General features: G+C 41.6%; 14 protein-coding genes and 5 non-coding genes across 23 annotated transcripts; 6 read left to right on the top strand and 13 right to left on the bottom strand.

Moving 5' to 3' along the window:
- The first annotated feature begins 1096 nt into the window (after positions 1–1096).
- On the top strand, positions 1097–3739 carry ckap4 (cytoskeleton associated protein 4). Its single transcript, XM_070929356.1, has 2 exons — positions 1097–1414; positions 2519–3739. The coding sequence occupies exons 1-2, from the start codon at positions 1097–1099 to the stop codon at positions 3737–3739; spliced, it is 1539 nt and encodes a 512-aa protein (XP_070785457.1).
- Positions 3740–5989: 2250 nt separating this feature from the next.
- On the bottom strand, positions 5990–10567 carry ikbip (IKBKB interacting protein). Its single transcript, XM_070929355.1, has 5 exons — positions 10356–10567; positions 10151–10268; positions 8235–9128; positions 7181–7402; positions 5990–6567 (listed from the first exon to the last, which is right to left on the bottom strand). Exons 1-5 carry the CDS (start codon positions 10565–10567, stop codon positions 6010–6012), a joined length of 2004 nt encoding a protein of 667 aa, XP_070785456.1. The 3' UTR covers positions 5990–6009.
- Positions 10568–13629: 3062 nt separating this feature from the next.
- Positions 13630–19025, bottom strand: arfgap3 (ADP-ribosylation factor GTPase activating protein 3). Of its 2 annotated transcripts, XM_070928816.1 has the most exons (16): positions 18894–19025; positions 18086–18204; positions 17706–17778; positions 17443–17574; positions 17225–17305; positions 17042–17129; positions 16859–16918; positions 16717–16763; positions 16474–16625; positions 16237–16368; positions 16025–16150; positions 15609–15761; positions 15058–15181; positions 14750–14837; positions 14139–14263; positions 13630–14043 (listed from the first exon to the last, which is right to left on the bottom strand). In XM_070928816.1, the coding sequence occupies exons 1-16, from the start codon at positions 18960–18962 to the stop codon at positions 14026–14028; spliced, it is 1587 nt and encodes a 528-aa protein (XP_070784917.1). In that variant the 5' UTR covers positions 18963–19025; the 3' UTR covers positions 13630–14025. The 2 variants fall into 2 exon arrangements, with proteins under 2 accessions (XP_070784917.1, XP_070784916.1); XM_070928815.1 differs by lacking the exon at positions 13630–14043 and having other exon boundaries at positions 14115–14263.
- Positions 19026–19905: 880 nt separating this feature from the next.
- pacsin2 (protein kinase C and casein kinase substrate in neurons 2) lies at positions 19906–38580 on the bottom strand. The gene is made up of 11 exons (XM_070928682.1): positions 38443–38580; positions 31888–31979; positions 31445–31601; positions 31061–31296; positions 29308–29463; positions 28917–29092; positions 28657–28777; positions 26388–26518; positions 23314–23463; positions 21947–22128; positions 19906–21815 (listed from the first exon to the last, which is right to left on the bottom strand). Exons 2-11 carry the CDS (start codon positions 31942–31944, stop codon positions 21703–21705), a joined length of 1479 nt encoding a protein of 492 aa, XP_070784783.1. The 5' UTR covers positions 31945–31979; positions 38443–38580; the 3' UTR covers positions 19906–21702.
- Positions 38581–42379: 3799 nt separating this feature from the next.
- Positions 42380–50367, bottom strand: ttll1 (tubulin tyrosine ligase-like family, member 1). The gene is made up of 9 exons (XM_070929166.1): positions 50255–50367; positions 49404–49612; positions 49131–49311; positions 48788–48925; positions 48323–48431; positions 47613–47756; positions 45972–46058; positions 44851–45014; positions 42380–42509 (listed from the first exon to the last, which is right to left on the bottom strand). Exons 1-9 carry the CDS (start codon positions 50365–50367, stop codon positions 42380–42382), a joined length of 1275 nt encoding a protein of 424 aa, XP_070785267.1.
- Positions 42727–42813, top strand: trnay-gua (transfer RNA tyrosine (anticodon GUA)). Its single transcript is given in 2 exon segments — positions 42727–42763; positions 42778–42813. It is a non-coding gene; the product is annotated as a tRNA-Tyr (tRNA).
- trnay-gua (transfer RNA tyrosine (anticodon GUA)) lies at positions 43519–43623 on the top strand. Its single transcript has 2 exons — positions 43519–43555; positions 43588–43623. It is a non-coding gene; the product is annotated as a tRNA-Tyr (tRNA).
- Positions 44543–44629, bottom strand: trnay-gua (transfer RNA tyrosine (anticodon GUA)). Its single transcript is given in 2 exon segments — positions 44543–44578; positions 44593–44629. It is a non-coding gene; the product is annotated as a tRNA-Tyr (tRNA).
- Positions 46687–46791, bottom strand: trnay-aua (transfer RNA tyrosine (anticodon AUA)). Its single transcript has 2 exons — positions 46755–46791; positions 46687–46722 (listed from the first exon to the last, which is right to left on the bottom strand). It is a non-coding gene; the product is annotated as a tRNA-Tyr (tRNA).
- trnay-gua (transfer RNA tyrosine (anticodon GUA)) lies at positions 47020–47124 on the bottom strand. Its single transcript has 2 exons — positions 47088–47124; positions 47020–47055 (listed from the first exon to the last, which is right to left on the bottom strand). It is a non-coding gene; the product is annotated as a tRNA-Tyr (tRNA).
- A 926-nt stretch (positions 50368–51293) lies between the features above and the next one.
- bik (BCL2 interacting killer) lies at positions 51294–54020 on the top strand. Its single transcript, XM_070928960.1, has 6 exons — positions 51294–51333; positions 51429–51451; positions 52479–52575; positions 52860–53012; positions 53136–53238; positions 53410–54020. The coding sequence occupies exons 3-6, from the start codon at positions 52487–52489 to the stop codon at positions 53524–53526; spliced, it is 462 nt and encodes a 153-aa protein (XP_070785061.1). The 5' UTR covers positions 51294–51333; positions 51429–51451; positions 52479–52486; the 3' UTR covers positions 53527–54020.
- Positions 53971–56417, bottom strand: mcat (malonyl CoA:ACP acyltransferase (mitochondrial)). The gene is made up of 5 exons (XM_070928959.1): positions 55851–56417; positions 55162–55249; positions 54847–55064; positions 54581–54718; positions 53971–54484 (listed from the first exon to the last, which is right to left on the bottom strand). Exons 1-5 carry the CDS (start codon positions 56292–56294, stop codon positions 54212–54214), a joined length of 1161 nt encoding a protein of 386 aa, XP_070785060.1. The 5' UTR covers positions 56295–56417; the 3' UTR covers positions 53971–54211.
- A 468-nt stretch (positions 56418–56885) lies between these two features.
- def6c (DEF6 guanine nucleotide exchange factor c) lies at positions 56886–66683 on the bottom strand. Of its 2 annotated transcripts, none has more exons than XM_070928698.1 (12): positions 66311–66683; positions 65501–65641; positions 64625–64807; positions 63767–63997; positions 63519–63665; positions 60750–60858; positions 59845–60074; positions 59660–59767; positions 59254–59420; positions 58294–58492; positions 58101–58191; positions 56886–57272 (listed from the first exon to the last, which is right to left on the bottom strand). In XM_070928698.1, exons 1-12 carry the CDS (start codon positions 66404–66406, stop codon positions 56998–57000), a joined length of 1977 nt encoding a protein of 658 aa, XP_070784799.1. In that variant the 5' UTR covers positions 66407–66683; the 3' UTR covers positions 56886–56997. The 2 variants fall into 2 exon arrangements, with proteins under 2 accessions (XP_070784799.1, XP_070784800.1); XM_070928699.1 differs by having other exon boundaries at positions 57020–57361; positions 66311–66680.
- A 3607-nt stretch (positions 66684–70290) lies between these two features.
- Positions 70291–71379, bottom strand: LOC139305434 (tetraspanin-7-like). The gene has a single exon (XM_070929402.1). It carries the CDS (start codon positions 71377–71379, stop codon positions 70291–70293), a length of 1089 nt encoding a protein of 362 aa, XP_070785503.1.
- Positions 71380–73769: 2390 nt separating this feature from the next.
- Positions 73770–79318, bottom strand: LOC139305382 (zinc finger protein 502). Its single transcript, XM_070929354.1, has 9 exons — positions 79285–79318; positions 78545–78747; positions 78355–78456; positions 78182–78277; positions 77996–78106; positions 77782–77899; positions 76661–77462; positions 76040–76098; positions 73770–75942 (listed from the first exon to the last, which is right to left on the bottom strand). Exons 1-9 carry the CDS (start codon positions 79316–79318, stop codon positions 74456–74458), a joined length of 3012 nt encoding a protein of 1003 aa, XP_070785455.1. The 3' UTR covers positions 73770–74455.
- Positions 79319–79970: 652 nt separating this feature from the next.
- washc3 (WASH complex subunit 3) lies at positions 79971–83512 on the top strand. The gene is made up of 7 exons (XM_070929192.1): positions 79971–80099; positions 81119–81217; positions 81328–81393; positions 81502–81639; positions 82486–82602; positions 82692–82756; positions 82863–83512. The coding sequence occupies exons 1-7, from the start codon at positions 80049–80051 to the stop codon at positions 82960–82962; spliced, it is 636 nt and encodes a 211-aa protein (XP_070785293.1). The 5' UTR covers positions 79971–80048; the 3' UTR covers positions 82963–83512.
- A 698-nt stretch (positions 83513–84210) lies between these two features.
- dram1 (DNA-damage regulated autophagy modulator 1) lies at positions 84211–88060 on the bottom strand. Its single transcript, XM_070928947.1, has 7 exons — positions 87899–88060; positions 87462–87529; positions 87091–87233; positions 86822–86999; positions 86527–86585; positions 86054–86146; positions 84211–85965 (listed from the first exon to the last, which is right to left on the bottom strand). The coding sequence occupies exons 1-7, from the start codon at positions 88027–88029 to the stop codon at positions 85927–85929; spliced, it is 711 nt and encodes a 236-aa protein (XP_070785048.1). The 5' UTR covers positions 88030–88060; the 3' UTR covers positions 84211–85926.
- A 2938-nt stretch (positions 88061–90998) lies between these two features.
- On the top strand, positions 90999–108364 carry gnptab (N-acetylglucosamine-1-phosphate transferase subunits alpha and beta). 3 transcript variants are annotated; one of them, XM_070929170.1, is made up of 22 exons: positions 90999–91160; positions 91759–91844; positions 92261–92380; positions 92807–92857; positions 94054–94256; positions 95411–95475; positions 95662–95796; positions 100875–101036; positions 101139–101318; positions 101663–101833; positions 102009–102132; positions 102227–102442; positions 102666–103365; positions 103408–103732; positions 103807–104006; positions 104088–104307; positions 104411–104524; positions 104721–104806; positions 104894–104992; positions 105087–105254; positions 106725–106815; positions 108293–108364. In XM_070929170.1, the coding sequence occupies exons 1-22, from the start codon at positions 90999–91001 to the stop codon at positions 108362–108364; spliced, it is 3750 nt and encodes a 1249-aa protein (XP_070785271.1). The 3 variants fall into 3 exon arrangements, with proteins under 3 accessions (XP_070785271.1, XP_070785272.1, XP_070785270.1); XM_070929171.1 differs by having other exon boundaries at positions 102666–103577; positions 103638–103732; XM_070929169.1 differs by having other exon boundaries at positions 102666–103732.
- A 3580-nt stretch (positions 108365–111944) lies between these two features.
- On the bottom strand, positions 111945–118614 carry chpt1 (choline phosphotransferase 1). Its single transcript, XM_070929111.1, has 8 exons — positions 118359–118614; positions 116263–116410; positions 115988–116129; positions 115777–115861; positions 115199–115330; positions 114941–115099; positions 114175–114300; positions 111945–112364 (listed from the first exon to the last, which is right to left on the bottom strand). The coding sequence occupies exons 1-8, from the start codon at positions 118596–118598 to the stop codon at positions 112248–112250; spliced, it is 1149 nt and encodes a 382-aa protein (XP_070785212.1). The 5' UTR covers positions 118599–118614; the 3' UTR covers positions 111945–112247.
- Between the last annotated feature and the right edge of the window lie 508 nt (positions 118615–119122).

Raw genomic sequence — 119122 nt, 5'->3', positions numbered from 1 at the left:
ACGCATAATAACAGGAAAAATAACGTGATTTTCTAACGAACCTTAGAGGAAAAAAATGCACATGAGGATTTCATAAAAGTCCTACAGAAATATTATGGAATATTATAACAGTAGCCTTCAGCTGGTGATATAATAGTATGGTATCATACACAAAAAAGAAAAGCACCATGAAAAGAACATCATGTTCATTGACTTTTTAAAAAATATATGAATTCACATTTTTAAAGGAGGAAATGCAATGAAACGACTTTTACTTCTTTGTCTGTGGACGTAGAAGTTAGCTGATGTGTCTGATGAGTCTCTCTGTGTAGAGATGTAACTAGGGGATTTAACAGCAGCCTACAGAGACGAGGCCACAGCTGCCACGTATGAAAGGAGGAGCAAAGTAAAGAGAGGAAACAGCCCCTCCCTGCACCGCTCTGCTTCAGTATGCAGCGCTTACAGAAAGTTTGCATCAGTGTTTTAGAATTGAAGTAAACGTTATGGACGGTTTTATGTCAATAACGTATGGATTGACAGACTTTAGACAATGGTGTCCGTTTGGTGCAACGTTTTATCCCAAGGTGGAGCATCTGTTGTCCTTCACTAGATCATAGTGGCATTTTCTCACTTCAAGTTTCATAAAAAGTGAAATCAACCTCATGTTCATTTTGACAGGGACCTTGTGGGACACTTAAAAGTTGCCTAAACAACCTTTTAAGGGGATGTCGCTGCTGTTGCATCAGTGAGATGCTTCTGCAGAGACTTCACTCTTGTCTGGGTGTATAATAAAGAAAGTCGTTTCTGAAGTAATTATAGAGCAGAAGTGTGATTGCAGTAGAAACCATTCATTGTTTCCTGTGGGTTAATGGTATTAAATTGGACCCATACAGAGCCTGGAGGAGCTGAGCATGGGACAGCCCCCATCCGCATACCTCAACGCGAAAAGCTCCGTGGAAAGACACGACGCGCTCACTGATACGCTGCCGGTCCGGTCAGTGGGCCTGGACTGGGAACACTCTCCATCCACGACTGCAAAAAAAAAAACCCCAGCAGCACTCACTCGCTCTCTTACATCACACACATACACACATATCTCAGCGAGCTCCCACTGACGATGACTGCGAAAAACCGACACAAGAACAGCTCGAGCGAGAAGAGCGCCGCGTCCATCCACGAAGATGCGTCGAAGAAAAGCCAGAAGAGCAGCAGTAACGGGGTGAGTGGCCCCGCAACTCAGGGGCCACGGTCCGGGAGCTGCCTCGGCCTTGTCGCGACTACAGTGTTTTATATTGCGTTATTAGGCGCTGCAGGGTTCGCTGCTTTTTATTTACAGCAAGTGGTGGAGGAAATCCGCCTGACAAGCGCCAGGCATGAGGAGAGCGCACGGAAAAACGCAGAGCTGGGCAGTAAAATGGAGAGCGTCGTCCAACAGGTAGGTAGAAAATGATGGGAATCAGGGGGGAAAGTAGAGTAAAAGTTCCCAAACTTATTCAGAACACCCAGTGAGATACAACCTTTTGTTAGACAAAACTTTGTGTACAATTACATAACTGTCCATATAGTTGCACTGCATGTACTGTTGGGGGTTGGGCCGGTTTGGGGAGCCACAGTGATGGATTTGGTGTCCTCGTACTTTTTCATGGAGCAAACGTCCCACAACTAAAAGTAAAAGCTTCAGACTTGATAAAAAATGAATCATCTCTACATCATTGTTTTCTTTTGTTCAGAGCTGCGCAGTGCAGATAAGGATGAGTTCACACTGTCTCAAGCAGGGAAAGTGTTTTTCTTTGTTTTAGAGAGTAAAAGACCAGAAGTACTAATGTCTGATCATCGACCACTGTTCCAGGAATAAAAATGTTGGCTTGTATAATTGAAGCCCTCTCCTGTTTCATTCATTCTTTCCTCAGTATTAATGTTCCTGGATGTATAACTACACTGAAGATGTAGGCTAGTGCACATATTTACCACCACTGACTTCAGTTGATGTGATGACTCGACTCTACCTATGCAAATGTAAAGGTGCAACGTGTTTGTTATGCTAATTTACGTTGGATGGGAGGTCACTTCTAGAATTTCAAATATTCCACTTAGTGAACTGAATGTGCAACAAGAAATATTTTTAATATGCAAAATATATTTTCTACCATATTCAGTAAGTAATATTTGAACATTCATGGGCAAATTACAAAATTTAGTTGACCTTGAAAGTTCATTCTTGACTTCAGGAATAGCAGTTTTACAAAATAATGTTAACTCAAGGTCCACTTACCAGCATTTTCTTAAGCTTTTAAACACATTGCATAATCTTCATCAGTGAATGGATTTGTCTCAGTTGAGCAAGCCAACTCCTTTACAACTGGGACAACTCAACTCCCTGATGAAGATCATGAGACACAGTGAAAGCTTTGGAAAAGGTTAGTGAGTGGAGCTTGGAGAAGAATATTTTTTCAAACTGCAAAGAGAAGTTTCGTTGCACTTTTAAGAAGAACGAACAATAAACTGCAAAAACTGCAGCTGATCCTGTCTTGCTGTACAGGTGGAGTCTCTGAGGAGCATTGTGGACGGGCTGGAGTCATCACTGGGCATCACACGGGTGGAGCTGGAGGGGGCCGTCAGCCGGATGAAGAGGGGCGAGGTGGAGACGAGGAGGGTGGAGGAGGCCCTTCAGAAGCTCCAGAACGACCTACTCAGGGACCTTTCAGAGGGCATCAACGAGGTGAAGGAGGCCCGAGAGAGGGACTTCTCCTCTCTGGAGAAGACTGTGGAGGAGCGTCTGGCTGAGGTGAGTCAGTCCATCGCAGCCAGCGTGGCAGAGTTCACCGAAGCTCAGGGCGACGCGCAGAGCCAGCTGGCTGATCTCAAGGCCCGTCTAGATGACACAGAAGATCCTGCGCTCATCAAACAGGAGCTCACTGCCATCGTTGATGCTGTGGCTGAAATCAGAACAGCCAGTCAGGCTTCTGATGCCTCAGCCCACTCACTCAGGGAGCAGATAGGTGCTGTAAGGGCGGAGCTCCAGACTCGCAACCAGGAAGTAGCCTCACTGTCTCAGGAAGTGGAAACAGTGAGGTCTGTAGTGCAAGAGACTGTTGGGAATCTGAAGCAGTCGCTGTCTGCAGCCGAGGCCGGCGTCCAGGCTCTGAAGGACAATAGTGCGACACTGGAGAGCGGCGTGGAGCAGGTCGCTGACGCTGTTCGTCATGTGGAGAAGCAGGCGAATGAAGCAGCTGCTCAGGCCAAGAAAAGATCAGATGACCTGGAAGCCAGAGTTAAAGCATCAGAGGAAAGTGGAGATTCACTGTCAGCATCGGTGTCAGACGTCACCACCAAAGTGGAATCCCTATTCGCCAAATATGACACCCATGAAAGCACTCTGGCTGCACAAGAACAGGCAGTGGAGAAAGTCAAAACTGGCTTGGAGCAGGAGATGGAGGCACTGAAAAGCAGCATGGGGGAGCTCCAGTCCAACATTGCCGCTCTGGGTGGTGCCCAGACTAAGCTCACCTCAAAGGACTCCAACCTGGGTCAGCAGGTGAAGGACTTGGAGACGAGGCTCACCACTCTGGAGGGCAGCAGCAGCAGCGGCGTGAAGCCAGAGCAGCTGCAGAGCTTAAGAAGCATAGTGGCTGGCTTGGAAGCCAAAGCAGCCAAGCTAGAAGGCCACGACGCGGCTATTTCTACCCTTCAGGAAGCTCTGCAGGAGACCACACGGACACTGGCAGGCTTGTCCAAAGTCAACGGCAAGAAGGGAAAGTAGGGGTTTTTAGTTAGCAGTGTGACATCAGGACACCAAAACATGGACAATAAAGATTCCCAAACGGTGACCATAACCCACGTTTCCTGTTTTCATGAAGAATTACTTCACGATGTCACGATGTTGCACATTTTAGTAGAACCGTAGCCAATGTGAGGAAAGCTGGGTTAGGTCGGGGGGGGGGGGGGGGGGGGGGGGGGGCAGAGCTGGACTGCTGATCCGTGAATTCAAATCACACTCATTCTGCACTGTAGTTTTTATTTGTTTCTACTATTTTGTTTAGTTAGACTTTACATTTTCTGTGCCAAGGCTGTTTTTATTTTCAACCAAATGCAATAATAAGCTCTTTTTGAGCACTCCTTTGTTTACTCACTACATGTGTTTTTGTTTGTTTTTGTTTTTTTACAAGAATAAAAACTCTAGTTGACCCAAAGCTGAGAAGAATTATTTCTTGGTGTGACCTTATGATTTGTTGCTTTGCATTAGCTGCCTTTACTGTTACATCATGGGTGAAACATTGATTGTATGGGTGGAAATGAAAATTTACACTTATTGATAGGCGTGATACACCCAAGGGCTGCTAAAATCATGTTAAAACCCAACTGCATAATTTGTTTTTCTACGAGTTTTGAACAAATCATTCTGAATGTATTGAGGAAACCTCTCTCATAAAGCTCCATTTATTAAGCAGCACCAGATTATTTAAAATGTGACAAAACATATTACACATGTAAAACTTTGCAGTGGAGTCAAGCAGATGATTCTCCACCTCCTACAGACTGAATACCACATGCTGAGCTCTTTCATCCGCACACAGCGGTGACAGATAACATGTAATTTCCCCTCTTTGAGTGTTGAGTTTTGACTCTCTTCCAGGTGTTCTGCAGAAATGTGCTTCCTTGTTGGAACGACAAGGGTTGCAGTTGTTTGGCCACTTCACCAGGACACTTCAAAGTTATCTATTTAGCTGGAAGGCATTTGGATGCAAACAAACTCACAAAAGAAAGGAATGTAGAGGCCCCAGCAGATGCAAGGAAATGCTCTTAATAGTTTTGGAAACAAACTGGAATTTCATGTCTTGAAACACATCATTGGTAAAAGTGAGGAACTTTGGTCCAAACTGTATGTGAAGTATCATGTGGTTAAAGAGCAAAATGCTGCTTTAAATAAACCAAAACTTTTGACATTTGAGGAAGAGAAAACTGGGGCTTGACCATGTGGAGTTTGAAGCCAGAGGCAACTGGAATGCCTTATTGATGTTCAGATAGTATCGAGATAGTTTGACATTTTGGGAAATACGCTTATTCACTTTCTTGCCGGGATTTAGATGAGAAGATTGATACCACTCTCATGTCTGTTTGCTAAACATGAAGCAGCCAGTTAGCTTAGCATAAAGACTGGAAACAGGGCGAAACAGCTAGCCTGGCTCTGTCAAAAGGTAACAAAAACCGTCCAGAAGCACCTCTAAAGCTCAATAATGAACATGTTGTCTCTTCGTTGTTCAATCTGTACAAAAATCAAAATGTAAAAACAACTTTTTCACTGTTTTATGTGCTGGGCTATTTCTTTGCTGGGACCAATAACTGTAGCTATAACCCAGTAACAACAGTAGCTGTTTCTCCCTGTTTCTAGTCTGCTAGCTGTAGCTTCATATTTACAGCACATAAAGTGAGGCGTATTTCCCAAAAAGACAATATTTTGTGCCCGTACTGAATGCCTTCAAAAAAAGACCATATTAATGCCAAAATATTACATTTGTCAACATTTCCTCCACAACCTCTGAAAAACTCCAATGAGACCCAAGTAGTAATTCAAAATGTAGCATCAGAATCAGTTCACAGTGGCAAAACAATAAACCGGTCAAATCTCAACCAGGTAACTCTAATATAACTTTGTCATGAGCAAACTTCAAAAACATGTTACAACTTTTAGAAATGTTGACAGACCAGCTGCCAGATTGTTCACACTCTTACTTCTTCATGAGTTCAGGGTACCAGCTTTGTGACTATCAGCGTTTGGTTCACAAAGTTTCATATTTATTGAATTTGTAGTAAAACGGTTTATTTCAAGCAGTAGTGCGCATGTGCCGAACGTGCATGCAGCCTGTTACAATCGCTCCTGTCTGTTTTCTTATTTTTCTTACTTTTTTCCTTTGTATAATTTCCCCTCTGGGATCAATTAAGTATTTCTGATTCTGATAGTATGACAGTTGACCAGATGTAAAAAAAAATAATAAAAAAAAAACAGCCAAAAGAAGTGTTGAAGTGTGCAGCTCATGTTGGCCTGTGCATCTCTCCAATATCAGCTATTTCACGAACCTGTTTAGTTGTAACACTTAAATCTCCCTCTACTGCAGTGAGGTTAGCCAGTGTCTGTCTGAGCTCAGCGATCTCCTGCTCTCTCTTGGTGAGATCCTCTGCCAGCCTTCCTATCCGCAGAGTCAGGTCTGACAGCTGAGGCTCAAACCCACCAAAGTCCCTTTTAATGGCAGCGACTTTTGGTTTAAGGTCACTGGCAAAGGTCACTGTTCTTATCAGACGAGCTCTCCCGCTCTCTAGCTCCCTCAAGCGCTCAGAGATCTGTTCGTCAGCGGTGGTGAGTTCAGGGATGCGTCTGCGGAGCTGATCTAGGGCCTGAGTGTTGCGTTCAGACGCAGCACGGAGATTTGAGACTCGATCGATGCTGTTGGCCAGCACATCCCCGATGCGTTTCACCATATTGCGCTCCACCTGAGTGGCCTTGTCTTCCAGCTCCCCCACCTGAGTCAGCAGAGACTCCAGCTCAGACTGCAGGCCATCCATCCTGCGCACGTCTGTCCTCACTGACGCCACCTACAGGGGGAATACAGAAGAACAGAGGCTGACAAACCATTTCCAAATGGCAACAGGAAAAATGTTTCTCAGAGGGCTCTCCTACAGCCACTGAAGGTAATAATGAATAAATAACTCTCCTGAACAGAACCCGCAGCAGAAACCAGCTCATTTACCCTTCACTATTATTTGGAGGTGCCAAATTGCATGAAGTTGCTTCATGCATTTAGTTACACATGTTGTGACTCTGTGTGCGGGAAACAAAGTGACAACCTCTTGAAATGTTCAATTTTTTTTGTAAAGCTGCAATGATTAGTCGACCAACAGAAGAAGAATCGGCAACTATTCTGATTATCGAATAATCTTTTTAGTAATTATTAAGCAGACAAAAATGTGAAACTTTTGAATTTGGATTTTAAGCTTTTCTGTGTCTTATGTGATAGTAAACTAGTACTAGTGATAGTAACCTTTGGATTTTGGACTGTTGATCGGACAAAATAAGACATGTGAAGACGTCCCCGTGGGCTCTAGGAAATTTCAAGGGGCAGTTTTTACAATTTTTGAATCACGGGTGGAACTGGCATATGCCAAAAGACCCTCCTCTCTTTTCTCACAACAAAACAATCTGACATACCTTGTTGGAAAAATCCTTTGTGATGGCTGAGGTGCGCTCTTCGATCTGTCCCACGGCGTCTCTCAGTGCGCTCAGGCTGGTCTGAAGCTGAGCTCGTTTCTCAGTCAGCCCAGAGGCCCACTCCTTCAGCCGGTTCACGTCCTGCTCAAAACCCTCCAGCTGAGGCTGCAGGGCCCCCCGCTGACCCCCGAGACCCTCCAGCATCGGCTGGATGCTTTCGCACTGAAACAGGACATACAGCACATGATAGATACAACAGCTGTATGTTTGTGTTTCAGGAGAGAGAAACTAGAGCCTCAGTACACAAGAGGATTAAACAGGAGAACAACACAAAGTTGTACAAATAAGAGCTTTTCAATAAAAAAGGTGATTTTATTAAATAAGTTCAGTGATAAAATGACAGGTGAAATGTTATAGTAATCAAAAACATGAAGATTTATTAAACATCTACAAAAGCTACTCCTCGAAGATAACACTGACAGAGATGTAGTTCAGGGGTGCAACTAGCAATTATTTTCATTATGGATTATTTTCTTGAATTAATCGTTTGGTTGTCCATCATATACATTCAAATTGCTTGTTTTCCCCCCAAACAACAATTCAAAATCTAGAAATATCCAACAAATCTGTAGAATTCAGAAGGTAGAATTAGACAACGTTGGGAACTTTTGCCAGAAAAATAAGTTTTTGACGATTAATCGATTGTCAGAATAGTTGCCAATCGATAATCTAGTTTATATCTGGCAAGACTGCCGTAGATTTTCATAAATAACAGTATCAGTGCAAATGGCTGGTTTGAGAGTGATGGGGCATGTTTCATACACTTACTAAAGAAACCTGAATGTGTCACTCCATATTAAAATACATTCTTGATTGTACAGTGCATGTACACCAGCGTTCATCTTGAAATTAATGAACTTTTATGTAATGATGGTCACAATCTTCTGACATTAAACTGAGGTACACATATTTAAATACATTAATACTGAACTTTTACAGCAAATGGTAACACAGGGCCACTCCTTTTCCCTGACTCAAAACTATGACATCATTCAGTGAGGTCATCGTAAACAGGTTGAGTTGTTTCATCATCTTTTTCCCACTCTTCCTCCTCATCATCATTCCATCCTTCCTCCTCCAGAGCGCCAGAGTCCTTGTGGCTGTCCACTGTATTTTCCCTCAGCACCATGGTGAGTTCACGGACTGCCTCTTTAACCACCGACAACTCATTCTTCATCTTGAGGATGCTGTTTTGAGCCTGCAGGGTGTCCAGCTCCTGTCTGATCTCAAGGATTTCATTGAGTGCTTTCAGCATGTTGTCCTCAGCCCCAAACACCTGCAACGTCACCTCTTCCAGTCGTTTCTCCGCCCCGCTCAGATCACTTCCCAGCCTCAGGATGGAGCGCACAGCTGCCTCTACCTGGGGCAGGTGCTCTTCACACTCCTGCGCCCGGGGAATGTGCTCCTGGAGCTGCGAGCTGAGCTCGGCCTCCCTCTTGTTAAGGCTGCTGATCTGCACCTCCAGGTTGTGGATCTGCTTGGTGTTCCAGTCCAGCTGATCCTGCGCCCGCTTGGTGTCGTCTTCCTCTGTGCGCTCCATAACTCTGGCGTTCCTCTTTGTGCTGTCCTCCAGCTCCTCCAACCTCTCTGCCAGTAACCGGGCCCTCCGCTCGGCCTCGTTCACCCGCTCAGTGGCTCCGGCGTGAGATTCCCGTGACTCGGCCTTGAGGGCAGCCAGGTCAGAGGTGATGGCGGCCAGTCGCTCCTGCCACGTCTCCGTCACATTGAGGAAGTGGGCGTTGACAGTCTGCAGGTCACGGGAGGCGGAGTTCTCGTCGGCCTGCATCGCCATGACGGCAGCGTGGAGGGTGGAGATGTCCTGCTGGAGTCGTGTTGCCAAGGAGGCGGTGGAGAGCGCTTCTTGTAGGTCATCCTCAGAGGCGGCAAGCTGCAGCCGCAACACAAAACAGGAGGGCTGTTTCTGTGGGAGCTCTATGGTCCTCAGTATTCATATACAATAGATACCGCAGGAAACAAAGCGCATGCATACACAAAGGCGTTGTGTACAAGATGCAAGAAGACAAGTTGTGCTCAGTTGAAAGTAGTTTTTCTTTTCAAAGAACAAACAATTTAGCATGCAGAGTGTTTTATATGATTTAAGGTAACACTTTTGACCTGAAACCCCTTAGAATAAAGTAAAGTCTGCCTGCGACCCCATCGTCATAGGCTGCATATGTTTATGAGCTGTCAGAGGTGGTTTTTCCTTCCCCAGGTTGTTCCATTTGAATTGTTTTTAATGGAGCTGAATAGGTAAAACTATCCAGAATTTCACAAGAAAAGCAAAGATACAAGAATAACCAGTGTGAACCAGTCATTTACCTACTGTATTCATTCCCTTCTCACTAAACCAAATTTAAACTATCTACTCAAATCATTATTAACTTGTATTTCCAACTTTAAAGCTAAAAATGAAAACAATTTTTTTTTAAAACTCAAATTACACAAAGAAAAAACAGACAATTTGGATTTTATTTGCTAATTTTTCCAAATATTTTGGATCTCTGCCTCCACCCCAATACAACTGAGGTGCATGGGATGTAATCTGTGGTGCACAAACTAATGAAAACTAACACTTAAAAAATTCAACAGCAACATCTCTTCCCAGAGAGTGCGTCCCTATTACTCTAAATAATCCAAAGAAGACACTGTCAACAGTTTATAGGGACTATGTCTTCAGTAGAAAGCACTTCCAGTGAAAACTCAATTCATTTAATGCTGTGAGCACCACAAATTAAATTCCCAGACACCAACATCTTAAAACCTGGCCACATAAAACCACATTTGTCTGCATGACTGGATGCCACTGGGGGTTAACTGATAAAGTGCTTTGTAATTTGGGTGAATTGACCCTTTAAAGATCCCATTCCTCAAAGCATCTCAAGGACCTGTTCCACTATAGACCAAACGTACCTTTTTAGACACCTTCAGGACGTCTTCCTCCATGTCGAACAGACTTGAAGTCTTTCCCTGTAGAAAATTGTACTTTTCTTCAATTTCGGAAAACCTCTCATTCTGTTGTAGCACCACCCTGAAACCCAGAGACATGTCGGACTTTAGAGGACCACTAGACAAGAACTCTTTATGAAAATACACTTACCAGGTTTTGTGGACTTACCAACTCAGAGCCCCGCATGCTGCAAGCGACAATAAGCACATTATACTTCTAACATCCAGACTCGAAGACGCATTATTAGCTCCTGCGTTGTTTCCAGCTTCTGTCTTCACTTTTTGCGCTTCATCTTTGCCATTTGCAGTCGACGTTTCGGACACTTCATCACTTTGCTTTTGTGACTGAGTCTTCCTCCGCTGCTTTACTTCAGTAGGCATGTTAGCACACTGTTGGTAACTTTTACTGTGAAGGACTTAAACAGGCCTAACAGTAAAGAAGAAGTCTAACCAGCTATTCGTTAAGTTGCAGAGTAAAATAAAAAACTTCTTTCAGACCTAAGTTCATAATTTAGGGCACTAAAATGACAGAAAGTATAATTAACGGCTGTGTTTTGAGTGTTTTACCGTTACACACGGTCCTTTAGCTTGACCCTGTTCCTTAGAAAAATGGCGCCTTCAAGTGCTCATCGTAAGCTCGTACAAACACTTGCAGCTGAATCACTTAGTTAAAAACTCCAAAACTGTAACTGTAACAAATTTCGCCACTGGATGGATGTTTTCTCTTTCACCTCAGGCGACACAATGGTTTTACACAAAACTACAATTTTCAGTCGCGTTTGCCAATTTGTTTGATCGTTAAACTGAGAGCCAATCTTTAACGATCATCGTTCCGACAGCGCAGGGAGCACCGTAAACGCCTCAGCCAGCCACGTAAGCGGCTGCCAGCATTTGTCCTGAAGGTGGCCATGCTGGATTAATGATGTCTTCCAACTGGAGCTGAAACAATGAATCGATTGACTGATGGGCAGAAAAATTAATTGGCAACAATTTTGATGGTGAACTAATCGTTTAAGTAATTTATTTAGCAAAAATACCAATCATTTTGCTGCTTTCCTCTGTTAATATAATTGTAAATTGGGCGTTTTGGACAGTTGTTGGGACAAAACAAGACATTTGAAGACATCGCCTTAAAACATTTTGGACCCTTTATACTATTTCTTACAAACTAAACAATGAATCAGTTAATCATTCAGAGAAACACACATTTTTGTGCAGTGCAGCCACAAAATGACCAGGCAAAAGAGTTTAGGCACAAGCCATTTATTTGGCATGTTTTCAAAAATTCTTACTTACATGTTGAGTGTCAAAATATGTCAAAACTTGATTATCAGTAGCTTTCTATAAATTCAAAGCCCTATACAGCATCGTACGTAGCAGTTCTCAGTATTTATTGAACAATTATGTTATTCCAATTATTATTTAATGGCTGGGTTTCAATAGCCATATGCTATCTTGTATTCAGGATGTGTCTGTCAGCCTACTAACTGCAAGGGCCATGCAAATTACACAAGCTACTCTTATTCTATGAAACAATTAACAATATTCAGTATACAATACAGCAACAGCAGAAGACACACGCAATCTCACAAAGATCAACAAAATACAATAAGTCTAACATGGACGCATCGTCAACTTAAGAGGGAAAGGTTCAATTGCAATACAGTACATTCAAGCAAAAGCTGCCATGAGCAATTTCTAACAAATGATGTGCAAAAAGGTAACTAGATGTCTCCACAATATTGCAATATGAGTGCGTGTTAATCAGAGATCTTTGGACTAAGGCATAGAGTGATGGAGTAAACAAATATTTGGTCATTGAAGGATCTACAACTTTAACATTGCCCTCTTTTAGTGTTTCATTAACAACTCAAATCAAACTCCTGAGAAGCATAAACAGTACAGAAATTGCTTGGTAATATAATCATCCAGTTCCCGATCAGGACTTTAAAAACTCCTTAATTCCTTAACTCTGCACAATTAGATATCTGAAGTAGCATTTTTAGCATCATGGCAAACTTTACTTAAATGCTTAAGTACAAGCTGATAAGCAGATATCATGTTGCTTTTCTGTTGATTTTAAATGTCAAATCCAAAATCACACTATAGCACCACCTGTAGTGCTACAATTACCTTGGCAGTATGCTACAGCAACACAAACACTAACTTTGAAGGCTTTAAAGGGAATCTTTACATTCATATATTAAGTGGACAGTGGGGCCTGAAAGCTACAAAGAGGTACCACCGCATCAGCAAATACTAGCCTTCAAGATTCTCAATTAAATTAAATACCAAAATGGGCAACGTAGTTAGTCCCCGCAGACGTGTAAACACAAATACCAACAAAAAGCAGCTCCAAATCAAACCAAAACATCATCAAAAGGCACCGCTCTAAATTCAATAAATCTGCAGGTTAGAGTGTTGACCATGTTCTTGTTTACAACGTCTTCAAATGTGTAATTGCAAGCAACTGCATTGAGAAAAGCAAACAACAAAAGTTAATACATAGTGCAACGAACCTACATGGAGGAGGGTCAGTCTAGTGCTGTAGTGATTAAGTTGATTGCTTAACAGGTTGTCGTCTGCTTTTATTTATTTATTTATTTTTTGGAATAGACTCAGATGAGAAGATTGATGCCACTCTCACATCTGAGAGCCAGCAGTCAGTTAGCTTAGCTTAGCTTATCTTAGCTTAGCGTAAAGACTGGAAACCAGGGGTAAACAGCTAGGCCCGGCTCTGTAATAAAATCCACCTACAGTACAAACACCTCAAAAGCTCATTAAGAAACACATTATATCTTATTTGTTTAATCCATACAAAAAGCCAAAGTATTGGTGGGCGGATTTGTTACCGTCAGAGAGAGCCAGACTAACTGTCCCCCCCCCCGTTTCCAGTCTTTATGCTAAGCTAAGCGGCTGCTGGCTACAGCTTCATATTAAACGGACATATATACGATGAGAGTGGTATCAATCTTCTCATCTAACTCTCTCCATGGAAGCGAATGAGCATATTTCCCAAAATGTCGAACCTTTCCTTCAAACTTACTTTTTGATAGCTGCTTAGGCTTCATGACATCTTGTCGATTTGTAACTACAGATGCATGGCCTATGGAAAAAAACAAAACAAAAACATAACTATAATTATGAAGCTTATGTTCTAATGAGCTAATGAGGCCAATTTACACAACTGATATTAAAGGCAATTAAGAAATATATGTCTGCCCCCCCCCAAGGCCTCTATCAGGTTTTGGTCCTTCAGTGGAAGAGCAAACATAAGTGCACTTTGGGGACGGAAAGGACACTTTCAAACCTGTGGGAATGTGCAAAAAAGCACAATACGATGCTACAGAGTGCATGTGATGAGCAACAAATGTTTTGTCTCCACTGCTTTTTTTTAATTTATTTTTTTACCTCAACTAAAGGAATCAAAAAGCAAATCCCTCCTTCAAAACAACATAAACCATCTCAGACTGCTACATACAGTATTTCTAAATATTTAAATCCCAAGAGCTAAAAGCAAACTAAGTAATAAACTGCAAAGTAAATATTCTTCATAACTGAACTATACACATAGATCTCCCTTCAAGATGCCAGCAGGGGAACAGAATTCCACTGGAAATGTTGTGCTTTGGCCACCTTGTATATACATTATCTAATAAAAAACTAGATATGGATGTATACATGGTAAATTGGGGGTAAATTTTGCAGATTTTCCCACAGCACTGATATTTCTCCTTCTTTCACTCCCCAGATGAGTAACCACCACTCACTGGGAAACTTATCTGACTCTGTGAAACAGAGGACGACTATGAGGGTGCTGAATCCAAGAGGAGACACACTCAAGTACTGTAGTGATCCTGGATAAAAAAGAAATTACATTATCAGAACTTGAATTTATGTTTGTCAGAGATGTTCAAATGATCTTGATTTAAGTGCTGAATTTCAGACAAACCTGAATTGAGCTAACTACTCCACTGGCCATGACGGAGAGTTTTCCTGCCACTGAGCGCACTCCCAGTTTGAGCTGCGACATGTCAGGAGCACTGGGCAGCACGTTGGTCAGACGGTACGAGCTTGCTGGGAACACAAGACAAACAAAGAGAGTCAGAAAGACAGACAGGGAACTGGACTCTGTCCACTGGGAAAAAACACCTTTGACAAAAGAACTAGTATAACTCTCTAATTTAAATGAATTTAGAGTTTAAATATACACATCTTTGTGATGGAACAGAAAATTACAAAAATCATCCTTGTATAGAAATTTGGAGATTGTGCTAATGAGGAAATCTCATGGAGGCGCTTGCAAAAGTGGCATTCATCAAGTTTGTTTGTGCAGTTAACAGTTTACAGAAAGCTTAGGACAAGTTTAGGACAAGAATCCCAATTTTTTTTGCATGAGGCTCAATGTGTCTTTGTGTAATTACTCAACATTTATTTATACACAACTGACAAGCAGTACAGGGAAACACATACAGCCGTAACAATAGCACTCATTTAAAAAGGTAAGTAAATCATGTATTGAATAGTTTGTGCAAAGGCAGTGATGGTGCAGTAGTCTCTTACCAGTCTGTTTCTTTGGATCATCAAAAAGGTCTGATGAACTTATAGCGGCGCTCCCAGCAAATCTTTCCAGTCGTGTTTTGGCCTCATACTAAAGAAAAGAAACAGACACATTTTTAACACAAGTTGTTTTGGGAACATTCAAGCTTAGCTCATAGAGTACTTTTCAAAGTTTTTGTAATTTGTGTGTACACTTAGAATTACAGTACAAATATAAAGCAAGTGTCCAAGTCAACTCTAATCATGCACAACACAATATATACAGTTTAGACAACATGTGAAAGGGTAGGATGCATGTTGTCATTGTTTACCTCGGAGTTGTCTTGTTTTCCAAAGTACATGTCAGAAGAGATGGCTTTCACATCTCCAAACTTTATCCGAGCTTCTCCGGTGTCGGAGACTGCTACTGGATCTGGTTTTCTTCTGGATGTGGGCCTGATGGCAAGCAATGATTACAAATGAAAACAATTATGATATGATAACATAAATAAACACTTACCAATAGCTGTATATTCTATTCAGCCGTCAAGTGTACACACTGACATACACAAGGGAGTCTAAACATTTCATTATCATCTGACAACCTGACATTTACATTATAACACCTACATTAGATAAATGTATTTACATTTGTTTTCACGTGTAAAACAAAACTTAATTTTGTTAGTTTTAAATTACTATAATAATAATAAAAACTATATGATTTCACTGAAATTTGATAAATGCTAACTTACAGTACCATGCAGTGAGTGTAGCAGAGCAAAACGGTACTACTGTATCAAACAACAACAGTAAGTCATGAGGACTCTGTTACAGTGACAGCAACAGGATGTACATGACATTAAAACACACAATATCCTACCTGTCGTTCAGCGATGATATTTTGGAGCTCAAGTAGAAGTCCGGCTCTGGTTTCTTGCTCTCCTTCATCCAGCCTCCTCCGTCGCCTCCATCATCCCACCGCGAGGAGAAATGATCTGAGGTTTCTGCTTGATCCTCAAACCGGGACAAGACCCTAAAGAAGGAAGTTCAGAATGTCAGGTGAAAAGATGTCGTGCATTGATTGCAATGTGTGAAAAACTCAAAGGGCTTCGCTGCCATCCAGACACAGTACTGCCAAACCTGTGTATGAATACTGACATTGACTTAGAATATGTCCAGAAAATTGTTAAATCAATTCAGACTATTAAATAACTTGCTTTAACCTATAAATAATATTCATAGTAATATAAACATGTTACGTGAAAAATTATAATAATGAAAATTTCTCTATCTGACCTAGAGCTGAAGGACCCTTCATCATCATCGTCGTCAGTGAACCGTCGTCCTTTAGTGGTCTTGGTCCCCTTTGGATTCTCCTGCTGGATGATGTGCATGTCCGATGTCACAGAGTGAGACACTCCACTACAGAGAAGAGTATAAAACGACAATAAGAAACAGGGTTTAAATCAGCTACAGGATGACTAGTATTCGTCTCTCTATTGTCGTACCTCCTCATGCCCAGACCCATGCCCAGTCTCTCGGCTTGCTCCTTCTTCTTCCCCTCTAATCCCTTCAACTTCTGCTCCTCCATTTTCCTCTGCTGCTCGAGATCTTTACAGGCCAGTCGCAGGGATGGAGCGCTGCGGAGGAGGAACGCAAGTAAGCAGCAGCTTTAGTGACCGCAAAAAAATGGGTTTAAAAACATCAAAAATAGTAAAGAAAGACAAAGAAGTAAAGACACGTACATGGATTCCTCATGTTGAATACTCTTCTTGCCAGCAGGAGTGCCCTCTTCTTTCTCTCTGAGCTTGTCGGCAGCTTGAGCCTTCTTCTCCAGCTCTGAGAAGCTCTTACTGCTAACCTTCTGAGCACCCAGACCACCCTTCTTAGAGGCCAACTAGGAGCAGACACATTTTACAAAACACACTATGAATACAATAATGCGTTCTGTCCAACCAGAAGTTTAGAACAATATAATGAGTACATACTGTTTTCTTGGCAGCAGCCGGCTTCTTCTTAAGAAGAGAGGAAAGCTCTGGAGAGATCGAAGGACAGTTTAGCAATGATTCATACTCAAATAAAGGTCTTTAAATAAATGGAAAATCCTAAACATGAAGAATATAAACCAACCTGGATTTGCTTTCGGAGAAACACTCAGCATCTCCACACTAGGTCCCTCATCTGGATTACCTGAGAAGGTTCAACATATGTGTGTTGAGCCACATGAACGGTACTGAGATAAATACAACAAGTGCACGTTTGTATTTTGTGGTCTTTCTGTATGTTACATTGTTCAGGAGAAACACTGAATACCATTACTGTCTTTTTCCGGGGTTAAAGGATTCTCTGATGTGGAGGAGCTGAGACACATTTTGGGTGTGTTCACAGTTTCAGGAACAGCCTGGGCATTAAACAGGCACACGTGGTGGAATTAATAATCTCCTGTCACAGTGTAGGTATCCAACAAACAGATATGTGGATGAAATATATCTATACCTGTGAATGCAGACTGAAGAAATCCACCTGCTTGTCGTCTGGTGATGTTGGGGAGAGAGGAGCCTGACTGTCAAGCCACAACTGTACAGAAGAAGAGCAGCTATCTGTTAAAGATATATTATCTGCAAAGTGATAAGAGGTACTACACAGGAAGTTTTTTTGGAGCAACTTGTAAGTGTAGGATGTTTTAAGGACAGTAAAAAACATGTCTGCATTACCTCAGTGCCATGGCGTCTGGTAGCTTGTGTGGCCAAAGTCTTTATCTTCTCTCTGTACAGCTGAGCAGCTCGGCTGTTGTACTTGGCATTGGCAGCACTGCTTGTGCACCCGTGTTGATTGAAAAATGCAATCTGCCATGCGAAGGTCAGAACAGAGACAGGGAGGCAGACAAGAAGAATTGAGTTAAATTATGTGCATGTTACGCAATGCTAGGACTTCAATGTGTTGATAATGTGCTGATATTCTGCCTTCAGGTACTGACCGCACTGGCATTGCCTCCCACTTGCATACATCTTAGCTGAAACCATGACCAATTAAAATCCAGCTCAGTGGACCTGTGTAACACAACAATGTCGGTATTTGAACAAACCTTGAATTTCTATGACAAAGGACAAACTGCATCTCTCCCTACCTTTGTTTCTCCTGTCTGGATTTTTCCATTCATCTTAAAAAAACGTGTTTTTTTTGCTAATCAATTAAGGAACTTTTCTAAGGTCAGACATATATTATCTTTTAAAAGCTGCTGCTGAGAAATGAATCCATGCTTTTGTGTTTTAGTGACTAGATTACTGTAATTCATTATTATCATCCTAAAAGCTTTTTTTGTTTTGAAAAGTGTTATATAAATAAGTCCTGACTTACCTGATGAAGGACAGGTGAACCCCAAGAGACCTGTGTGTCCCAGAGCAATCTATACATAGGAATACACCATAGGTGATGCTGGCCCAACTGGGGTTTTTAACGGAGCAGTCAAAGCAAGCCTAGGGGGTTGAGAGAAGAAGAAACGCATATAAATAAAGCTTTATCTCAAAATATAACAAACTAAGCCTGTTCCAACTCCCTCCTCATTCATGATCATGATCATAACTTGAAAATCAATCAAAGAGACGTGGAAGCAAACAATGTGAAGGGTGTTTGTCAGATTACAACAACAACAACAACTGCGTAACCATGAAGGTCTGAAGTGCACGTTGCCTGTGAAGTTGGCTGGCAGTTTCAAACAGCTGTTGGTGAAGTGGGTTGAATTTCGCACTGATTCTTACTGGTAGAGGGAAAAGCACACTTCCTTTGAGCTTATCATTCAAGATGCATGCACTACTGTCTTACATTTTTTCCAAAATGTACCTAAAGCGAATGAAAATGAAGCCTAAACAAACGCGGCTAAAGTCAACTGTCAAAATGTAGCTAGCTAAGGTGTCAGCCACTTGGCTAGCGATGTGTGTCGCAAGTTTTCTGACATATTATTCTCATGCAAATGTTACCAGGACACAGTTAGAGTCTGTCAACTAAAACCGACCCATTTTAAACACGACTCGTATCAGCTAGGTGTTAAATTAAGCTGGTAAATTAAAGCTAGCCTTGGCGGTCCTCAAAGTGCGACGTGTCAGGTATTTAGTTCGGCTAACTTCCTTGTTGAAGAGAGGAACGTTAGACCGTCTGAAACTCTCACCTTATTCGTAGGAACGGAGCGAAGTCGCTTAAAAATAGCGGAGATATCCTGCTTGCTGGGCTCTGACATTGTTCTATCTGTTGGTAATACCTGGCGGTTAAAGAAGTAGCATGAAAAACAGCCCTGTTTTTCCTCAATAATAACCGAATACGACACGTCAGTAGGAGAACATCATGGTCTGGCTCTGATTGGATGATAATGACTCGTGGTTATGTTATTGTAGCAAGGGCTTCTGGGTAATGTAGTTACATTTGCATCTGAAGCACCAGTCATGTTTTCACAGTGGAGGAGGAAGTATTTAGATCCGTAAGTACTTTTTGTGAAGGATGGCCATATGTTTATAAACATTATATAGATAATCTATAGATATGCTTGAGTAGGCCATGTAGGGTTACATCAACTTTTAATTCAAGTTTACCTGTCTGCATCGACTTTGTGTCTCTACATCTAAATAACACAGATATAATTAGAATTTCTTACCCCTCTGCTTTCCAAGTGGTTTAGAGGAATGCACATTCCTAAACTCAACTCATAGCTTTTGGCAAAATTTATGAGATATTTTGGCCTTTTGGGTAACTTCACCAATTTAATCCTTAGTCATGACCACGCTGTTAAGCTCACCGAAATGTTATAATTTATTGTCAAAAATGTGTGACACTAAAATGGAAATCAGAAGACCCTTCACCAGTTGGACATCAGACAAATGTGAAATAAAAACAAAACTATTTTCACACAAATGTCTAAAAATGGGTCGAATTGAAGTACAAAGTTACACAAACTAAACTTCCACCACTTGTAGGATTCTGTTGTTAAGTTCGGTATATTGAAGTTCATGTTAAATACAAGCATGCTAGTGTGGCATTTTCCTTATTTTTACTTACACAGACATGAAATTTAAAAACTGCACTGTAGATTTTAATTGACATTTACTTCTACAACCAACAGAACTGTATAACTAAGCTATTGACATTAAACAGTATAATTAACTTTTTAAGTAACTTTACACACAATATATTTTTTCCAATAAATTCATTTATTATGTTGTGGGACAACATTTACAAACCTTACTGTGCAAGTACAGCTGTTGCTGCGTTTTGACGACAGCATGCCCTGAAAACATGGCAAAACATCTCCTTTCTCACTTTTATCAAAGACTACAAAATTCATCTCCCTCTCGTGCTGCAGTTGAAGGCATCAAATAGCATTTTTCAATGATTTCATCGATACACTAGGCAATTAATAAATTTGGAGCTTGCACATGCAAAAAGCCTGCAGTTCATCTCTGCAAAAATGCAAGCAGACAAAATATTTGATGATCAAAACATGTTAAGAAATCAGGTATATCCATTCATGTCATAGCTCCTAAGAGAAAATGAACAATTATTCACATGGTATTTGTTGATCTAATCCAATGAGTATGGCCCTCTGTGATGGGAAAAAATAATCATATTTACAAATATAACAAAATAACAGATTCGAGGGATATTTGCCATAAAATATTACTATACAAACTGATTCTCAGTCACAGCATCCTAACAAGAGTAAAACAAAAGCACTTGTGGCATCATAAATTAACAATCATCAATTTCCAACTATATATCACCTGATCTCGATGCTTAATTTGTTCTAATATGTTTCATCCAGGCTATTTACACGCATGTATGCAAGGCCATACTCGGCTGTGGTTTTATTGCTATGACTAGTACTATATTTTCAAAATAACAAACACTAAAATATTCTCCTATAACTTGACATTTAACAAGAAGTGAGAGAATAAAAAAAAACGTGGAGATTCAAGTGAGATAAACGTTTGAGAAAAACTTTCAGTGTTGCATGAAAAATAACTCATATAGTATTACAATCTACAATCAACAGAAAGTAGAGAGATCTGTGTGAAAAGCTTGAGGACAGTCGTTCAGGGGGTTAATGGGTCAGTGGCTGCAAAAACCTCATCAACATCAGCAAAAGTGAACAATCAATAAGTGAGAAAATACAATCAGTGAATATACATTCAATTGCAGTGACTAAAGGACCCTACCCACTGTGAACTAAATGAAGACTACGTCGGGATGAGGCTCTACTGATCTTCATCATTCCTTATAAAATAACCACAACAGTTAATGAACTGAATGGAAAAACAAAACCCTGAAAGAAATGACAGAACAATGTAAGCACTAGTTTAAAATCAAGTTAAATCTGACAAATAGTCTCAACATAAGGGCCTACCTTTGTCCAAAAAACGAATCAAACAGTTAACATTTACGGACTGGATTCTAACAGGCAGAAATGGTGTCAAACCTAGAACACATAATTATGGTTATAAAGAGGGTCATCTCCCTTAAAGAATCCATAGTGGCTTGCATATTAAGGCTGCATATAACATCGCATTTGCTATCCCAGTGTTTTGTTTAAACAATATACAAATTCACACATACATTTAATTGAATCTTATCTAATATGTACTTGAAAAGCTATTATTTTTGTAACAGCATAAATGGGATTCTAAGTAACATAACATATCTTCCACTGACAGCAATTTTTCTCTGTGATCTTCCTCGCCTGGAATCATCTGGAAACTGGTTTATTTCCATCTTTGTACTTAAGTTTCTATGAGGGTCAATCTGTGGCAAGCAACAATATCTCAGGTGGTCCTTTTTATAATCTGCAACTTCTCTTCTCTGTCCACCTCCCTTCACCAACAGGGAGAAAAGGGTTGAAAGGTAGAGCCCTCTCGTTTCCAGCCGCACTGTCATTTCACAACACACATCACTTTCTTCTTTCTTCACATTTATTCATTTGTGATAATTCACTACTGGATGTCTTCCACATAGTTAGCAGGATAGAGGCCTGTTTGTCCATCCTTGAGCCGGCCTTTGCACCAACCTTGATCATCTTCTTCACCAATTTTGGTGAACTCCTCCCCTGGAGAAAGGAGGAAGGAGGGATGAATATTTGCATACCAGATACCTACCGGGAACCGACAGAATTGTAAAAAGTTTTGCAGTTTTTCTAGTCTCATAATGTTTGTCTTTCACATCTTTCCCACTATATACCTGCTTTGAAGCTCAGCTCGTCCTGCTCCTGTCCTTCATAGTCATAGAGGGCTCTAACAGGCACAGATATGACTGGAGAAGCCGGCTCATCTTCAAATGGATTCCCATCACCGTTGGCCGAGAAAGGGTTACCACCCGTGTCTTCATCTGACCAGTCTGGAGTCTTCTCCATACTGCTCGCACTGGATGGGCAGACAAAAGAGCTGCTTAGAAAATGTATTTTCACGTTTATCTCAGGGCCTTATGCATTGACGGGACAACTCAGCAAGCCAGGTGTAAGCAGGGACAAAAGTTCAAAGTTAGAAAAGCGAGAAAAATAAATATAAACACCAAGTAAAGTAAAGTCAAAACACATAAAAAGTGCATCTCCAAATCCGGGGACAACTTTGTGATTCATCCTGAAAACATTCTTCTTTCAGTTGCAAATAAGTGGAAAACATGCTTACTTATGACATCAATGCTACAAAGCAAGCATTCGGTTCAGGCAGCATGACAAATGATTTAAAAGTCGCTTTTATATGCCACTTTAAGGTCAAGAGCTTCAAGTGAGAGTGCATACAATGCTGAGGGACGGCAATGCAACAAAACAACATGACCACATATCAAAGAGCGCAAGAAAAATACAGCAACATGAGACCGAGCAAGACAAATCATTGTTGTGAATGCATGATTGGAGTTTAACCTGAGCGGCCAACAGAGGGAGCCACCTAAACACCAGAGAGAACTCGGCTCTGACGGAGTTATAAAGCTGTAACCGCACATCAGCACATACATAAAGGATTTACAGTCAGACCTGTTCAGTATCTTTTATTGCAAATCTACTGTGGACACTGGTTTACCTGCTTTTTTTCTTCTGCAATTACCTAAATATTTGAGTTGATTTACATTAAAGTCTAAGGTTTAATTCACATATTTGTATCTTACATTTCTTTTGATGTTATACAGCCTGTTAATTGTCTGGAAAGTGTGAGAAAACTACAAATCTATATACATGTGTGGCAATATTCAGATCTGACTGTAAGACAGAAACATATTGGATTTCCCACAGAAGAGACATGCGCCCCCATGCGCATGACATTTAATGTTCTGCAAGACATGGCACTGTTAGGAGTGACGGACAGACACATTGGCTTCATGTGCAATGCCATTTCAATGACCATGCAGAGCAACACAACAACCTGCCACCTGAGGGAGGAGAGAGGGTTACAAGGAAGAAGGGAGAAAAGTAACTAAGACAAAGAAATGGCAAGAGACGCTGCACGGAGGGCAATCCATGAAAGATAGATGGGAGGTGATCCAACAAAGAGAGAAAACAGAAAAGGCGAGGAGGTTGTGGGTGGGCGGAGTGATTTCTCCTGTTCACCAACGTTTTTATTTCGTCTTTATTCACACTGATGTGGTTGACTGTGGTCTGCTGCTCCACGGCCATCTCCTCCTCCTCCTCCTCCTCTTCCTCCTCGTCGTCATCTTCAAATGGGTTTGAGCCCACTGGTGCTGTTTTAGTGGGCACAGTCAGGCTGACAACATGGGACACAGTGAGAGATGGGTTGTTGACATGCGCACACACACATAAAAGACACACCTGTGACATACATGACCCGTGGACAAATTCAAAGAGTGATGAGGCCGGGCAATGTTGATGTTGATATTCTCCAATTATAGGTTAGCAACCGTAACTAGGCATGGCAGACCTGTCAAGCTTTGGATTTCAGCACATGTTGAAGCGGTGTGCACTGTTACAAGACCGATAGGCGGTTTCTCAAGAGTTTAGAGGACGGTGTCTTTTTTAGGCCATTCGATAAACAAAAACAGTGTAAGGAATTGATTAAATGTGTTTAGGTGCTTATATGAACGCTACAAATGTTAACATACCCGGCTAATGAGTTTACTCCCTAGAGTAGTAGGTCTTAGCTAGCTCATAAAACTGCTCCTTAACCTTAGAAGCAGATAATTACCATTTTTACGTAAAACAAATCCCCGTTCACAGGAAGAATTTCCTCACTGAAAGCTGGTCCTGGATGCTATCACTGTAGGATAACGTTAGCAGCTGTGTCCTGCTATTTATTGGATTTATAGGTTTACACTCGCATTTTCTTGTATTTAACATTGAAAAGGAAACCTAGTTAGTGTTTGAAAATGCAAACAATAAAGCATAAACCTAACGTTGGTCTTGTTTGTACAAGTATGTGTGTTGTGTTAGAATGAAATAAGAATGTGATCTTACATTTGTCCGTATCATATTTATTACACTAGGACCAGCCAGCGCTACACTAGCTAGCTAAATTACACCTGATAAAATCTGCCAGCTAAAATCAGAAGCCTGCTTTTGTATGCCTCGGTCTGAAATCAAGGACCCATTATTATAAAAATGAACAGGGCTTAGCGAACGGTTAATTGTGGCTTTCTATCAAGAGATAGAAATACAATAATAACTGGGTCATCTATGTAATAATAAGCATGAGACATCAACAAGGCAGTACAATCAGTCAACAAAACAACTGTGTTTTAGACTAAACACAGACAGAAAAGAGTTATTTTGACTTGAGCTCCCACTAAAATCCACAGGCGTTGTACACCATAATTTAAACAAAGCTATAATAGAAGACACTTCCTGAGTGACACATCAAATACGGAATTGTCAACTTTCTGAAGAAGTCACATGAGGGCTGTTTACTTCCTACCATTGTCACTTTCCGCATCAAAGAACAAAACTTGCACTTGCCCTTCACCTGTAACAGAGGAAACACAGGGTTTCTACTCCCTGTTTACAGAATTATTGGACCATGAACAGCAGTAGCTATCAGTTGGCACAGTTGTGAGGAGCGGCAAAATGTGAACGCCTTTGTTTGTATAGTCATGCCATGCTCTCTGAGTTGAGCCTGAGGAGTTATTACACCAAACAAGCTCTACTGGGAGTCTGGCACAATGTAACTTTGGATGGTTTCAGTCAACAAACAAACCTGACCATATAACTATGAACCTAAGTATTCAAAGAGTGTTAACACTGTCCTAATCGGCAGATACTGAAACCATGTTCATTCAAGCTTCAGACAACAAATAGGGGAAATGGGCTGGCGTTCTGATGCTGATAAACTACTGAAACTTCAATCAAGATAAGTCACCGATCTTCACTGTGAAGTCTGCTTTTGAAGTGAGTGCTCTGTGACTATAGAAAGATAATACTAATTGTTTCCGATTCAAGCTATCCTGACCCTGTACAGACAAAAAAGTCCACCATCACGCCCATAGATGTAGGAAACGACAGGAAAACAATGTGCTGTAAATGCTGCTTGGGGGAGAGGCAGTCAACTTTCCAAAGTTCAGAGGTCAAATGCTTCCCGTGCCTGGCATTCCCTTTGTTGACTCCTCTACGCAGTCCTCGAGTGCTCTCATAATATCTGCATACACACTTCTTCCTACTGATGTCTGGATAAGGGCAGACAGCAGGTGTTTTGCCAATTAAAATAAGGGAACCTCATTACTTAGCGGCAAAGGAATGTGAAGAGTTAAGGCCGGACACCGGACGGGATAATAACAGCTAACCTCACTTCAAATCCTGAACAATAGATGTAACACACATAGCACCTTCTGCAATTAGCCAATTTTCAAGTAAAACTGAATACACATCTTTACAAAGGTATCTCTCTAGACTGACTGTATGATGTGTTGTTTTTTTTTACCGTGCATGAAAAGTTTTTATCTTAAATTGGCTGTTTGTTGTCGTTTCCATGAACCACTGTTAAGTCCTTGGTGCTGTTGCCACAACAAAGACGCATTTCTCTGCAGGGACAAATACGTTCTTATCTTATCTTGGCTTAGAAAGATTACATCCTGTTATTAAAAACTGCCAATCAAACCTGAAGTGGCTCTCAACCTAGACAGAGCAGTCTAATTCCATTAAACGTCATTAGAGGGTAAACATGACATTTAGCCTGAGTTTCTGAATTTCTTTTAATCTCTTAGTCACTCACAAACTTGCTGAATCCAGGTGCAGGTGTTTGACTTCAACACTAATCCTAAACCTTCTTTGAACTTTCCAATAACAATATTAATGCTACAATGGTCTTGGTGTGTGTGAGTAATATTTCCACATTACTTTTTGGCTCGCTGTCAACTATGTACCAGCAGACTCGGGTCTCGCGGGGATGAATTCTTTCCCAACAAACTGTAACGAAAATGTTTACCATTGCCATGGAAACAGCCGTACAACTAGACGTCACTCCCGGAGCTTCCCTTATGTAACGTTTTACAAGCATTCCTTTGGAGGAAGACGCTGGATTATCTCTGATGTGGGGAGTTTGAATGAGGAAGACAGAGGGTGAGTGTGTGTGTGTGTGTGTGTGTGTGTGTGTGTGTGTGTGTGTGTTACGAACAGATGCTCAGTTTTCTGTATGTTTGTTAGAGACAGAAATAGTGAGTCAGGGAGTGATCAGATATCTACCTGCTGCTGGTTTTGGCAGGCTGAACAGGCTGGTCTGACCCAGTTTGACTGATGCCTGTCAGAGTGACGCCCTCTGATGGCTTCTTCTTTTCTCGTCTGCTGAGGGTTCGGTTCAGGTCTATGGACCAGTCCTGGTGGACACACACAAGACACACATTAGAGTCAAGTATTGCAACTGTGCCAAACCTGGTCAACTGAGTGGTTGAACTTGAAAAACATGCCTTCACAGCTAGTAGTGGGAGAACAAGTCACAGGCATGTGCACAGCAATATACACACACTTCACCACAGTCCAGAAACCTGTGAAACATTTCTCAGGCTCTGACACCGACTCTGGATCTTGAAACTGTACATGCATGTGTGTTTATATAGTACAGTGTAGGCCTGATAACATGAGAGACACAACCATGTACAGTATCCGTCACCAAACAAGGAGACTCCCCTCCACCAGAGGCTAAGCAGGGAGAGTGGAGCAAAAGGAAGAAGGTCCAGTACCCTAACAGCAACACATCTACAGAAGGGAAAATGTTTTTTGGATTACAGGTATAGTTATACAAGTTTTCCCCACATATGACTGGTTTCATCCCTTTTATTTTTAGTGAACCAGACCTCGAACACAGGATACAGGAAATTTCCAGTATCTATCACGACATGACAGCATGATATCAATCTCGTGTTGGCGCTAGATGTCTCAAGTAAATTAACATAATTCAGACAGCAGTTGTACTGGCCCTCTTTCATATAAATTATATATTAAACACGTAACTACAACCTCAAAGCTTTCCAGAAAGCTCGTCTGACCCCTCTGATTTATCAGGCCTCTCAAACTTTTAAAGATCAAAAGGCTATTTCGCTCTGCCACATGACCTCTGAGACTCATTGCTGGGCCATGCTGGCATCATGTGACGTACTGCAGGGTTCACATGAACAGAGTAATGAGTGGAACGGCCACTGAAGGGTCAGAGTTCAAAGGTTAGAAAGAACAGAGAGTCAAGAGTTGTCAATGGAGTACTTCTAGAAATTCTGACATCCAGGAAAAGTTATGTGAACACCCTGTAGTTACAAAGGCAAAGTGAACAGGAACAACATGTATCACATATTGGCATGAACATACTATGGCGGGGACAGTGCTGTGGACAGCCATGTGGTGTCTGCATGTACCACGTGAACATTTGTCTCATTATTATCTTTGAAACTTGAATACAAGATACAAACACAACCACCTCAAACACAGCAGAAGAAAAGCAGTGAGGAGTGAAAGTGTTATTAGAAAAAAGGACCCCCCGAATGGCTGTTGTGAAAAGAACAGCCCTCCCATGCAGAACTCACTACAATGGACCTTCTCTTAAAGGAGCGAGGATGGGACCAGTCCAAATTCTGTCAGACATGGGGAAAGGGAAGCAGGTGTAGAACAGGGTTAATGCGGAAACAGCCTAATCCTAAAACCATGGCGCACACTGTAAGCTGCAGACATGTTAGTTTGTGAATGTAACAAAGACTTACACCAGCAAATTATTCTAGGGATTGCTACTTTAACAAACAACATGAACTAAAGAGCCACACATTTCTCTTTGGAGCATCAGACAGGTTATGTCTCACTCTTTCTGTTGTCACGGAAAAGATTTAGTCCTTTCTTTAAAAGTCTTCCAAAAACCAAGTGGTACTCAGACACAAAAACACCCTGCTGATGATCGAAGGGGAACAGCGATGCCTGCGAGAGCACTCAACTGCACAATAAATTGTAGCATTGCAAGCACATGCAGCCTTTTTTGCTTTCCCCTCCTCTTTTTCTTATTTGGGAGGATGACATAAACTATATCCCTCTCATTGCCACACTGACTGCTGAGGAAAGATTAACTCCCACTCCTGCTGCCAAACAGCATACTTCAATGACAAAAAAGAAAGACACTGGGCTATAACTCCCATTTGGGCTACGTATAACATTGCAAAAAACTATGGCAATGCTGCCCTTTAAACATTTTTCAGCATGACTTATTAGTCAATCTCCACTGTCCTCTTGACTAATGGTTCTAACAGTGGGGCCTGGGAAAGCACCAAGGACTATTATTCTATATCATCAAGATAGCAACAACAAAAATCCTTCCTTAAGAGTTCATGTGTTTAAATAAAGTGAGGGACTGTGTGTGTCTGTAACATGAAAATGTTTTGGGAAAACTACTGAGAGCCACTCTGGATGGTTCTCCTTCATTCCTCCTCTATCAAACACACTTCTTCTGCTTGTTTATTAGTATAAATCAAGGGTGTAGTACCTCAAATTGGGGCCAGTTCATTGGCATGCCGGGGCCTTGATTGGACCGAAACCATTTCAGGTCCTCTTCAGCATCAGTAGCAGAGATTGTGTCTTCCAGCGTGTGGTAGATTGTCTGGAATCTATGGAGACAATGTTGTACATTATTTTCTATGATGTGATACCTGAAGTCTCAAGCAACTCTCACGCTATTCCTCAGCTACATTTATGTATTCAGACATTAAATGACCAGTCTGACTGGCGTTTCTTTCTGTGTCCGACCTGTGATTGGTTGAGAGGTCCAGGTGCTGTTTAACCTCCAGCAGCAGCTCTCTGAAGAAGCGGATACGTTTGTCTTCAAACTGCTGCCACTGCTCAAACACCTGCTCCATGTTCTCCATATACTGAGGAGTCAACTTGTCGAGTTCTTCGAGGGATTTCTCATAACGATCTTTAGTCTGGAAGAAAGGGAGGAATGAAGTGACAATTAAACACATTAAAAAGCATGAATTCCTGTACTTTTGTATCTAGATAACCCAACGCAATCTCTACCAGCACTGAAGTCATTTTTAGAAGGTTGTTACTTGGGTTATAAATTAAATGTCAATAACACACCGGATCTTAGTTTCAAGAAAGATACAACACAATAGTCGTTTTCCAAAGGAAGACCTACCTTCTGTACCTCCTGCTGACACTTCTCCACCTTTTCCTGGAGCTTCTTTTGGGCGTCAGGGTTGTTGTTGCTCTCCAGTTTGCTGTTGGTCTCCCTGCTGGCTGCCAGCTTCTCTTCTTTGCATGCGGAGTGGTAAGACTTCTTCATCGTCTCCATCTGTGGATCCAACGGATAAAATAAAATCGAGGCAATGGTGGCAGCCTTGTACGGTAACTTAGAACAAACTAACTGTGGAGTTGTAGAGAGAGCAATCAAAGATTGGTGTCTGACTGATGGATTTAAGCATAAATTACAACATCTTTTTTCGATTAAGTTGTTAGAAAATTGGCCAAAGTCAGTCACTAAAAGTGTTCCATTTTTAATCAACAATAATATCGTTTAATAAGATAATTGTTGTCAACTATCCTAAACATAGCCATCTGTTCCCAAAATGTGCACGTTACAAGTCTTTGATTTTCTCTTTATTAGTAAGGTTGATAACACATGTTCACTTCTCCGCCTAAAAGCCTGTTTAAATATGTCTTTTTTGGAATCATTACAACCAATTTCCTACTCAGAGAAGCTTAGTAATTTAAGGCTCCACACAAATGAATCTTGGAATAACACTTTATGTACAGTAACCAACTCATGTGAGAGAGGAAACATGGAAACACTGATGCCAGGTAAGATTTATATGTGGTGCATTCATGACAACAGCAATTAACCACTCCTCTATCACTTTGTTTATATTAAACAACAGATAGAAATGAGGAAGGGAACTCATCCATGGTGGCTCTATTTGAAGAGTGTCTTGGGCAGTGCCCAGTTTAACTTGGGCCAAGGCCAGAGCAGCCATGTCGCTATTGAACAAACCATGAGGTCATAAGTAGAGGACACTTAAAATACAAGTACAGCAGCCTGTCCTCCTTTCTAATTTGATATAACAAGCAGTTGTGTGTTCCTCTATTTGTGTGTCAACCCACTAAAACAAACAAGGGCTTAGGACTAAATGCTGTATCCAATTTAGCATGTATGTGTCTAGTATTGACATACTGCCCACGTCACCCATGTCAGCTACTCATTTTCTACATCAGTTAATTAGCCTCATTTCCTCTCTGCCCTCTACAAAGTGTCCCAGTGTGTCTGGTCAATCAATAAATCACTATGGCTACAAAACTGTATTGTTATGTCCCCGCTCAATGACGAGGCCAGGATGTCACCACCCCCTGATGACATCACACACACACACACACACACACACACACACACACACACAGACACAGGAAATGGAGGTTGTGAAACTTTTAGTGGCTTTGAACATACAAATACTTGCATGCGCACAAACTGAAAGGAGTGTGTGTCCTGACATGTAAACAGGCTGCTAAAATACAAGCAGTAGTAGGAAATACATTGACCTTATTTTGAACTAAGAGGTGCCAGTCTCCCTGCAAGCCCTCAGTGTTTCCTTCCCTTATACTGACAGTCAAAGAATACAGGATACAGTTACTGGTGTGGCTTATGTTTGGTAACAGCTTCTTACTCAAGATCAAGACTTTGCAATGTGGTTCTGCACGGCTGCTGTTTAGTAAGCAGGTAGTCATGAAGGGGAAACAATGGTGAGTCAGTAGTATGTAATCATGTGAACTGAAGGGTAAAATTAATAGTCATGACTGGAATTAGTGACTTGCTTGTGACTGCTTGGTTTATACTTTGAAACTTGCTACCACTATACCACACCTATCCTGTAAGTTCCTGACAAGTCTGAAATCCACACCTCTTTGAGTTTCTTTGCCCAGGGTTTCTGAGCCTTGCGGAAGCCGTCCTCTGCCTCTTTAGTCTCTTTGAAGCCGCCGATCATCTGTTTGTGGTAGGCGTCTCTCTGCCAGTTCTTCAGCTTCTCGTAGTCTTCACCCATCAGTGCTGATTTCACCTCCATGTGGAGCTCGCTCACCTTCTCTGCCTCTGTGCACAGAGCAGACCACGCCCGCTCCAACGTACCATACTGAGGGCCTGAGGAAAGAGTTCTTTGCCAGTCAGTGTCTGTGAAATTCAGGCTTTTGGGGATTATAAAAAAATATAATACAGTGTACAATTTATTCTGAAAATGAAAATTGCTACATATATTATAATGTAAAGCTTGATCTTTTTATATTCCTACCTTTTTCTATGAGTTGCCGCCAGCGCTTCCCCCATTCTGTGAGTTGCTGTGCGTAGGACTTTTCGATACGTGCCCGCTCATGAAGACAGTTCATCAGATCATTACAGAGTCGGTTGCCATCGTCTACTCGTTTCACTGTTCGCTTGTAGTTACCAACCTGAGCACCAGCAGCAGACACAGACAGATAGTTAAAAAGGAGATAGAAAATACTTAATACTAGATTTCCTTAAAGATGTTGCTCCCTGAGTGGAGTTAATTTGTTTTAAGAGGAGAGAATAATTTACAGCAGCATTGTTGTGTCACAGATGCGTTGTGATTAAGTTGTTATGCTGGACATAAATGTCATCTGAATACAGCAGTTTTCAGCAACAAAAATTCACTATGGAAGAATTGTGATCGTGGATTTAAGAGCAGGTAGTTTAAAAGGAATTAATGCATCTCACCTCCCAGAAGCTGTCACTGGAGACATCGATCATGGAGTCATCGTAGGAGCCTGACATTGCTGCTGCCCTGAGTTACACTCAGTGTGAAGGGCCTAGAAAGACACGTAAAAACAAATAGTGTCAATGAATGCACACCTTTAATTCAGTTTGTTACACACATTCTCACACTTGTTCTTTCTAGTGTACTATGAAACCAACAACTGAAGGACAACAACATCGCGCCAACTTCATCATTCTGTCACAACAACATTCCTCAGATATTACAGCCGTGGATCAGACGCTGATAAGAGGGCGAATACTGTGAGTGAGTTAGAAATAGTTCAGAGGAGTAATACAGAGACATGTATGTGATCTGGTTAAATAATCTAGGCAGCAGGTGGGTGTTTTCATCCATTTCTAGAACTTCACAACCCTCAACACACAACAAACTGAAACCACAGTGGTTGCTGGCGGCACACCGGGTTTCTGCTGAACTATATGTGTGTGTGTGTGATTCTGACAGAGATAGAGAAAAAGAAACTGTCAAGAAACACACAGCGGGCAGCTTCCGTTTCCTTCAGACGGGTACCACAGTCAGTCCTCTGTTACTCTCCTCTCCCCCCTCTTCTCTCCTCACGTCCATAATTTCAAACTCAACAGCCTCACAAACAGTCTCTCTTTATTCATCTCCTCCATCCTCTTCCTGTCTGCTCACTCCTCCCCTCCCCTCTTCATCAGCCGAGAGCATCTCCTCTCTCTGCAGCCTGTCTGGCCCTGTTCAGATCTAGTGTTCTGTAACCACATATATATATTCAGATTGTGGTTACGTCTAGCTGAGACAGACTGCAGGCGTCAGAACTCGTCTAAAATGCATCTCAAGTGACCTCTCAAGATCGAATTTTACTTTCCAGCTTGCGTTCAATTGCACCTCTAGGAAAACTGCAACCACTGCTAGTGAGCACAAACATTTGAGTTCATTAGAGCTAAAAAAGAAATAGTAATTTAGGAGAAGATTAATCAATGACACCTCAGACTAGTCTGATAGTCAGTTACACTCATTCAAACATCAATAATATCGGATCACACAAGATGCATTTTAGTGTCAAGTGTGAACACACAGGGCCTCTTTCAGTTGAGCGAGACAGTGAGAGGATGAGGGCTGGTGTTCAGTGTGTGTGTGTGTGTGTGTGTGTGTGTGTGTCTGAGTCGGTCAATGGTCAGTGGCCCGTGTCCTCCAGGGCAGAACTTGGACAGAGGATGGTATTGTGGTCACTGCTAGCTGGGGAACAATCCTCTCTTTAACTGTGTTTGTAGTTTACAATCAGGTCAGTCAAACACACACATGCACACCAACAGATGTTGTCTGTCGCCATTCCTAGAGAAAACTACATGTTTAATTTTACTCAATTTCCTCATGAATGATAGTCTTGTGTGTGAAGAGCATCTTGTACGCATCAATATTACAGTAATATCAATATTTTTAACTTAAAAACATCTAGTGAAGGGGAAAATCTAGAGAAAAAAATAGTTCATAACATTTTATCACTTAACAGTAATTGTACCGCCTTGACGACCAGAAAATAAAACATTTAAGCTTTATCACAATATTATTTTAAAGTGAAGCAATCAGGCAACCAGTCAAAACTATTCTATTAGATTTCTTATAATATTTAGAGCTCAAACTTTTTAAAAGGCTTAAATTTCACTGCTTCCAGCTGCTCAAAAGTGAGGATGTGCTGCTTCTCTGTATCTACACACACACACACACACACACAAAACACATACTGTACATAAGAATCCCACATTATCCAGCCCAGTGTCCTTCTGCATTCCTCTACCAGTTGTCCATATTCTTCATTCACCAATCAAGGGACACATGGAACGAGCCACAAATATCTACTCTAAAAATGGCAAGAAGTCTTCTGACATCAAACGCTGCTGCACACAAACTTCCACTAACAGGGTGACCGCAGCGGCATATAAAAGTTTAAACAAATGAAAGTCATCTACATTGACAGAACACTTTTTTTACTTATATGTTTTGTAGTCCTTAGATATATTCTCTGCTAGCAAAATCTACAATTAAAACATAAGGACAAAGATGTATGGAAGATGACCTTGCATAGCCAAAAAATATTAAGGCACAACAATGTATTGGGAATTCCTTCATCACAAAAGCTCTTTCCCAGGCCTGGTGTAATCAACAGCAAACAGGAACAACCGTCTGCACACCCACGGCTCTGTAGGACATTGGGACTGTGTTAAACAATTGAACGCAGCTTGACCCAGAACTGTAAACAACGCTGTTGACCAAGTCGACGTCTAAAGTCCACTCAATCTGTCACTATAGAGGAGAACGCTGGAAAATCCAACACTGTGTGCTGCTATGCACAACCACAACAACACATGGCAATGAGGACAATTTGTAGAGAACATAAGATGTCTGGCATTGTGTTTTGGTCATCTAAACTTGAAGTGACAAATAAAACATATAAAACAGTCTTTCTTGCCAACATATGCATGATTTCATCAAGTCTGCAGAAACTCAGCTGAATTGGGCTTCTTAGCTTACAGGCTTAGTGAGTACGTAATCAAACACAACAATGATATCCCCTAAAGTCTGATAAGTAAATGTACCGAGCATGCTTGAATTTGGTTGCTCTCAACAACCTTAAGATAGAAGCGAACAAATGCATTCCTCAATTTTACCATGCCTAAACTGAACCTTGGCATGTTAAGCAGGTTCCCACACTGCCACTACTCATCTAACTCATTTTACAAATTTGTATCCAAATTTGCACAGATGAGGCTGTTTAAAGTAGAAGTGGGTTTATAATATATTGGTAGTTTGTTGATTCATAGAGCGGCAGCTGCCACTGGAGACAGCCAGGAAGCTAAAGGGGGGAGGAGAGGCAGATATTGAGACAGCAAAAGCAAGGGATGACCATGTGTTTTATTAAAAGCACATGAAAGCTTACTGTACTATGCTGCTGGACACGAGGAGACCTGAGTCATGTCTAAGCTACAGACGCATGAGATATCAATGACCTTTACAACCAGTGCAGGGAGGAGAAAAGTAGAAATAGATGAAGAAGAAGCAACCAAAAAAAGAGACAGGGTATGGAAAATGTTGGAGAGATGGCCCTTGTGTACAAGAGCATATTCTTTCCCACAAACCAGCAGCAAAGTGTCTATTCATCCAGTGTTTATGTTTCTCAGAGTGCTCTGGGGGTTGTCACACAGAAACAGTGTCATGAATGGAGCTCAGAAGTAGGGAACAACAGGATACACAGACCGCAGAGATGAGCTCATACACAACTGACAGGCACATGCATACCTGCCTTGAAGCTGTGTGTGTTTACATTACTGGGTGAAAAATATAATCAGAGTGCCAGGAAACCAGCCTGAGCTTTGACTGCACAGACTTCATATATAACCTTTTTTTTTTGCACATTTCACTCATAAGGATGTGGGAAGTTATGCTGTTTTGTGATTTAGGCAGGTCGCTTCAGAACAAACTCTTATCAACAGAATATGGCAAGGACATCGGCAGATTAATGTCACACAATCTCAACATTTCATTCTGCCTCAATGTGGCTGGCCTACTAATCAGTAACTGCTGCAGAGAGGAAATGTGTGCACAGTAAGTGGAGTTATCCTGAGGGCTGCTGTGTCATATTTAGTTTCCTGGTAAATATTGAGACCTCCCAGCCTTGTCTGCATGTTTGTCGTAAGCAAGAACCCACACTGCTTACAGGATTTGTCTAAATGAGAATGCACAACTTAGCCTACTTCTCAGGATTTTAAATACAGGAGAAAACAACTAGTTTTTTTCCAGCTGTTTTCAAAAACGTGTCGCATTTTCCTTGTGGATGTCTTTAAATGTCTTTTTTGTCCAACCAAAAGTCCAAAACATAAGAATATTCAGTTTGCAATGATATAAAACCAGCAATTCCTCATATTGGAGAAGCTGCAACCAGAGAACTTTTGGCATTTTTGTGTTAAAAATGGCTTGGCCTTGAAATTTAAAAACATTTAACTTGCTTAAAACATCAGTACAAATGCTAAACATGGGGATTGAAGAAAGAGAATGTGATTACATACCAAACAAGCTTAAAATTGCTTTACTTTGCCAATGCTTCAATGTCTTAATCACATGAAAATTGCTTATCTGACCAGGGGTGATTTTTTTTTTCCCCATTTCCATTTCCTTCTTTTGTTGCATAAATCGCCTGCAATATCTCAGAGGCAGGGAGTGCAGCTGAGCTGATCTATCCCTTCAATATTGCAGTTTCACAGCAGGACATTGCCAAATCCCAACTGGGCTATGAGGGAGAAAAAAATACAACCATTCCTTTGCTTCTTTCTCTCTTGTTGCACACTTGCACACAAGCTTGAAGGTCAAATGTTTCCATGGCAATCGCAGGTCATGACCTTGATTTTCTTTCCCTGTCTGTCATTCACCTCTGCCCTCCTTCCTCATGTGAGCTCAACAGCTGCACAGGACTGCTGATCTCACAGGAATATGGCCTTTCGAATGTGGAGCCTCTTGATTACTCCCTCCCACCTATCCAGCCTTTATATAGATCACCGACAGAGCTTCATACTGTGGTTAGGAGGCTCCAAAACACCAGACAATGAAACTGTTGGTCCATCAACACCAGGTCAACTGTAGCCTCAACATAACTGACCAGTCCGCCTGCTCAAAAACCCCTTGCTCCATGGTCAGGGAGAAACAATGGCATTTGTTCCACACTTTCAGGCATTTTCCACTGGACACGCAAGCAGCATAGAGCAGAACATAATGGAGGGAAATTCAGTATTACATGACAGGGAAGGGGAGATCCTGACGTCACAGACAGGCACTTTTTCCTGTGGAAGCCCCTGTCCTGCACGCAGAGTAATGTCTCATCATGTGATGCATTTAACGCTGCAGACTTTTCAGGAAAGTGCCATGAACACAGTTCATCAGCTATGTACACATTGGCATATTCTTTCACAAAGACAGGGATCACAGAGGAACCTAAAACTTGACTTCAGCATTTGAACATTTCTGGAGCTGCTTTACTGTATTAACAATAAACAGAAGGCCTGTGAATAAGGGCTGCAACTATCAGCTATTAATTCATCTGCAGACTACTTTCTCAATTAATTGTCTATAAAGTGTTTGAAATATGCCCATTATAAATTCCTAGAAAACATTGTAACATCTTCAAATGTCTTGTTTTGTCAAGCCAACAGTCCAAAAATATTACATTTTTTACTAATATATAATAGTATAACAGTTTCTTGATATTTGGTTTATAAAAACTTTCTTACTTTCTGAGATCTTTGGATTCTAGCTTTGGTGGGAGTATTTAAAATTACATGATTAAATTCTGCTAGACAATGGCTCATATCCCTGTCACTGCTTCACGTGTTTTCTTGGAGAAGACACCAATAAAGATCCCTCTAAATGGATAGCTGTGCCTTCAGTCTGAATTGAAATACCCATTCTAAGTTTAGCTCGGTTCTGTGACGGAGCAACCAGTTCACATGGCCTCCCCGGAATGGGGAACCAGCAGCCTTTTCACAGGGCTTTCACTACTGCTTTACCATAACAACACTACCCCCAAGAAACACAAACCACAAAGATACAGGTATACTGTCACTAGGCATTCCTAAATACTCAAGCTGCAAGACTGCGATGACTGATAACTTCCACTGATTCATGACCACTAGCTGTGTGTCATGCTCAGAAGGTGGGCCAGGTTCCCTGTTCCATGCTTCAAGTGATTAATTACCTCGTGTCGATTAGAATTTGACGGTAAAAAAAATAAAAATATTACAGCCACCAACGCCCTGAAACGTAACATTTCAGGGTTAGATGTACAGTTGCAGGAGTCAGGACTGAACTTGGCAGCTAGCTGGCACTGCGCAAATTACAGCACTGACTGAGCGCAGAAACGAAACTGGCAGGCAGCAGGAACCGATCCATCTCTCTCCATAGAAAATGAGAAACGTATGTAATGTTGTAAGGATACCATGCATGTATGACATGAACCAGGGGGTTATCTTTACTTGCGAAACCTGCCCCGCCCTTTATCGCTCCATGCAATGAAACACTAGTCTCCCTGTGAAAGCTAGACAGCTGGGGTGAAACGTCTTGAGACAACTACATGAATGAATCTAGTTCATAACAACCAAAAAGTGCGACACTAATTAACTACAGTAGCATTTTGTAATCTACGATCTAGCGGTGCTAGCTTAAGTCTTTGGACTTTTAATACCCTGAAATACCCAAGTTACTGCAACCGTATTATATGTTCAGTCAATGGTTAACAAGTTAAACTTCAGTTTTATATCGTATTACACACCCGAGGTCACTCAAGTACTTAAAATACTGTAGCTTTTACTTAATTTAAATCATTTAAATTCTTATGACCACGACGGGACCAACCTCCTCCCATCGAGAAGTAAGTTAACTTTAACGTTAGCCCCTAGCTCTGATGTTAGCGAATTAACGTTAGCCACAGCCCCTTTAGTAAAAAAAAAAAAGTTAAAAGGCACAACGTAAAAAGCTTGGTTAAAGCTTACCTGGCACTGGTTTATTCCTCTTGAGGGTTTTTGTTTAACTAAAGAGTTAATTCTTTTGTTGGTGCCAATTTACAAGTCTTTTCACCCGTTTTTCTGCTCAGCAGCGGCACCATCGATTGACTGACTGACACAACCGTCAGTTACCCGCAGTACGGCATAGCACATCCGGTCAGTATTTTCAAACTAAGACTATCAGCGAAGGCGATAATGCGTTTTGTGTAATACGCAGTATCAAGGTTAAAGTAAATAAGTACTATACTTAAGTACTAATTTGAGCTTATTGGACTTTACTTGAGTATTTTCATTCTATACTATGTTATACCTCTACTCCACTACATTTCTTGTACATCTTATACTTTACTCCACATAATTGTTTTTTGACAGCTATAGTTAGTTAGTGTGTTGTAGTTATTTTACAGATTAAGCTTTTACATACAAAACATATGATCACTAATCCAATAATATAATATATAATGGTATAACTCCGACATGGACCATTATGTATGACTTTTACTTGTTGTAATGGGATATTTATACACTGTTGTATGGCTACATTACTTAAGTATAAAATCTTTGCAAAGTACATATATAAGTAGCTGGAAATGCCTGAGAGCATACTGTAATTGAAGACAAGATGACAAATATAACTCAATTAAATATAACATCAAACTCATTCCACACATGACTGGTGTCTTGCAATTAGGTTAAGCCCGCTTAAGCAATAGAAGCGCCACGGCTGTTCCATGATACCAAAGAATGAGGCATTCACAATTACGTGTCAAAACCTTTATTTTGAAATCCCCTAGCTTCCGATCTTGCAATATTTAAAATTGACTGTCTTTCTGCAAACTATAGAGAGGCGCGGCTGTCTGACGTCACATCCCTTGAAAAGTTTTTCTGACCACTTTATCCTGAGGCATCCTGTAGGGACTGGTTCCCACTCTGGCCCTGCAGGTCTGGGGCCCTGCAGGGGCCCTAGAGAGGCCTTTAGGGGTCGTCAGTAATATGAGGTTTGATCTGATTGATTTATCTTAACCTCCCATTAAGTGTGCACTCATCAGAGGATTTTAGTTCAGGTCTGAAAACAGCCTTCTGTGATGCGGGGCCATGGGTCATGGTCACCCCAAACATGATGGGGTCTTTTTGGGAGTCAGAGCCAGATTAATGTAATATGGATAAAACTAAGCTGTTGGGCCCCCACTGGCCTCCTGTTCTTTATGGTTTCTGTGCATTACGTATGTTTGCCTAGAGCCCCTGCACAACCTGCAGAGTGTTTGCTGGAGCATATTCTTAAATTCAGAGAACAAACCAATCATTACAAACCAGCTGAAACACTGGGGGCCCTGGGGGAGTTGCCTGCTTGGTAATCCAGCCTTAATTAAAGGCTTAAATATCCAAATCTATGGCAACCAAGTTCATAAATTCAGAGGTTATTTATGTCACTGGTCATAAAAAAGTTAAACAATATTATAAGTAATTGAGGCTCATGTTTAGCTACAAACTAAAGAGGTGTTGTAAGATAGCGTGTTTCCCCATGCAAAAATATATCAAGCAAATGAAAAAAGACTCATGAGCCTTTTTAGAAACAGGGAGTTAAAACAGTCATGTTTCTCGTAATGAAGCCCCCACACTGAGTCTTTCTTTACTCATGCAGAAGCAATGAACTAATTGTAATCTGAATAGAGATATATTTAATGCAGAGTTGTATATATATATATATAGATATATATATATGTAGCTACTTTTGCTTTATTACGTGCAGTTTGAGGGGACGTGACAAAATTCTTTCCTTCAAACACAAAATTACAAAATTCTGTAAATTAACACATTTCTGTAAAACTTTAAAGGTAAAACATATTTTCCCACTTACCTTTGCTTTAAAATGACCATTATTTATTGTCAAGGCAGCACCAATATGGATATTTTATTGAAAGGAAAACAAAAACTAAAAGGAAACAATGCATTTCTCAAACATTGAGATCTCAGTACTGCAAAGCTACAAACAGAAATAAGCTGCACAGTTTATAACCACAACAAAGAAAACCAGCAGTGGGGGAAACCCAGTTCCTTATTTGACTGCCAGAAACACCTCAGAGTTGAAGTCATCTCTCGGTGAATTTGGTCTATGGCACAGGAGGTTGTGGCAATCAGTGACTAATACACATATCAGATGTTATGGGGAATTTGGTTACATACCAACACGTCTATGGCTTACACACCTTGAAAAGCTGCTGTTTTGCACGTAGTAACCAGCTCCAGGGCCAGCAGGAACAACAAGGTGGTGAAGGTGGTGTCAAACCTTCAAGGTCAAGGAACGGTGCCATGTAGAGACTTATTTTACTGCCATGGCAACAGCAAGAACATAAAGGTAATTTTCCTTTTGAAGGATTGACCTCTGATTAATCTAAACTCCAGACAGATTAGATTCATCAAAGGCTATAGGGCCTCTTACCACAGGGAGGTGACAAGAAACAACAACAAAAAAGTTCAGTTCAATTAATTAAATAGGTTAAATTGAAATTGTATAAGCAAATAAACAAAGACAAATGTTACAGTTTCAGTTTCCTTCAGTTTGTTTCAGCATCAACAGCTTGATTTAATCACAGTTTGGTTACAGAAATGTTTTCTCTAGAACCCTTTCACCACCTTTCTTTCACCCATTGACAGGAGACGCCCCTGGTTTTAGACTAAACTAGCTGATTATTATGATAATCTTGATCAAGGACTTTAGCCAGGACTGAAAACTGAATCAAACAGAAAACTGAACAACCTTCCTCCTGTCTTTAAAATCACCCAAATCTTTACTTAAGAAATAAATTATTTCCAAATGCTTCAACAAGCCACAATGTATACTGCAAAAAACACAAAAATACTGCGATCTTTTCCAATACCTTTCAGCCCTACTTCAGTGTATCAATCAGTGTTTCAGTAGTTGCAGAAAATAAACAGCTGATGGCTAATAATGCATACATTCCCAACACATATTAATGTTTAATATTTTAGATGTGCAGCAGATATGACGTCACAGGTCAAACTTAAAATGCAACATCTATTTAATATTCAAGCAAAAATAAAGTGCAATAGGGTTCAGCACTGAATACAATCAATCTTAATGAGCCCCCCCCCTGCATATACATACTGATAATGAACATATGAAAACATTATTAAATTCTATTTTGGGGTCTATACACATTTAGTACTTTTAATTCTGCCTATAAACTATCAACTGCCTCTCAGTAGATTATATCTTTATCCCCTTTACATTAGTTTATAACTCTTGTACCTCTATCTTCTTTTTCCATACCACCTCATCTCACAGAGCTCCTTCTTTTTAGCACCTGTGTGGGGGGGTCAGGACTCAGTAATCATGCATAATTCAGGTTGTTGTAATCCTCCTTGTTCACGTTGGATTTTAATCTGATTGATTTATATAAATTACAACTTTGTTTCCATTTGTGCGGTTGCCATTTTCTACTGCACCCCCAGGGATCCACGGAGAGCGATCTCTTCTTTTTGAATTTCCTCTGCAGAAGTTTCATCTTCATTTATTTCTGTCATTAAGTTCTTTGGGACATTTTCCTTCATAGCGACATTGGGCTGCTGTTGCTGCTGCTGTTGACACTGTATGGGATATTGGGGTTGACCTTCAGCCCCACCGACATAATTTCTAGATTTTTAGTTACTCATTCAAACAAACAGCCACAAACTCTGGCCTTTAAACTCTCCAAATATGACCACATTGTTGACTTTCCTCCCCTCCAGCAGTAGAGCTGTCGCCCCCTGTGCTCTCAGTCATTGAAATGTGGCAACAGGGAGCAGTCCTCCATCAAATAGTTGGGCTAAAAAAAAGTCTGGGTGGTTCTTTTTTGTCCCCTGTACCCAACTGTTGGACCCTGTAATAATGTACAGGAAGTCATTAAGAGTCAGCTATATCACCTCACTTCCAGGTGGCAGCAGCGGGGCGAACGCCTGCACTCCCCTTCGTGCTCTTTGACCCCAGGGACTGACCCGAGCGGCTCCGCAGGTCACGCTCGGCATTCTCGCTCTGCGCCTGCTCCTCGTCGTACCTGGTGTCACACAGAAGAAACCAGAGACAGAGGAATAATGTAGTGAAGAAACACACGGGAGGGAATTCTTGTTGCCCTCGCTCTTTGCCTTTACATGACCTATGGGGTGTGTAAACAAAGTGCTTTACTCAAACAATACCCCCTGCTAGCCGCTAAGCCCACATCACCCTCACTATTGTGCATAAGCATGCGGCTCCTATCTGATCATTGTCAAATCCCTTCGATAGCTCAGTTGGTAGAGCGGAGGACTGTAGTGGAAATATCAGACATCCTTAGGTCGCTGGTTCAAATCCGGCTCGAAGGAGTGCCTTTTATCGGCGTCCAAGAGCAAGCACACTGTTTCACTTTTTTATTTTTTTAGTGAAATATCTCATCAACTATTAGATGGATTGCCATGAAATTCAAGGTCCTCAGAGGATGAATTTTTAAAACTTACCAGATGAAAAAGTCAGGAGATCAGATTTCATTTGGTTTGTGACCATCAGCTTGAGCTGTAGTTTGTGTTCAGTGCTAATTAGCAAATGTTAGCATGCTAACAAGCTAAACCAACATCGTGCACATAGTGAACCCTTAACTTTTCCTGTAGCACCACCATGAGATTCACATTTTTGTGACTATTTTTGTAACTATTTGATGGATTTCCATGAAATTTACAGAATGAAACGTAACAAGTTTGATCTCCTGACTTTTCTTCTAGCCCCATCATCTGGTAAACTTTCATTTGTTTTTGTTTGGTTTATGACCAAATACCTGCAAAACTAATGACATTCCCATCAGCCTGAGCTGTAGTTTGTAATTAGCAAATGTTAGCATGCTGACACTAAACCAACACAGTGAACAGGGTAAACATTATACCTTTGCCTCACTTGAATTATGGAGTATGTAAACAAGGTACTCTACTCAAACAATACCCCCTGGTAACCACGAAGCCCACTTTACTCTCACTGTTGTGCTTGAATAATTCAGAATATGGCAGTTGCGGCGTGGCTTGTTACAGCATTGAAACATCCCTTCGATAGCTCAGTTGGTAGAGCGGAGGACTGTAGTGGATGGACCAGGCAAAGTGGTGATCACGGGTATCCTTAGGTCGCTGGTTCAAATCCGGCTCGAAGGAGAAGCTTTTGTCCAATAGCACCAAACAAGAACACTGTTGCGGTTTGTACTATACTGTAACAGCAGCATAGCTCTATGATGGCAATGTCAGTCCACATCACTATGTTATTAAAAAGTATTCCTTCAAGCAGGCCTTGAGCACCAGCCGTAACATGCCTTCCTGTTTACTTTCAGCAAGGAGGAATAACAAAAAAAGAATGATAAAAACTTACTGATTAACCCAGCTGTTTGCCATCCAATAATTTTATAATAATATAAACGTTATATTGCCCATTTGTCCCTTCTTTGAACTGCAGCCAAACAATTGGATCTTGCTGTAGCGTAGAGAAGGGAGTCAGAGTTGAGGCGGAGAAAGAGGAGTAATATAGTAATGTCCTCCCTCTTGTTGTTTTTAGATAGACTGACTATGTAAACAAGGTGCTAAAGCACACACTACCCTCACTATTGTGTTCAGAATGGGGCACCTCTTGTCATACAACCTCTGAGTGTATTGTGTTAGTATGACCCACGGGTAACTGGTCTATTACATAACAGCATCACCCCTTCTGTAGTTCACTTGTTAGGGCGGACTGTAATGGAAATGCAAGTCATCCTCGGGTCACTGGTTAGTCCCTCAGCACCTATTAATGACACCTCAACAGCATAATGATACTAACCAAAGAAAATAATAAGTGGTTCAGAGTAAACTTGGACCAAACTTGGACCAATCACCAGAAAGAAAGGCAGCAGAAAGATGCTAATTAAAGAACAGTTAAAGATAGCTTAAATGAGCAACATGTTTCCCATCCTTCACTTTTGTCTTCTTTTATACTCTATTAACAGAGTTCTACTATCTATGTGCCACTTCTTTGAACTGTAGTCACATCAGAGACCAACATCATCGTTAATTAGGACAACTGGTTTAGATGCTTACATGTCACTCCTTCGAGCCGGATTTGAACCAGCGACCTAAGGATGCCTACTGTTACCACTACAGTCCTCCGCTCTACCAACTGAGCTATCGAAGGGATGTTGCAACATCCTATCAGTGAGTTCATGACATACCGGTCAAGATGTTTCGGTCTGGAACAAAGTGGATTAGCAACTGACACTGCCATCCCTACCAAAAAGTGTGTAACAGTGTCCTTGTTTGGTGCTTGAGCTTAGTAACATCTATGTGACCCCCCCTTGTCTGTTCGAGGTTGTTGAGTTTGTCTGACTGGTAGATTTTGATGCTATTATTACTCACAGGACTTGATAGTTGCCCAGAGCCTCTCGGGGCGGGCTGCGATTCCAGCGGCAGTCTGGGATGTCCCCGTTGGGCGTGACGATGTTGAGAGTGTCGTTGATGAGGTTGTACTTCAGGATGCGGTCATTGGCTGTGCTGGAGGTCAGCGAGGGAGAGGCGTTGACCTGAGAATGACAAAGACAAAAGAAAGTGACATTTACATTTGAACAGTGGGATGTTTTGAACCAAAGCAGGAAGAGCTTAATAATGTACCGTAGTAATTTCCTCCTTTCTACATATAGAAGCTCTTATCAGGCAGGAAATTCTGCTGCTTAAGTGCTATAACAGCTGTGCTCATAAACATACATTCAGAAGTAACTCGATACACACTGGAAAACGAGAGTGTTGAGAGACGATTTGAATTCAACACACCCACACACACTTAATTCTTTGAGAAGCTTCTCAGCTTCAGTTATGCATTACCTGTTAATAACAGTCGGCTACTTGCAGGAAAGCGTTCCTGACTAGGTTTGTGGCACACATTTTTTCAGTTCCTCACTGAGGACCGTTTATGCCCCACAACCAACTTTATGTCACCCAAAATAGACCGGATCGGTGTCTGTTAACAGAAATAGTTCAGACCTAGCCTGGAAACCCAGCAACTCATTATACGGCTATCCAAATGAGTGCAGTGAAATGTGACAGCCACATAACAAGTGCAATATTTAGAATGTAAAAACACAATACAACGATGACAGATGAATCCTATTTTAAGTTAAAGACCAGCCAGCAAATAGCCTGTATCAAGTTTTAAAACAGTGTGTTTTTCAGGTGGAATAATGCACTGGATGAGTAGAAGACACACCTTCAGCACACAGTTGAATTCAGAAAGGCACATGTACAAACATACACACACAAAGATCAGCCTCAAGGGCATTTAAAGTTGCTTCACACTCAAGGACAAGGAATGTGGAGTCACTGTGTAGGTATCTTGGGGCTTGGAAAATTAAGCAACTGGTGTATTCAGGAACAAGGAACCACGTTTTATTTACACAGCATAGGTGAATTTAGCCAATTAAAAGCTTTTATGTGAGTCTGTGGGTGTGTATGCATGAAATACCTCCCCCTAGTAAATTACTCACCTCGATAAGCCATGGCTTGAGCTTGTCGTCAATAATGATGTCATACCCGTAACACTCAAAACAGTGCTTGTCGTTGTTCATCACAGGCTGGGAGAGAGAGAGAAGACAGAGTGAATTAGGAAGAGGAACTGACCTACATTGTGATTATGATGTGTTGGGAATTTGCAATAGAGAATGATTCAGCAGGGAAAGGTGTTAGCAAATTATCAGTGGACATAACTGTTAGTACACAAAGTAGCCTGTGTGTCGAGGCCTGGGAGGGGAAGTGACTCAGATCACTTCGTAGAAAAGGGAAGTGTGCATTAAGCTGAGTGCTAAAAACAAAAAAGAAATCACCACACCAAGGTGGTTTTACAGCTGTGTGTTTAAAAGTTCCAGTCTGAAATCACTGAAGGCCGAATCCTAAAAACAGCATCCTAACTGGAACAAAGTAAAAGCAAACACTGGAGGCTTCAACATGTGGGGTGTGGTGGTTTGTTGTACTGTTTGGCTGCAGCGCTAGAGATGTGGATACGTAAGAGGTCAGTGAGCAGAGGTGGAATATAATATAATTTCAGTATTTATGTTTTATGCCACTTTAGAGGGAAATATTGTGCTTTTTACCCCACTACATTTACTTGACAACTAGAGTTACTTTGTCAGATTAAAAGTTTAATCCGAAATATAAACAAACCATATATAGGACACAACAGCAAGATGTTGACTTAAAAGTTACTCCTTCGAGCCGGATTTGAACCAGCAACCTAAGGATTCCTGTGACCATCACTTTGACTGGTGGACCCACTATAGTCCTCCGCTCTACCAACTGAGTTATCGAAGGGAGACAGTCACTGGTGGGAGAAAGACCATCACATTCACTGTAACTGGAGAATTGAATTGTTCAAGCACAATAGTGAAGGTAAAGTGGACTTAGTGCTTACCAAGGGGGTATTGTTTGAGTAATGAATAATATCATAGCATGAACTTTGTTTAATAAAAGACACCACATGCGATATAACCTGTTGCATGTATATACGACACAACAGCAAGTCTCTCACTAAAACATTTCTCCTTCGAGCCGGATTTGAACCAGCGACCTAAGGATTCCTGTGATCACCACTTCACCAGGTGCAGCCTCTACAGTCCTCCGCTCTACCAACTGAGCTATCGAAGGGTTGTCCCACTGATAACAGGCAGCTGTGACATTCTGATTTATGTAAGCACAATAATGAGGGTAAAGTGGGTTTAGTGCTTACCAGGGGGGTATCGTTTGGATAAAGCACCTTGTTTACATACTCCATAGTCCAAGTAATGCAAAGGTATAATGTTTACCCTGTTCACCGTGTTGGTTTAGCATATCAGCATGCTAACGTTTACTAATTAGGACTAAACACAAACTACAGCTCAAGCTGACAGGAATGTCATTAGTTTTGCTGGTATTTGGTCACAAACCAAACATATAAACTTCATGATAAAGGGACACAGTGTCCTGGTTTCAGGTGCTATTGGGCAACATGTTGGACAACACACAGTTAAAAGTCACTCCATTGAGTCAGATTTGAACCAGCGACCTAAGGATGTCTGGCATTTCCATTGTGATGTCAATCAGCATGTAGGAGTAATCGTCACATGTAAAAAGACTTGATATTCATGTCCACTTACAGCAACGGCCTTCAGCGACTGCACCACGATCCAGTGGATCTGGTCAAACAGTCTGCCGGTCACCTCCTTCCCCCTGGTGCTCTCTAGGTACAAACGGAGGTTACTGACCGTCCACTTGCCTCCATGGACGTGGTTGTAGTCATCCTGCGTTAAAGGTACACAGTCTAACTAGATATTGACACTTTTTCACATGGAGTTCTGCTACAGAAAGATGTACAGGTGAGCTTTGAGAGTCAGTGTCTTTGGATCTAGTTTGTGAAACTATAAAGGCAGTCAACAGCAAACTTGAAAAATATGCTTTGATTTAAAGGGGCACTCCACCGATTTCACACATGAACATCAGTATACTCATAAGTAGGACTTACTTAAACAGTTGTATAATGTCTTCTGTGGCTCTGAATTTGGTTTAAGACTTTGATTTGTGTTACTAATTGGGGGCACGGAGTTGGAAAGACTCGTATTTACCATTTAGGAAGCATCTAATGACTATTAAATTGCACTATGGGAAATATAAGGTCCAGTGTTTTTGGTGCTTGACCTGTACTAGGGACTTGAGGCTATTGTGGCCACTGCTTCTTCATGAGACCTCCTAACTTTATGGAAATGCAATACTGAATTGGCAGAATACCCCTTTAATATCCAATATAACTTATAACTCACTTACTGACACTAAAAGCTGATTCAAAACACTAGACAAGATACAGACTCACCCCATGTTTCTGGATGGCCACATTAGTGAGGTGAACAAACATGTTGTCCAGTTCACTGGTGCTGGGTGTGTACTTGACTGTGCAGAACCTGCAGAAGCCAAGCTTGTACCTGAGGATCAAACCACAGAGAGAGAACAAATGAGCAACAAAGAGCCCAAGGCGCAGTTCAAAACCCAAAGATCATGAGTTTACTTTCATATATTATAAAGAAAAGCATCAACGTCCCAATTATCAAAACAGTTGCCGATTAATTTTCTCTCCATCAACTAATCAATAAATCAACTACTTGTTACATATCTAGACTTCAGAAAGTTCAATAACAGAGTACATTCATAGTAATGTAATGTAAGTAATAATTGCTGCATATAAGGTTTTCTTCAATGCTTTACGCTGTCTTCTATTGAAGAATAATAATTCATTACCACTAGATGGCGCTCAAAACATCATATCATTTCAGGGGCTTACATGTAGCACTTCAGAGGTCGATATGTGGTCACCAGGACGTAGAGTCGCAGGTCAAACTTCTTCCCTCCTATCAGCAGGGGATTGTCGATGTACAGGGAGATGACGTAGGCCTCCTTGCCACTAGATGCTGCTACAAACCTGCAGGCAAAAAGCAAGAAAAAAAAGACTTCTTCACTGATTAAGTTGAGAACAGGAATAGAACATTTCGGGTCAATTTTACTAACAGAGATCAGAGAGAAGAAGACAGAGAATATACGGCACCATGCAAATCTATGTAAAGAGTAACGTCCTCACAGGAAGTGTTTACTGGCTGTGTGTTATGGTGATGTCTTCGGTAACTCACGTGGAGGTGCGGCTGTCTCTGGACCACTTTTTGATCTGGGACAGTTTGTTGATGAGGAAGATGCCTTTGCCCTGAGCCTTCCCGCAGGGCTTCATGATCCAAGTGCTGGATGGGTTCTTGCGGTACTCCTCCACAAAGAGATTATAATCGGCGGGGAGCATGAACGTCACAGGGACAAAATCTGCACAAAACATAAAGCAAAGATACTCAGAAGATCATGCCCCTCCATGTTTTGTGAGAAAAAAAAAAAAGTACGTACGTTCTCATAGATACCTAAATATATGTATTTCCCGTTCTCGTCCTTCTCTGCCAGCGGACTGCTTTCCTTTTCCAGCTCCTTGCGGTAGCGTTTGATGTTCTTGATCATCAGGTCCTTCCTGGTCAGCTCGTAGTGGTTGGGAAAGTGGTTAACCATCTGTTCATCTGAAAGGCGGTAGCCGGTGTCCACGCTGAACACATTTCTGATGGTCTGGATGCTCATCCTACGTGTGGGTACAAATAAAATGCATTATAGTGATCTAAAGAGTCTGGAGCCGAGGAATAAGTTTGGTGATATAATTATTACTCATTAACTGACATGAATTTGATCGTGATTTCCCCTCTAAACCTTTCAGATTATCCAATATTTCACAAAGAAATTAATGTAAATCGTGTAGCAGAACTTTTTGTCTTTTTTCCTACCCCTTAAATAATCTCACAACCACTCAGATTTATCTTGTGACCCTTTAGAGGGGCCAGACCCCCTGGTTGGAAACTTCTGGAGTAAACTACATAAATGTATACTGTATAAAGTATTTAAAACTAGCTCCACCTCAATAACTACAATAGTGAAATGCTTCTTATGCATTGATGCATCAGTAATAATAATCTAATAATGTAATATGTACTGATATATCAATCACAACGGCCATTTTTCTGCAAAATGAGTACTTTTACTTTTGATATCTTAAGTACATTTTGCTGATAATACTATATTTTATTACACAAGTATTTTTACATGATAGTATTGGTATTTCTACCTAAGCAAAGGATATAAGTACTTCTACTGCTGCCTATATATGGTGCTTGCAGAGTACAGTGTCCGTGCACTAAAGATTCAGGTGTAATGTAGATGGAAAACCTACCAGTAGAAATTCCAGTCGTCGTTTTCTGTGACTTGGGTCCATTCCCTCTTCTCAAAGTTGTTGATGAGCACTGATTTCTCAATATCTGTCACCCACTTCACCTTACCGGCCATGGTGCCTCCCACTAGGGTGGAGCACAAAACAACAGGTAAACAGACAAACAAAACAGATAGGACAATGCACAGAAAAAGAGATGCAGCTACCATGCACCAAAGCAGCCACCTACCTGCAAATCAATGTCAGGAAACAGCCAGTCATCAGCATCAGCTAGCCGGGCTGGCTCAGTTAGCAGGCTGCTGAATCCTCCCTGGACTGCTGCAGAGGCTGGGCGGACATCACCCAGTCAGTGATGCAATCTCACCAGACTGTCGTTATTTAAACTCATAGCGGCATAGCATAGTCTGTCAGCATCACTGATAGCTCCAGCTAACAACAAATAACTGCTCCCATGTTAGCGCTTTTATTGCTAACAGGCTACATTTATTGATCCAGTGAAGCGTCGTGAAGCTGGACACAGTGACGAAACACCCACCACGGTCAAACTATGTTGCTCTTCACAATAAAAGTCTTAGTTATTGAGACGTAATAACATATAACGTCACTATGCGACTTAATTACAATTTAGGGGACATTTTAAAACAAGAAATGTCCGAAGAACACTTAACGACGTCGTTAGGGGCTTGGTCCTTCCGGGAGAATTACTTAGCAACGAGGACGCAGTGATGTCATGTCAGGATGTTATTACCAGAGCGTACCAACAGAGGTCAGTGTTGGACTGTGGAATTTAAACTGGTCTTAACGACATTACACACACACACACACACACATGCATGGTTTTCAAGAGGTTATCTGAAATTTGACCTCAAATGTGGTGCACTTATGGACATGAAGTGTGGGAACTAGAAAATGTAAAGTTTGAAATGTTATACCTAAAAATAAAACTATGTATTCAGGAATATTTGCTCAACCAAAACGAAACCAAACTGTGTCTTCTGTCACGTCTGTGGCAGCAGGTAAAAGGCGTGGCCAATCGTGTTTGTGGCAGTTACCTGAGAGCAGCAAGACTAAAGGACGCTGCTGTAAGTACAGCAAAACACTTTACGAATATTTCTTTGTTTTACTATTTCCATTTCCATCCAACACTTAAGTTATCATGTCTTTACATTTATTACAGGGCGGCGTCCATCTATACAAAAGGTAGGTTTACTTTCTTTCTGATTTTGCGCATGCACCTGTTGTACTTCTCTGGGGGGAGGCATTCATATTTTAATATCTAACATGATACTATTGCAACATGATACAAAATACTAGCTCATTTTTGTAGTAGTTAAATTCAAATAATGTCTGCGGGCTTAATGCATAATCCAATATGGGATCTTTAAAACGCCCTTTGTTTGCTTTTCGTGAGCAGGATGACTTCATCTCTTTGTGATGACAATATGGCAGACTACAGGCTATTACATGATTAATACTCAAACACTGTCCTCAGGGCATTATTTTGGAACCTAAACTATGATTATATAATTCGGGTTCCCACATTTAGGGCTATATTTTTATGGTAAATTGGTAAATTACAGTGTAAAGATAAATCCATATAATTACACACAGGGAAACCTTTTTCAACACTTTATAGTAGATTAACTCGGGATTGGTACAAATATTTAAAGCCTATAAGTAGATTCTATGGAGCCAGTGCTGTTTTATTTCTTCTTGGTGAGGCAGTTTGGTTGATTTGATTTATGGAAATGGACCATTTGCATTAAGGCACATGACTGCAGGTACAACAGGAACTGGTCTGAGGACAGGTGCACGTAGGCAGGAACAAACCTGTTTGTTAGGGCAAAAGTGAAAATAACAAGTCATAAATCCAGTAATAAATGTGGATTAGATGTACAGTTTTGTGCATAAACCAGCCCTAAACATCCAAGGGGAAACAAAACACGTAGTAAGTAGGCTGCAAACCGTTGGACTTAATCTAACAGATGATGTCATCTCTTCAAACCTAGAAGAGCCGGTTTATCTACCTGGGTTTCTCCCCGGTAACACAGGCACCACCTATCCTGGTCACATGCACCAGTATTTACACAGCCCGTTTATGAGCGTTGGTAGCAGATCAAGGATAACACTTTCAAAATGAAGCCATTACCTGTCCTTCATGGCTATTGGAGGTCTTGGTACTTTTTCTCACGTCTACTAATATGAATGATTTGCATAATCTTCTCAGGAAACAAGATGGTGGAACAATCAAGACAGCCGAGGCGCGTCGTCTCCCTCCAGGCTGGACCTGGTGAGGTGGACACCCTGTTTGACGTGAACCTCAGGTACAGTTCAGGCCCTTGCACACACTAGTCTGACTGTTCATAATAACAACAACATGCAGCTCAGACAGACTGCCCCTCATGCAACAGACCATATGGGATCAGTTGAACCAAAAACAAACAATATATAAAAAAGAATGAATGTTGATGAATATGAAAAAATTAAGCACTGTATTACAATTTCATCACATACTTGACTAGCTTAAGAGGCACTTTGCTTGTTTGAGAAAGGCAACATTGTGAAATTAATGAAAACTGAACAAGAGTCATGTGTGTTACTCCTTCAGGATCAATGACAGGGCTGCACGGGTCTTTGGGCACCAGTTGGCTGTAATTGGAGACCAGCTGAACCAGGAATGGGCCAGCAGACAGCCAAACTGGCTACCAACTCCTCTCCACATGTTGAGACCCGCTCAGGCACTGACCAGGAACATCTATCGGTATAAGATCAAAAAAAAAAAAAAAAAGAAGCATCCCTCTCTCTGTTATTTCACTTCAGATCTCTACATATTTGATGGAACTGGCTGTTAAGGATTTATAAACTGGTCTTGTTCTCTTCACAGTCAGTTATGGGGTTTCCAGGGCCTGTCTGCGGCAGTGAAGGCCTGGATAGCCAGCACTGCGCCTGGGCAGGGGATCCTCAGAGCTGACGCCTGGGCAGCCTGGGTAACTTGTTCTCCTTTCGCTAAGCTCCGCCCCCCTTAGTTACTGTTGCTACAACTGTCAAACATTCCATTCTAGACAAGAATATCTTTGTCGTTTTTTAAACGACGCGTCCTCATTTCCACTAGTGGATTTTGTCGGCTGAAACAACTTTTATTTTCTTTCATTTCACAGGTGTCAAATTTGAAACCCGTTACCTGCACTGGCTGGACCAGAGGAGCACTGGTGACTGTGGCACTGGTGGCTGCAGTGACCATCTTCGGTGCACTATGGGTGGAATGGAAAGCTTAAAGGGCCATAAGCAGGTCTTTTCTGCCATCATATATTTGACCAAAAATGTTTGCAAATGAGTGACAGTTATTGCTAACTGATTTGTTTCTGCTGTTTACTTTGACTTCTCTTTTTATACTATTTTCATGAGCGGTATTGAATTTGACACTATATGACACTGTAAACTTTCTCAGGGCATTTGGAAATTGTTTAAATCGGTTTTACAGTATTGCCCAAGGAGTTGGCCAGCATATTGTAGCAGTGACATGTTGGTTCACAGTTGTATTAATGTCAAAAAGCCTGTTTCCCCATGAATGGACTGTTGCAAGCCTTCAGTCTTTTGTATCCAGATTAGTTTCTTACTGGTTTGAGAGGCCAACATTTTAAAAAAAAATTTTTTTTTTTACAGATGATATGTAGCTTGGCTTAATATAAAATGAAGGGAGCTGGACTTTCTGTTTCAGATTTGAAGGTGCTTTATCATGTGATGCAAATAAACTTACAAATAAAATGATGACATTTTGTAGTCTCATTAATAACAAAAATCCTGATTTAATGACATAATAGTAATACACAAACAAGACCATAAGGAGCAACCACAGGAGCTTGCAGGTTAAGCAGGTCTTGCTGGTCATGTCCACACTAAAATGAGCACTGAGGTCCATTTTTCGATTGTTTTCATCACCCAGTCCACACCTCTGCATTATCAGCCTTCATAAGTGGTGACTTCCACATGTGCATAGTCTTTGAAGGCCTTCCTGTTACACATCTGTAGTGTGGCACCGAGCTGCTTTCCCGGACCGACCTCGTAGGTGTGAGGGAACTTCTTCCCCTGCATCCTCTCGTAGATCTCGTGCAGAGTTTGCTCCCACTTCACAGGCGACACCAGCTGCTTCACCAGTTGCCTGCGCACGTGGCTCTCGTTCATGTAGCGCTTGCCGTCCACGTTGGAGTACACGTTGATCTCAGGACGACGGACCTAAACGGGACAGAAATCTAGGTGTTAGATGACAAGTACTAAATAAGTCAAGGTAAGTCAAGGTGGGCAACTTTTCCAAGAAAAAGTTTGACTGACCTCCACCTGTCTGAGCACCTCTCTGAGGGGTTCAGTAGCTGACTCCATCAGCTCAGTGTGAAAAGCCCCACTGACTGGGAGAGGTTTGCTCCTCATGAACTGGAGACGTCTTGAGTTTTGCTGGAGGAAATTTAGAGCCTGGGAACAGAGTTAGGATGAGACAGATGTCACGAGGAGTCTAAAGCAGCTCTGACAGCCTTTGTCATGACTGAGACTAGTCTATGTGTAAAAGGTTTTTTTTAACCTAATTTTTTGAGGCTCCGTACCTGTTGGTGCCCTGCGATGACTCTGCCATCAGGGAACAGATAGTTGGCCACAGAGCAGACCGGCTCCTTAATGCCCAGACTTGTGCAGTGCTCTTTAGCCTGCAGACAGGCATGTTTATACTGGGCCTGTGGTCTACCGATGACTGACAGCATCCCACTGGGAATCACCTCTGATGCTTTCTGCATGGCCTCTGCACGCACCTTCACCGCATACAGAGCTAGAAGACACAGCGTGGGTAAATATGACATACTGACTAACACACTGCTTTTAGCTGTTCTTTGTCAGGTACCAGTTAAGAAACTCATCATGTTTACCTTCTGCATAATTCATGGCACCAGAAAAAACCAGGGCAGCAAATTCTCCAACACTGAAACCTGCAGCAGCAACACACGTCTCGATGGCCTGTGGACAGAAGTGTACAAACATGAGGACGCACACTTGTACAAGTTAGAGCTAGAGATACCCTTCACCATTTTGCTGCTAAAGTGAATGCACTTTTACTCTTAATGGAATAGTTTTATGGATCAAAATATGTCTTATTTATTAAGTTTTTTGTAATATATATTTTACTTTGTAATCAAGATGTTGTGGATGTTTTAATTTAAAATAAAAAAATAAAGCTTTTTATTAATGCTAGCATACCGTTTTATGTCCAACATGTCTATTCTGTTTCATTATTTTATTTTTGTATCATTTTACTTCAGTCCGGAAATGTTTTAATCCTGGTTCAACCATGTGAAGCAATTCTTTGTTTTGAAAAGTGATGTATAAATAAACTTTATTATTAATTGTTCAGTTCATGGTCCACAGTTACATTTTACATTTTTTTTTTGTCCAAAATTTAAAGATGAAAGTGTTGATTGTGTAAAAAGACAGAAAACCGGCAAACCCTCACATTTGAGAGGCTGGAACAAGACCATTTTGGGGCATTTTCCCTTCATAAATGACTTAAACAATCTATTGAGAAAATACTTAAGAATTTGTAGATTAATCTGACAGCTACCTTGGGGTTTTCGTGGTTGAGCCTCTCCACCGCAGCCAGCGAGGTGACAAACACAGCCGGCTGACAGTGAACCGTCTTCATCAGCTCCTCCTCGGGCCCCTCCAGGCACAGAGCCAGCAGGTCGTACCCGAGGATCTTCTGGGCTACCGTGAACATTTCTTTAACGTTAGGGTACTTCAAAAGTCCTCTACCCATGCCCACAAACTGGCTGCCCTGGCCGGGAAAGAGGAGTACGGAGCAGGCGCTGGGGTCTTTTCTGGGTCTCCACTGCTTCACCGCGGGCGGCTCTCTATCCGGGAGAGGAGAGGGGGTTTCGGGCGGAGGGTGGTGGGTTCCATTCGGGGAGCCAGGCTGGTTGGTGGACAGTCTCCTACCCAGAGAGACCAGAGACCTGACCTTGCCTCTGGAGGCTGCTGTCACGCTGACAGCCACTGACGCCAACATGGCGTACTCCTCACCTAATGGCGTCTTCACGGGTTAAGACAGACCCATAATCTGAAATTAAATTGTAATTAATTACAGAAAAACTAAATTTTGTGCCTAACGGGCTTCGTTCCTACTGTCCGCCTGATGCAGTCCTAAGAACCGCCATGTTAGCTGAGGGCACCGGGGTTGATGTTGTTTTCCATCCGGGTCAATTTTCGGTTCTTTCCTGCTGTAGCGCCACCTTCAGGCCACAATATGTCATGATTTCAAAAATAAATGTACCACAAATTGTGAAAATAGTGGTAAATGTCGTCACGATTACCCAGAGCCCAAAGTGACACCATCACAATGTTTAGTTTTGTCCAATCAACAAACCCAAACCTCAAAATTATTACAAATACATCTGAATTATTAAAACAATTAAAAGTAAAAGCAGCTAATTCTCACATTTGTAAAGCAAACATCAAATTGTGTAAGCTTTGTATGTTTTGCATGCAAAAATCTTAATTTGTAAAGTAACTAAAGCTGTCACATAATTGTAGTGAAGTAAAAAGTACAATATTTCCCTCTGAATTGTAGTAGAGTAGAAGTAGAACGTGGCAAGAAAAATATCACAACATGACATTTTATTATTCACCAATAAACTTTATTGTACAAAACTGTAAATCTCTGTTGGTCTTAAATGTGTTTGTCATCTTGGCTCTCCATCTTAGTGTGCATTTCAACATATAAATATAATACAACACTTATTGTGTTGTAAATTACTTTTTACTCCTTCCACTTTCCACTCTCCCAAGTGAACAAGTGAAGAATTTATTTTATAATTTCTGAACTTGTGGTTTTGGAAACTCGTTCCTGTAACCGTCAACATGGTGATCACATTTGTCCATTGGATTTTCCCTGTGATTCGTCCGATCCGTCCGACAGGTTGGCGGCCTCCATCTGCTGCTCCAGCCTCTCGTCCTCCGGTATCTGGCTGTTCAGATTGGCTCTTATCTTGAATTTAGAGATAAACTCGTTACTGGCCAGCGCTCCTTCCTTTTTGGGACACTTGCGATTTGATGATAGGCGATGTTCCAAACGCTCTACAAAAAAACACCCCAAAATGTTGTGATCTTCACTGATACATTTGAGTTTTAGGTCAAGGCTGCAAAAGTAGGTTCTATTTTAGATGCCAATGGTTTGTTAGTTTGTTAGCTGAATATCTCAAAAATGTGTTTACAGTTTTTAATCAAATCCAAGGAATAAATGATTAGTGTTTGATGCAGATCCAGATCAATTTTCAAAGGATTTCAATCTACCACATGTATGCCATGACTGTATTTTGATGCAGATCTGGATCCAGATGAACATTAGAAAATATTTTCTACTATAAATACAGTCAGATTTATGCACAGTTTCATTATCTGTACAGTTTGTCGAGATGTAAGTTCATACTCAACTAATTATAATCTGTTTACTATGGAAAAAGTGGTTTTCCTTTTTTAGGAATCTTACCAATAGGAAATAAATCATTTCAGCTATTTACCTGTTACTTTTTGACAACATTATTAAAATATTCAAATTTCAAATTTAGAATGGTAATTAAACCTCTGGTGACTGTAAACTAAAGCTATACAGACAACCAAAAAGGTTGTAACTCTGACTAAGTGCTATATAAATAAAGATATTGTTGTTATTATTATTACCCCTGAAGAGATTCTTACTCCTTGATATTTCAGTAGGGTGCATATTTGATGTCATAAAGACAGAAACTAAATTAAAAAGTTGTTGTGTTGCCCCTTTAATCAGACCCAAACAGACAAGGTTAAGAGCATACTGCACCTCCAGGAGTGACGGGTGTCATCAGGCGGTTCAGCTGGACGTTCCAGTGCCGCACGTGTTGACTGGCATTCCTCAGCTTCTCTTGTACCTCCTGGAATAAAGAAGATCAAACAAGTAGTTTATCGTGATTGTTTTTTATAGTATTAAACATGCAGCACACAGAGACAATCCAAACACACTGTCTCTTTCTTACCTCCAGGCGCTGGTGGCTCCTCTGGCGAGAAGCCCGCAGGTCCAGGAGCTCCTGAGAGGCGGAGTGAAGTGCTGAGGGGGTATCCTCGTCTCTACTGCCTTCTGAGGCCTCCTGTATGGGGCTGAGGCTCTGCAAGGCCCTCTGCTGCTCCTGGAGGACCTGGAACTGCTTCTTCTTCTCTTCTTCCACCTGCAGCAACCTGGAGAAGAGAAGACAGAGAAGAAGCTGGAACTGAAATCAAGTAACCACAAACGTCTGTGTAGTCTGGTTTGGTTTAGAGTATAGGTTTTCAGTAGCACAGCATGCCAGTGTTTTGAAACTCAATCAAAGCTGACCACACAGACATGATACACACATTTGTAGATTCAGTGTGACTTACACATTCTGAGGATTATTATCTCCAATATCAATTGCAAATAAACGTCCATAAATATGATTAGAAATCATAGAAAAACCTTGCTTCTTATAACTCCAGAACTTGCCTGGGAATCATCACGTTTTTACATTTTCTTCAGTATCAAAATAATCCAGGAATATTTGTCTGTACATTCGTGGCGACATTGCAAACAGGAACTGCTAATAGCTAATTTGGCATACTTTTAATGATGCCAATTTTTCCAAAAATGTAAACAAATACAAGCTAAAAATAACAGGGCTGAAGTTCTAGCCCACTGCTAATTAACTCCTTGGCAGCATTACACTTCCTGCCCCCCCTCCCCCAAAGCATTATGGGAAATTTGGGTAGTACCAAAACTTTTTCATGTTGCACTATCAATATATTTCTTTACATTACTAAGGTTCATAATGTCCCACCAACATGGTGGTTATGTTTATGGACACTCTCCTCTTTCCATTCATGTACATACATTTGACCTGTCATGAAAATCTGTGGACATACAGACAAAAAAGTTGGTTGCAGTTGGCATACAGTGTGGTACAGTGGGTGTGCATGTTTGTTACCTCTCCAGCTCCTGCCTGGCCCTCTCTTCCTCCAGCCGAGCCTGGATCTCCATGTTGAGAGCAGCCTCCAGTTTCCGCTGCGTCAGTTCCAACTCCTTGATCCTCTTCTTCTGACGCTGAGCCTCCCTTTCCTTCTCCTGCATCTCTGCCTGCATGCTGTCTCTCAACTAAGAGAACACACACACACACACACACACACACACACACACACACACCAATTGGGTGGAAAGAACTGACCTATTCCTGAATCACCTTTTCCAGGAATGCCATTACCGTCTCTCCACCACTAAAATCACGGAAGGTTAAGCCTGAATTTTATAATGCCAACTCGAGATCAAAGTCAATGGGATGGACTCATTTCTTCGAATTGTAAATAAACGTTGTCATCTGGAAAACTTTGTGTTACCGTCTCGGCCTCTTTCAGCTGTCTCTCCAGCTCCATCTGCACCTCCATCTGTTTCCTCCTTTCTTTTTCCTCTGCCTCCCTTCGTCTGGTTTCCAATTCACGTGCATGCTGCAAGACGCAGATAAAGCGAGGTTAAAACTGACATTACGATTAATCGTCCCTCCACTGATTCCTTCTGCTCTTACCTGTATGATGCTTTCTATCTCTAAATCCTGTCTGTCTTTCTCCTTCTCCATCTTCTCCATTTCTTGGAAATTGGAGTCGTCTGATTGGCTGCTCCGGCTGCTGCAGCTGCTCCGGGCGCTCCGGCTGCGCTCCCGCTGGCTGTGTTCCCGCTGGACCCGTCTCTTCAGTTTGAGTTCGTGGTGAAGGGAGGACTTGGCCTCACTCTGGAGACGGAGGGCCGTCTGAATAGCTAAAGAGGTAGAAAACACGCATACAGATCTAGAGGTAATATTTGTTTTGCTTGGAATAAAACAAACTATAGACACTGTAGATACTGTTATTTGTGTTTCTTTATTTTGATTAATGAATAAAGGAGCAGTACTTCTTTACCGCTCTACCCGAAATCCCTAAAATAATGGAAATTTTAAAATAATTTTGGCCTTTCACTTTAATCTAGTGCTAAAATGATTAATCGATACCAGAATTTGGATTATCGATTAAGTCATTTATTAACCAAAAATGCCAAACACTCTCTGGTTCCAATTTCTTACATGTGAAGATTTATTGCTGTTCTCCGGTTTGTATATTTGTAAATCAGATACCTTTGTGATTTTGGACTGTTGGTTGGACAAAAATACCTTTTGGGGAAATACGCTTATTCGCTTTCTCGCATTTAGATGAGAAGATTGATACCACTCTTGTGTCTTTATAGTAAATATGAAGCTAATGCCGGCAGCCGGTTAGCTCAGCTTAGCTTAGCATAAGACTAGAAACAGGGGGAAACAGCTAGCCTAGCTAACTATTTCTTTACAATGTGTCATCTGAAATTGATTTAATTGAATTAGAAGCCACACACATGATAAATCACCACAGTCAAAATGTAATTTCTGACTCTATATGCTAATACTTATACACACCAACACACCTTGAGTCCACTCCACCTTCTGTCTCTGGTCAGACGCACTCATCTCATAGGTTTTATTGTGGGTTTTCACACAGAACATGCAGCGCTTCCCCTCCCTGTCTGAAATAGGCTGAAACAGAAAGATAACACATTTCAGATAGTTTAGCTCGTCAGTTAGATCATGGTATCAAATTAAAAGGTTTAGGGGATATATGTGCTGTGACTTTGTTTGAACACATCCAAAGGCTTATTTAGGCTTATGAGACACTTCAGGGATGTTTTGAGGTGACAGACTGGCAGGCACTCTGTGAGCCGCATGGAGAGGACATTGATGGGCTCACAGAGTGCATCACAGACTACATCAACTTCTGTGTGGACTCCACTGTACCAGCAAGGACTGTCCATTGTTATTCTAACAACAAGCCATGGGTGACAAAGGACATCAAGGCCATACTGAACAAAAAGAAGAGGGCCTTCAGAGCTGGCAACAGAGACGAGGTGAGAACGATCCAGGGGGAACTGAAGGTAAAGATCAGGGAGGCCAAGGAGAAGTACAGGAGGAAGCTGGAGTGGAAACTCCAGCAGAACAACACCAGAGAGGTCTGGAGTGGAATGAGGACCATCACGGGCTACAGGCCGAGCAACAACAGAGGAGCTGAAGGCAGTGTGGACCGGGCCAACGAACTTAATCTGTTTTTCAACAGATTTGACTCTGTGGGCCCTGCTCAACCCCCCCATGACTCTTCCGCTGTCTGCCTCCAACCTTCACCTATTCCACTCCCCCCTCCCCCTCCTGCTCCTCACAGCCCCCCACCCCCCTGTGAGAGCTTTCCTCACACCTCGTCCCCCAGTCCCCAGGCTGACGGCACTCTTCAACCTGATGACTCCACCCCTCCCCCACCGGTCACCTCTACAATGTGCTTCACTGCCGACCATGTTAGAAGACAGCTGAGGAGACTCCACTCCAGCAAGGCTGCAGGCCCCGATGGTGTCAGCCCCAGGGTGCTTAAAGCCTGTGCCCCCCAGCTATGTGGAGTACTTCACCACGTCTTCAACATGAGCCTTAGTCTTCAGAGGGTCCCCGTGCTGTGGAAGACATCCTGCCTCGTTCCTGTTCCAAAGACGCCGCGACCCAGTGGCTCCAAGGACTACAGACCCGTGGCACTGACCTCCCACATCATGAAGACCCTGGAGAGACTCGTCCTAGAGCAGCTCCGGCCCTTGGTCAAGACACACTTGGACCCCCTTCAGTTCGCCTATCAGCCCCGACTTGGAGTGGAGGATGCCATCATCTACCTGCTCAACCGCGTCTACGCCCACCTGGACAAGCCGGCGAGCACTGTGAGAGTCATGTTCTTTGACTTCTCCAGTGCGTTCAACACCATCCGTCCGGCTCTACTGGGTGAGAAGCTGACGGAGATGCAGGTGGATGCCCCCCTCGTGTCCTGGATTGTCAACTACCTGACTGGCAGACCACAGTATGTGCGCTTACAACACTGTGTGTCAGACAGAGTGGTCAGCAACACCGGGGCCCCGCAGGGGACCGTCCTCTCTCCCTTCCTCTTCACCGTCTACACCACGGACTTCAGCTACTGCACTGAGACCTGCCATCTTCAGAAGTTTTCTGACGACTCAGCAATAGTTGGATGTATCAGTAAGGGTGATGAAGAGGAGTACAGGGCTGCTGTGGACAACTTTGTCACATGGTGCGAGCAGAACCATCTACAGCTCAACGTGACAAAGACAAAGGAACTGACTGTGGATCTGAGGAGGACCAAGGCGCCGATGACCCCTGTTTCCATCCAGGGGGCCAGTGTGGACATTGTAGAGGATTACAAGTATCTGGGAGTTCACATAGACAATAAACTGGACTGGGTAAAGAACACTAATGCCCTCTACAGGAAGGGCCAGAGCCGTCTCTACTTTCTGAGGCGGCTGAGGTCCTTCAACATCTGCCGGACTATGCTGAGGATGTTTTATGAGTCTGTGGTGGCCAGTGCTATCCTCTATGCTGTTGCATGCTGGGGCAGCAGGCTGAGGGTGGCGGACTCCAACAGACTAAACAAACTGATCCGCAAGGCCAGTGACGTTGTGGGGGTGGAGCTGGACTCTCTGACGGTGGTGTCAGAGAGGAGGATGCTGTCTAAGCTGCGGGGCATCTTGGACAATGTTTCACATCCTCTCCATGACGTACTGGTCGGACACAAGAGCACCTTCAGTGGGAGACTCATTGCTCCCAAATGCACAACTGAGCGACACAGGAAATCATTCCTGCCTGTGGCCATCAGACTGTTTAACTCCTCTCTCTGAATGTCAGACACTCAGGAAGAGACTGGAATCCGTATCTGTATCTACCTCACCTGTTCATACACCACCTCACTATTTATTCAAAATGTTTAAGTGCAATACATATATAGTCACACACTTTAGTGCAACACATACATACATATACATTGTTATTGTATATATTTTTACCTCATTTCACTTAAATACTGTAAATGTGTATATTTTGTATTTTCATTTCATTTTTCATTTCACCGCATTTCACTTAAATACTGTAAATGTGTATATTTTGTATTTTGTATTTCTTATTTTTATATTTTGTACAAACTTTTAGTTCTAAATTATGCTACTTTCTACTCTTGAATGGGAGCACCGGTACTGTACAATTTCCCCCCGGGGATCAATAAAGTATTTCTGATTCTGATTCTGATGATTCTGAAAGCACAGCATTTGTCTGCATATCATACAATTAAACATGCAGTGTTTACATTACATTTCCACACCCACCTCTATGACACAGTTCTTCTCCAGCTGGATCTCCCCTCTCTTGTCTTTCAAGGCCTCGCTGACGTAGTAAGCCATGGAGGAGGGCTTCAGCACAAACCAGCGCTCAGTCCAGTTCCTACGTACATGCCCCTTTTTCCACATGTAACCCTGGAAACAAGGGACATAAAAGAGGAGAAATGACAAAAGAGAAGACGACAAAACAGAAACACTTGATGAAAAAAGGACGAGAAAACACACAAAGTTCTCACCCTCTTGAGGACATTGTGATACATCTCCAGAAAGACCTCATCCAAAGCCAGACTGAAGGCCTCGGCACTGCTGACCCTCAGCAGCCGGCCTGCACCCATGTGCTCCAGGAAGCTCCATACAGACATGTCCTCTCCCCGCACTGTGGCATCCTGGGATATCAAGTCCTCCAAGGGCTTCCCATCCCACTCCTGGCTCATCGCTGTGGAGATTTTCTTGAGGAGATACTCCACCTGAAAGCATTCAAACATTAGAAAACTGTAGGTGTTAAAAATAAAACTAGAGCTTCACCGTTGACTGATATTGGCTGATTTTGAGTATGCTGACATATTGTACCAGTGTATTTCTGCAACATATAGCTTCACAGAGGAAGCTACTGCGCTGATAGTACAAAAGCAGTTTATTTTCGTATCATTCAACAGGAAACCAAAAGCATTACAGAGGAAGTGCAGGAAGGAAAAGACTCATTAACTTACTTACTTGCACTTGCTTTTGAAAAAAAATGTCTCGACTTTGTTGGGGCACAATCTGGGTTTATATGGAGCATAATATTTCTTTCTAGCAATTGGGCGATCACAGTGAAAGTGCCTTGTGTAACCGCCTCTGAACCCTCGGTGTTGCCTTGTTTCCCTGTGTGATTTGTCTTTATTTGCCTTGTGAATGTTGAGGAAGGACTTATTGCATATTTTATATCAAAATGTGACCCTTTTCTCTTGCTGTACAATGTCAAAATGTTTGCAAAATGGTTTATACCATTATCATGGTCTTCCTTGACAATCAGGTCTCAATCAAATCCCTAAAATCAAGTCGCTCCTACGCGCTGTTTCCTGTTTCACATTTTAAACTCTCCTGTCTTTTACCTCCTCTGGTATCATCACAAGCGGGTAGCGGTCCTCAGACAGGAGGTTGAATAAACAGAAGAGCTTGAAACAGTCTCTTTCAGATAGCAGCGCCCCCTTTGGTAACCCCTTGAAGTTCTTCTTCCTGGTCATCATCCAGCACAGGTCATCGAACTTCTCCTTGTCAAACATCCCCTCTTTGACCTGAGAAGACAAGAAAAAGACTTTTCATGACTAAAACATAACGGGTATGATAAATCACTCAACCAGTGAGGTTATTTCTGTCTCCTAACCCTAACCCTGATTCATGGAAAGCTGCTCCACCTGCTGACGTTTGGTGAACGACCCAATAAAACTCATATTCTTAAACTCTAAAGTAAGGGAAGGATACATCTGACAAAGAGGAACTTAAAGATTAAGGCTGGCAATATTCTATATTTTTCTTGTTGTCAACAAATCCCATTAAAAGAAAGGTAACAAATATTAACTCTCATTTAAATGCTGTATTAGTTGAGGACTATTTTCAGCAGTGGATTAATACACATTTGGTGCCTTAGTATTTACAGAAGGACAGTGTATGTGGGATTGAGTCAAAATTCATGGTGATGTAGGAACATGTCACCCAGTGCAACAGTGTGACTCATGATGTGTTTTTTTATTCGTTTTAGGAAGATAATGGAGGCCTATGGCACGGAGGAATAAGTTATATCAGGCTTGGTATACATAGGCAACACTGGTTAGTGGATCAATTCATTGTATAACATATTAAAAAGATAATATATATACACATAAAAAAGTTAGCACTCCATACAAGAAATAAAACATATAGAAATGTATAACATCTCTGTATTCCTGTATTTCTATAACTGCTATGAGGACGTCAACAGTCACAGTCACCTTATCCAGTATATATTTGTTGAGGTAGGGCATGTAGCCATGATTAGACACCGGCCCATCGTCATCATCCTGGAAGTGCTCCTCCAGAGCCACGGGGTCGTGTGGGATGTTCAGCACTGTGTACAGGTTGTGGGAAAGCACCTGAAGAAGTAACACAGAGACATACAGATATATATAGATATAAATGCACATAAGCACAAGATGTCTTCTGTGCTCTCCATATTTCTTAATACATCCACAAACGTTGCACAGTCAGCTCGTCCTCATTGACTGAGCGTGTCTGGACAGCTTTCTGCTATTTCCCTGGATTCTTCTCTCCTGTGGGGGTTCAGTCAGACATGTAGGAACTGGACAGAAAGCAACATGACAGACACAAATAACACTCACTGAGGAGAAAGATGGCAAAATACCCGGACAGTGGTGGTGTTATGTCACTATTTGTGACTCTAGGCCACAGAGAAAAGGTTGGACTTTGAGCTTGAAGCTGAAACACCTCAGCTCCAATCTGAGCAGGTTGTGTTTGTTGTGTTTAAGCGATAAAGGCTTTTTCAAATATTATGACTTGTGTGTGAGCCCGTAGGGCGTCTGTGTTAACTGTTCCTCAGATTACAACGTTGATTCACATAGTACAACTTATTATTTCACAATATATAAAGACAGCCATAGAGACACGTGAGTTTTGGTTTGTCTTCAGCCAGATAAAGACATCTAAAGGGGAAAGTAGGGCTGTTAAAGTGTGTTTCTGTCCAGCGGACGCCCCTCGGTCTCAGTTTCCTGATCTTAAAATGACTGCATATTTTCCCTGCTTACCTTTAACTGCGACTTGGACACTTTCCCGCACTTCTCGACGTCCAGCGATGTGAAAGCGTACCAGATGGACTTGAGGAGTTCGGATTTTAAGTCCATTTTGGAGGAGCTCGTCGTGCGCAAAACAACTACATTTCCAAGCGCAGCGCGGCGGCTTTTGCGCAGCGGCGGGCGAGCGGCGGCGGCGGTGGTGAGAATGGCCAAATAAAATGTGGGGCAGAGTGCAGGCTGCTGAGCAAACTGCAAAGGACCAAGAGGAGCAGATGTAGGGCAGACTTAAAGAGGCGGAGAACAGCGATAAAGGCCTACACCTTCCTTCACAATGCAGGTTTAAAACGATTTAACAAATGTCAAACACTTAAACAAGTTTGGTTTACTTTCTCTCTCTCTCTCTCTTTACATTTGGATCATTTTCTCGCCATCCGGTCTTAACAACATGTGTCTGATTAAAATGGACAAACTTACAGAGCTAACTGAGACATATCCGAGCTACATTTCCAAGGTCTGAGGCATTTATCCAGACAGGACAGGGTGGATTTCTGAATTCCTGAAGTGCTGCCATCCAAAAGCCAAATAAAAGGGATCCGTGTTATCAGATACAGGAGGCTTTAGAGACACACCCATTTGTATAGAGAGCCTAAAGCCATATTTATTAGAAGTTAAGGGACACCTCAGTAGTTTAAATACACGAAACAACTTTTTTATACTTTTAAACATCTCATATACATATACATGCTTACTGTTGAAGTTACCTTGTTTAAAATATGTTAAATTAATCAACATACATAACTGGACATCTAATTCCATGATTTTCAGGGATTAAATGTGTTTTCAAGGTTGTAAAACAAAAATATGGTTAGTATACATGTAAAAACTTTTAACGTTGTGATGCTCAATATCCCTAATAAAGTTATTATATGCTCTCCTCACTGCGCTTCATCTTTAGGGAGTGTTTTAGGGGCCATGGTGATTGAGATCATTTGCAGCACTCTGCAGCCATTTTGTGGCCCTCCTGGTGAGCATTTGTTTTGGTAGTTTCGAAGTCATAAATAGTGCACATTAAAGTACCCAACCTAAAATAGTTCCGTTGCTCAAAGGTCTCTCAGAGCTCATCTTTTGTGTGGTGAAACAGCTGGTGGGGACGTAGCAACCTCAGGCTAAATAGGTTAAACAAGGACAGTGTAATCAGACAGAAAGCATCCGCAAGCCTTATTGGAGTATAATGTAGGCTAATCAATACCATAATTAGGTCATGAAAATGGTAGTCACGGTTTAGAGGCCACAGCACAAAGCATCTCTGTCTCTAAACATTGATATATGCAGGTTTTAAGGTAAACTTTGCATTAAATTACGAAATTCTACTTCATGTTACCCCATTTGACCAGAGGATGTGTAGTTCATGATTTTCTGCTCCATAAACTAATCAATGCTGGGTCAGGCTGTTGTGTTTCATCACGCTGAGCAATGCGTCTGTATCTGCTGTCTCTCCTTCAAGGGCAGATCTAATCACAATTGTCTCAGGTGGTAGAAATGAGCTGTCGTTCAGTTATAGCCATAATTCAGAATTGCCCGGCTAGAGGTCCCAGTGAGGGTGGACCACTCCCAGTGCTGAGAATTTACCACTCTGGCACACATCCAGCATGGCCTTTCTCATAAAATTAAGACCTAGAGCTGCTTCTAAAGGTCTGTAAAATGCAGACAGGAGGTTGTAACCTGCCACCTGTCAGGATGAAGGATATAATCTTATTTCTATTTTAAAGAGGAAAAAAACTCAAAAAAAGTGCTCTTTATAAGAATTCAGTGATTCACAAGATGTTTATTAGACGATACATACTTCAGATGTGCCTTTACCTACGCCGTACTGTATGTTGTTTACATACTAAACTACATCAACATGACATTACAACAATGCTGTTGCCATTTATATATTTAATTGACCTTGATGTTTCCATTCCCAGTGTCTAATCGATATTCTATCCTGTAATGAGGCAAAGATTTTTTGTTTATTGTTGACAGATATAATTTACAGTCTCAGTCATGCTTGTTTGCTCTGTTGGTGATTGTTGTTAGAAGACATTATACATTACTGAATGTGGGATATATATATATATATATATATCATACATTACTATTACAAGAGCAATAAAAAAGCCTTTCCTGAATAGGAAAAGTGGGATGTATGATGTTGAGGCCGGAAGGAAGGCGAATGGATTTATATCATCAGTGCATATTAATCTTAAAACACGAGTAATAACATGAACAATAACATGTTCATATGAGAAGAAATACACTTATAGTTTGACATTTTCGGAAATATACTTTGATTTCTCAAACCTCCCTCGTGTTTGTACAAAAAATCAGGGTCAACCAGCTGGAGTGAGATTCAGAGAGTCAGAATTTGTCGTTGTTGTCTGCATGAACAGATCATTTGGAGTTTGGGTGATCTGACCTTTTAAATACTGTGCTAATACAACACCCAAATAATGATATGCATCACAAATATCCTGACAATGGCAGACAATATCTTTGTATTAGTTGAATTTATTACTTAGCCCGAGAACTTAGGTCTTCCTGGCAAAATATAAAGCTACAGCCAGGAGATGGTTAGCTTAGCTTAGCTTAGCTTAGCAAAAAGACTTTAAATAGGGGGAACAGCTAGCTTATCTCTGTCTGATCAAATCAATCTACCAGCGCCTCTAAAGTTATTAACTAATTAACACGTTATGTCTCCTTTATTTATCACTTCATTTTGTGTATCAAGCCTGGCTGGCTGTTTCCCCCTGCCCTCAGTCTTTATGCTCAGCTAAGCTAACCGGCTTTAGCTTTGTATTTAGCATTCAGACATGAGAGTGGTATTAGTCATAACTCTCGACAAGAAGGCAAATAAAGATATTTCCCAAAATGTTGAACTACTTATTGAAGTCAACTTGATGTTGAAGAAGAGAAATTCAAATCTGATCCAGACTTCTACTCACTGTTTCATGCTAGTAGTGGGTTGCACAACATTCAGTGATTTCAAACAATTTTGTGCTTCAGAATATACAAACTCTAGCAACACAGAGACATCTGGGAGAATTGTAAAGCAGTCATAAAGCACCTCAACACAGTGGGAATTACTACAGCCTGTCAGATGTATAAACAGCACAAAATACCACAGACAGCAATAGATTATTAAGCTCTTTTCAAAAGCACCATTCTAGCACAGTGTAGTCTTTGTGATGGGAAAACTCAACGATGTAGATACGAACATCTGCTGAACACAGTTAGACTAAATCATCTGAGGTGGAAAACTGCTGGTGAACATTCCTGTGCATTCAGTGATGAGATGTACTAAAGGAGGCGACCAAAATGAGAGTAGTTTAACCCTAAGTAATAGTTTTTAATATATTACTTTGTTTTTACACATTCTATATAATGATGCATATTAATCCATGCCAATATCATATCAAAATCATGTTGCAAAATGTACCCTCTGCTGCCCAACCTGGTCCCACTCGAATTTGTGATGTCAGACTTCCCTTTAGCAGTGTAAGATGAACAGCAGATTAGCTTGACCTCTCACCACACCCACACTGAATCAAAGAAGCATTTTTTGAAATTGTGCAGAAGACAGGCAAACAGTGAGTGTAAGAGAGTTGCGAAGTGTGAGGAGTTGCTGGTTCCTGAAGTATGTTTTTACCAGCAAATTTCATCAGTTTGATATGACAGATGGCTTTAAAAGTTTAGAGAAGCCAGTCACAACACAAAACACCATGCTGCAGCCGCTCAATTCATCCAAACTGACCCAGAAACTGACAGTAATTTGGATTTAATTGCTGAATGTTTGATCAGAATCAGACTACTACAAAATGTTAGCTTCAGCTTTAGCTCGCTCTTAGTTTCTTATCCCACTTTGCAACTCTATTACTCTTTAATCCCCAATCCTTATTATCTACACATTGGTCAATCCTTGGTGAAGGTTGCCTAATTTCTTGAATTGACCATTAATGTGCAACTACACGTCGATGTTGTCTTGGTGCCAGTTTGTTGGCCAGCAGACAAGCCAGGGCAATGCCTCCGATCTGGGTGAAGGCCAATCCCAGCACAGTGGCGGCAATGTGGAAGACGTTGTCGTTGACCAAACTGAAGACTTTGCGGAAGCAGCCGTGCGGATGGATTCCTGCTGCTGCCACTCCTTCGCTATCATCTGACAGAAGAGGTCGATTCTTGCAGCCCTTGCGCCTCATGCAGCAGCTGTCCGGCAGCGACACTGAGGTGCCGTTCTCGCTGGGCAGGAAGGTCATATGCTGGATAGCCCAGTCCGAAGTGAGCCAGTCGCGCCAGCCCTCAGCTCCACAACACTCCAGGGCCCTCTGGAGGCTGTCTAATGCATCGGCACGGCCTTCATCCTCTGTGTAACCGGCCACCGCTCGCTGTAAGCCGCTGCGAAATCCTCCGGCGATGTCTTCACGATAGAAGAGACCTGAGAGTCCAGCTGCCAAACCGGCTACGAGTGCAGCAAGTTGAAAGAACCCATAAGCCCTCAGCACGCAGGGCAGGTTTGCAGCCACCCCCAGACAACCCAGGAAGCCCCAGGCGGTGACGGCAGCACCTGTGGAGAGAAGGATGAGTGGGGCGTTGGGGTAGCGATTGGCAGATAGCAGCATGTAGTCTGCCAGTGAAATCTGTGCCCACACACCCAGGGTGAAGATGGCCAAGCCGGCTGCCCAGAAGAGGCAGCTGAAGGCCAGGAGACCCAAGCGCAGGAGGTGCATGACTCCCACTGCGCGGCAGCAGGGTGGGGCAGCGCCCACAGGTGGAGGTGCAGGGGGCGCCAGGGAGGCCTCTGAGCCAACAGACAAGGATAGTCGCTGCTGCAGCTGGTGGAGCTGCTCCTCCTGCTCTTGGTAGGGTGACAGCAGGTAGCCAGGGATCGCAGAGGGTCGCCGAGGAAGAGGAGGTGGAGTGAGCAGGTCGAGACCCCTCGGAGAGGAAAGTCGTCGCACAGCCAGCTGCTCGTGTTCCCAATCCAAAGCTCGTCTGCTGGGACTCGGTCGAGCTGACAGCGAGCCGTAAGGCAGTGCAAAGCTCATGATCCCGGCTCCGGCTTTATCTACTCTCCTCTCTCTCTTTTTACACACTCCTCCTCTCTCTTCCTTCCTCGATCAGTGCCTTCACTCTCGTCCTCCTACAACACACAATCCCCCTCTTCTTTATGACTGGTTATTAATCCGCCACCAACACCACCAACGCCGACTGGACTGTAAATCACACTGATGGGTGTCGCGTCGCGCGGTTATCTGCATCCACAGCCCCCTTGTTTCCACCTTATTTATTTGTTTATTTCTGGCATTCTTTCCACCTTCATGGTCACCAGCTCTTCCAATTCCTCCGCTGATTGTCGCATCCCGACATCTGCTTCGCTCGCTGCTGCCCGTCGCTCTGGTCAAGGGGAGAGGTGATTGCAGTGGGAAGGACCTGAAATCCACCGATGCACACCCTCTCTCGGTGTGGAGGAGACATCCCTTTGAGTTTTACATTTGTGGAACAAATGAACTGGGGGAAAACTACTACTACTGTCTGTACAGTGTATGTGATGTCTCTGCAAAATGTAAAAACTTCCCCGATGTTCAACTTTAATGATATAGTAGCAAATGAAAATACAAGCTAATAGCCTGCATATTTTTTTGAGGAGCAATGTCAGTCAAGGACATGACTAAAGCCAATATTTATAGCACTTTAACTGGATGTGATACCCTCTTTTCAAGTAAATTAAATAAAAATGTATTTTTAAATTACAAACTTATTCCATTAGACAGGGAAAACAAATTATGTAGTATATTAAATCACATCCTAAGGTCCTCTAAAGTCTTGACAGAACACAAAATACTCACTACAGAACTGCATTTATGAGAACAACATCTGTTCTTTAGCAAGAGCAAAGCCTTAATTGCAATCAATTAAGCTAAGATTAAAGAAACAGAAAGTAATTTGTCAACATGAAAAAAGCCATGAAGTAATTAATTATGACCCCTTTGGGTTCCATATTAGAAAGTGGTGCCACATTTACAATTTGTGTTAGTCAGTATACCTTTGATGAAAAAAAGTATTTGTAATCACTCATCAAATAAAATGTGAAGCGGCAAAGAAATGGACTTAAATTTATACGTATTCACCATTTTGTTTCCAGTCGTGGATCGTCTCATCAAGCAATCTTCCTTTTGTCACATTTTAAAATACATTTAGAAACATATGCAAGGCTAAAAATAGATAACCAATTTCAAACCACTGACACCTCCCCTCCCCCGTTTGGACTGCACTGTATCTGCACTTTGTGGGTCCCCCGTTAAATGAGTTTTATCCTGGTGATTCCTGCTCGGCATCGGCTTCCCTCCCATCAACCCTCCGCCCAATCAGAGCTAATTAAAGCCTCTCAGTTAATTAGACACATTCAGATGGCTCTTTTTATAAGGACAAATATAATGGTGACATGATGACCGAGAGGGGAATACCCAGACAGAATTGCTGGGGAAGAGAAAGGGTGTGCAGAGTTGCAATGTACTGTAATTATACCGCATTTTGCTTATTTGGGCTGTAGAGAATAGTTTTGAAGCTAAATATATTTACTGTGGATTACTTTGCCATGTTACAAAGACTTACTACAGCATGTTGTTCTCCAGTATACCAAGAATACAACAGTGAGCGGGGTGAAGACAGGGAGGTTTTACCACAGACAGCTGGAGGTCTGTAGAGGAAATGAGGCTATGTTTATGATGTTTATAATTAATCTTAGCTCCATAACCATCAGCTCATCTAGTTTTATGTGCGCTATGGACAGAAACGAAGGAAATACATCACCTGACGGATGCAGGCTGAGATTTCAAAGGCACCTCCAATGCAGCTCCTTGAAAACACAGCAGTGGGGAGAGGAGGCGTGGGGAAACCACTCCTTCATTTTTGTGGCTGCAGAATCGCCCCTCTTGAAACAATGAAAGTAACATCAAGGGAACCTTTCTGGCTTGGGACGCTTGAAACAAAGCTATGTCTACTCGCACCCCCCCAGTCCCATACGTCTATGTGTCATGAGCAGTTACAAAATAGTAATTATTCCTTATTAAATAATTATATTTGATTAAAAACAAGACTGAGTCTACAGCACAAGCTACTAGGTCTGAGCTAAATGCTACCTTCAGCATGCTAGCGTGCTAATATTAAGCAGTTATAATATATATATATAATATGTGCACCACCTTAGTTTGGCATGAACAGCATGCTAACATTTGCACCAAACACACTACAGTGGAGGTCTATGGGAATGCCATTAATTTTTTCTGTCCTTGTTAATCATCCAGTGACTCCTTGTGAGTTTAACTTGGGACCCCTCGCTGGGGTGTGACCTCAGGTTGAGAACCATTGCTCTGGAGTGTAATGCCATCTAACACTACAGAAACAATGACCTCCGCAAAAACTGAACATTATACACTTCATGAATGTAGCATTTATTGAATGGCATTGAATTATATTATACAGGTTTCAGTTTTTTGGCCTTGACCTTATGTCCTACCCCCAGTGCCCTGTCTAATGTAGATCATACAGCTTTTATTTTTAACAATATGCACATGTTCTTGATTATACAGCCATTAAATCAGGAAATTTAAGACTATTTGTAAGCTGAACACCACAGTATATCTGATATATACTGATTTTTCACCTCTTTATTGCCCTACCTTCTTTTCCCCTTTCCTTTTTTGTTCTGGTTTATTCTGTTTGTTTTGATTTAAACCTGAAACTGTCTGTGCACAATACTATGGCACAGAAAAAGAAACAGTGTGTGGAATTATAATTTGTATTATGTGTATTTAATTAACAATTTTGTTCACCTGTGATTTCCATTTCAAACTATTTTTGATGACTCAAACACAATTGTAATTTCTCTGTTTCAAAGCGAAGCAGAAACGAGAGCAAAGCTGCACGTGTTTAAAAATCTGTTTTTCACAGTAGTTTTCTTAAAGGTTGAAGGATGCAACAGCACCCGTCCACACTTGATAGTAAAGTCACACATTTCTCTCCTGAGAAATCAGAACTTGCTAAATTGATAAAGCTAAAACATCCTGACTTAAGGATTTTCACAATTCCTCAAATTTAACCTCAGAGATCTCTATGATTCACTTAATTTTTTGATTCCTCAGGCAGTGCTGCTTCTCCCTCTTCCCTGTGTGTCTCCATGTGTTTCCTGAGCTTGGCCTTGGATGTGAACGTTTTAAGGCACTGCTCACAGTGCGGCTTCGGCGGCCTCAACCCTGAATGGCTGCGCTTGTGTCGCGCCAGCTCCGACGAGCTCTTGAACTTGAGCTCGCAGATGTCGCAGGGATACGGCCTCTCCCCCGTGTGAATACGCTGGTGCAGGTGAGCCTCGCTGAGGGTGAGGAACGACTTCTCACAGTGTCCGCAGGGGAACGGCCTCTCTCCTGTGTGAATGAGATTGTGCCTGGTCAGTGCGTAAGGTTTGGTGAAGCCCTTCCCGCAGTAGGTGCAGGGGTACGGCCGGGCGCCGTTGTGGGAGACGATGTGTTCCTGCTGGGTTTTCTTGCTCTTGAAACGTTTGTCACACTTAGGGCAGGAGAAGGGCTTGTCGTCCACATGCACCCTGTGATGTTTTGAAAGCTCTCCCTGTGACAAAAAGCCCTTCCCGCACTGAGAGCAGAGGAAAGGTTTCTCCCCGGTGTGCATCCTCTCGTGTCTGGCCAGCACAGACACCAGGGTGAACCTCTTGGGGCAGTGGGAGCACTGGAAAGGCCGCTCGCCTGTGTGGACACGGAGGTGTTTCATGAGCATAAAGCGGAGTGAGAAGCGTTTGCTGCACTGGTCACACTGGTAAGGTCGGTCCCCTGTGTGGGTAGACAGATGCCTCTTTACATCAGACCTCCGAGTGAACGTCTTCTCACAATGTTGACATTTAAATTGACGCTTCACTTGATGCATCTGCCGGTGCTGGGAGCGCGCAAGCAGGGAGTCGAAGCCTTCGCCGCACTGCTGGCAGATGTATCGCTTACTGGTGACATGAGACTTCCTGTGCTCGAGCAGCTCAGAGGAAGTGGAGAAGCTCTGGCTGCAGATGGAGCAGATCTGAGGAAGTTGGCTCTCCTGTGAGTGAGACTTCTTATGGTGGACGGTGAGTGCTCGGAGGTTAGCAAAGGAGCTCCCACACAGCTGGCAGGAGAAAGAAATGGCCACGCCGTGATGTTTACTCTCATGTTTGGCCAGATCCCAGGAGTGCTGGAAGGTTCGGTCACACTGCGAGCAATGAAATGGTCTCTCTCCAGTGTGAGTGAGCTGGTGTCTCCTGACATCTGACGTCCGGGTGAATGTCTTACCGCACGTTTCGCATGTGAGGGCCTTCTGTCTGTTTTGGGACACATTTACTTTGCTTTGATTGTCAGGCTGTTCGGCTCTGCTCTGCTCTGCGTTTCCTTTGGGGAAAAGTTTAATGGATGTAAAAATTTCATCTGTGCTGGAAGGAGAAGGTGTGAATTTGGCTCCTGAGAGAGTCCGGTGTACTCTCTGCATGTGGAAGTGAGGAGGGCTGTTCTCATCCGAGTTTTGGAAGGGACACTGCGAGCAGGTGAAGATGATGGATGTCATCTCGTCTGAATCACCTGCAAATAAATATATAAAGAGATAGGTGTGAGTAAAATGTGTCGGTTTTAATTAAAAAGTTCCAAGATGTTTCTCCTCTTCATGTCAAAATATTACCTTTGTCGATTCCTTTGATGGCTATGACAGAGGGGGCCACTGAAACATCAGCCCTGCTCCTGGTGAAATAAAAAACAATCTTTAAATGTGGATCACTCACATTTTTTGAAATAATTCTTGAGGGAAATGGTATGTAAAGTGTTACAAGAAATACTAGGAAATGAAATGTATGGTACTTTATCTCTGTAATTTCTCTGAAGAAATTATAATAGGAAGCAATAGATATTTGGTTAAAATACTATTATTAGAAAGTAAAAATACTTAATTATTACTAAATAAATAGTTCGACATTTTAGGATATGCTTATTTGTCTTCTTGCTGAGAGCTAAATGGAAAGATTGATACCACTCACATCTCTGCGGTAAATATGAAGCCATTTACCCCTGTTTGCAGTCTTTATGCTAAGCTAAGCTAACAGGCTATAGCTTAATATTTAGCGTACAGATATGAGAGTGGTATTGATCTTCTCATCTAAGTCGATCGTCGAACTATTCATAGTTTTTTTTTTTTTTTTTTACACAAAGTAAAAAAGAAACAAAACCGGTCCGATTGGTGGTTTCAAGGAATACCATCTTCAAAGAGGAAGCAATTACAGCATAATAGTATAAATGGTTTTTGTACACTTTTGGTCCTTGATTCTTTTCTCTGGATGACCTCTTGATTTTACACGTCTCCTGCCGACTGGGTGACGTCTTCAGTTGTAGACGAGTGGATCGGCGCACATTAGCTGAACAGGGAGACTGTTGTGTTTCAGAGACTGGAGCTTCACTGGAGACATCTGCCATTTCTTCATGGACGGAAAAGGTTTTGTGGTTATCCTTCAAGTCTGTACAAGAGTTCATATTGCTCTCTATGCCTCCGGGTTGGAAATCCTCCTTCACCTCTTCAACGATGTTTTCTCTTTTCTCCTCAGTTTGGACACTTGTTTCATGCCCTTCATGTGTTTTACCTTCATCTGGTGCATTTCCTGACCCAAGCTCATCATTAAGGGATGAATCATTACTCTTTCCAGACAGTACGTCTTGACTGAGGTTCTCCTTCCTTAGTGCAAATGTTTTCGTGAGAGTCTCCAGAGCTTTAGCGACATCCACAGTTTCACTCGTTTCTTCTGCCCTCAAGCTGGTAGCCTCCTCACCACCGGCGATATCTGCGCTAACAGCCACTATCTCCTCTTCATAGAAATCTGTTTGAACTTGCACTTCAGCTGACTCCATCATCTGCTCGTCTATTTCAGGCGCTCCAACTTCCACTTCAGTATAGACTGCCACGACACTGTACTGGTCCGTTCCGACAAAAGTGACGGGGTTTAGTACGTTAGCATAGTTGTGGATTGATTCCAGTCCGACAGAGAGGTTTGTCTTTTGGGAGGGAGGGATGGATAGAGCAGACATGATGCAGCTACCAATGGTGGATGAAGGGCCATCTATAAAAAAGAAAACAAGGAGTCACTGGTTGAAAAAATACACTTACATGTAGTGCTGTAGGCAGATGCAAAGATTAATCTTTTAAGCCTCAATACTGAGTCATATAACTGAAAGCCTCAATACTGAATCATACAACTGAAAATCACTTTTTTACCCAGTCCTAATGACTGGTCCTAATGATATAACAAAGATAAAAGCATAAAATCCTTACATTTAAGAAGCTGAAGCCAGAGCATGTTTGACATTTTTAGCTTTATAGTTGACTTAAATTGAATGCAACAATTTTCTGTCGATGCTTATCGTTTCAGCTCTACTCACACGGCATTTTCAGTAGTCCTGAACTTTTGTAGTGCTCGAAGATTAAGCTCAGCTCTTCAGGTGAGGACTGAACACATTCCTCCAACACAGGAGGAGCAGAGCCAAGCCAGGTTGCAGTCTGTAATCATAGTGCGGTTGTTTTTAAGGTTGTGGTAAATGGCACGTTTTGCAGAGGTAAAACAACCTGACACATCTGGATGGACGGACTGAATACCTGTTTTAAGTCTGGTATTGGAAGCAGCTTTTCCAGTTTTGAGAGCAGCTCCCACAATAACACATGCAGCGCAGCATCATATTGTGGCCCGTATTCCACTGGGAAAACCTCCTGTAAGAGATCATTAAATTATATTTATTTAGGGTATTTTTAAGCTAAAAAATTAATTATGAAAATCTGTCTAACCTGGAAGAAATATGCTCTCTCAATGGGATCTTTCAACAGGCTCTGTACAAGCGCAATGAAAGTGGACTCTGTTGTTTTCACCTCTGCATCCCTGTACTGCCACAGATAGGATTCATGTCATTTAAGGATCATCGTTATTTGTTTTCAAAAAGGTATTCCTTCTCTGTACTTACATCTGTCTTCGCAGAGGTTATTGGGAGTCTATCCAAATAGCTCTGGATCACTTGAGCATCAACAGAACCCCGAGCTGAGCCTTTACAAAGCTCCAGAATCAACTGAAATATCAACACATTGTTACTGCAAAATGATTAAAGCAAAATTAACATATACGAATATGATACAATAAAAACAATCTCTGCTCACCCTTGCTCTTAGACCCAGAACGAGCTGTGCTCTCTGTCTGAGGTTGATCAGTCCAGGGACGGCCTCAGTCACCATGAACACAAACTCCTGAAGCTTCTCGTAATTCATCACATCTTTCTGCTTTGCCAGCTGCCACATAGCAGCAGACAGAAGCTGCAATGGGGGCACCAGGAGGCGAAGGGATGGAAGAGGTAGGCTTGAGCCTGAAACATAAAAGTGTAATGTGAGAGATGGTCTGTTGAGGGCAGCAATGGGCTTTTAAATGAAGACAGCACTTGCAAACAAACTCAACACTAATTTAACTTAAACCATTTTTAAAATCTTCTTTAAATGAGCTCTTTCACAATGGAAATAAAATAGAGGTAATGATTTGCTAAATCAAGGCAATGGCAAATTTACTGATTAATATATATTCAATTTCCTGTATGTATACTACTCCAAGAGAATCTGCCATACAAGTGAACTAGTATAATTGCTGGACAAACCTAGGAACCCTAGGAACTTTAAACCTGCAGCCTGGTGATGTATCTGCGGCTAAGATATCGGAACAATTAACTGTGTTACTTCACATTATTAGATGACATCTGCATAAAACAACTTAATTTGTATTGCACCAGCACCCGTCTAACAGCTTATGACTGTCATAATTCCTTTAAATAGACGGGTCCCGCTAACTGTCTGACTAACATAAACATAGCCTGCTTTAAATAACAGCGGGAGCAGATTATTAATATACATACCGTTTATTTTCTCTGTTGACACAATAATCTCCATTAATGCAATATGTCTGCTGTAGCGTTGAGAAATAAATTTAAAATAATGTTGTTTGATTTTTTTGGCTAACATGCGCTGTTAGCACGCAAGCGCCCGTTTCCTCAACTCGTATCCTGCGTTTCCTTTTTTCAAAATAAAAGTGTCACAACTCAGCTGTTGCTGCTCTCAATTAATGATCCATTATTTATCAGTTTTACACGTATACAGTTCACCTTGATGGAATAATTTGTGAATGAATTTCTTACCAAACTTTTGTAGATTTGACAAAACAACCCCAAATTAAGGGCCACATACTAGCTTTTTCCTGGGATATCAACTGGATCAGTCTGTATCAGCAGATGATGGAGTGCAACGATGAAGACCATGTGATACAGCTGAAAGCTCCAGAAAAGGCTGGACATTGAGTCAATGTTGACTAGTATTTGAACCGCAAGCAATTATAGCTGTATAGTTTTTATTTTGCCGCAAGACATATAACCGGATGTTTTTGTTTTCCACGGGCAGGAACGGAGACTTCAAAATTAAAGCTCAAAACACAAGTCCCATTGGCTGATTTTACCGGAAGTATCCTCCTGACGTTTGTGACGTCACGACGCGATCACACAGTCTAGAGTCACATGAAACATTTCACAGAAAATACCTTGTACCGCTTTCTGTCTTTTTGCGGTTAAAATTCTTGCAATTAGAACTGAAACTGCTTTATAATCTGCAGGAAGTTTAAAAATCCAACATGGACGAGGACGGACTGCCGATTGTGGGGTCTGGTGTTGATCTTACCCAGGTTGGTATCTAGCTACTAGCTAGCTAACATTAACGGTAGCTAACTAACGCTAAGCCACATATTGAGGAAATTACAAGAAACAGTGCTGCAAGACAGTTGTCATTTAGCAAATCACGTAGTAAAAGTAACGTCAGTTTACAAAGACTATTTAGCTGTAAACAAAGCAGCCGACAACTTCAGTATCATTAGAAAACACCACTGTCAAAAACGGTGTCCACCCAGGGCGTAATAGTTCAAGTTCCCCATTGAACTTTTTCTTTGGGTCTTACTCTTGTCCACTTGAGCACTGTTACACATGATTATGACTCCGTTTAGTTTACAGTACTTTAGCAGCAGAGTAGACTTAACATTTTCACACAATAAATAGAGATAAATTCGTAGATGGTATAGTTATGACAGCAGAAAGTGGTGGTCAGTAGTTATGTAGGTCTCAATATTTGGCCTGCCTATCAGTCCTTTTCCTGTTGGTTATCCTCCAGTGTCACAGATTGCAAAATCCTGAACTTAACAACAAGGTGAAATTGCTTATGCTGTATTGTCACTGGGTCCGCATGTGTGGAAAATAAGATAATCAGAGTTAATCAGAATAAACCCATCACTGTAAACTGAAAATGTACTTTTCAGTGTCTCTCAGGCACTGAACACTCAAGGCCAAACAGATCTAACCATTGTAACAAAATCACTTTTCACACGCTAATAAATTGTAATTATCTTTAAGTAAAAGTACTGCCTTCAACATCTATTTTACTGGCATACAATATTGTATAAAGTGGCTCAGCTGGGGTTGAAATATTTCGCATTCAGCATAAATCTTTATTCCATATCTACAGTTGTAGACTTAAATAACTGATAATGATTTCACAATAGCTACCATATTATGATTGAATGAATGCAATGGATGTAGTAGCCTAGGGGGGAGAAATGTCTTTATTATATTGGATAGTGTGAATTACTTCATTTCCTCAGTACATTACACCCTGGGTTCCTTCTTAAAATAGCTGTATTTGTGTGTCCTTCAGGTTCCGGCTATTCAACAGAGAAGAATCGTTGCCTATCTCAATCAGTTTGTTGTGCACACAGTCCGGCTCCTTAACCGTTTTTCCACAGTTTGTGAAGAGGTTTGTACTCTTTTAACTTTTAACTTGCTTCTGCTGTCCTGATTAGTTCACACAAACAACCTCTGTTACAGTTAGATCGTACCCTGAACTGTCCAACTTCTTTCCCACAGAAACTTTCAAACATATCTCTTCGCGTACAGCAGATTGAAACAACCTTGAGCATTTTGGAAGCCAAGGTGAGTTCTTGAGCCTCTCCAGTCATTCTGTGTGCAGTTTATGACACTCTATATACATGTCACACCCATGCACTGATCATATATGACATATTATAATGCCCTGAGCAGCTGTCCTCCATTCCTGGGCTGGAGAATGTCACAATAGAGGGACTCAGTCAGCGGCAACCTGCTCAGGCCAATGGACCCACTACCGCCAGTCAGAGCCAAACAGATGCTCCACCAGCAGAGACCCTGCCTCCCCCAGAGGTAAATACACTGACATGCACACAAACAAGCATGTAGCATGCAGCAACAAAAAGCCGTGATAATTTTCTTGAACATTTTTCTCTTGCATTAGTCCGTTTTATGTAGATGCACTGGCAAGTTCCTATTGCAGTACTCATGAAATGTCTGTCTAATGTGTACACTGTACTTAAAGGAATTGTTTGATTTTGAGAAATACGCTTATTTGCTTTCTTGCAAGAATGAAATGAGAAGATTGATAACACTCTCGTCAGTAAGTATAAAACTAAAGGCAGGAAATTGTTAGCTTGGCTTAGCATAAAGACTGGAAACAAAGAGAAATGGTTGGTCTCTTTCCAAAGGTATCAAAATCCACCTACCAGCACCTCTAAAGCTCACTAATTAACATGTTATATCTGGTTTGTTTAATTAGTACTCAACTCAAGGACGTTACCACTCAGAGAGAAGCACATAACTCCACGTAAAACAACTTTACACTTCTGTTTATGTACAGATAAAACAAATGAGATAAATTGTGTTTCCATTCTTTATGATAAGCTAATCTAACCAGCTGCTGACTGTAGCTTAATATTTAGCCTACAGACAAGAAGTTGTATTGATCTTCTCATCAAACTCTCTGTAAGGAAGCGCAAAAAACATTATAAACCATTATAAAAAAACACAAACACCACAGATCAATGATCACACTTCACACATCAGTTAAACACTTGATAGAAAATCATGAAATTCTCACACACTCTAGTCTAAAGTTCCACCCACCAGAAATGTAAAATAAAGTTCCAAATCTGATATCTTGTAACATCTAAACCACTTGACACTTCTTATAAACTTGTATATTTCATGTTGTAGCCCGATCAGACTGTGCCAGAGCCTGCAGCAACACAGAAAGCAGAAGCAGCTGCAGAGAATGTCATGACAGTGGCCAAAGACCCGCGTTACGCCCGATACCTGAAAATGGTTCAAGTGGTAAGTCATCACTAACACCTGCTTATGGACTATAGAGATAAAAATAACATATGTGATCTGTATCTCAATGTATGTTACATCTGTCACAGGGAGTTCCAGTTATGGCTATAAGGAATAAAATGGTCTTGGAGGGTTTGGATCCTAACTTGCTTGAGTGAGTGTTTTACCTTCACTGGTGATGATCATATGTTAATCTCTCTGCATTCATGTGGATATATTATGAAACTGACCGATAACGTTTCCTTCACTGCTGATGGCAGCTCGCCGGATGCCCCCGTGCCCGATGGAGGAACGGGGAGCACAGAGGATCAAGACGCTGCCGCCACCAGCTCTGACAGCGAATCATCTTTCAGTGACTGATGTCTGTCCTCTACACCACCGTAAAGCTTCCTGTAAAGCCCATCCATCGCTATTCTGAGCTTCTGTAGGCCTGCACTCAGAAAGAGAAGTAGGTTGCACTGTGCCTGTAAAGAAGGTGCAAATGTTAAGTGCCTGAAATAGGAGAATCCAACCACAGTGGTTGTAATTTCAGTGTAAAAGAGCTGAAATAGTTTTGCTTATGGTTGGTCAGTGATTTCCTCGATTGTGATACATTGAGCATTTTTGAGAAATGATTTTCAAAAAGAGGGAATGATTTTCCCTGTTATGTTAGCAGTAGTCAGAACATGGCAGTAGCATAATTATATTCTGTAGAAGTCTTCTTTGGTTGTCACACTACTTTCAGTCTAATGCCTTTAAGAGATACACTCATCAGCTGAGAGTTATGCCTCTTTGTAACAGGGTGTAGATAAAGTAGATAAAAACGTATGTTGGATACTTTGAATGTTTAACACATACATTGTAATTCTGTGTGTTAAGGCCAAGGAGAAAAATATTACAAGTAATAATAAGTATTGACTTCCTGTGAATCACTGTACCAGTTTGATGGGAAGGAACATCACATGTCTTTCAGCATGTGATGTTCCTTCCTAAAAATCAGCTGCCATTCTGGAGTATTTCAATTAAAATTATTCCTTTTTTTTTTTTTTTACTTTATTATTTTTATGTGATTTTAATATGTTGACATGTGAATAATATCCAATCAGAAGTTATAAATCAGTGTCTTATCACAGGATATTGTGAACAAGTCGCAGTTGAGGAGCATTGTGTTTTACCTAAACTCCATTATGTGTCACCAATGAAAGACAATACACAATAAATAGTAATGTTTTGTCTCGCTCTGGGTTAGCGTTAGCTCGTATTTTTCCATTGACATGTCTGTTAATCTTCAATTTGATTTGTAGAGTTTTAATTCCTGGAATGAATAACTAATCTCTGCTGGAATGACGAGTAAACAAACTTGCACTAAAGTAAATCTGATAAACACCACTTGGCAGAAAAATGTAAAATGCAGGGTTTTTTTGTGTTGACTACGGTGGTTGTGCCAAACTAAAATAGTGGAGTCGAGAACGCTTTAGCAGAAAATAAATTGTTGTATTCATGAGATTTCTATGAATGGATATTAGACTATAATGACTGTGAAATATTGAGTGTGGAGAAGTCTGGAAAGCACTTTGTTTACAAAAGCAAGAAGTTTTGGATCTGTAATAAACACTCAAACAGTTTGCTTTAAAAAAATGTGTATCTTTATTTTTCTGCTCAGCAGCACATCATAATCTGTATAGTACATCACGTCATGAGCACAACAATACTAATCCAAAGTAACTGAATTACAAATAATGGTAATTTCCCTTGTGAATACAGTATCTGTAGTGAACAGGTTAATAATCTGTGTTCATGTGACTTCCATTCTGTCCACTTACACATTACAGCACAGGATTGTCTCTTTGGAATACAGTATGTCCCGTCCACTTAATCACCAGTTATAGACAAGATCTAAAAAGGGATGCTATCAAAAGTACTGGCCAGTGAAAACAGCTGATACTTGGTCAAAATACCAACAACCAACACTATGAAATGCCTTCTCTCTCAGCATGTGAGAAGAATATGTTGAAGTATTTCAGAGTATTTATTTACTTCCCCCATGTGTCAAGTCAGTTTGTCTCAGAGGGCTTCACCGCCTCGGCTCTTGTGCCCTTGGATTTTCTAGTGTTCCCAGTGATGTAACTTGCACCACTGGAAAATAATAGCTACAGTGTTTGTAGTATGCTGTAAAGCAGTAATTGGTGCTTGATAATATAGAAAAACCAAAGGGGTCAGATGTTACAGAGATAAGACAAAATAATTGTATTTTTCAGACTTTTCTCAAATTATTACATGTGTTCATTTGCCTCTTCAGGCTCCTGTTAATCCTACAAATCAAACAGTTTGAAAAAGAAAAGTCACTCTGGTTGAACTGCACCTGTGACGAGGGGTCACAAGCCAAAATGTTGGGGACCACTGCTCGAAGGCAGAGAAGAAAGGCTTTATTTATCTGCCTGAAAGCATACTGAAAATGTTATTTTATTACAGCAATTAAATTTGGCAGTTGTGCTAATTCCTTCTGCTAAGTAGCCTAATTACCATTGCATGAGCTGTCCACAGGCTGTAGACAGATGCAACGTCACATCCATAGCTGTATCATCTGAAACCATTTAGCACATGAACAGTATACAATAAGGACCAGAACTAAAACTTTTGACTTGGAGCATCCATAGAAAGAGTTTTTTCTACCTAATTGTTGTCACAACAGTCTAGCAATCCAAAGAAGACCCAATTGGAAAATGCTAATGGGGTTAAGGAACTGGCAGCATTTGAACAATAATCCCATTTGAAGTAATTCTTCAGCATAAACTGAGTGCATACACACAGTATCAAAGCGATAACTCAGTTTAGTCTCACCATCTTCTTACAAAACACAAGCACTGACTAAACCGCCACGTTCCCAGAGACAAACTTAGTTATTAGTTTGAGCGGTATTCTCATTTAACTACATGTGTTGCGATCATGTGTTCACTGTGTGATGAACTTCTCTTTATAGTAGTCACAGGTCTGACAGGGCGAGTCACGCTGCCGTGGCAACAGCCGAGAGCAAAGTGCAAAGTGATGTTTGACTGAACACAGACAGCAGTAAGGACACTCATAAAATGATTTGAGATTGTATAAAAAGTATAAAGATACAGGCTGTGGTCAGTTCTTTCCTTCTGTAACCTCACACCTGACAGCCAGTTGCTCAAAATGTATAAATAACAATGTAAAAAAGTATCTGCCATGCTCTACCAACAAATTCATGTAAAATGTGTGTATAAAAATGTATGAGCATAAAAGCTTTACAAAAATAAATGCAGCATGTTTTTAAACATGAAAATACAAATATTCATACAAAGTTGTGCTGGCAGTTGCAGACTACTCCTCGTACTCTGTTTTCACTCGTAAGTTAAACAGCTGTAGGAAATAGAAAGGGAGAAACAAATAAGAACTCCTTCCAGCTATAAACAGAAAAGGAGTTTCTGTGTGATGGTGTGATACTCACTTTGAAATCGTCGATGTATGTGAGGAAGAAGCAGATGAAGCTGAAGGCAACAATCCACTCGCATACAGCGCTGGCTAATTGGAAGGGATAGTCCTGAAAGAGGGACGCAGACGCTGCAATCGGTGCACATTCAACATTCAATTATATTCATTATCGATTCATCTGGCAACCTCCATTTTGAAGTCCGACTTACAGTCCATAACCTAAAAATATTCAATATCACATATGACATCTATTACTTTTAGCTATTTTCAAATGTTTATACTTTTAGCTAACTATTTCAAATGTTTTAGGTAACGTTGGCTATTTCAATCCATTACTTTAAACTAGATCAGTAACGTTATCACACCAATTTGTGATTCTTTTCGATGTTTATTTTTGTCCTAAACACAATGTATGTGGATGTATTTCTTTGATCAAATTATAATTTCAGTTTTCTGATGAATATGACATAGTGACGAACGACAGCCTACCTTGTCTTGTGTGTCTCTGTGCAGTTTGTTTTGTTTCACCAAAGACGCACAGATGACAGCTGAATTATCCATTAAGGAAAATGGCATTTAACAATGGTTGGCACTTGTAAATGTGTAAGGACTATAGCATCATGTGCAATGACACCAATGATAATATACAATAATAATGTTGCAATCATAATCATCCTGGTTAAATGCATGTCATGCATGTTAACATAGTAGAAAGAACAGCAGGAAACCAGACCATATAGACTTTTTTGGTATTTTAACAGATTTGACTTCAGTGAAAGGATACTGGGGAGAAATGCCAAAGCAGCAATGAGGGCGATACCCAAACGTGCTCGACACACACTCATGGAGGATCCAAATGGATAGGCATGAAATGATATAGCGGACTGGAGGATTATGTATAAGACACCAGAGACAAAGAACAGCAGAGCTCCTACATCATGAGCTATTCTCACTGTTGTTTCCTGCAATCAAAAAGTAGAAAAATATGCTATTAAATCATCAAATCAAATTATTTTCATGCAATTAAAATGTGCGCCACATGTGAATACATACCTGGAAGGTTGCTACAATACACATGCCCAAGCAGGAGAGCATCCCAAGTACGAGTGCAGCTTTATTGAGACATGGGCTCACCACACTGGTGTCCTCACTCAGCTTCTCCACAAACTTGAACCTGGCATAAACAGTGGCTATTCCTGTGCAAAGGTCAAATCGTGCATTTACCACAAAGTTTTGTGAACTTATGACTCTTTCAAAAAGAGAAAAATCCTCTTGCATCCCAACAAATAAATTCTGCTTTCACCGTCTTAAAAAGGGGAAATGTGACTAACATCTTTGGAAACCTTGGTTCCTCCCTTGGGAAAGCCCAAATTTGCTTAAGAGTCAGTTTACAGAGGTGACAGATGTTCAGGGGGTGAAAATACCTGCGCATGCAGAAATGAATGTCATCAGGCCAAAAATGCAGCTCTCAGGGGGGGTTGCACCTGTGTCACTGAAGAAGGAAAAGACAGATCTGTATTTTAGCCCTCACATTACTGACAGATGTTGACAGGAAATCATGACTCTCCGTTATTTGAGACCATATATATGTTTATATTTCGTTAAATTTCAAAGTTTAGTCGCGTCTTCTTAAAATAAATGTCTAACTGTAAAGGGAGAAGTGAAAAGAAGAGGTCTAAACTGCATGAGTCTCCTCAAACAACAGATGTGTACGTGCAGCTGCAGTTTGGGGACCAGCCAAGTTAACTGGGAGGAAAACGAAAGTTAAATTTGGCTCAACTTACTTCTGATGTTCAGAAATCACTGAAGATAAAGTAAACCTCAGATATGACTATGACTAAAACATGTGAGTAAAACTTACCTTATGTATGGAAAGATTATGTCGACATCTCGTCGGAAGAGCGCAATAATGTAGGTAATAATGAAAGTGCTGGAGGACCAGATGACCAAAAAGGCTGGAAGAAAGCAGAGTCCTTGCATGAACCAGAACATCTTGGAGCGACTTTACGCGGAACTGCCAGAAAACGCTTTCACACGTATGAGCGGAGTAAAGCAGTGCCATACAACAATAGGAAATTCAAGATTAAATGCGAGTCCAGGAACAAGGCAGAGTTTACTGCGGTTGTTGTGAAGTCTGTTACCGACAGTCACATGGTGGTGTGTGAAAAAGAGTGATCCCTTTGCCAATAAGCCGATATACAGTATACAGTAACCTCTTCCCCAAAAGCGAGTCACTGTGGGCCGGCCTACGCAAATATAACCACCCGTTATGATCACCCAGCAGCTTCCTTCCTCCCTTTATCTTCTTTTCTTTTTTTCGCATCAAAAGCCCTAAACCCTTTTTGCTAAATTCCCGTGGAGCGTTTAAGAGCCAGTGAAGACCAACAGTGATGGAAACATTTAGATCTTTCACTGAAGTATGAGCAGCAACACCACAGTATACAAGTAGTTTTATTTACAAGCAACAGTCCTGCACTCAAGACAATGTGGAAAAGGACATTTTAACTATCAAAAGTTGTGCAGAATGACTCCTTTCACTGTCATATCATTATATTATTATCATTTGTTTTAATTTCATTACCATTTAAGCAGCATTTTCAAGTTGGGTGAGCTGATTTTAACCATATGTTGGGTAGTTTATCCGTAACAATGCATTATAAAGAAAATCATATATTTTTGTACAATCTCAATCTGTAATGCAGCTAATAAAACAATGTAGTGGTGTAAAAATGGTAATATGTAAATAAAAGTAAAAGTTAATTTCAACCAGTGATAATGACATTACAGAACTTTATTGTAGTTCTGTTCTAGTTTTTATTCACTTATTTATAATGTACCTTCACTGATTTCTTAAAACTATAGGTGTCAGTGCTTGGAGTACATTTTTGAAGTACTTTATACTTTACTTGAGTATTTAAATGTTATGCTACGGCACATTTCAGAGGGATATATGATATTTTTCACCCCACTACTTATCTTACAGCTGTAGTTACTGGTTACTTTGCAGATTAAACATATGATGATTTTATAATTGTTACATGTGTGGATTAACGTACCCAGCAGTATATAATGGAAGGAGCTTGTGGAGGCGGATGAGTTAGGCTCCCTTCTACTGTGTGTTGGCTCTGGAAACAAACTTCTTGACTTTGGACTTTGCTTTCCTTGTTTGGGAGTCATCCAGCGAGGATTGCCACAGGATGTGAGGATACTTGCAGGTGTCCAAGTCAGCCCTACTTTGTTATGGTTCGTCCTAGATTGAGAATATGTGGCCTCTGGCAGGGATCCTGAAGACAGGTTCACATGAGGACACTGTGTTTGTGCATAGCTCAAACATTACAGATGTAATGCCGGTTCATAGTGGGTCAAGTAAAACACATAACCAGTTGCTTAGCATGTTAATTAGCATATTAGCAAGACGCATAGGGTTACAATAGTCACATTTAGTCACTATATCATTATTATCATCATCATATTAATGATCTTTGCAGGGGTGTCTGGTGGTTTGGGGCCCTGGGGAAGTTACCCCCTTCCTTTCCCTGGTTAGTATTCTAGCTTTGCATATGAGGCTGCATGTTTTTAACACTTAGGTAAATGGGGGTAAAGCTCTCCAATGCTGGAATGTTGTTGATTAGATTGCTGGGAAAACATTGGGACAGAGCCAGAGGTATTAAAGGTGAACATCTGGCAGAGGCTCATGTCCAGAGGTTTTTCAGCTCTCACTTCTGTAGAGCTTTTCTTACATTCAAAGGAAAGAGTAGGGACACAGAGTCCAAGTGGGGCCAGTTCACAACCTCACTTGTTGATGCGGCTATTGAAACTCAACTTGGCAGCAACCTTAAGACACTGTTGGTTGAAAAGGCGTTTTCTCAGGCTTGGTGGGACGCCTGACTCAGCAGGGAAGAAGGCTACTGGCAGAAAAAACGCAGCCTGTCTGGTCTTCGAAGGGGAGATCAGAGACCACATATCCAACCACCTGTTATCATGTGACCAAAGTCCTGTATTTAGGTCATGTGATGGAACCAGAGCAAGTTCCACTTTTTACTAATTTTTAAAAAATGATAGCCATAGTTCTGAGCAGCGGTATTTCTGCTTTTCTGTCACTTGGAAAATGCTTTTGTTACAGAGAACATTTGAATGACTGTGTAATGTGAAGTGGTTGTTCATAATGATGAACCTATAGAGAAACCAACTCTACAGTTCTCCTCAGCTCTACAAAGCTTTTTTAGCATCTTTGAGCCCATTGTTTTGGTTATACGGCCTGCAGTTTTACTGGTTAGGTTCACTCCACTCTCATCAACCTAATTTTCAGCTGTTTTCAATAAAAAACTCGGATAAACCCACTGTGCCGAACACCAAATGCCACACAGAAAAGGTTAGCAACCAAGCTAGCTTACCTGTTGAACATAGCTAACCATAGTGGAGCATTTAGCAGCTAAAGAGCCAGGTATTTTTCTCAAGAGTTGGTAGAGAGCAAAAGAGCTGAAAGGAGAGTGAATATTGGACTTACATTTGTCAGGAGGACACAAACTAGACTTCAAAGTAATGATGTTGCTCCATGACTGCTGGATGTGTAAATTGGCAGCTGTTTGCAAACGAGTCCGCCAGCCATATCACCTTCATAAAGTGATAATATGTCAACGTTGTGTTTGCAGCTTTTTGTCAGTGTCACAGGCTCTAACAAGGGGAACCCTGACCCCTCTTGGAGTGCCAAGTACGCCGGCAATTTTAGTACCACCCATGCGAGGAGACCCTGAATGCATCACGGACCCCGCTCCTCCCCACCAGAGGGCGGCGACGAGTTCGAAGCGAGGAAACAGCGCGGCACCACCGCCGAAGAAGAGTGGAATGTATGGTTGTCATGTGTCATGCAGTCTGGCTGGTGGTCAGCTGATAGATTCGGGTCGCTTGAGATGTTTACTTTCATTGTTTAGTGCGTTAACCTGCGTTTTTTCTTTGAATGAATGCAGCGGTATGCTTCGCCAAGGAGAACCATGGTAGTCGTCAACTCTGTGCTCAAGCTGTTACAGAGGCAGACGTACACATGTCTGTCCCACCGATACGGGCTTTACCTCTGCTTTGGTGGGCTCGTCCTCATGATAGTTTCCGCCTTTCAGTTCGGAGAGGTGAGGTTCTTCTATTAACTCCGGTCATTTAGTTTTGTTGTTGAATTAGCTAATGTTAATTTAGCTCGACAGCTGTGTCCAGTACTGCCTAGTCTCACCAGATTCCACTACAAAATCGGCTGTTTAACGTGATCTACCTGGTCAGTAAGCCTACGTTTCTGTAGATCTTAAATTACGACGCTTTTTGAATCGTTTTGGTGTTCATGCTAGTTCGGCATAATAATAAAGCACTTAATTTTACGTATTTAAAGGAAAGTCTCAAATTTCTTTAGGAATTGGCTCCCATGGCTTGCTAACTGACAGCCCTCAACGTTGTAACGTTAACCATTTTTCTTGAGGAAGATTTGTGAATATCACGCAAAGATTTAACAGAAATTAAGAATTTATTTGGATATTTTTTAAATTGAAGAGCTGTTCCTGAAGATACCTAAAATATTTTCAGGGTATCCACCTGTGCAGATAATGCGTGAAGGAAACTGCCCTGTTCTTGAGTTTCGTTTGGTGTGGGTCTTATGTATGATGTTTGGGATGTTGCAACACAAGAAACTACTTCTTCTTAGATGGTTGTATCATCTAGTGCCCCCTCCTCTCCATTCAGGTGGTGGTGGAGTGGAGTCGGGACCAGTATCATGTGCTGTTTGACTCCTACAGAGATAATGTGGGTGGGAAATCATTCCAAAGCAGGTGAGCAAAAGTTACCCCCAATTAAGGGTGCCTTGAACCCCAAAAGAAAGACATGAATTTCACTATTGTGTCTCTTCCTCAATACTCAATACTAAACTATACAGCTGACTATTTATATTTCTGCATTTACAGTAACAAGTGCAAAATGCTCTTTAGTTCAGAAGTGAATAATCTTATCATATTCTCAACTCTTAATTTGAAAAAGTGTCAAAACCCTTTGATCATTTTCTGCAAAAACGTCCTCCATGCCACACTGAGACTGTTTGTACCCTTCCCTTAAGAGAAAAGTGTAACCATGCATGAATAAAATTTAATTCAGACTCGCTGGAGGAAAGTGTGGGCTGGAGAGGGAAACAGGGTCACGGCTTTGCAGTTTGAGGACTTGTTTTGAGTGATATGAGTGTTTATTTTTGCAGGCTCTGTCTGCCCATGCCTATTGATGTGGTGTACACATGGGTGAACGGCACAGACATGGCTCTGCTTAAGGAACTGAAGGCGGTCAAAGAGCAACTGGAGGAGGAACAAAGAGCTCTGAGGTAACTATGGCTCCACTGTCTGTGCAAATGTAGTGGCGCAGTGAAGCTTGACGGTTGCGTAGAATTAATGCAGGCTGTAACACATGACTACCTTTATTTTTCTGCAGAAAGTATTGTAGTATATTTTCATAGTGTGCAACACACACAGATGCCTTCCGTTTTTCACCTGAATACAGTCAGAATTAGCATACAAGCTTGAGCTGTAGCATTATCATTTTCACTCTGATTGGCTTGTTCAGACATTGCCCCAGAGGAAGAGGGGATCTTAGATCAAAGGTTAGAATAACACTAAGGAGAAATGTTTCATTAGTCTCTGAACTGTTCTTAGTTAAAATGGTGCAGTTATTCTGTTTACTGGCTGCAGTGTTGTTGCTCTATGTAGTATATGATGAAAATTGTATGAATTCACTGTTTTGTTGCACATAGGGAACGCCTGGGGAAAAATGCAAGTGAGACAACTGAAGTACCAAAAGACAGGTGAGTCTGAAGATATGGAGGTCACAAAGTTAGAGCACATGCTTGAGAAGTGGTGGGCGGTATGGATGAAATCCTCTATTATGATATATGTAATTTTGTTTTGCAATTTTTATATACATAGACTCAGTTGCCCGTTTATTTTGTCCACCACATTTATATCAATGAAGGCAGGCTTAATAACAGAAACACCTCTCTTCATAATGCTGTACTGATCAACAGCACCACAAACTGCAGCCTCCAAAATGATCATAAAGTTGAATCAACACCTCTTGAAAACAATAAAAACTGAACACCTTCATGAGGGCAGGATTTTATTGCAGGACTGCTGCATTAGACTGCATTAGTTTCGGCCAGGTGTACCTAGTAACCTGGCAACTGAGCGTACATATAACGTGATATAGTTAATCGTGATTTGCAACATTGCCCACAAGGCGTAATACAGCAAGAGATATGAAAGGTGTTGCAAGATCTATATCGTCTCATTGTATAAACACTCCCTGGCCACTTTAATATACTATACAATCAAACTGAAGTTATGGCATAGCTGTTGTATTGGACTGCATTAGATTTTACAGGTGTACATAATAAAGCGGCCTCTGAGTGTATGCAGTCATATTGCCCATACGTATAGCCTCTTATTTTAAGTGTGTTTTTAGAGGTAATTCTTGGACTCGTAGTTCTTTCAAAACAGTGGGAAATGACTGTTGAAGTCACGATGAAACAGCATTGTGTGAACACTGAATTTGATGTTGAAACAGGAAGTTGAGGTGGGTTATACCACAAAGAGATATAATTCAAGTGTGAACCGCTTAGTTTGGTAGAGAAAGACAGTTTTATTTGATGGATGCAAAAGAGGGCTAACATTGTTTTATAGTTTGGAGGGTTTTTTTTTATATAAATGCCTTAATATGCAGCATGTGTTCAGAAAGCTTAAAGTTGATGTGTATATATTCCCAACCTCCTGCTTTCTGTCAAGATAATCAACCCATCTGTGAGTTTTAACCGCAGACACACAGAGAGACTCGATGCAACGTTTCCACAGAGGAACCTGTTTGCTGACTGTGTGAACTTGACTAATATTATGCATGTGTTTGATTATCTGTGAGCGCAAAACCACAAAGTTACAGGAAGTGGTCTTCTGAGTGAGAATACAAGGTGATGCATTGAGTAAAGCATTCTTTTTTTTCGTTTTTTAGTGTTAAGCCAGAATGCCTGCTGTCCCACTGCATCATAGCGCCGATGCTGGCCCTGGACCCCGCTCTGCCAGCCAACGTTACACTCAAAGATCTGCCGACGCTCTCTCCTTCCTTCTCCGCAGCCAAAGAGCTGCTGCTGATGAACAAACCCTTCCACCCGTCCACCACCGCCTCTGTGGTTGTCTTCCATTCGCAGGCTGACGGTAAACGCACACAAAAGAATTCAGAAACACTTAAAAAATGTAAAATTAGATACGGCAATTTCTGCCAACTGATTTGGATAGCAGGATATGAGAGATCCTCCAGGGAGAGCAATAAAAACCACACAGGGGTTTAATAACTGAACCCAGCAGGCAGATTATCACTGAGATATGGAAAAAGCAAAATATGTTATTTGAAGGATGACTAATGAGTAAGTAGGGCATGAAGAGGCTGCAGTGGTGGCGCGAGAAATCCGTATCAGCAGTATGAGCAAGAGCAGCAGCGTGAATGATCAATGCAGTGAGAGCTAAGAAGCTAAGGAGAAAAACAAAAGACACAGCTTCAGTGCAGTTTTAAAATCAGGCATTAGACTTCTGGACTGTTTTGAACTACAGAGTTACCAGATAAATACAATATAAACAATAAGTTCACCGATTTAAGAAGCACCTTTTTATATTTCTGCTTCGCCAACATTTAAAGCCTCAACCACGACTCGCATAATTAACCTTTTTAAAACGACAATATGTGCACCATCAGTGGTTGTCATGGAAGCAGCGGTATGGTGCCTCCTTCACTGACAGGACATTGTGCAGCTGCAGCCTCCGCAGTATTTAACAGCTCACCTGCAGTGCAACTTTGTGGCTTTTCACATGGGTTTATGTTCAGTTTAAAGACTTTGTAACTCAGGGGTATATCGCAGTTTTTTAGACGTGACATGCTGTATAACACCCACACCAGGAAGGTGACTAATAGGAAAATGTTGTCCACCCCAGTGTGCCGACTCATTTAAGTAAATGTGACTTTTTATTTCTCTAGAAAAGAACTAAAGATACAAAATACAGAATATGGCATGGGAGTTTGTCAGTCTGCGATTGCATGAAAAGTTAATTTATCAACAAACTGGCAGATTTTAACAAAGTAGAACGTCTAATCTAAGAATGATGGGTAGATGGAGCAGCTGAGGTCTTGTGTTTATTGATTTATGATCTGCCAGTTAATTGACACACCTGAATTGTTCGATGTCTTGCTCATCGAGCTTTTTGTTTGGTTTGTTAAACCCGCAAGATTGGGTGTGTCAAAGATGAAACTATATCTTTATACCTGAAGATTTTGTTTTGCTTACTATTCATTGTTTTTTTTGTTTTGTTTTTTACAGCCGATAAAGCCTACACAGATGTGTCTAAGGAAGACCAGAAATTCTCTGTGTTCAGATGTTACCTGGTGAGTTTATATTAACTGTTAAATACACTGCATGAGACTGTTTTATTTAATAATCTCCTCTTTGTACATGTAAATTACACCCCACGCCCTCGATCATGTGTCTGATCACAGAACTTCAGGCCGAGATAATGAAACATCTGAAGGTGTTTTTATGGCACGTGAACCTTTTTGTTGTGTGTTTTACAGACGACAGATAAAGAGGCTCCGGGCCTGATCCGCATGCAGTCCCTGGCCTATCTGAGCGGCTTCCCGGCATCCTTCAAGGAAACAGAACAGCTGAGAGGCAAACTGCCCTCCGTCATAACCAATAAGATCAAACAGGTAAGACAGACATTTTTTATTATTACTTACAAAATAATTACTTATTACTAGGGATGTCCGATCCGCGTCGTTTAGTTTTGGGTATCTGCTGATACAGAGTACGATCCGATGCTTATATTTATCTTTAATATTGATTAAATATGTATCTGACACATTGAAATAACAGCTGTAGCCTTCTAAATCTGACACACCTTATTTTTCACGAGCTACTTGATCCAAATACTTGAAGTCCTGTTTCAGCTTTATTTTAGCCGGTACCTATCCATTAAAATATGCCCAAGTCGGCCCAGATACTGATCCTTAGGAAACGGCTTTGGGACATTTCTACTTATTACTTAATTAATAGTTTGTCAGCAACAGGAATCAAAAGTTGTTCCCTAGTTGAAATAGTTCCTGGTGGTGTGATGCCATGACATTTGTTGTTATAAGAGGAAAAGGAAAGAAAGAAAGATGCAAAAGAAGTTGTTTCTTTTGTTGTTATTTATAAAGTCTACTGCATTTTGGTAAGATGATGTTGTAAATCCACTTCATGTAGGTCTCTGATAAGGAGGATATTTCAGTTTCAGAGCAGCAGGTGGCAGAGTTGCACACTTTATAAATGTACAGTCGACACACTTGACGTTTAGCTTTCTTTTATTAATTGTAGGACTTACTCGATGGAGAGAGTGTGCATTATTTCCATAAGGTTTTATTGAAGTGTGTCAGTGACGAGGTAAAAGACAGCTTTATCGTAACTGACTTTGCCACCAGATGTCGCTCTCACAGTGTCCTATCACAGTGCTGAAGGATGCTGCCGCATCATTATTCCTACAGACATACTGTTTGTATTTGTGTGTGCACAAATTAAGATCTTTTTATACATCACAGCAGCGTAATCTAAGAAAGGGCTAAACACGAATGTCAAATCCTCCTTGGAGAGGAGGTTGCACCGTCCTGCTAAATACGGGCTTTTTCTATTTTAAACAGATATGTTTTGATGTGGATAAAGGGCCTCTGTTTAGCTCGGCGGCTTGTGTATCTAATAATTTTCTCTAATCAGAACTCTGCTTTATATTTTGAGAGGGAGGAATGCCACTAACGAGAGTGGATTACTCTGAAATAATCAAAGAAAACAAAACAGTGCAGCCTGGAGCTGAGTGACCCTGTCGCACCAGCAGACGGGCAGGACGGGCACGAGTCAACTGTTTGTCCCGTCTTCCGATAATATACTCACATGGCTGATTAGTATTAATGGAAGACCGATTAGATAACATCTTTTGTAACTGCCTTTGTACAAACTAAATACAAAACAGAGGTGTTACACAACAACTTTACTGTATCAGAGGACTCTTCAGAAGCCTGAAACATCTTTGAAATGAAATGAAACATCCCATTACTGTATTTTAGATGTGAAACAATTAGTCAATTAATCGATTGGTGGTTTTTGGAGTTTCCTTTCATTGCAAATGCAAATTCATCCACAGAAAGGAGGCTTGATAATCCTTTTAACCTCTGGCAGAGAGTTGGTTATTATATGCTTTCCCAGAACACAGCAATTTGTTGCATTGTTTGGCACGGAGAAATCAGAAAAATACTGTCTTTCCATACTGGCATTCCTTAAGTTATACGCCCGGAAACATACCCAGTGAGTATACTATCACATAGGGCACAAAGGATGATTAAGTCTGATCTGGTTAAATAGATTTTCATCTCGAGATCTTCCAGATAGAATAAAAAAATCTGCGGAACAAAATTGGGAATATCTGAAACAAAAATATACTGTACATAGTAATACTGTATATAACAGTCAACTGTCTGTGAGCACAAGCAGGCGCAGCTTCTGTGAACCTCAGCGGAGTCACCGTAACTTTGTATGTGATGATATGTAGGTTAACAGTGTTTAACCTACATGTCATCGTCACACACCCAGCTGTCCCATCACTCCCTGCGTTTGTCTCCAGGTCTGCCGCGGTGCAGCTCGGTAGGTCATGTGATAATAACCAGCGGCATTCGGGCTGTAACCTTAGCTGGCGGTGCGGGGGTTAACATTAGAACAACTGTTTGGAGTGGTGCGGCGCCAGCCAGCACGCTGAAAGGTCACAAGGATTTTACTGACCTTTCCTGCACTCTTGGACACACCCTGTCATCTCATACTTGTTTATTTACCTGCTTGGAGTCCAGTTTTTATCTTTTACAAGTGGAACAAGCTGGAAGCGGCGCTGCAGGGTTAAAATGGAGGGTGTGCGGTGGGAGAAGAGATGATGCTGGGACATGTGAAGCCACACAGAGTCCAGGAAAGAGGATGGAAAGTGTGTGTGTGTGTGTGTGTGTGTTTGGCTTTTAACACTAGAGGGGTTCTAGGTACACGGGCCACCACACAATACATAGTTTGGATTTCAAGGTGTTTCCTGGTGTCGCCGGGCTGATTCTATGAAAGAGGGATGATGTGCATAGTGTGGAGGGAGAGGTTCAGCGGTGAGAGACGGCCGGTATTTATAGCTGGTGTTAGACCAGTGCTATGGCGATGAAAGCTGCCCCACAACCCCGATCATCTGCCCGTGCTGTTGCCTGTTGAGTCCCCCCCGTGTTTGTGTACAAGCCTGCTGATGTGTTTGTATTAGTGTCTCATCACTATGAAGCAAGATTCAAAGGTTTTTTATTTCTCATATGAGATGTGCTGAGCCATACTCTTGAGGCTGTGCTAATAAGGCTGGTGTGCAATGAAGAATAATAATTAGATCAGAGTAAAAATAACAATTAGAAGGATAAAAATGCAAAGGTTTTGAGACTTTTGAGATTAACTGATTAATCATTTAGCCTTTAATATGTAATATGTCAGAAAATACTGAAGAATGCCATTCACAAGTTCCCAGAGCCCAAGCTGAAGTCTTCACATTGTTTTGTCTGACCAACACCCTAAAATCCAAAGATATTCAGTTTTCTGACAAAGAAACAAGAAATTTGAGAAGCTGGAACCAGAATTTTTTTGCTGTAAAAGTTGACACCTAAGTCTCTTTCTAAGCCCGGACATGTCATGTCGTCACATTGACAGTTTTTGGTACATTATGTAAAGACCTGGATAGGTTTGCTTCAGGTTGTATTGTCAGTCTGGTTCTGAAGGCCTCTTAACTCAACAGGAGATGCAGGAAGACGCAGCTCCAGCTCATTTATAGTTGTCTATTGCGCCACACGCCACTACAACATCTCAAACCATCTGCCTAAAAAGATCACTCACCACAGGGTTAATTGGTTTACCCAGAGAGTCTAGACTAATTACATTTTCTGTTTCCTCTGCAGTCACACACAGGCCACAGTGATCAGTTTATAATGTGTCGAGAGTAAAACTCACATGGGACGCCAGATTAAGGAAGGTTGTAACAACAAAACCTCTGAAAGTGCATTTGTAAGAGGAAGGATGTGTTATTTCTTCTTTCAAAACATACATCATCTCCTTTTTAGAAAAAACGGCATTTTTTGTGCTCAGATATTTCAGCCCAGCTAGAAAATTACATTATAATGTCCCAGAGCCGAGGCTGAAGGTCCTCAAACTTCTATCTTGTCTGACCAACAGTCCAAAACCCAAAGATATTCGGTTTACAATGATATAAAACAGCAAATCCTCACATTTGAGAAGCCAAAACTACATTTTTTCACTTGATAAATGATTATAAAAATTGTTGCCGGTCCAGAAAAAGTATTTCTTTCAGGACGAGTAAAATGATTTCAGTTTTAATTTTCATTGTGACCGAGTAAACAATCAGGTTTATGTGCCATATGTTTGTTTTAAACTGGCACGTGCCTGTGTGAGGCCGCCACCCACCTCTGCTTTGTGTGCACGCGTTGGAGCATTATCGGGACTATAATGAGAGCTATAATAAAGATGGCAATGTGATCCGGGGCTTGCTGTCTCCTGGCTGCTCCCCGCTGGGTTTATAAGACACAGCTAATCCTCCTCACCTAAAAACAGGAGCAGAGAGAAGCGAACGAGTCGAGGCGAAGCTCGAGTTCATGCGAGACGTTTGGGTTCAGTGTTGGGTGATGGAGTGAGACAGGGTGAGTCTTTTCCTGGGAAGCTTACAGTTTGAGAGATGAGGGAGGCGGGACAGATGGTTTGAAAGCCAGGGGTATCTCCCTCACATGCAACACACACACACACACACACACACACACACACACACACACACACACACACACACACACACACACAGACAGAGTCCTCCAATGTCTCACATAGCTGTCCTGAGATCAGACAGAGAGTCACCTCAACGTTACCCCCATGGCGAAGATGACATCACAGAATTTTATGAACTCTCACCTCTTTATACACACACACACACACACTCTCACACACACACACACACACTCTCTCTGTTGTCGCCAGTAGATGCCTCCACACAAGCATCGTAGCTGCTTTGATTTGACAGAGGTCAGAGGTCACCCCGCGTCTTCCAGAAATCTTCTTGTCCCAATGATGGACTGGATGTTTCTGTCTCAAGATCGGCACTGTGGTTAAATCTTGTGGCAGAGCACGTGACTCCAACTCTGAGAAATTACTATTTAGGATGTTCCCGCGAGAATGTGGAGATTTTTTACTTAAAGGGCACTCTTTAGACACAGACAACAACAATGTCAATTCTGAGAATTTTGCATCCAGTTGGACATTGTTTCTGAGCTCAAAAGCCACCTGGTTCATACTCAAAGTCAAAAGTAGTACTTTGAAGTTCTCATTTGCCTGAGGAGGGCATTATCTGGAACATCTGAGCTTGTTATTTTTCTGCATTGTGAACTAATAACAAAGAGAAAGAGTCTATAGCAAGCTAGCAGCCCTGTGAGCCTTGTACATTGGTGCTTCGAGCTAAATGCTAACATCAGCCTGCTAACACGTTCACAATGGCAATGCTTAACATGCTGATGTTTAGAAGGTAATATTTACCAGGTTCGGTAGCTTGCTAACATTGCTAACATCAGTTTTGACCATTATTTTTATTTAGTCTGTCTCTAACACGTCCACCAACTTTATGAAAATGCAATTCCAAATCACTGGAGTACTCTTTCAAGCCATTAACACTGTCCTGTTGATCTGCTTATTTGTCCCTCAGTTTGAGTTGTACTCTGAGGCCAGCATCGCCCTGCTCCACCTGAAAACCCCACAGGATTTCACTGATCTGACCCAGCAGGCTAAAAAGAACCTGACACTGGATGGAAAAGAGTTAACCATCAGCCCCGGCTACTTGTTCTGGGACCTCACCGCCATCTCACAGGTACGCCTGGTCCTCCACATCTCGCAACACTATTGAAATATGCATATTTCAGATTTTCTAAATGTGTATTCATCACTCTCTTTTTCTGATTTTCCTCTCCAGTCCAAGCAGGATGAAGATGTTTCAGCAAGCCGATTCGAGGACAACGAGGAGCTCCGCTATTCGCTGCGCTCTGTGGAGAGACACGCCCCCTGGGTGCGCCACATCTTCATTGTCACTAACGGGCAGATTCCCTCTTGGCTCAACCTGGATAACCCCAGAGTTACAGTTGTCACACATTGGGTAAGATTTAAGCCCCGACCTCTCACACACTCTTTACCAGGGATGGGTTAGGTCAGCCTGTTTTTACTGACTCCTTAACCTATGTAATGTCTTAAAAACCAAATAGAAAAACACCAAAACAATTACAGAACTTGTTCCCACCTTTTCTAAAAAGCAGTGGTTAAATTGTACATGTTATGTTTATATTAATGTTCATTGAGCACTTAAAATTGTGATTTTATTTGAGCAGAATGTCTGTGTTTTATACAGTCAAATCAGCAAACAAATTTGCTTTGTGTTGGTTGGAAATGTTATGTTTAGCTTATTATTATATGTATGTAAATATGTTTTTTTTTGACTTCCAGGATATCTTCCAGAACCACAGCCACCTTCCCACTTTCAGCTCACCTGCCATAGAGACCCACATCCACCGCATCCCAGGGCTCTCCCAAAAGTTCATTTACCTCAACGATGACGTGATGTTTGGCAAAGACGTCTGGCCGGACGACTTCTACAGCCACTCGAAAGGACAGAAGGTGTGAATGCAACATCCAAAGTGCTCAGTTCATTTTGAAATGTGTGCTGCAGTTAGCTGGTTTAATACAACGTATAATATGTTAAGACTGTTTCATGATGTCTTTTTAAAGTAAAAACATGTTAAATTGTGAGCCTAATCAATAAAACGGACCTTTAATCTTCACATCCCTGCAGGTATATCTCACCTGGCCTGTCCCCAACTGCGCTGAGGGCTGCCCAGGATCTTGGATCAAAGATGGGTACTGTGACAAAGCCTGCAACAACTCTGCCTGTGACTGGGATGGAGGAGACTGCCTCGGTAAAGAGATCAACACAGACCGTCATCTCTGCTGTATAAATAAGCTAAACTGTTTCATTCATGTCTAATGTGTTTTTCCCCTGTTCTCTGACAGGTGCAGCGGGGAACAGCCGGTTTGCAGCTGGTGTCGGTGGTGGCGGACCTGGTGGAGCTGGTGGACAGGTGTGGCAGTTTGCAGGTGGCCTAGGAGGTCTTGGGGGGACGTCGTACTGTAATCAAGGCTGTGCCAACTCCTGGCTGGCAGACAAGTTCTGTGACCAAGCCTGCAATGTCCTCTCCTGTGGTTTTGATGTGGGAGACTGTGGCCAAGGTGAGCTAAAGGAAAATTCATACTATGTTGATATTTTCTAGCCACAATTGCTATGTAGGTCTGGTAAATAAAGACTACACAAAACCAGCTGCTTTAAGAAACAACTTTTTAATTGTATATTTGTGACTCCTTTTTAAAGATTCTCGTCTTATCTTATTGCCAATAACAAAAATCTAGAATATGGGCAGCCTTATCCTTTAACATTTATTAATTTCTGTTGTAGAGCACTTTGGCGAGCTGTACCATGTGACCCTGCTGAGGAATCAGACCCTGTACACCCTCCCAGTGGGTGAAATCAGGCCATATTTCAGCTTCCACAGACTGGCTCGCAGAGTCTCCGAGGCCCACGTCAGCGACAACTCTGCGGTTCGCCACACCTCCGTCGCCAACAAGTGGAAGACCATTCACCTGCTGCTCCATCCTGGCCACAACGCCTCCCAGATCCGGTACAACCTCACTTTCCAGAAAGAAGGCGACACAGAGTTCACAATGAGCTTCAGCGTGGCTATCGACACCCGCGAGGTACCTCACGTTAACGTGTCCCAGGCTGCGAGCAAAGACGCCGGCAGTGAGCCAAAGCCAACCCCGACTCCAGAGCCACCGTTCCCGTTCTCAGATATTCCTGAGGACAAACGGGGTCCTAAGATCCAGAAGAGGCTGCCTGGTGAACCTCAGGTAGTCATAGACGTTCCTACACTGAATGTGTCACATCTACCAGCTGCTGTGCGCGATGAGCTGCAAAAGCTGGAGGAGAAGCTTCTGATTGGGGACATTACCGTGAAGGGTTATAACCTCACAAAGGCTGAACTTCTAAAACCTTACAAGACACAGGCTCAAAAGCAGCAGGTCATCGATTCACATCCAGCTAATGAGGGTGCAGCCAAGGTCCAGGGAAAGCCCTATAAGGACTTGGAGGGAGAGCAGTTTGAAGGACAACCACCTGTGAAAAATATCATTCAGAAAAGTCAAACCTCAAAAGAGGAAATGTCCAGGAAAGATGTGGCTGTGCAGGACAAACCTGTCACTCCTCATATCCCAGTCCACATCGATGATGCGTTCAAGAAAGACTTTGTAACTCCCAAACAGTATAGCCTGAAGGCTGCGATCGAGAGGCCTCTGACTTCCAAACTGCTGAGCAGCATTTCCAAAATCAAGAGCGCAGAGAGTCAGGCAGAGCCAGCCGACGCTGCAGGAGGAGCTCCAGTGGGGAGGAAACTCCAACACTTCACCTCCTCAGACAGAGGCTTCCTGCCGTGGGAGAGGAGGAAATACTTCCAGGAACTGCTTGAGGTAATAAGGCCTACAACTTCCACTCATGTGGTTATTTTGATTCGTTTTAAATATTAATTTCTTTGGCTCCTCAGGAAGAGGAGCGTCTGCAGAGAGAACTGTCGTACGAGACTGATGGTGCAGCCACCGGCCGAAGGCTGCAGGATACTTTTGCTGACTCGCTGCGCTACGTCAACAAGCTGCTCAACGGCCAGTTTGGATTCACGTCCCGCAAAGTCCCTGCACACATGCCTCACATGATCGACCGTCTCATCATGCAGGAGCTGCAGGACACGTGAGTGTGTTACGGATTCTGTGTTATGATATTTAAGTATTCCTGAACTGATCTTAAACTGCTCTGCGCTATTTTCTTCAGATTCCCGGAGGAGTTTGACAAGACATCAGTCCACCGTGTTCGTCACCCAGAGGACATGCAGTTCGCCTTTTCATACTTCTACTTCCTGATGAGCGCTCAGCAGCAGCTCAACGTGTCTGAGGTGTTCGACGAGATCGACACCGACCACTCCGGCGTCCTGTCCGACCGGGAGATTCGAACTCTCGCCACAAGGATTCACGAGCTGCCACTCAGCCTCCAGGTGGGTCCTGGCTGTGATATATCTTCTCTTCCTAACTTAAGTTTACAAGAATTCTTGTGCTTTTGAAGTTCCTGTGCATAATATTTCTTTGTTGCCCTTCAAGGACCTGACAGGGCTGGAGCAGATGTTGATAAACTGCTCGAAGACTCTCCCGACTAACCTGACTCAGCTCCACCTGATGAACCCAACTCAAGAGGCCTACTATGACCCCAGCATGGTGAGCCATACTTGAAGTAAATGGCTTGGAAAGACAGAAAACCCTAACTTGATGTTTCATTGCATGTTTCCTGTTAAAACACTCCATTGCATGTTATATGTTTTTCTTACACCTCTGGGAAGAGGTTTTTGTGCCTTTCTTTGTTCAATAAAATGAATTATTTGACTGATATTCTGTCCTTTTTTTTAATCCACAGCCTCCTGTCACAAAAGGCCTCATCCTCCACTGCAAGCCCATCACAGAACGCATCCACAAGGCCTTCAGAGACCAGAATAAATACAAGTGAGATATTAAGTACCCTTTTCTAAAATTATGATATTTCTGATATCCTGCCAGGTTGCTAATGCTATCATGTCCTCTGTTGAACAGGTATGAGGTCATGGGGGAGGAGGAGATAGCTTTCAAGATGGTGCGGACAAATGTGTCCCATGTGGTTGGCCAGTTAGATGACATTAGGAAGAATCCCAGGTGGGAATGACTTTTGAATTTTTCCCTCTATGTGGTGCAACTAAAGTTTACCTCGTTACCATATTGGTTATTAAACTGTACTAATCCCCAACAGGAAGTTCATCTGTCTGAATGATAACATCGACCACAGCCATAAGGACGCTGCCACAGTGAAAGCTGTGCTGAGAGACTTCTATGAGTCCATGTTCCCGCTGCCGTCCCAGTTTGAACTGCCCAGAGAGTATCGCAACAGGTTCCTGCATATGGAAGAGCTCCAGGAATGGTAGGCTATGAAGTTTGGATCAGTTGTACACAAACTGTAGGTCACTGAAAGAGTTTTAGCTAAGTTGCTAGTGAGGCTGGCAGTCTAACTAGCAGCATGGCTCTAGGGATGGCAATATTGGGTGGATTTTAATGGTTTCTAGAGGATAAATCTTAACGACTTCGGGGATCCTCTTGTGTCACCATGAGTTTGACATTTGCGATTTTGAGTGAAATGTCTCTGCAACTATTGGATGGATTCATGTTCACCACAGGATGAATTCAATTTTCATTTAGCGCCATCATCAGCTCAAAAGTTTAATTTCTCCACTACTTTGCTTTATGACCAAAATACTTTAGACTTTCCCATCAGCCTCAGCTGTACTTTTAGTGCTTATTAGCAAACCTTAGCATGCTAACATGTTAAACTAAAGTGGTAAACATTATACTTGCTAAACACCAGCGTGTTAGCATTGTCATTGTGAACATGTTAGCATGCTGACATTAGCATTTAGCTCAAAGTATTGCTGTGCCAAAGTACAGCCTCACAGAGCTGCTAGCATGACTGTAGACTGTCAGTCTTGCTTTTACTATTGCGGTTATTTTTTTCAATTAATGCTTTATAAAATTGCATAAAAGAAATAAAAAATAAAATGGCAATGCCCATCACAAGTTCTCGGAGACCAAAGTGATGTCGTCAGCATGCTTATTTTGTACAAAACTCAAAGAGATCCAGTTTACAGTGGTATAAAACAAAGAAAGCTGTAGGTCCTCACATTTGAGAAAGTGAAACAAGCGCATGACATGTTTGACATTTCTGCTTAATAAGTGACTTGAACAATCTTCAAAGTTAGTTAAAGTACCCATTAATTAAGTTGTTATATAGATCAATTGTAGACAGTGTAGTTATTAATGGTTGAAAAGCACACATACCAGCACTGTACCAGAGCCCTTGTTGCACATGAGTTGGTAATTTATCAAGCAATATTTTCCCCAAACAGCCTACGTTAACCTCATGGGGCTGAGTGTTGCCAGGTTGGAGCAGTGGGAATCCCTCTGGGGGCTTTAGAGGGTTTTTGTCAGGGATCCTGCTCCTGCATTCAGGGGGCTTCAGCCAGCCTCACATAGAGACTTTAAAATTAGACCAAGCCGCCTCAGATCAGTCGCTAGCTGTGAGATACTTGCAAGATCATCACATAGCTGAGCCTCCCGTCTCCACCCCTGCCCCTCCACCTGCCAGGCAGATGGCGTTGGGTGGTGTCACCTTGTCACCCTGTTGCCCTGCTGCCCTCTGCATACTGCACGTTTCCTTCTTGTTACATCAGAGCACAACTAGCCTCCCCTCCAGCGAGACGTGCCACCTCCAACATTTCTGTCACCCAATCAGGAAACACGCATTTTATTTCAGCATCTGTACCTGCTGGTGTTGGACGAGGTGATGAAGGATAAGTAACTGACATGTGGTTTTTTTTTTTTTTTTTTTCCCCTCTAGGCGAGTGTATCGGGACAAGCTGAAGTTCTGGACGCACTGTGTCCTCGTGACGCTCGTCATCTTCACCATCCTGTCTTTCTTCGCCGAACAGGTCAGTGTGTCCTCCTCGGGCCACATACAGTTTATTTACACAATCAGATAAAGACACACAGGACATTCGCTCACACACCTCTCCGTTTCCATGATTCACACTTGAGCTATGATTCAGGCCTTCGCTACTGAAATTCCACTCGGAGGTGTATCGGTCTCATGTGTCGTGCTGGTCTGGCCAGCAGAGCCAGGACTTGACTTTGCAGAAATGAAAGACCCCCAGTTCTCCTCTTTGTTGGCAGATAAGTGGGAATTCTAGCTGGAAGAATGTCCAAAGAACATTATAGCAAAGAATTTGAAAATCAGGATAGTGTTCTTGGACAACTTTCCTGTCAAATTCTTCCAATTTGGTGCTGGAAAGAGATTAAAATAAGTGTTCAGCAAATACCACTCGTCCCAGGTTTGACATTGAGCCGTTGTCAGGCACATCCCTAATCCAAAGGTTTCCAGTTTCTCCTCAGCAAACTCAAAGAAAGGTTAATTGTTGCAGTGACCTTAGGAGAATTTCCCCCAGAGCAACCCGTGGGACCAGTGTTCCCAGTTAGGAATGTGTCAGTCTTGTCCAGTGTCTCTGTTACCACACACAAACAGACTTTTGGTGTCTTTCTGGCACCAGATGAGGCTGCCCTGCTGCCCAAGTTATCAAGATAGAGACATTTGAATCAGCTTTGTACAGTTTATATTAGAGAGATCAAAAATGTCTTCACTCCAGAGGGACATGATTTCACTCTGCTGCCCTACTTCTAAGATTATCTTTGCTTTCTTGGGTTACAAAAGGTCTGAGGGGGATTGTATGTACAGTTCAGTCACAGAAGTTACTGTATGTCACGTTAGCACCATGAAATAGCTTAAAAAAAAAAACACTTTAAACTAGATAATTTAGGACAAATTAACACAATGATAAATAGAACGACATAGCTGATTTTACAAAAATCATTTTCAGCATCTTATGGATATATTTAATAGAAATGTCTTTTTTTTGTTCTATACCTGACATAATTTACTATCAGGACAGTCACTTAACTTCATGTTAACTTAAAAGAAGGATTACTTATTTTGATAAATCAAACTCAACATGTTCGTAACAGTAAAATAACTTCTCATCTGTGAAATGTTATTCCCTGTTGCATGGTTTTTGGCATTCTTTTCATTACAACAGCCACACGCAACACAAAAGTCTGGCATTATCTATTTGAACTGGCCAGAACTCCACTGCAACATGGCGGCGGCAGAGATGCATCTCACAAGCCGGGTTTGGGATGTGTATACTGTGTCTGTGGTAGCTTCACATTTAACAGACATATATGAGAGTGGTATTGATCTTCTCATAACTAATAACGCAAATGTATTTCCCAAAATGTCAAACTATACTATACTATCATCCTCTTGCTAACAGACAGCACTAAGCTAGTTTTTGTCTTTCCTCAGCTGCATGCAGTTTATAATTATGCCACTTCCTCTCTTCCTTCTCCCTGCAGCTGATTCTGCTGAAACGAAAACTGTTCCCCAGACGCAGAGTGAACAGGGACAGCAACCCTGAGCGGGTGTGACAGTGGAAGACTTCCCTCTCCTCTCCTTTCTGCACTTCAACCTCCATCCTTTCAGTAGAGAGGACAGACTGGGAGGACTGGGTGGAAACAGGAATCTGAAGTCCTCTGTGCTTGTGTTGCATCAGCGTGGACGGAGGATATGAAACATTTTTCAGAAGATGATGGACGGGGCTGGCCGGTGAAAGGAACGGCAGCCAGAAAGAAGAAGCCTGTAAATCTTCTTTTCCTCCGCTGGGAGCATCTGAGACTTTTGTACAACACACACACATTTACACACTTAAACGAACACAAAACACTCCCTCTACACTACCACCCTCCTCACGTCTTGCCCTCACCATGCCATTGATTGATGTGCTGTTTAAGTGTGAAACATTTGAGAGCAGCAAGTCAGGACTCTGTGTGTGTGTGTGTGTGTGTGTGTGTGTGTGTGTGTGTGTGTGTGTGTGTGTGTGTGTGTGTGTGTGTGTGTGTGTGTGTGTGTGTGTGCGCAGTGACCTACAACCTGCGACTATTTTGATGATCGATTAATTGTTTGAGTCACTTTTCAAGCAAAAAATGCCAAACATTTGCTTCTTAAATGTGAGTTTTTTTCTGCTTTTCTCTGTTTTATATCATATGTAAGTTGAATATTTTTTGGGTTTGGGGCTGTTGGTTGAACAAGAGAAAGATATTTGAAGGCGTTACTTTGGGTGCAGCGAAATTGTGTTGGGCATTTTTCACAATTTTATAGACAAAACAATGAATGGATTCATTGAAAAGAACCTGCAACCCTGGTTGTGTTTGGCTTTTATCGCTATGGCTTCATTTTAAATAAATGGAGGACATATAGGATGAATAATGTAATTAATTTAATAAGTGTTGGCTGTTATATCTTTGTCTAGTCTTTAAAAACATGAAAACTTGAAGTGCCTTCGTTGTTCATTCCCGCTTGTTTGAACATTTTTGTTTATCTCCTGTTTTTTTATGTCTCCTTGTGTTGGCCTCATCACACCCTAATCTAGTGATTTACAATGAGAATGAATGGGATATAAGATAATATGATTCTTAACATGGTACAAATGTAATTGATTTTTGGAGCAACATGTAAGTGATACTACAGCTTTCATAGCCACCTGTATGTGTGTCCCTGTGGGACTCAACAGGCTCGCTACTGTCTGAAATTCAGACCCCCTCAGCATGTTCTGTAACTTATTTTGATTGTATTATTGTGACAGTGAGTCCAGGGACTGATGCATCTGATTTGCTGCAGAATGTAAACACAGCCTCAGACAATGCTCGCCAACCTTTTCCTCTGAATGTCAGTTTTACAACGTTCTTTATTATAATGACAAAAGTGGAAGTGACTACTAGATATTGTCAAAAGTCATATGATGTACTGTACGATGTCAGCAGACGAGGCAGGGGAGACGATGAGTAACATATCTGGAAATGGGATTCCCTCAGATTGCATCAGTTCAGTGGCTCCTCTGACTGAAATAAAATGATTTGGTTCAGTCATCTTGGTGTTGTTTCATGTGTGAATTTAGCTTGGTACATTTACTCAAGTACTGTACTTGACTAACATTTTGTGCTACTTCATACTTATTAAAATCACAAAAACTAGACTAAGAGTCTACAGCCATGCTAGCAGCTCTGTAAGGCTGTACTTAGGCGCAGTGGTTCTTTGAGCTAAATGCCAATGTCAGAGTGCTAACATGCTGATGTTAAACGGGTATAATTTTTACCATGTTCCCCATCGTACAAATGATTGGTTAGGGAATGTCATTAGTTTTGCAGGTATTTGGTCATAAATCAAAGTTTTGGACACATTGAAATTTTGACCACATGTTCACCTAAATCATTACAATTCATCCTGAGGGGTACATGAATGTGTGTACCAAATTTCACAGCAATCCATCCAATAGTTGTTGAGATATTTCACTCCAAATGTCAACCTGCTGGCGGCGCTAGAGGGAAAGTCAGAGGATCAATATAGTCAGTAGGATTGACAGACTGACTCGGTCCTCCCTATAGCTGCTTAGCTAAAAAGCTTAGAAAAATTAGAGAAAAGTCCCAAAAATGTATAGAAATCTGTAAAACAGAACTTCTTTTCTTCGTGTCCTACCTGATGAATCATAACGACCCCATCAGATCTATTTTGTGACCCTTTGAAGGAGCCCAGACCCCTAGGTTGGGAACCACTGGACTAAACTACCTATATAATCAATGTACTTTTACTTGAAATGGAGTAATTTTACACTGAGTGCTTCTTTCACCACTGACATTGACAACACATTGCATGAAAAATATTTCCTTTATTACAATCTTTTCCACTCATATCTGTTAGTAGAAAGGTGTTTTACTGGATTATTGAACAGTGCAACATGGTGTTGAAATCAAACTTGTACATTTCAATGCATAGTTCCAAAGTTATGCAAAATCATCTTTTAAAAAGGACATGCCCCTCTATAGTCCATAATCCTGCAGGAGCAGAATCTGAGAGGAAGATAATTTCATTTTTCAAATAAAATTCAAGAAAACAATTGTTTTTTTTTGTTTTTTTTTACCCTTAAATTGTTTACCGGCACTAAATAAATCCCTTTTGATCCCAATGAACCTGAATAATGAGTCCGTCAGATTACAACTATTCAGTAATAATCAATCATTACAAAATTACTGATAATCCAACAAATCTTCAAGAACAAAATGAATCACTCACCTATACATAATATACATGTTTTTATAAGTGAAGTAACTTCACGAGTGAACAGTTAAAAACAAAAAAAACCCTTCCAGTAGCACTGTATTATTACTGTTGTTGCATCTGGTATGATACTTCAGTGGAAAAACAAAAACGTACAAAGCTGTTTTAAATATTCACAAGTTAAACAGTAATTACAACAAAAATATTTAAGGCGTCTTCAGTTGAAATCTGTACAATCACAAATAATTAACTATTAGCCCTTTAGGGAGAAGAGAAAGCAGAACAAGTCATGTGTTAATGCTTCATCAGTCGAAGGCGCTCTAAAAAGGCCGGAGGTGAGGTGTGTTTTTTTATTTTCCAGAACTGTAGGATGAGATGAGTAACAGGAAATAACAAATATTAATCGAAAGGTGTTTGTAAGAGAAGCCTTCTAGAAAACCTGTCGTCGTTTTCAGCACTAACACAGACTGTTGTCCCCCCCACGTAGCGCGTTGACAACCTGCCAGTCCACATTGCAAACTTCATTGGAAATGATTTGAGGTTTTAAAGGTCATTTAAAAGTTTTAATCTGTATTTTTAAACCCTGATTCATGTCAGATTGAGTCACATTCATTTAATAAATAAAAACAAATGATTAAGAGAACAGGTAATCCATTCAGTGTGAGCATACATCAAAGAGGTTTACCTTAAGATTGTCGTATATTTAGGTCTTAAAAATATGACAATCCCACACAGAGGACACACAACTGTAAAATTTAAAGCAGATAAAAACACTTTGATATTTGCCCAAACTGTAAAGTACCTGTTAAAGAAAACATTTTGGTATTTGAGTTGAATAAGCAGGAAGTGTAATGATGTAAAAATCTAAACTTTATTTTGTGACAACATGCACTGATGTTTGAATTAAAATGCTTATTGGCTACAACAGCCAATGAGGAATTCAAGGGAAACTCTGGTTCTGCGTTATTTTCCATCAAATAGATCCATGCTTTTCAAAACCTTTTTTCTTTTTTTTTTCTTTTTGGTTTGTAGTGTCGAGTTGGTTTTCCATCTGGTGTGAGAGAGGCAGTTTTAATCAGAAGTGGTCACTTTGTCAAGGCTGCAGTGGCTCGGGGTTGAGGGTGTCTCCTCGTGGTCGTCTGCCTTCAGGAGCGGGGAAAGGTCCGCGTCCCCCCCCGCCTCCTCCCGCCGGGCAAGCCGTCAGTCGCGGTGGGCCTGGCTCGACGACGTGATGCTGAAGACGTGGATGCGCAGGTGAGAGGCGATCTGGAGGCACACGCCCGTACAGTAGCGTGTTAAATCCAGGAGAGAGAAGACCTAAAGAAAGATGGAGAAGATCAAACATCATAAATGAAAATATACTATATTGTGATATTTAATGAATTAATGTGAAAGATCAAGAGCAGCAATTATGAAACATGAGGCAAAGTGAAACTCTGAAGTGTCTCTGTACTTTTATTTGTCTGATTTTATACAATTGTAGTGCTGAATTGTTTTGGTTTCATTTTCCCATTTGTTTTGAAAAGAGTCATCCAGGTCATGGTATATCTAGAAGTCTGTTTCCTTTGACTCAGCACTTCCAGATTTGTTTTGAAAGGTGCTGCACAAATATAATTATTATTATTACGTCATATTTCATTTAATGCTGTGTGTGCATGTCATTTAGGCCCTGGTCCACCCACACAGATGTTTTCACTTGTTTTCCCTGATTAAGTCTTTCTTCAGGACTGTGTGGGTGTGCACAGACCAGACTTGATTGACATCTCCTTCAACTTACATTTTCGTCATTCTTATAGACATTTTTCACAGCAGACGTGTTGACTTGCCATAGTAGGAAAAGCACAGGTGTACCTGACAACTTTAATGTTCCATTTAATTGTCCCAGGAAGCAAAGTCAGTGAGCCAGCACGTACAACAGTAACACCTGTGCTTTTACTGCAACAGTATGACAAGTAAAAATGCCATGCTCACCTAACTGCCAACCATAATACAAGAAGAGGCTTAATCAGCCAGAATAAATGGAAACACCTGTTTGGGTGTGCAGGGACTTTCTAGTTTCCTCATAATAATGCCAGCGGTCTATTCTAACTAACAGCACTAGTTGTTGTTCTGGCTCCTCATGACCCTGAGAACTGCTTATTTTCTGTCCTAACAAGCACTACGTTCGCACAGAAACCCTGCGAACTACACAGCACCATGCATTCAACCTGTTTCTGATCATTCATACCAGACAGTTTGTCAGAAAAAAAAAAACCCGGGATGTTGTTGTTGTTGCAGCTCCACACCCATCAGCTGATGTAATATCAGATATATGAATCTGTTTTAAGCTTGGTACAGACAGTCATATTTCCATTTTTTACATGACTTTGGTTGTCTTATGAAAACCTAATGCAACAGAATCTCCATTCTACATCAAACAGAGTGGGTTTATGGTTGAAATGGCTATAAGATGCCTCTAAAGCAAGAGTTGTAATTATTTATTTTTTTATTTATTGTAGTGGCAAAACCAACGTCCATTCTTTCATATCAAAGCTGAGCAGCTGATTAGAAGCAAAGCCAGGAAAGATAACACGTCATAAATGTCAAAGGAGGGTTTACCTCAAGTCATCTAAAAGGAACTGTGAAGTGAACCTTGAACTACAGGTGTAATGAGCCCCTGATTAGATGGCAAAAGTGAAAACCAGCAGAGCTCAGAGTCCCACGAACAGGACTGAAAAACCACTGTGTTTAGGTGTACAACTGAAACAGTTTGTCACCTGCCCTGCAAGTTTTCACTGCACACCTCCACACCTTGTTCAATTAAGTTGTCATCACAATGTATAGCTCTACATGCAATCAGGTGTGCAAAGAATAGAAAGCAGTAGTTAATGTGAGTCAAAATGTTTGGTTGTTTATTCTGTTTGAACGACAGTTTTCTTGGCAATGTTTTTCAACAGCCTTAAAGATACGTTTGCTTCTGTTAGTTGGGTGAGTCAGGGGTGCAGCCTCATGAAGCATCGATGTATAGTTTATATAAACACCACAGTATCCACACAGCCACCATGGAGGGCATTTCACACCATCAAATATGTATTAGGAGTGAGAGGAAGGAACCGTTAACACTGCTTTAAATGAGTCAAACACTGACCATGGCGATCCAGAGGACTATGTGCTCATCAACGAAGCTGTTGAAGTACTGGTTGAGGAAGAGGAGGCCGGGGCCTACGAAGGCTGTGTCCGGGAGGTGCAGCTCGCTCTTGGTCATGTGTGCTACCTACAGAGACACGGGGATACACATGAGGTAAAGAAAACACTGATTAAATACATTCTGTACTCATAACTGGATTAAATACAAACAAAGGAAACATGAGAAACAACAAGCCTAAAAATGTTGACATATTTAAATCATACACAGTGATTAAAGTTATAATACTTTTTTGATGCTATTTATGGTCAGAATGTATTTGTATGTATGATCAATGTATTTACATTATGTAATTATCTGTGTATACAGTTATTATTATTGCTAGTGGTGGAGTCCGCCATTCCCACGCTCCCACCATTAAAATTACCTTCTTATTATAGACTCACCGTTTACTGTCCTACAACTGTATCAGAGCTGTATTAAGTTACTGCTAATTTCCAACTGTTGCTGAAAGGGGACTTTAATTGTGAAGCAGCCACAGGAAACACAATGTATTCATCACAGATGCTAGCAGAGACAGCAATCTTTTTTGGCTTCACTGTTTGTTTGGCTGCACTGTAAACATATATACCACAAAAGTAGCTGCTCAAAGAGTGTTCGCTGTAGTATTAAACCGCACTTGCTGTTTCTACGGTAACCATGGTTGTCACCCTTTCAACCAGGAGCGAAATCGTACGGATTACAACTGAGTAAGACAAGATGAACGTACCACCAGCTTGTTGGAGATCTTGGAGATGACCATGCCAAAGGCGAGCAGGTAGAGACAGGGGTGGTGCTCAAACAGGTGGCTGGACGACTTCTTGAAAATGATGAAGGCCAGGGTGAGGATGAGGCCGATGTGCAAACCCGGACTCAGCACACTGGTGTCCTAAACAGAGGGAATATCATTAAGCATGCATCATGCTATATTATCTGCTATATATATCTGCAGACTTTGCGTACAGTGTGAATGTGTGCGTTGACTTACAGCCACAGTTGAGCCGTTTTTGCCAACACCTCCATTCAAAATGACATGGAAGTAGTTGTAGCAGGAGTAGAGGGCTCCTCCGATGATGCCCACGATGGGGAAGGCGTACATCTTCAGTCCGATGATGGGCAACTACAGAAACGCGAGAAGGTCAAATCAATGTGAAGACACAAAGCATTCTCCTTCTAGAAAGAAGAAAGGTGCTTCTATGAAAGCTGCAGGCATGCCGAGCGTGATGGGAGGGCAAAGCAAAAAAAAAAAAAAAATGCAGGTGACATCATCAGCTTTTTGAGCCAGATCATGTCCAATAGGTGACCTGTTGCCATGGCGTTAGCTATCCATATTTACCTTCTCACTTCTCTCATGTGATGTTAAGTCAAGCCTCCAAAGGCAGCACAGAGTAAAAGTAAAACACAAATTCTATTTAAAGACTAGAAGGACGACTAAAAACTAGGAACTGATTTGATGATTTGCTTAGTGTAAAAACTAGTGGACTGTACACTCAAGGTGAAAATGAAAGTGCTCCTGTGTATGTACAGTATTTGTGCATCTGTACAAAATATTTCATTCTCAGTTACCGTGGTTTGCCAAAGGCTCACGCCTCCGAAAGCCGTCATCAAATACATGATCATGATGGCGACCTGCACCTCTGTCACGTCAATCCTGTGAGGAAAGCAACAGGGAGGAGTGAGATTAGTGACAATATAAGAAGTTTGAAAGTTATATAAGAGCAGAGCAGCATCTGTATTATTACTGGAGAAACCCAACACTACTGAACGTGTGACTTACAGGCCAAAGCGGAGGGTCCCGGACACGTAGGTCTGCCAGTGGGCGCAGAAGAACATGAACATCCCGATGAAACCACAGAAAAACATCCAGTTTGAGTATCTTCCTATTCCACATGAAATGCATGTTCCCACGGCAACAAAGACTGAAGGAAGGAAGAGGGAAAGACAAAACAAACAATGAATATCTTATTAATGAAATGACAGAGCCTCTCCCTGATCCATCCATGCACTGCAGCGGAGTTTAATTTATCTTTAAAGTTTGAGGTTCAGTTGCACCTGTGGAGACTGCATCGCAGCCGTGGTCGAAGAGCTCCCCCAGAGCTGAGCTGCTGTTTGTCCTCCTCGCCTGCTTCCCATCAATGGCGTCCAGAGACTGGTAGATGAACAGGCCCAGAGAACTCATGATGAAGGCCCATGATGGAGCCTGGGGGTGGGGAGGTAAGGAGACTTTATTTTAGGGATCACTGCTCTCAAGAAGGACCACGGCCTTGTCTTTTGTCGAAGCAACACACAATCAGGATCAATTCATCTTTCAGTCGAAAGAAAAATAATCTGCAACGTTTAAGTAATTTAAGTAAAAAATGTAAAATAAATTCAAGTTATAGTTTCTCAAATGTGAACATTTGCTGCTTTTCTCCATTTTATATGATTGTTAACTGAATACCCTTGGGTTTTATACTCTAGGATGGACATTTTTCACTATATTCTGACATTTTATAGACCAAATGACTCATTGAGACAGTAATTAGTCAATAATCATTAGTTGCAGTCCTTAAGCAAAGGGCAGCGATGTGTCCTGAGATATACACACACTGTAAGTATCTGTGTAGTATGGAGAAGGAGGGATTCCAGCTGACTGGACAGGCTCAGTTCCTCTTACTAGGCTGGAGGTTATAGACCATCTGGACGCTAGAGCTGGCCAACACAGTGTGTTTACAACTCAATGTGTGTGAGTATTTGTGTATGTTTGCGAGTGTGTGAGAGAGGGAGACAAAGACAGTCTGTGTTTCAAGAGAGCTCAAGAATCCCATGCTGTCCTAAATATTCAGAGTTCCAGCTGTTTTTCTTCAAAGTCCATGTCTTAAAAGCCCCCAGCACTGGTGGGGACAGAGTCCGCTTTTTTTAGGGTTATCACAGAGGTCACTTTAGGGACAACTCTAAACTGTGTCCATTGGGTCACAAGAATTCCTCTAATGTGAGTTTGTTTGCACAAGCATGGGACTTTCATACCTTCTCAGTCCACGAAGAAGAGTGGACACAGTCCAGCTTTGTCTTACTCGACACTAAATAATGAATAACTGGAACTGAGATGCCTTTGCACTTGTGGAATTTGACAGTAACAGCATGCTGCATGGACTGTGGACTTAGTCGCAAGGTTCTCATGGTTGAATTGGACAAGTGGAAAAATCTGATAAACACACACACACCTATGTATTTCCTGCTTGGGTCACTGCTCCACAGTGAACCGGGTCACACAAATTAAGTGGATCACAGGTCAGCTGTTTAGTGCAAGGCCTTTTATTGTATTTGAGGTAAAAGTTTAAGGAATAATACAGCTGAGACTACATTAAAAGGTGAATCTGGAGCCACTTCACATTAGTCAACTAAACTGCTCATTTTGTGCTATTTCTATTAATTCAACACTGTTATTAAACGGTTAGCAACCTCTCCAATGAAGAATTGAACAAGAGCAACAACATTTTCCTTCAAATTGCTGTGTTTTGCCACCAACAACAGCGCATCACGTGAGCCTGGACTGACAACAACACGTCAAAGCTGAAAACTTTCCAAGAACGTAAGCGAAAAGACCACATGACGGACACGTCTATTGCCGATACGGCTCTCCCGTAGTGGAGCCATGTCACCCAATCCGATCACAATCCGACCATTTAAAGCGTCCTCGCTTTAATGTGGCCATCCAAACGTAATACCTTTTGATTTAAGATATTTCCCGAATCAGCCTGAGACAGTCTCTAATTCGGCTTACACTGTCATACATAAAGCAGGGCAGTACTTCAATAAAACGTCAACTTTGCGAAGTGATTCGTTTGATATTGCCCAAACCTTCTGCCAAAATACACCGCTGTGGGCGTTAGCTAACAGTGTGACCCCATTAATGAAGTGGAAATGTTGTTAAAATGTGAGTAGCTGTGAGGCGCAAATGCATGCCGAATTAACAAATAGACTTTGCTGATTCGAAGAATATCTTAAATGATGGCTTTTGAGGCATGTGAAGTTTGCACAGGTGGCCACGTAACTTTAACTCACGCAATTTCTGAATGGAGGATTTGCGTTCTTTCCATACTAGAGAAGGGCACGTAATAGGGGATAGTCCCCGTGTAGAAACTTTGGCCAAGGTCGCTTTAACTCACCTCCTCTGTTGCCGTGGGACAATAATACACCAGCACCACCGTGGAGAGGATATTGACCAGCAATCCGACAATAGTCAGAGTGTTTGGTGCGATCCATGTCGGAATTTGCTGGATGAGCCAGTTCCAGTAGAGTTGACACGGTGGCTCGAACAGGGATCGACCAGAGGCGCTGTATTTATGGTCCTCCAACCGCTTGAGTTGAGCGGGTGACAGCGGCTCTGGCCACAGGAAATGTGGCATTGTTGTTCTGCCAAGTCACTCCTCAAATTACGGTAACAAACTTCCCAATAGTCCCGGGTAGTGGCTCAAACAGGGCTACCTTCTCTCGGCCGACTCCGAAAAGTAGCAGCTCATTTGGCATTTATAGCTAGGTGACTGGAAGAGGCCATTTCCACAGCGGAACCATGAGATGTCGATAGTCCGTACGTTTCTGATCGAGTTGCGTCTCGGCAGGAAGCGGGGCTCCGGAAGGGAATAATATGGCGGAGTACCGGGAATTTTAAATGAAAATGTAACGTAAACGTTTTTTAACCCATGATATGCTGTATTAAAGTAGAGCCAGGTACAGCAGCGACAGGACGGTCATATCGGGACAGTTAGCGTCAAATTTTGTCAGTTGGTACGTAAAAAAACAACAATCACTTATTGATTTATTGCAAGAAATTCCATCATATTTAAATTAAATAAAAATGTCACATGTTGATGTTTGAAATGTCACCCATCCTCGTTTAGGAAATTGAGGACTTTGGATATTTAATTTTTCA

The sequence above is a fragment of the Enoplosus armatus genome, chromosome 22, assembly GCF_043641665.1.
Source record: "Enoplosus armatus isolate fEnoArm2 chromosome 22, fEnoArm2.hap1, whole genome shotgun sequence".
Taxonomy (NCBI): Eukaryota; Metazoa; Chordata; class Actinopteri; order Centrarchiformes; family Enoplosidae; genus Enoplosus; species Enoplosus armatus.
Note: the sequence above shows the minus strand (reverse complement) of the source record. Positions and strands in the feature narration are given on the sequence as shown.

Excerpts from the sequence above, each read along its gene's own strand:
- ckap4 (XM_070929356.1), top strand. The coding sequence starts at position 1,097 with ATGACTGCGAAAAACCGACACAAGAACAGCTCGAGCGAGAAGAGCGCC. Across the intron at positions 1,415-2,518 it reads TGGAGAGCGTCGTCCAACAG|GTGGAGTCTCTGAGGAGCAT; the intron begins GTAGGTAGAAAA and ends CTTGCTGTACAG.
- ikbip (XM_070929355.1), bottom strand. The coding sequence starts at position 10,567 with ATGCCTACTGAAGTAAAGCAGCGGAGGAAGACTCAGTCACAAAAGCAA. Across the intron at positions 10,269-10,355 it reads GCATGCGGGGCTCTGAGTTG|GGTGGTGCTACAACAGAATG; the intron begins GTAAGTCCACAA and ends TCTGGGTTTCAG. Across the intron at positions 9,129-10,150 it reads TCCTGAAGGTGTCTAAAAAG|CTTGCCGCCTCTGAGGATGA; the intron begins GTACGTTTGGTC and ends TTGCGGCTGCAG.
- arfgap3 (XM_070928815.1), bottom strand. The coding sequence starts at position 18,962 with ATGTCAGAGCCCAGCAAGCAGGATATCTCCGCTATTTTTAAGCGACTT. Across the intron at positions 16,369-16,473 it reads ATTCAACATGAGGAATCCAT|CGCTCCATCCCTGCGACTGG; the intron begins GTACGTGTCTTT and ends CCTCCTCCGCAG. Across the intron at positions 14,264-14,749 it reads TGATCCAAAGAAACAGACTG|CAAGCTCGTACCGTCTGACC; the intron begins GTAAGAGACTAC and ends TTGTGTTCCCAG.
- pacsin2 (XM_070928682.1), bottom strand. The coding sequence starts at position 31,944 with ATGTCAGGCTCCTACGATGACTCCATGATCGATGTCTCCAGTGACAGC. Across the intron at positions 26,519-28,656 it reads TGAACTGGCCCCAATTTGAG|GACTGGTCCATAGACCTGAA; the intron begins GTACTACACCCT and ends TGTGTCCACCAG. Across the intron at positions 23,464-26,387 it reads CCTGCCAAAACCAGCAGCAG|CCTGACTGTGCCCACTAAAA; the intron begins GTAGATATCTGA and ends CCATGTTGTCAG.
- ttll1 (XM_070929166.1), bottom strand. The coding sequence starts at position 50,367 with ATGGCCGGTAAGGTGAAGTGGGTGACAGATATTGAGAAATCAGTGCTC. Across the intron at positions 48,926-49,130 it reads AGAGACAGCCGCACCTCCAC|GTTTGTAGCAGCATCTAGTG; the intron begins GTGAGTTACCGA and ends TTTTGCCTGCAG. Across the intron at positions 45,015-45,971 it reads TCAAGCCATGGCTTATCGAG|GTCAACGCCTCTCCCTCGCT; the intron begins GTGAGTAATTTA and ends TGTCATTCTCAG.
- bik (XM_070928960.1), top strand. The coding sequence starts at position 52,487 with ATGGTGGAACAATCAAGACAGCCGAGGCGCGTCGTCTCCCTCCAGGCT. Across the intron at positions 53,013-53,135 it reads CTGACCAGGAACATCTATCG|TCAGTTATGGGGTTTCCAGG; the intron begins GTATAAGATCAA and ends TTCTCTTCACAG. Across the intron at positions 53,239-53,409 it reads CTGACGCCTGGGCAGCCTGG|GTGTCAAATTTGAAACCCGT; the intron begins GTAACTTGTTCT and ends TTCATTTCACAG.
- mcat (XM_070928959.1), bottom strand. The coding sequence starts at position 56,294 with ATGTTGGCGTCAGTGGCTGTCAGCGTGACAGCAGCCTCCAGAGGCAAG. Across the intron at positions 55,065-55,161 it reads TGCCATGAATTATGCAGAAG|CTCTGTATGCGGTGAAGGTG; the intron begins GTAAACATGATG and ends TGTGTCTTCTAG. Across the intron at positions 54,719-54,846 it reads TCATCGCAGGGCACCAACAG|GCTCTAAATTTCCTCCAGCA; the intron begins GTACGGAGCCTC and ends CTCTGTTCCCAG.
- def6c (XM_070928698.1), bottom strand. The coding sequence starts at position 66,406 with ATGGACTTAAAATCCGAACTCCTCAAGTCCATCTGGTACGCTTTCACA. Across the intron at positions 65,642-66,310 it reads TGTCCAAGTCGCAGTTAAAG|GTGCTTTCCCACAACCTGTA; the intron begins GTAAGCAGGGAA and ends TTACTTCTTCAG. Across the intron at positions 60,859-63,518 it reads AGAAGAACTGTGTCATAGAG|CCTATTTCAGACAGGGAGGG; the intron begins GTGGGTGTGGAA and ends TTTCTGTTTCAG.
- LOC139305434 (XM_070929402.1), bottom strand. The coding sequence starts at position 71,379 with ATGAGCTTTGCACTGCCTTACGGCTCGCTGTCAGCTCGACCGAGTCCC.
- LOC139305382 (XM_070929354.1), bottom strand. The coding sequence starts at position 79,318 with ATGGAGATTATTGTGTCAACAGAGAAAATAAACG. Across the intron at positions 78,748-79,284 it reads GTCAACAGAGAAAATAAACG|GCTCAAGCCTACCTCTTCCA; the intron begins GTATGTATATTA and ends TTTATGTTTCAG. Across the intron at positions 75,943-76,039 it reads CATCAAAGGAATCGACAAAG|GTGATTCAGACGAGATGACA; the intron begins GTAATATTTTGA and ends ATTTATTTGCAG.
- washc3 (XM_070929192.1), top strand. The coding sequence starts at position 80,049 with ATGGACGAGGACGGACTGCCGATTGTGGGGTCTGGTGTTGATCTTACC. Across the intron at positions 81,218-81,327 it reads TTTCCACAGTTTGTGAAGAG|AAACTTTCAAACATATCTCT; the intron begins GTTTGTACTCTT and ends TCTTTCCCACAG. Across the intron at positions 82,757-82,862 it reads TTGGATCCTAACTTGCTTGA|CTCGCCGGATGCCCCCGTGC; the intron begins GTGAGTGTTTTA and ends TGCTGATGGCAG.
- dram1 (XM_070928947.1), bottom strand. The coding sequence starts at position 88,029 with ATGTTCTGGTTCATGCAAGGACTCTGCTTTCTTCCAGCCTTTTTGGTC. Across the intron at positions 87,530-87,898 it reads ATAATCTTTCCATACATAAG|TGACACAGGTGCAACCCCCC; the intron begins GTAAGTTTTACT and ends TTCCTTCTTCAG. Across the intron at positions 87,234-87,461 it reads ATTCATTTCTGCATGCGCAG|GAATAGCCACTGTTTATGCC; the intron begins GTATTTTCACCC and ends ACCTTTGCACAG.
- gnptab (XM_070929169.1), top strand. The coding sequence starts at position 90,999 with ATGCAGCGGTATGCTTCGCCAAGGAGAACCATGGTAGTCGTCAACTCT. Across the intron at positions 91,845-92,260 it reads GGGAAATCATTCCAAAGCAG|GCTCTGTCTGCCCATGCCTA; the intron begins GTGAGCAAAAGT and ends TTATTTTTGCAG. Across the intron at positions 94,257-95,410 it reads CTTCCATTCGCAGGCTGACG|CCGATAAAGCCTACACAGAT; the intron begins GTAAACGCACAC and ends TGTTTTTTACAG.
- chpt1 (XM_070929111.1), bottom strand. The coding sequence starts at position 118,598 with ATGCCACATTTCCTGTGGCCAGAGCCGCTGTCACCCGCTCAACTCAAG. Across the intron at positions 116,130-116,262 it reads CTGCGATGCAGTCTCCACAG|TCTTTGTTGCCGTGGGAACA; the intron begins GTGCAACTGAAC and ends TCCTTCCTTCAG. Across the intron at positions 115,862-115,987 it reads GGGACCCTCCGCTTTGGCCT|GATTGACGTGACAGAGGTGC; the intron begins GTAAGTCACACG and ends CTTTCCTCACAG.